The following is a 124,090-nucleotide window of genomic DNA, read 5'->3' on the forward strand; positions in this document are numbered from 1 at the left end:
GCAAATGTGAGTTTTGATGACATAACTAGGAAAAATATAACAGTCCTGTACTTGAGTAAATACATGATCTAAAGAAGGGGTGTGACACATTTTAAAAGTGTATATTCTCACCATTTTTGGCAGCATACAGTAACTCAATGAAGAACGTTATAGGGTGCAAGAATATACACAACAGGTTTAAAAATGTATATTCTCACTCTTCTTAGTAGCATTCTGTAAACTCAGCGGGGTGGGAACAAGTCCTCCTAGATAAGGGGGGGGGCAACACTATGTGTTGGGGCAATTGGGGCTCTTTCAGACATATCATATGGCTCTCAAAGCCCCACTACCCCATTGGCTAGCTTGGAAAAAGCATCTGTTAAATCACTTCTCCGTGCCAAGTCAGCTGGTAACAACAGCTGGTGACCTGGAGAATGCATTTAAAGTTAATGTTGCTTTCTTTCCTCCTCTACTTCCCTCCCCCATTTATTTGCTTTCCTTCCTTCCAGCTGTCAAACATCTGATGTTCATATCTTGCATTTCTCACACATATGACATTTATTCTGTGTGGCTCTTACGTTAAGCAAGTTTGGCCACCCCCGTCCTAGATCTTCATGTAGCCACAGAAGTTAAAATGCATCAGCAATATAAACCTTGCACCAAACTTTTCCTTTGCTAATCTTTTGCAGTTGTTCCTGCTAGCTGGCTAAGGTTGTTGTGATCAGCTGGGATTTCCATTTTATTTATCACTTCAATTAATAATTCACCTTTCCAGTTGAGATTCAAGGCATAAGGAACATAACTAGGAAACTATGTTTCTTATATATAACTTATATATACTAGAGTTATATAAACAATGCAATAAAGACCAGTATAACGTTTAGAGTAAATACCGAAATAACAATGGGCTCTGCAATGGAAGAAAAATGACATAAAAATTATGTAATGTTGTGATCAGCCGGGATTTCCATGTTATTTATCTCTTAGTTCACCTTTCTAGTTGAGATTTAAGGCAGATTAGAGTTATATAGACACTGCAATAATGAAAAATGCTGGTGAAAAAGGAAGGAAAAGTCTCCTTTGATCAACCCAACAGTACCTTGAGGAGCATGGGTCATGGATGTACAAAAGCCGTATGGGATGGAGGCTATAATAAGGAAGGGAACTGGGTAGATTGAATGAAAATGATGACTGAATCCAACCCATTATGATATAACCAGTCCAGTATAGAGAGGAAAGGAAGTGACTTTAATGATTTCACAGGAAATTTAACTTAGAGCTCCACTGCCTTAATAGAAATTGCCCCAACAACAGAATTCTGTTTTCCCATATCAATTTTTCTCTCCCTCTCTTAATTATTATACTGTTTCCCATTACAAAAAGACCCCAAAACCTCCTACCATATACTTCACATTATTGACAACCAACAAATTCAAGCTGTAGAAATTTCTCAAGATACAAATGGAGGATTTGCAAGGTCTCGCAGGGTCCATCTCATTTTCCCCCTCCCCCACTATTTCCTCTTTCCCTTCCCTGAAAGCTGCCATAGCCTCTCCCCTTTTCCTGCTTCCTCCTCTCTTCTCCATCCAACAGCTAGAGCAGGGATGTCAAACGTGTGGCCTGGGAGCCGAATCAGGCCCCCAGAGGGCTCCTATCAGGCCCCCAAGCAACTGGCTGTCATCTGTTTCCTTCTGCCTCTTGCTTGCTTCCTTCTGCATCACAGCTTTGCCAGGCTTGCTCAATTGCACAGCAGAGCTACTGAGCCGAGCCTCTCTTCCTTCTGTTGGCTGAGGATCCTCCCCCTCCTGAAGAAAAGAGTCAGAGCTTCCTTTGCCCTGTTCCCATGGGAGAAATACAAAGAAAGCACATGAGAACATAAGAGAAGCCATGTTGGATCAGGCCAATGGCTCATCCAGTCCAACACTCTGTGTCACACAATGGCCAAATACACACACACACACACACACACACTGTGGCTAATAGCCACTGATGGACCTCTGCTCCATATTTTTATCTAACCCTCTCTTGAAGCTAGCTCTGCTTGTAGCCGCCACCACCTCCTGTGGCAGTGAATTCCACATGTTAATCACCCTTTGGCTGAAGAAGTACTTCCTTTTATCCGTGTTAACCTGACTGCTCAGCAATTTCATTGAATGCCCACGAGTTCTTGTATTGTGAGAAAGGGAGAAAAGTACTTCTTTCTCTACTTTCTCCATCCCATGCATAATCTTGTAAACCTCTATCATGTCACCCTGCAGTTGACGTTTCTCCAAGCTAAAGAGCCCCAAGCGTTTTAACCTTTCTTCATAGGGAAAGTGTTCCAAACCTTTAATCATTCTAGTTGCCCTTTTCTGAACTTTTTCAGCACCTTTAAGACCAAGTGCTAACATTTTAAGCATGTTAAAAGTTTTTTAACTCTTTAATTGTGTTTATCTGTGTTCTTTATAAAGTTTATATCTCTGCTATCTAATCTTAAATAGGTACGCACATGGCCCAGCCCAACAAAGTCTCGATCCGGCCCTCATAACAAATAAGTTCGATACCCCTGAGCTGGAGCTGTCCCAGAATTTTAGCTGACTTCCAAGATACAAGTTAATGGTAAATGGTAGTTTTGGGAGACTGGACTCTGTGGCATCACATCCCTGAGGAGGCCCCTCCCCTTCCCAAACTTTGCCTTTCTTAGGCTCCACCTCAAAATCTTCAGGAATTTCCCTGGAGTGGAGTTGACTTCTGTGCCATCAGCCCAGCTACTTTTATCTACCCCGTCTTCAGATTTCCCTCCTTCCCAGACCTGGCAGCATCTCCCTGGAAAGACTTTGCACTGTTCCAGCAGCTGCTGGCCTGGGCCAGGTCCAGTTGCAGCTGCTGTCTGCTGAGCCCAGTTTTTTTTATATAGGGAACCCACAAGGACTTGCAGAGGGCACTTCACTTTCCCCTCCAATCCGGTCCCTATGCTGTGTCCTTTTGTCTTCCTCCTGGTAACCCCCATAACCTCCCATTTCCCTGCTTCCTTTTCTCCTTCCCACCCACCCACCTTTTATCTGCCCCCGTCTCCAGCGACACTTATTTATTTACTTCATTTCTATCCCATCTTTCTCCTCAAGGAGGACCCAAAGCAGCTTATTAATTCTCCTGTCTTCCGATTTCATTCTCACACAACAACCCAGTAAGATAGTTCAGTGCCAGTAGCACGCCTTATCAGAACACTACATTACCTGGGGTGGGGAGGAAAGCATTGTAGCAGACAAAATTTCGCAGCATGAAAACTGGATGGGAATCTGTTGCATCAATGCAACGGACTCTCTGCTTGGAACAAAAACATCTGGATCTGATTCCTTCATAACGTATAGATGTCACAGTCAGTGGCGGGCTGGCCAGAGTGTCAGCTTGCCCAATGGCAAGTGGGCCCCCTGATGACGTGCCCCCCCCTAAACTTTAGACGACATGTTAAAAATGTTAATGACCCTTTAGTAGCTTGAAATATAATAAACGTCCCAATATTATTACTGTAATGCAACTAAAATTTATGTTGTATTTAGGTTGCCAGCCTCCAGGTGGGGCCTGGGGGTCTCCTGCTTTTACAGTTGATCTCCAGTTGGCAGAGATCAACTCCCTTGGAGAAAATGCAATCTGTATTTACATTTAGGATCTACTGTATACTTCCAATAATATGTACAATATGTGTACACTGCAATTACTAAAATATATATACATGCATTTATTTTGCAAAAATTATTTTACAAGTTTTAATTGTACCTTTCTTCCACATACGTATTTTTGAAAATGTTATTTCTTATAAAAATTCAATGATAGCCTTATAGCTGTGGGTGGGCCCCCTATGTCTCCTGGCAACCAATATTTTTAGACCCAGTCCCCCACTGATCATCGTTGCATGTTTGCTGGGGGGTGAGGGGAGAGAACTATAATCTGGAATGTCTCTCAGATGTCTCTCAATTGCCTCGGACAGTTGCTTGAAGACAAAACCGAAAGTGCAGACTTGTGCTTAGTGCCCTTCCTCCTTCAGCCACAGGAATATTTCCTCCTCCACCCTGAATCAGCATTTCCTTAAAAAAAAAAAAAAACAGAAATGCTCCTTTTCCTCCTCCCCATCTGCACCTCCCATCAGCTCGCCACTTCCCTTCTTTCGCAGCCGCTGCAATTCGAAGCCACCAATTGCTGGGGGCTGAAGAAAAGCCGAGGGGAAGAAATCTGCTAGAGAAAGTAAGTGAAGTAATAAACGTCAGTTCCTAGGAGGGAGTGCGGCCAGAGCTGCTGAAGGGGGCTTTGCGGGGAAACGAGATTTGGGGCTGTCCTGTTCATCTTTGGGGGTCCAGAGAGGCTGGCAGTAAGTCTCGGGAAGGACCGGGTGCGGGGCTGGTAAACATGAACGGGTTTTCAGCGTTAAGAGGACTATGGAGAGAGACTACAGGGCTGCGATCACACACAGTAAATAATGCACTTTCCAACTGGATCTTGCTAGTTTACACAATAAAATCCAGTTAGAAAGTGGACTGGAAGTGCATTATTTAGTTTGTGTGATTGCAGTGCAGGAGTCTTCATATTTTTCCCCTCTGGAAGGGCTGCCTACTTTTCACAGCCCGCTGTATTCCACCCCCCCCCCCCCTTACACATGCAGAACAGCAAGCTTCGAGCCATGCTGGTAAGAATGTGCTCCCCCTTAAGGGAGAAAGATGTATAAATAAGTGTGCAAATCAACAGGGTGGCAATAAATGCCATTTCCCCTCCCTTTGGTCTTCCTTCTGCTTTTCTCTGTACAGGGCTCACCCACTTAAAAGGTGACTGCTTCATGACACACCTGAGCAAGAGGGTTCTGACCACCCACACCACTATAAATTCCAGGCTTTTTTTGAGCAGGAAGGCAGTTTCGGTTGGCTTGATGTCATGGGGTATGCCTTAATATGCAAATGAGTTCCTGCTGGGCTATTTCTACAGAAAAGCCCTGATAAATTCCATCTGAGTTCAGTTACGGTCACATGGCGTTATAGAATGGTGAGATATAAAGATGCCAAATGAAACCATGGTGATTTCAGGGGTGTATGGCCAAGTATGCAAATGAGTTCCTGCTGGACTTTTTCCTACAAAAAAGCCCTGATAAATTCCATTTGAGTTCAGTTATGGTCACATGGCGTTATAGAATGGTGAGATATAAAGATGCCAAAAGCAGCTAATTTTTAAGGTGTCACAGAACCCCATGTTCCTTATCACTGGACCACAGCTGGCTCAACACTCTTCCCATGCTCCTTAAATTAGGCAAAAAAATATGGCCCACTGTAAATGGCAATGCCTTTAGGGCATGGGGAAAAGGAATAGGCTGTTCATTCCTGCAGGAGCCAGGACTGACTGTCAATGCTGCTAGCTGATTGCCAACACAGTCAGGTAAACAGTGTTCCTTAAGGCTTTTCCTTGGAATTTCCTTCCTCTGTCCCATCCTGTTTTTCCCTAGTGATGCATATGGAAGTATTCAAGGTAACTGAGGGAGATTAGTAAGGCAATGTTGACAATATTACTCAGGGGTGGAATTCTAGCAGGCGCTCCTTTGCATGTGAGGCCATGCCCTCTGATGTAGCCAGTCCTCCAAGAGCTTACAAGGCTCTTTTTTGTAAGCTCTTTGAGGATTGGCTACATCAGGGAGGTGTGGCCTAAGATGCAAAGGAGCTCCTGCTATCATTCCACCCCGATATTATTTATTATTTGTCAAGATTTGATGGCTGGACTGCTTTTTCTTCTTTGCTCTAGGCCCAGCGAAACTCGAGAGCAGCTGCTTCCACTGTGGAGGACTGAAGTGCAAGAACAAAATCTTCATGTAAGAAGATCCCTGCAGGATCAGACAGAAGAGGGTCTGTGTGGTCCAGCATCGGATTTGCAGTAAAGGCCAGCTAGCTGCCTCCTGACCTCTCCTCTCTTGCATATTCACTGCCTTTGATATCCAGAGGTATATTGCCTCTGAACATGGAGGTGCCATTTCACTACTGTGGCTAGTAGTGGTTAGTCAACCCATTTCCCCCCCCCCATGAGTTTGAGTCTACAGGTTTCATGTCTTCAATAAACAGAGGAACTGCATAGGTGCTTTTTGATACAGACGGCATGATAAAAGCATCTATTCTCTTTCTTAAATTTCAGAACCTGAGATCGAAAATATCTGAACGCAATGTGCTTTGCATATGTATCTGTGGCGGCATGGTTCTGTGTAGAGGACTCTTCTATTGATCCAAATTTCTGACGTTAACATTGGCTATTCACATTTGCAGTTACACTAGAAATGTGTTTTGAATGAATCAAAAGCCAGTACAATCGCCTCTCTTAGGAGTCTTCAGAATTCTCTAGAAAAAGAATGGCAGCAGATAAAGCTGTTCAGCTGTCCAACGCTGTCCAAGATGGCTCCATTGAGAGGGTCCAGCAACTGCTGGAAGAAGGTGTAGATATAAATTGTAAGATGGCTTACGGCTGGACACCCCTCCACAGTGCTGTACAGGGAGACAAGGTGGAGCTTGTCCACTTCCTGCTTGACCAAGGGGCTGATCCCTGTGCTAAGAAGGACAACGGTGCTACCCCTTTTATTGTAGCAGGGATAACGGGCAATGTGATGCTTTTGGAGCTCTTTCTCTCTAAGGGGTCAAAAATCAACGAGCATGATGACAATGGTTTCACAGCGTTCATGGAAGCTGCATGGTATGGGAAAGAAGAAGCTCTGAGGTTCTTGCATGACAGAGGAGCGGATGTAAATCTGAGGAGAATAGTTGATGAGGAAAAAAGGGCTTTGAATAAAGGGGGCGCAACAGCTCTGATGGATGCAGCTAGGAGAAGTCATTTCGGTATTGTCAAAGCCCTCGTGGATGAAATGGGTGCTGATGTGAACACCTGTGACAACCGGGATAGGAATGCTTTCGTTCATGCTCTCTCAGTGACCAAAGACGAGCCCTGGAGCGCAGCCAAAGGGGAGGTGGCCTTTTTCCTCTTAGAGAAAGGGGCTGATACGACCAAGAGAGGTGAAGGTGGGAAGACCACTCTTATCCTGGCAGTGGAACAGCAGAGCCAAGAGCTAGTGAAGGCTATATTAGAAAAAGATGAAGTGGACGTCGATGACGCTGACAAAAACAGCCAAACAGCACTGATGGTCACGGTGGAGAAGCAGAACTGCGACATAGCAAGGATGCTGTGTGAGAAAGGTGCCCGGACGGACATTGGGAACCTCATTGAAATTGCCAAGAGGACCTACAACAATGACATGGCAAGGCTTCTTCGCCAGTATGGTGCCAAGGCTAGTTTAGGCCAGCCTGACTCTAACCAGGTGCAGTGGACATCCTCCAGCAGGCGCTGGGGATCAGCACTCCAGGCCCTCGCTGCAATGTATCGTCCCATGATTGGGAAGCTTAAGATCTTCAGGTATGACAAATTCAGGATTCAGAGGAACTCCCATGGTGGAGTTTACCTTGGATTATATGATGGAGAAGAAGTGGCCGTGAAGGTTTTCTGCGTAGGTGCAGAAAACGGCAATAAAGAGAGGACATGCGTGGAAAAATGCCGTAGCAGCAACCACCTGCTGAAGTACTATGGGTCAGAAGAATGGAAGACCTGTCTCTACTTGTGCTTCACTCTGTGTGAGCAGAACCTTGAGGAATACTTTGAGACAGCAGAGAATACAGATTTGAAGAGTAAGGACATTCTTAAAACAATCTTTCAGGCAGTGCAGGAGTTCCATGCATTTGAGTTTGGCCACCAAGATCTACACCCAAGCAATATTTTGATAGGTTTGTATTCTCTTGTGTTTTGCAGCCAGTCAACAGGAGTTTGATGCATGTGTCCTTTGAAGCCCAGTTGACTAGAATGAGGAACGGGAGTCTGATGCATTTGTCTTTTGAAGCCTAATTGGCTTGAATGTGGAGCAGAATGCTCATACATTTTGGTGTCACCAGTGGCTTGTTCACAGGGGTTAAAGTAACGTAGATTCCTTACCAGTACCCCTTCTTTCAGGAGGCTCAAAGCAGGAGGTACCGTTTTTTAAATAGTTATCCATACCAGTTTGCTTTCACTCTTGCTTGTTCTCACAAGTCTTCCATCTTCAGTGTCATAACTTGCATGTGTTGCCTTAGCTAAGTAGAGACATTGGAACATGGGTATTTACACTCCTCAGCAGCAGATAAATTCTTGAATCAAATTAAAACCAGGTCAGGTTTTGATAATTTTTTTTTTTAAGTAACAGCAAAATGCCCTCACTGCATGGTTGAAAACTACCATCATTTGCCATCACTTTCAGAACACCGTCTCCAAAGCTGTTTCAAGTTTTTGTTTCTATTTCTTTGTTAGATGCTACTGGCAAGGTTTTCCTTGCAGATTTTGATAAGAGCAAAAAATTAGTTGGCAGTGATTCTGAAAAAAATAACATAATCACAGAAGACCTGAAGGTAAGCCACTGTTCTCTACTTTCAACTCTCTAGCCTTTTACATCTTGGAAATTATTATTGAAACATTATGACAAAATAATGTGCGTATGTACACTTGGGTTCCCCAACCTTTTTCAGTCTGTGGGCACCTTTGGAATTCTGACATACACCGTTGGTTGCAACCACAAAATGGCTGCTATCGGAGGCGGAGTCAACCACAAAATGTCAGGGAGTGAGATTGTGCATAACTGTGATAGTAGGTTTAACAGGAGGCCTTTTAAAATTAAAATTGTTTTGAAATGGTTTCTTACATTCAAACAAATACATATATTGAACTATATAAATAACCCTAATCTGGTAATCATAGTTGGCCACAGTTGCCATATAGCTGCCAGTCCCTGTTGGGAACTTTTGTAAAATGTCATATCTAGCTTAGCCTTGAGATGCAAGTTTATAGATCAGAATTAAGTTCTTATCTCTAGGATAAATATATGACTGCAACCTGTTTGGGTGTGTGACTTTGTGATCAAGAGACCTATAGGTGTTTGCTGTTATGCATAGGGCCTTGAAAGGCTTGTCTTATACATTGCAATGAGGGGCCAGACGCGTTTTGAAGATTTGCCTGTCCAGTGTCCAAAGGATATAGTTGACAATATTGAGATTGAAGACCTCAGGGCAAGTCTGGGATCTCCTGATGAAAAAACACCGAGTGAACAATTGGTGAACTTGATTCGGCATCCTTATTTCTGGAACAATCAGAGGTAAGTACCAAATTAATACAGTAAACTCTCAATTGCCCATTCTTAGCTAGCCCCTGGAACCACAATCACCCTATTATTACTATAAATACGTGGAAATAAACCTTTTGAGATGAAATTTTGGAAAACTGAACTCCAACCAGTTCAATTTGTTTAAAAGACAAAGGCTTCAAAATTGGACATCTGAGGAGTTTCAGGGCCTGTATGTTTGTCGAGTTCCAGGTCAATCTGTTTAATACGGTTCAAGGAAAACCTAGGCTATGCCTAACAGAGCATTCTACAGAACTTATTTATAAACATGTGAGGTGGCAGTCATAGGAACACAGACACTTTTCCTCTAGCATTGTGTCAGCTGAATTGTGTCCAGAATGATTATTTAGGGTGTTTCAGGCATTTTTTGATTCCATGGACTGGGTCCCAAAATATGCAAGAATCAGCAATTAGGTGTGATGTGTGTTCTGTGTGGTTCTTTGTGCAGTTCTTTGTTCTCAGATCCATTCTTCTGTCAGGTAGTAGAGATGTCTAGAGTGTGGTCAGGTCCTTCAGAGGAGAAAGTCTGTTGTTTTGGAGTAGGTCATTGTCAATATGTTGATCACAGCCGATTTTATAGTCCTTTGTCTAAGCTGCTGTCTCTATCCAAATCCAATGCCTGTTAGCTATGGTCAGACTGCTGAGAGAGAGCAAACTAAAGCTGTATCCAGACATGATGGAGGTGCTGCTGGCTGGCAAGACCAAGGTTCTGGCGGATACAGCACCACCTGCTTTTGATGTGGTGCTGTTACCTTTGGCCATCTCTATTGAGAATTTAAGAGGGTTGTTAGATCTTGTTCTTCTATTATTTGTTATTTTAAAATTATTATTTTAATAAATTATTCCAGAAGGGGAAGCAGGTTAATGCAGCTGCTAAACTGCAACCTACTCTCTGCATTTGGCATAAAAATTAGTTATCTTGACTATCAGCCCATCTGGCCACACTGATCCATGCTATGATAACCATGAGGCTGGACTATTGTACCATATAGGGCTGACCCTGAAGGTGATTCTCACCTAATACAAAATGCTGCAGCTGTCTGGAGTTAGCCACAACTCCCATATTTTACCAACATTAAAGCTAATGCCTTCTTAGTTTTTGAGTCCAATCCAAGGTGCTGGTTATGACCCCTGTTCCCTCTAAGCTAAGTTAGTGTGAACTAGCTCACAGTTTTTTAGCCTCCAGCTCATACGTTTCTATCTTGGCTCAGGAAAAATGGCCCCAGAGCACAATAATTTATGCAGTAGCTCACAACTTTAATGCCAGTAGCTCACAATGTAGAATTTTTGCTCACAAGACTCCACAGCTTAGAGGGAGTATTGGTTATGACCTATTAAAACTCTCCTTGGCCTAGGACCCACATCTCTTCAGGATCATCTTTTGCCATATACTCTTGGGTGACAGCTTGGCTTATCAAACCAAGGCCTACTCAAGAGTTCCATCCCATCATGAGGGCAGTGTAGATTTGTATCTTCCTGCTCCAGAACCTTTTCAGCTGTGGATCCTATATAATCAAATCCTGGGCAGGCCAGTAATACTCTCACATTATTAGTGTTGTGACAGCAGTGTAATTAGACAGGCCTTCCAGGAGAACAATATTTTTATGGTCACCTGAATTTGTTTAAATCCATGTTGTATATGTAGCTTTAAGTTGTTTCATTGTGGTAAATTTTAAAAATCATTGTAACCCTCCTTGAGCCTTTTTAGGAGAAAGGCAGGCTGAAAAATTGTCCTTAAATAAATAAACATGAGGGGCAACAGGATGCTAGTAGGATGCTGGCAAAAGGAAACAAAGGTAAGCGATATTATTAAAGGAGTATGGCAAACCACAGGGGGATTGCAAAGGCAGCTTGTGAAGCTCTGAGAAGGAAAAAAACAAAGCTGAGTGCCAGGTTGGCTTGTGGCAGGAGTGCTGAATAGTAACTGTAGGTTATCAGGTACAATTCACCTGCCCGCATCTTTCAGGCTGACTGTGCTATATGAGCACTGTAGCTTTATGGGTCATCATTGCTGCTCTTATCCTGGCAGTGCTAAGGTACTGTTTTTACAGTTGCCTTCTGTTTGGCAGGAAATACAGATTTTTAAGAGATGTTGGGAATGAAACACGTAATGCCAAACAGAATGAGGACAGCAGAGCAATTCTGGAGGCTTTGAATAGGGACAAGAACAATTTCAAAGACTGGAGGAAAAAGGTAAGATATGAACAGGGCAAGATGTAGCTTTTTTAAGGCTCAGAGACCTGATGGAAGATCACATGTCTCAGTCCTACCCATAAAATGCAAACAGCATCCTTGTGCAGCCCCAGTTTGTCTCAGACTGTGCAATGAACCTTCTCCTATCCCTTTTTTGCACAACTTGAGGCAAACTGAAGCATGATCTTAGTCTGATCCAGGCCTCAGATTCTGCAGCAGCTCACAGGAGCGCAGCTTCTGAACCTTTCTGAGGGTTCCCCCTCTTCCTCCCCACCTACCTTATCCATTGAATAGTAGGTGCAGCTGTATAACAATCCCTGGATTAGGAGAGCAGGCAGCCCCCAGCCCCCAGGAGCTTTGCCATGCCCCCTCTCATTAACCCCTGGAAAAGCCCACAGTACCCTTTCTCCACTTCTTATGTGATTTGGGGTGGCGGGTGACTTGCTGGCCTTTTGACTGGGAGGGTGGCCAAGGACAGCTCCAGGTGAGTGAGGCCTGCTTCAGCTGCCTGGATCTCAGCCCAAGCAGGCCTCGCTCACCCGGGGCTCTCCTTTCTTGCATTGGGTTGCTTTTGGCTGGGGGGGGGCGGCATATGCTAATGAGCTCCACCAACTATTTTTCTACAAAATGACCCCTGGTCTGTCTGAGCCCTTACACTCTCCATTTTGGGGCTTGGATAGGAACTGGGTTTTGTTCTATTTTGTTTTTTTAATCCACAAATATTATTATTTATTTATTTATTTATTACTTTCAATTTATATCCCGCCCTCTCCGCAAGCGGACTCAGGGCGGCTTACAACATCATAAAATACCATCAATTGAATAAAACATATAAAACCATAATTTACGTATATCAGCTTTAAAATCATTCTGTAGCGCTATTTCAATACAGTATAGGCGGTATTGAATTCTCGACTATGATCGCCAGCATTCTGTGAGATGTCCGGTGGCAGCCCTTTTTTAATCGAACCGCAAAAGCCTATTTAAACAATTCGGTCTTACCGGCTGAAATGTCTCACTCCAGATTTGGCAACCCTGCTGGATGGTCAGGGGCCCACCTGCCTAGACCACATGCCCCAGATGAGCCATATCCAAGACAGCCCCTGGTAGAACTCTTCACACTGACTGCCAGTTTGCTTCCATGTTCAATTCAAGGTGCTCGTATTAACTATTCAAGTTCTTTGCAGCTGGAAACCCTTGTATCTAAGAGGCCATCTCATGTCACATAATCCTACATTATAGCTCCAGTCCTCATTCCAAAGTCTGTTAGTTGTTGTATTTCCTATGGAATGGCCTCCCCAAAGAAGTGAGAAAAGCACTTAACTCTTCAGACATTCTGGAAACCTGGAAAAGCTGTTTAAGAATACTCTGAAGTCTCTGAAGGGGTAGTTATTTGCTGGGTAAATAATAAGGCTGATTTTTGCATTTTATGTTTTTAACATAAGTAATTTTACTGTGAAGCCACTTTGAGTCCTACAGTGTGGAAGGAAAGTGAGGTAGAAATATTTTTAACACATACAAGTATACATGCTTTCAGTATTTACCGGCCCCAGTAAAATGCTCCCAAGCTTTTGCTCACATTTAGAGTCTGCCTGGGAATTTCTACAAGCAGCTTTAGATAGCTTAGATTAAATAAACAGGTTCCTATTGCACTATTAAACAAACTTTTGATAATGTGATATTGTTTAAAAAATCATGGAGAATATACCCATTAATAGCTATGAGCTGCGTTAGCTATATGGATCCTCTGTGTTAGAGATAGTATATCTCTGAATGTCCAGGGCCGGTGCGTGGGAAAGCAGCCTAGTCCAACATTCTAATGACTACATTGCACCAGCCAGAATGATGACCTAAGTAAATCTTAATTCCTATGTACATAAGGTTACCAGGTCACTCCTGGCCACTGGCAAAGTGAGCGGGGGAGTAGGGTTGCCAGATCCAGGTTGAGAAATTCCTGGAGATTTAGAAGGGGAGGGTAGTGAGGACAGGGATTTCAGTGGTGTACAATACCATAGAGTCCTCCTCCATTCTCTTTAGGAGAACTGATCTCTGTGGTCTGGAGATATGCTGTGATTCTGGGGGTTCCCAGGTCCCACCCGGAGGCTGGCATGCCTATTAAATGTACATTAAATTGTTTTCCTATGTTGCCAAATTTTAAACTCTTCCATACAGTACACATTATGCTTTTGTGAGTGGAATCTATCAGCTGCAAGTGAGAATTCTCTTGTGAAGTGTGGGTGTTTATGAGTGCTGAATAATCAGTGACAATGAGTTTTTTTCAGATAGACAAGAATATTCTGGACTGTATGGTCAAACTTAAAGACAAGAAATGTTGTTATAAGAATTGTGTGGCAGATTTACTGAGGCTAATCAGGAATATTGGGGAACACCTCCATGAGAAGAATGACAGGTAAGTGAATTCCTATTTATTTAGCTTTGTAGCTATCCCAAGCCTTCTGTGTAATATTCAGGCTACATTTCCATGCCTTGTTTGTCCTCTCACCCTCCTGTACTAGCAGATCTCAAGCCCACATTGTGTACAGTGCAAGACAGGGGTCTCCAACAAGGTACGCATGGGTGCCGTGATGACCAGCTTACCTGGTGCCCATCCAGTGTTTTCAGAAAGTGGTCATGGCCAGGTGGGGCTCCTGCCCATTAGGGCTCCTGAGAGACCATTGGAGGTCTGGCTGTGTAAGTTTCAACAGCAGCTGCCACCATAGTGCTGGTTTTATTCTCTCTCTCCTACTTGCCAGCAATGTTCCCTCTAAGCTGCAGAGTCTTGTGAGCAAAAATTCTACTTTGTGAGCTACTGGCATAGTGGACAATGAAGGCTTTTAGCTGAAGAAAGAAGCCAACGAGAAAAAACAAATTTGCTGAAACAGCATCACACACAACATCTATGAATAGTGGAGGATGGCAAAAAAGTGACCAGACTAGGAAAGTTATATGCTAGAAACTTAAGGTAATGTAGCTTTGCTAGTTTTAAGACCTGAGAGGCTCTTGCCCTTTTTTAAGAATTGCAGAGTCCTTTCCCCCATGCTGTGTCATTACATGGAAGAGGCCAGTGGGCATTCTGTTAAGCAGAGCACATCTTATTTATTCATATCTTCCTTGCCTTCTGACCTTGGAAAAACCAGCCAGAAGCATGAAGCAGAGATCTGGGGAAACTGACCAGTGTCTTCTAGTGGGGATGCTGATATGAAGAATACGAGAGCTGTGGAGCCACATAGTTTTTTTTTTTTTAAAAAGTAAAACTAACTAGGCCTTTCATAATAAAAAATGAATGCTTTCTTCCATCTCAGGGTGAAGAAGATACTGGAGAAGCCCGAAGAATATTTCCTGAATTGTTTTCCAGAATTAACAATGCATGTCTACCAGACTTACAGAGAGCTTGGAATTCTTGACAGAATTAACAGTTTACATCTACTGGAACCATGAACATTTTCTAAATGCACCCTGATCCAAATCTTATAAATAGTTTATACCTGGCCTTTCCAAACAAATATCTAACTGGGACCAGCAATGGTTGAGTCCTGCAGGTGGCATTTCTGGTTCTCTTTATTTGGCTTGTTTTACTAAGCAGCTAAACAGCATCCTCCAAAGCAGACAAGAAGATAATCAGAAACCCCAAGTAAGGGCTTAACCAGGGCTTTATTTGTAGCAGGAACTCCTTTGCATATTAGGCCACACACCCCTGATGTAGCCAATCCTCCAAGAGCTTACAACACTCTTAGCACAGGGCCTACTGTAAGCTCTTGGAGGATTAGCTACATCAGGGGTGTGTGAACATATGAAGCTGCCTTATACTGAATCAGACCCTTGGTCCATCAAAGTCAGTATTGTCTTCTCAAACCAGCAGCGGCTCACCAGGGTCTCAAGCTGAGGTTTTTCACACCTATTTGCCTGGACCCTTTTTTGGAGATGCCAGGGATTGAACCTGGGACCTTCTGCTTCCCAAGCAGATGCTCTACCACTGAGCCACCGTCCCTCCCCTTAATACGTGTGGCTTAATACGCAAAGGAGTTCCAGCTACAACACCCCCCCCACGCCTTAACTAAACAAAGTAAAAACTCACTTACCTGGATTTGAACTGAAACCACAGCCTGAGAGGAGTACAGGAGCCTTCCACCCATGCCATTTACTTGATTAAAAAATGGCCTCAAGGGAATGGTATGAAAAGGCATGTGTGCAAGTTCCTCGGTGCATGTCCATTTTCTCAACAATCTAAGCAGCGTTCCACCCAGGTCTTGTTTTTGATCAGGAAAACTGTGCAAGGGAAAGGCTTCAAAGGCAGTCATGCAGCAGTTCCCTGAACAGCTGGAGTTTTGAAATGCGGCAGGAGCGCCATCCAGAGAATTCCTAAACATATGTATTTAGGCTCAGCTCAAACCTCACCATCATGTAGTTCAGCACCTCAGAATCTTAATTTACTCCATCAGATATGGAAATGAAGGAATTGTGCATAAGGTTAACAGTTGGTGGAAGGGCAGAAGAAAGAAGTGCAGAATAGTGCAGGTACAAAATTCAGCGTCTTAAAAATCTCAGTTTTTGTTGTGAATTTCTTCTTAGGGGCAAAGTCTTGGTTGAAACTTCTGAAGCTGTGTGGGGTTGGATAGGTGGGTGGCTGGCTGAATGAGATTGCCAGCACTTCCCTGCAAAATTCCTCAATTCTCTTTCCATCTAGCAAAACCTGGAATTATGAAAAATAAAGCAAAATTAGGCAACTTTTCACAGCTTGTGCAGGTCAGAGAATGCAGATTTTGCTGCGCAGAATATGGATTGCCTGTATGCAACATTTTATTTTAATGCACTTAATACATCAAGTTTTAGTCATTACCCTCCCGTAATTCTTGGGATAGGGTGTCCTATGTAAAGTTAAATTGGAAAAAAGAAAGCATCCATTTGTGAGAAATAATCTTTTATTGGGTTTTGTGTGTGTGTATTTTGGAACTGTACAGTTTGGGACATGTGGACATTGGTGGCTTCAACCTGAAGTCTTATCTTACCATTCTTTTTTAGCAGATAGCTTCCATTACACTCTAGCTGCTTGACTTTGGATCTTTTAAGAAAGGAAAAAGCACTGGTAGTTCTTCTTGCTGGAGAGGTAGCCACATAACAGTCTCCTAGTAATTTGAAAAAGAGACTGCTATCCTACAAGAATGCATTAGAATTTCAGATGGGTATTAAATGAAAACTGCAGATTACAATTTAAGAGTTTTTTTTAATGATATAGCTGCACTGGTAACTGGCAACTTATTGGGCTACCATCACCATATCACAACAGGTCACCTGTCCTATGAAAACACTTGAGATCCTCTGCCAGCATTTGTGGTGAAAATACAGAAAGATCTGCCACATCATAAGAACACAAGAAGAGCCCTGCTGGGTCAAGCCAATGGTCCATCTAGTCTAGATTCTGTCTCACATGGTGACTAACCAGTTTCTCTGGAGGGCCGGCAACAGGGCATAGAGGCCAAGACTTTCCCCTAATGTTGCCTCCTGTGTCTGGGGTTTAGTGCCTCTGAGTGCCTTCTTCATTGTCCACATTTTTGGCTGCCATTTGTAAAGCCTGGATCTTTCTGTCGATACCTTTCACAATGCCCTTGTGGTCACCTTGAACAATTTCTGTTCAGAGGTGGCATAGAAATGGAGGCGGCATAAAGAAACATAAGAGGAGGCAGGACACTAAATTAACAGAAGCATACGCCTCAGTTGCTGGCTTGGAGATTATCACAAAAGGTGATGGGGTGGAAGGTCAGAATGTATCTGATGGATATGGCTGTTTGTATTGCCTAGAGTTTTGTAATGCTGTTTTTTAAGACCAATGGTCACAGTAGAGTCACAGCCTTTGCTGTTTTATTCTGATGGCTGATGTGATTTTTAAAAAAATCTTTGAACTGCTTTACATTACAACATGCGACTAATGCAGTAAAGTTGGTGATGCAGTATTCTTCTGTGTTTGATGAATAGTTAACTGAAACCCGCTTCCTGTAGAAGAGCAGTACATCTGGGTCCATGAGCTGTTCAAGAAAGTCACAACTTGGCCAAAGCTGGCTTTGCTGCCCACCTTCATTCCGCTCCCGAGTCAAATACAGCTCAGCTGAGCAGCAGAACCCCGCCCACAGCAAAAGAATGTGGCAAGATTAAAAATGTACCCTGAATTATTCATAGACAGTATATATATAAGACTAAAATTAGTGTTATCTTTCCTTGAACCAACATTTGGTTCAGAATACTGAGGGAATAGAACCTATTTGTCATAAAAACTAGATACAAAAAAAACCTTCTGCATTCCCTTTAGTTGAGAGGACATTTCATCTGCTATCAATAGTAAATTTTGTTATGACAGGCAAAAATAGTGGGGAGATTTTTTTTTCTTTTTCCACCATTGTGCATGTAGTAATTTAGCTGCTATACTTGGCAGATTTGTAAATTATTTCCTTATTAATGGTATTTGTTTTGTGTAATGGAGTGCCCAATTACACTTTGAATACAGATCCGGGTGCGTAGCCATGTTGGTCTGAAGCAACATAATAAAGCTTGAGTCCAGCAGCACCTTTAAGACCAACAAAGTTTTATTCAGGGTATAAGCTTTCATGTATCTGTACTTCATTGTATCTGAAGAAGTGCGTGTGTATACACAAAAGCTTATAACTTGAATAAGAACATGAGAAGCCATGTTGGATCAGGCCAACGGCCCATCCAGTCCAACACTCTGTGTCACACAGTGGCCAAAGAAAACCCAAGTGCCATCAGGAGGTTCACAAGTGGGGCTAGAAGCCCTTCCACTTTGCCCCCCACAAGCACCAAGAATACAGAACATCACTGCCCCAGACAGTTCCAACAGTATGCTGTGGCTAATAGCCACTGATGGACCTCTGCTCCATAAAACTTTGTTAGTCTTAAAGGTGCTACTGGACTCTTAACTTTACTTTGAATACCACTGAACAGAGTCCCAAACTGCTCTGCTTTTATACACTGCCACTAGAAATGGTAAAAAACAAGCAACAACCTTTTCCCCTAGGGCTGCCAGCTCCAGTTTAGGAAACTCCTGAGGATTTGGGGGTGGAGCCTGGGAAGGGAACTCAGCAAACAGGGATGTAATGCCAAAGAGTCCACCCTCCAAAGCTGCTGTCTCCTCTAGGGGAACAGACAAAAGGTCAAACAACCTAGGATCCTTAATTACCATCTAAAAGTACCCACTGCTAGAACATTAAGTCCAGAACCTGAATGATGTCAGCTTTTCCCTTCATAGATAAGAATTGTTACATACATACACCCCACTTTCCTGACAGGCCAAGCTACACAATTTAAGTTTTGTAATGAGCCAGATAGCAGCTGTGGGGAAACGGCACCCTAAAAGTCTTGAGGGCCTCAATTTAGGGTGCTTTCATACATGCTAAATAATGCAGCTTCAATCCACTTCAGCGACCAATTGTATGTGGGTTTTGTCATTTCAAACGGTAAAATCCAGTTGCAAAGTGGCCTGAAAGTACATTAATTAGTTTGTGTGAAAGCAGCCAAGACTTGGAAGAAGAAAAGATTGGATTTATATCCCACCCTTCACTACCCAAAGGAGTCTCAGAGCGGCTTAGTTTCCTTCCCCTCCCCTTCCTCACAACAGACACGCTATGAGCTAGAGAGAGAGCTCTGACATAAACTGCTCTTGTGAAGAACAGCTCTATGAGAATATGTGACTGACTCAAGGTTGGGGCTGCTAGGGTTGCCAGCTCTAGGTTGGGAAATACCTGGAGATTTCAAGGGCAGAGCCCACTTGGGGGTTGGCAACCCTTCGTGCCCCCCCCCTGACGTACCTGAACCAAAACAGCCCAGGGGTGCTATTTGCTCTGTTTTAGAGCACAAAGAGGCTTTGCTTCTCTTGCCCCACAAAAGATCCCCAGAGAAACATCTTGCACCCACCAGGTACTTTAGCCAATTTATTAGTACTCTGTGGTTCTTGGAGCCTTGTCTTTACCAGAATTTAAACTGTGCTTTCTTTTCATATATACACACCTTTCTCCCCCTTCACCTTGACAGGGTAAGCTGCCGTAAACCACAAAGGGGAAACCTTGTTGTCAAAAAAGACACTTTAGCATTCTCCTTGTCATATTAGATGGACTAACTATAAGGTTACCAAGTCCTGACTAGGAAATTCCTGAAGATTTGGGGACAGAATTTGGAGAGGGAGCTCAGCATCGATGTGATCAGGCCCATAGCTACAGTGGGGCCCAGGAGGCCAGGCCACTCCATTTAACCCCCACCACCACCTTCCATCTGTATGGTTCCTTCATTGGAGGGCCTCCAATCTGCCCCCTTTGCTTGCCGACACTCTGTTCTGGGCCATCCTCAGACATGGAGGTCCTCCTCCTCCTGGTCTTCCATGCCAACCAGGCCCTCCAAAGCTGCAGGGCTCCTCCAGAGCTGCTAGCAGAGCAGGGCCTCTCCAGGGCACACCAGAGTGGGAGTGGGGGGGCATTCCAGGGAAAGGATGGGGGTGCCATCAGAATTCCTCTCCCCCCCTCAATCCTTTTCATTTATTTTTAACATTTATTTTGCTTGATTTCTGACATAAGGATGAATCCTGGTGGACTTTACAGTTTCTTCCTGTATTTGCTTCCACTCAGCCTGTCATTTTTTAAAAAGTTGTGTTATAATACATCATATTAAAAATTAATTCCAGAAGGACAGCCACAGCATAAAAGAAAGGAAAAGTCTAGCAACTCCTTAGAGAGTAACAAAATTTATCCCACCATGAACGTTCAGCTGCAGTCAGATGCAGATGCAGCTTTTAACACAAATTCACCGGTCTAATTATAATTATAGTGGTAATGTATGGCTGTGAGAGTTGTGAGAATAGATGCTTTTGAACTGTGGTGCTGGAGAAGACTCTTGAGCAGGGCCAGTGCTAGGGTTTTTGGTGCCCTAGGCGAGCTGCCCACTAGCCCCCCCCCTGGAATTTAAAAAGTAGAGAATTGTAGGAGAAATGAAGAAACTTGAAACTATTTACATTTTTAATTTACAGGTTTTTATTTTAAATTCCAATTTAAAAAAAATTGTGAGATTAAACAATAACAATTGTGAGAATACTACTTGATCCTTTTAGCTGGAGGTGCCAGGGACAAGACCTTGTGCATGCGAGAAAGATGCTCTTCCATTGAGTTATAGCTCCCACCTCATGGCTCTGTTAAAGTACAGTAGGAAGGATGAGTGGCAGCATACAACTTCAACAGGAGCGAATTTTTAGAAACTGTAATTGGCTTTTCTTCATCATATGTTCATCATAAATGTCGACTGTGGGGTGACATGATAGAGGTTTACAAGATTATGCATGGGATAGAGAAGGTAGAGAAAGAAGTACTTTCCTCCCTTTCTCAGAATACGAGAACTCATGGACATTCAATGAAATTGCTGAGCAATCAGATTAGAACTGATAAAAGGAAGTACTTCTTCATCCAAAGGGTGATTAACATGTGGAATTCACTGTCACAGGAGATGGTGGCGGCTATAAGCATAGCCAGATTCAAGAGGGAATTGGATAAGAATATGGAGCAGAGGTCCATCAGTGGCTACTTGCCACAGCATATTGTTGGAACTCTGTCCGGGGCAGTGATGCTCTTGTATTCTTGGTGCTTGGAGGGGCAGAGTGGGAGGGCTTCTAGCCCCACTGGTGGACCTCCTGATGGAACTTGGGGTTTTTTGGCCACTGTGTGACACAAAGTGTTGGACTGGATGGGCCATTGGCCTGATCCAACATGGCTTCTCTTATGTTCAGCTTTTACAACTGGTTAATTTATCCCTGCCTGGCTCCGAGGAGCACACTGTGCAGGTGCTGTCCACTTTCATGTTTCCCGGGTCTGTAAAACCAGTCAGGCAGCATCTGCGCTCCATGAAGCCTGCTTTCCATTGGGGACAGCAGGCTACAAGGAGCACACAAGCTGCGCATGGAGAGAGGGGGCACCGCCCTAGGCAGCCACCTACTTGGCCTACTCCCACACACCAGCTATGCTCTTGAGAGTCCCTTGGACGGCAAGGAGACCAGATCAGTCAATCCTAAAGAAAATCAACCCTGGCTATTCCTTGGAAAATACTGAAACTGAAGCTCAAATACTTTGGCCACCAAATGAGATGGTAGCGCTCACTGGAGAAGCCCCTGATGTTGGGAAAGATTGAAGGTAAAAGAAGAAGGGGATGGCAAAGGATGAGATGGTTAGACAGTGTTATCGATGCAACAAACATGAATTTGAGCGAATTTAGGGAGGCAGTGGAAAATAGGCCTGGCATGATGTGATCCATGTGGTCACAAAGAGTGGACTCTCTATGCAACTGAACAACAGCAATTATAGACATAGTCTTCATGCATATAAATTCAGGAGTAGCTGTGTTGATTTGAGGTAGCAGAATAAAGTTCAAATCCCAACTGCACTCTTAAGACCAACGAAGTTTTATCCAAGGTACAAACATACGAAAGTTTATACCGTGAATTAAACTGCCAGCTTTAAAGCTACCACTAGACTCAAATGTTGATCTACTTTATGCATATGATGACTCTAGGAAGCTTATTCTCTAATAAATTGTATTAGTCTTTAAGATGCCAATAGTAAAATGTTCAAAATTACAAAACATTTATTTTTAAAAATGCATGAAACGTACAGTTCACCGCTGCGCTGGAACCGGCCCTGCAGTTCTCCCCATCCCCTGCAGGGGCGCCAACCACTGTCTTTCCTTCTCCCCTGGTTCTAGAGCGCGCCGGGAGCCTCGCTTAAGCAAACTGGCGGCGGGTTCCCGTCACGTGACCCGTCCCCGCTGCTACGTGGCGTGGTGAGGTCAGACGTTGCGAGGCGCCGCCGCCGGCTTGGCTGCCCGCCCGCCATCTTGGCCCGCTCTGTGTGGAAGCGGCTGGGGCGGTTGTTCCGGCCTCGTCCTCGGTGAGTCTACTCCTCAGGTGGGGCGAGGTGGCCTTATTCGGCCAAGGGCGGGGAAAGTGGCGCGGGAACGGGACGCGGGAAAGCGGGCCGGGAAAGGACTCCCGAAACGGAGGGCCAGCCGGGGCTTGAGGCGAGGGTGGTGGGCCCCGGCTGGACACGAGAGCCTCGAGGAGGAGGCGGCAAAAGAGAAAGAGCTGCCTTGTCTCTTTCCTCGCGGTGGTGGGGGCGGAAGGGAAGGAGAAGAGCCGCTGCGGCCGCCGGCCTTCTCGGCTGAGGTAGGGTTGCCAATCCCCAGGTGAGGGCAGGGAATCCCCCGGGTTGGAAGGTCTCCCCCCCGCCCCGCTTCAGGGTCAATAGAAAGCGGGGTTGGGGAGGGAAAGGTTTGCTGGCACCCCATTATTCCCCATGGAGACCGATTCCCATAGGGTATAATGGAGAATTGATCTGTGGGGAGCTGTTTTTTGAGGTACAGGCACCATATTTTCAGAATCGCATCTGGAGCCTCTCCTCAAAACACCCTTAAAGTTTCAAAAAGATTGGACCAAGGGGTTCAATTCTGTGAGCCTCAAAAGAAGGTGTCCCTATCCTTCCTTATTTCCAATGGAAAGAAAGCATTTAAAAAGGTGTGAGGTCCCTTAAATGTGGTGGTCAGAACTCCCTTCGGCGTTCAGTTATGCTTGTCACACCCTTGCTCCTGGCTCCACCCCAAAAGCCCCCAGATATTTCTTGATTTGCACTTGGCAACCCTAGGCTGAGGGCTGGCTGAAAAGAATATGTGCGCTATGGGGAGGATGGGGACGGTTTTGAAACGAATGCCACTCTTCCGTTTTAAGGACTTCCTGCCTCCTCCTCTTTCATTTTCTCCAACCCCTCGATCGTTCTTTTGTTCCCCCCACCCCGTTTCTCGTCTTTCTTTTACTCCCCCCTTTTTTTCTCCTCTTAACTTCCGGCCTGAATCTCTCTCCAGATTCCTTCCTCGTGGGGTCGGGGAGATAACAGTGGGAAGAAAAAATGAGTAACTTCTCTTGACTCATCTGAGCGCGACTGGTTGCCTTTAAGGAAGGCTGCGGTTTCTATAGAGGCTCTTTCTCCCCCCCCCCCCCCCCGGTTCCAGACGTTAACTTCCGGGTGAACCCATGCACAGAACCGGGCTGCAGATTTTTTTTTTTTTTAAAAAATAGCGTTGATCATTAAAAACAGAACCACATGCTCTTGGATTTGCTTCCTGCAGAGTAAAATTGGAATCTGCAGCAGGATCTTGGAGGATCTTGAAAAGAAGTCTGGTGTGGTCCAGTAGTTTCACATTCTATTCTAGGCTCTCAGTGCAATGCCATGAAGTTGGAAGGGGAAGAGAAAAGACTGAATGAAAAGAGATAGGGGAGACATAAGAACATAACAGAAGCCATGTTGGATCAGGTCAGTGGCCCATCCAGTCGAACACGCTATGTCACACAGTGGCCAAACATAGCCATGGAGGTGATGGGGCACTGCCTGCCTTTTTGGGTGCATAAAATGGTTGCCCTTGTGTACATAAAACAGATCAAGAATCCAGTAACACCTTCAAAACTGACAAGTTCTATACCAGTCTAAGCTTTTGTGAGTTAGAGCACAGTTCATCAGGATGCATTGACTTGTTAAAGTTTATGCTTGAATAAATTGTGTTAGTCTTTATGGTGCCACTGGACTCCTGTTTTATTTTGCAGCTATAGAACAACACATCTCATCCAGGATTAATCTCAGCATATTTGTCTGTGTATACACATAGAGCAGGGGCCCCCAACCCCTGCTCCGTGAACCGGTACTGGACTGTGGCCTGTTAGCAACCGGGCCTTAAGTTGCATAATTATTTCATTATATATTACAATGCAATAATAATAATAAGAAAACAATGGATTTATCTCCTACCCTCCACTTCCAATTTCAGAGTCTCAGAGCGGCTCACAATCTTCTTTACCTTCCTCCCCCACCACAACAAACACCCTGTGAGTTAGGTGCAGCTGAGAGAGCTCTCCCAGAAGCTGCCCTTTCAAGGACGGCACTGCAAGAGCTAGGCTGACCCAAGGCCATTCCAGCAGCTGCAAGTGGAGGAGTGGGAAATCAAACCCCGTTCTCCCAGATAAGAGTCCACACACTTAACCACCAAACTAATAGAAATAAAGTGCACAATTGTATCATCCCAAAACCATCACCTCCCCCCCACTGTCCATGGAAAAATTTTCTTCCACAGAATTGGTCCCTGGAGCCAAAAAGGCTGGGGACCACTGGCATAGAGGATAATGTGGAGAGGAAACAAGTTTGAAGGGGAAGAGTCACAAGGTTGAAATGTAAGAACATAAGAACTCTGCTGGATCAGACCAGTGATCCCTCTCGTCCAGCACTATCTCATGCAATGACCAGACATTTCCTTTGGAGGTCAAACAACAGGGCTGCTGCCTTGATTGCTTGATAGCCTTTTGTTACGCTTGTACTTGTGCATAATAAGTGTGTTAGTCTCCTTTAGGTTTCTGTCAGATTTCCATGATAAAGCCACCTCATGGAACATAAGCACAGGTATGGGCATAGTTAGTGCCTGGGATGGCAGACCTGGAAGTATGCCTGTTGCCTTGACTTATATGATTAGAACTAAGGTGGGAGATAAAGGAGAAAAAGATCTAACTTGTTATTTACTTACAGAAATAAGGAATTATGGCTTCATCGTGGTTTCTGACATGGAGCAGTAATCAGTGGCTATGTTTTTCTTTACATAAGGATTACTCATGGTAGTCTTGAAGTGGTTTCTCTTTCATTGCTAAAGATGGCAATCCCATGTTTCCTTATAGTAACAAGATGAGCAGTTACAAAAGGATGCTTTTAGCTCAAGGGTGGCCAGAGTGCAGCTCAGGAGCCGTATGTAGCTCTTTCACACGTATTGTGTGGCTCTCAAAGCCCCCACCACCCCATCAGCCATCTTGCAGAAGGAATATCTCTCTTTAAATCACTTATCCAAGCCAGCCAGTGGCTTGGAGAATGCATTTAAAGTTAAAGTTGCTTTCTTTCCACTCCTTTCTGCCTTCCTGCTCTCAAACATCTGATATTTATTCTATTTGGCTCTTGTGTTAAGCAAGTTTGGCCACCCTCGTTTTAGCTTTTGTTGAACTTGAAAATAACAAAAGTTACTTTAGATCCAAAGATGTGACCTTCCCATTTGTAGCCAGATAACATCCGTACTTTCTAATTTTATTGGTTGTAATTACTACTCTGGGAACTACAGGATGCTAAATTTGCATGACATCTTTCATTGAAATAAGTTATGATTCTGGTTTCTTATGCAACTTTTGTCTGCTTTATAAATGAATGGTTACTGAGTAGATAACAAAGTGGTAGAGGATCTTTTGTCTTATCATGAAGTCTTAGTATGGTCACTAGCATGCTAAATTGCTTGTGAACTTCTAATCTAGCTGTGCCTTGAACAGCCCACGGAAGATGAAGCATCTGTAAGTTTCAATTTGATAGTTCCCAGTGTCTTTACAGAAACATCTCTCATTCAACTGTGTAACATCTAGTTCTGGTTTTTTATGGGAATGAGCCCTCTGTGTTGCAACTTGGCATGGTGATTCTCTTGTATTCTGCTTGGAGATAGAATACATCCTGGTTTGTGTCAAACCGTAACTTGTCATTCTATTCAGTTTGGATGTTGTGATTCTTTCTACTTGGGAATACAGAGTCTTCAGTCTTCCAGGGGAAAAAGGAAGATGGAGCATGCAAGCCCAAGGACTTTGTTTTTGTGGTAACCGTAGCCCAAGGACTTTGATCTCTACTGATGTATCTATAACCTTTTATAATTTCATGGGCTAGTAATACCATTTTTCAGAGTATTTAGGCTTTTTATAAAATAGAACACGGAAGGACCTCTCTTCTTACACTGTTGACTCATTGGGTGGAACTGTTCAGAAAACCAGTTAACCAGCCACAGATCAGTTAAAACAATAAACAAAAAAATAATTGAAAATGAATATAGGGTTAAAATTACGATGAACACAATCGAATCTACAATTTTTAGAGAATTTTAAAATTTTATGATTCTACAACTGAGTTATAGTTGTAGAGGGAAGATAAGGCAGAATAATACTTTAAACCAGTTAACTTTTTAAGTATTTAGGTTATTTCTATATACTTTCTTCCCCCACATTCACTTTGTCTGGGAAGCATGCCAGGTGATCTTGGGTCAGTTGCACTCAGCTTAATCTACTTCACAAGGTTGTTGTGAGGATAAATGGAGGATAGGAGACACTGAGAACTCTTCCCCAAAAGTGCAAGTTTTGTGCTTGAAATAGATCATTCAAATCGATAAAGTGCATACAAGCAAATAAATTGCTTGAAAGCATTAGGAGTTCAATCCAGGTGGGCAGCTGTGTTGATCTGAAGTAGTAAAACAAATTTTGAGTCTAGTGGCACTTTTAAGACCAACAGAAGTTTATTCAGGGTATGTGCTTTCGTGTGCAGGCACGCATCCTCAGATACATAGAAATGGAAGTTAACAGTTCATATATGTGTAGGCAGATCCCTTTACATAGGTGAACAGCAAATTAGCATACAACTTAATAAAGATGTTTTGAAATATGCAAAGGTATTGCTATTTAGTTAGTCGTTTGCTGTATTCTTCAGTTTCTGTAGAAAGTGAGGATTTTTAAAAAGCCAACTGTAGCAGCAAAAGTAAATTGGCAACTATGGTGACTGTTCCAGACAGGACAGGCTGGAAGCCTTGAGGGAGCTAAGCCTGGCACAGAAATGCCATCTTGTGCATTGGACCTTGAAAGCTTTTTCAGGCATCTTTGCAACCACAAGAAATTTACTGCTAAGAGAAATGTACTTTTTTAAAAAAAAGATGAAAGCTGGAAGCTAAGTTGGGAGCTATGATTCTGCACCAGTTTTTACGAGAGGCTTTTAATTCTGTGTAACATTCAATATACTGAAAACTCCTGGTGCTGCAGAAAGTCAAAAGTAAGGAACAAATGTGCCCTTTTAGCTGTCTGTGATCTAAGAGGGATACGGACTTACACATAAGTTTATAGATACTTGCTTACTGTGCTGTAAGAATATCCTCCCAGAAATAAAGCAGTTTGGAAAACTAGAAGAAAATCAAATCAAGTTTGAGTGCAGTGGCACCCTTAAGACCAACCAAGTTTAATTCTGGGTATGAGCTTTTGTATTCATGTACCAATCAGATTTGGTTTTCTTCCCTTTTATTACATGCTATAAATGACCAGGGTGGAGGGAGCTGGCTGCTCAATTTATGGTCCAGTTATTGCTGTAGACTTCTGTTACTAAGTTGTGTCTTCTTCAAGCAGTTAGCCAAGTATGCTGTCTAATTTCAGACAGCAAGACCAGTGGACTTTTTGCTGGCATTGTTTATTTCTAGCCTGTTGCTAGCAGACAGTTATGGATGATCTAATTGTATGGAAGAACGCTCTGCAGCAACTTTTTTGATTGTTGGACCCTGTGCTGTGTAGTACAAGTGTCACTTTCAGCTGAGCACTCCTCAGTTTCTTACAAGGCTGGAATATAATTAAACAGTCTTTGCCTTTTATTTGAAAGGACAAATCACACCACTAGCATTATGGGAAGGATATTCATGAATATTAGAAGAATTAAATTTCTTGACAAGCTGTCTGAGAGACAATCTTACATACTTCACTTCAATACTAACTGCATATTTCCTATTAGAAGAGTGAAATCTTATTAAATGAAATGGGATTTGTTTCTGATTTTAAGATTGTTTTTCTTTGCTGTAAGAAAAGTTAGGGAATGATATGGGTTTTCCAAGAAAATTTTTGATGCAAATTTAAATAATTTAAATGTTTAAAGTATGTTAACAAAAGAAGGCAAATATACCATGTATAAGCCTGAACTATTGTAGATGCAGTTTGGGTTGTCTGTGCTTCACATCCCACATTTAGACTCACATGGTTGATTAGGAGCCCAGCAGTCACAACAGCTATAGATAAACACACTATATTTACATATGTGGGACAGAAAATCTTCCATAGAAAAATACAGCACTAGAAAATTTTCCGCTTCCTGTCTCTGAAGCTGAGTAAGCCTTAACTTGGCTTTTTTCATTCTGATTAAACAATTTCAGACTCCCATTCCTCACTGAGACCTACCACGTACCAGATAAGTATGGCCTTCAAAAGAAGGTGGAAACCTGAAAGAGGGTCTCTGTCTCACCACCCCACTAAAAGACTTAGGACTTCTGTGTTCATATTAGCTGGCACGCATGCTCTCACCTTGCAAAGAACTAATGTACATCCTACAAATCCCGAAGGATCATCGTCCCCATTTTCTAGAAATGCTGTGTTAAGTATACAGTCTTAAACCTGCTGAATTAATTAGCTACAGTTATTATTTATTTTATTATATTTATATCGTGCCCTCCCCTGACAAGCTCTGGGCTGCAATAATTATGCAATAGTTCCACCCCGTAAATAGTAAATCATAACAGCAAAGCTTGTGGGCTTGAACTCCTCCTGTACCCCACCACTCTTTCTTTCATAATGTCTACATAATGTTAAATCATTGCGTTAACAACATAATTTTGAGAATTACCCAAAGATGACCTCAGTTCCTTTTGCAAACTGCAGACTTTTAGCAGCAGTTGAGCTAACTACCATAAAAATGAACAAAGAGGCCCAATAGTCCCCCCCTCACAACTTAGCTGGTAAAAAAACCACAGCTTTGAAACTTGAACGTTTGAAGTAAACTGTTATGTAAAGAATATACAGATAAATTGGTAACACTTTCCATCAAGGTACAACTGACACCACTCAGTGGACCTCTGAGTTAAATTTTCTATGTACACTGAAAACAGGAAGAAATAGAAAGAAATTCTATGATGTATTTCGACCTAATATGACCCATAGGCATGAATTTAGAGAACTTTAATTCTCTCATGCCCCTGCATTCAATAGTTGTTTTTTTCTAATGTTTAAAAAAGAGTAAGATGGAGGTGACAAAGTGGGGCAGAACTAACCCAGAGCCAGGACATCCATTAGGTGACTCTAGATGACAGGTGGGGCGAGCAAGGAAGAGAAAACTGCTGCCCTTCCCACTCGCAGATAAAGCCCCTGTCTATCAGCTGGTTGTAGGCCCTTTCAGCTGTGCCCTTTTAGAAGGGCAGCAGAAGCAAAAGCGGCATGTGTCCACCTCCACCTTGCCTCTCAGGTAAGGCAGCTGTGGTGAGGGGAGGCTGACCAGGTGTCTGGGGGGGAGGGGGCACACTTTGCCTGCTGGTGGGGAGGAGACGGCGGGGGGGGGGGGGGAGCCTTGCCTGAGGCGCCTAATACCCTGGCGCTGGACTGATCCTATTATTCATGAGATATATATGCAATGGTACTGTATGCTAAAGTTTTACAGGGGATCTTTTTATACATTTTGGTGCCTTGAGATCGTCAATGGAAGATAGCTCTTAATTCACAGTTTTGGACTTAGGTATTCCTAACATACCTTGCTTACATTTGTTATATTAATGTTAATGTCTGAATAGAATCTTTTTGACTTGGAAAGTACTGAACAATTCTGCTGACTGTTTTGTGAGAAGTTTGTTATAGTTTAAAAAGAAACAGTCATATACTTTGGTTCATGGGTCAGCACGATCCGAACCCCAAACCAAGCCAGGATGCATGCTTACAAATCAAATTGGTTTGTGTGGATTGCAGCCCTGCAAACTGTGTTGAAAGTGACTGCAGTCCTTTTAAATAGGTTTTGCAGAAAGCCCAAAAAACTGCTGAGCAGCCTTCCCATTCCCACCTCGCAGCTGATTCAGGCTGTCTTTTGCAGTCCCTTTAAACTTTAAAAGGACTGCAAAAGACAGCCTGAAAAACAGCAGCCAGCAGAAGGAGAGGGAGAACCAGGAGAAAGAGAAACAGAATGGCTGAGGGAAGAGGCTTCCCATCTCCCTTGCTGTGGCCAGGAAAAGGGGGGAGAGTGCATGGCACAATGATGTCACCTGACATCATGGGGTGACATCGTGGTTTTTGAGCAAGACTCTATGGTTTATATGAATATATGAAGCTGCCTTATACTGAATCAGACCCTTGGTCCATCAAAGTCAGTATTGTCTTCTCAGACTGGCAGCGGCTCTCCAGGGTCTCGAGCTGAGTTTTTTCACACCTATTTGCCTGGACCCTTTTTTGGAGATGCCAGGGATTGAATCTGGGACCTTCTGCTTCCCAAGCAGATGCTCTGCCACTGAGCCACCATCCCTCCCCAATAGTCAGTTTTACCATAGAGTTTTGCCCATAAACTAGAGTGTCACCGAACAATGTCTGTGATGTGATATCACATCACCTTTTGGGGGTAGGGAAGTGCCCCAGAAAAACGGGGGTTCTCCTGTCCCTGGTGGGGGTCTGGCAACTCTAGGGCCAGACTAGCTGTCTCAGGCTTGCTTGGACAGCTCATTTAACCAGGGAGCCAGAGGCAACTGAGTTAGCTCCTTGGTGTAGCCCCTTTAAATGGGCTGTGCAAGTAAGACTGAGACAGCTGGGCTGACAGGATTTAATGGCTCCAAGCCATTTAAACCATACAGAGTTATGACTGCCCCCAAATTTCAGGGAAGTTCTGGCCAAAATGCCCATTTCTGCTTGTAAGGTAATAGAATATAAGGCAGTTAATACATACCACCAGTCCCACAACCCTGGGAACGTTATGGGTTAAGAGAGCATTAAGTAAGGTTCTGTGATAATGTGTTTGAGCATGTATCACTGCTTTTCAGAATCCAGCAGCATCCTGAGTTTCTCCTGACACTTGTCTTTTTGTAAGGCCTGAAATTCTTATTTGCCAAATACTCTTATCTGGACCCAGTTTCTTCCTATGATTCTGTTTTCAGACATCCATTTACAAGTAGTCTTTTGTCTTCATATTCTACTTCTGAGGTAGTGAATTGTTTGTTTAGAATGGTGATAGCTTAAACAAATCAAGAAAGAGAATCTATTCAAAAATCTTGGTTTCAGTTTCTTTTCAGAGTAAATAAATTTTGAATTCCAGGCAGCTCCTGAATAGTTTGGCTCTTTGAACTACACAGATAAATAAATTACAACAGTTTTCGTTTTCATAATGAGCAAGAGCTCTTGGCTCATTTCGCAAGCATTTTCTGTGGGCTCATATATATGATAATATCCGAAGGCTACTTCATACCAGCAGTATTATATATATCAGGGGTGGCGAATGGTAGCTCTCCAGATGTTTTTGCCTACAACTTCTATCAGCCCCAGCCATTGGCAAAAAACATCTGGAGAGCTACCATTGGCCACCCCTGATATATATTTACTGCCAATATCAAGACTTTTGAAGTACAAACAGCTGGACCTAGGTTCAGCTCCCCCCCCCCCCCCCGAAGTTCCACTGGGTGACTTTGAGCCACCTCCTCTCATAGAAGGAGGGGGGGGATGTATGCTGCTGTCTTAAACTTCATGAAGAAAGAGCAGGATAAAAATGCGATGGATTATTTGCTATTTTCTCGCCTATTGTATAATAAAGCACAAGTTTATTTTCTTGTTCACGTGCATTTTAAGGGAGAAAATTGTGATTTTCATATGTGAGCTCTTTGTATCTGCCACAGTTTGTGTTGTTTTGCACTATAAGACATTGCATGCAGAAATATTATATATTTACCATATTTTCTAGTCAGCATTGGTTCCCCATTTGGCAGCTTATGGATGTTTGAATATATTTTATTTAAACTATTTTCTTCCCTGCCTTATGCCTGCAAGCTCAAAGTGGCCAACTAAACAGCAGAAGGAAGCAGACTTTAAGAATTAAGAATTAAAACGCTGGAGTAAAAATCAGTGCATGTGATTAATACAGCTAAAACAGTTTACACTCCAACAAATGCCCTCTAGAACAGAACAATCTTGCAAGGTTTCCTAAATATGGTCAGTGAAGATGCCTGCTTGCACCCATTCTGGTGGATCTTTCTAGAGGAATGGACCTAATATAGAGAATGACCATGACCATACTATCGTAGGTTAAAGTACCACAAGGAGAAGGAGGCCTAAGGAACACAACTGGCATCTTGGAGTATTCAGGGATATATGATTATATATTCATATATAGATGAAAATATAGATACTGCAGTAGAGCAAAAAAGTGTGTTGGGGGGGGGGGGAGTCCAGCAGGGTATGGTGCAAGGATGCCTGGCTGCTGCCCTTCTTTTTCTGTCCTCTGCAGTGATTTGGTTGCTGGGAGAATAGGGTAGTGCTCGAGCTATTTGATTCCCAATGGAATCATCATGCCATCTGAGTTTCATAGATGTGTTAGAATTTTTTGAAAAAAAATCCCAATATATACAGATATGTAGGTTTCAAATGTTAGCCTGTATGTCTTATTTGGACAACCATAGGAAGGTAGAAAAGTCACTTGCTCATGTTCACAAACCCATTGCCGAAGGTAATGAACCTTTTAATATCATGATCTTGGCACTGACTTCATGCTGAACTTCAGAGGGGCTTGGTAGCCTTAGAATTTCTCACTGCTTTTAAGTGTCTCTGAAGCACACTGCAGTCACAAGTTTCCATATTTCTTTTGAGCTGGGGTGGGGGACTTGTCCCAGTTGCTGAGCTGAGTTTCAGAGGTCTCCAAAGCAGCAAGATTGATGTACTTATCTAAAATTTGATCTACGTTGCCTAGAGAGGTGAAAGGCTGGAATTCAGATGGAAATCAGTCTTTTCCAATGGGAAATTTGGAAAAGAATAGAAAGAAATGCCTTTTGAAATATGTTCTTTTTAGAAATGAGTGAAGTGCTTTTTAAGACAAAACTTTACTTACTCCAGATATATAGCATGAAACTTTCTACGGCACTAGATAATTATCTTTATGTATACTGTAGACGTGCAACCTATTTAAAAGGATATGTTTATTGCTTTTAGCAGTAATATAATAATGTGTTTCAGTTCAGTGTTAGTTTAGCTTAATATCCAGATACACCCCTTTGTCCCTCTAATTTCACCTTTAGTTTTCTTACTACTAAGATGGCACATATTATGATACATGACAAGTATTATAGGATGCAGCAGTTTGTAACAGTCTGTCAGGTACTTGGATATATTTGCAATTTTGCTTATAAAAAACTAATGCATTTATACCTTTAAATTTAATAAACATGCCCAGTAACTAAATTTGATAAACTAGTTTTTGAAACAGCTTTGCTGGTTGCCCAGTTTCTTCTGGACTTGATTTAAGATACTGTTTCTTACCACAGGACTTAATTTTATTTGGATCTAGGAGGCAGCTTAATTTTTTAGGGTTTTGCATTTTAACATCTATAGCAGGGGTGTCAGACATGTGATCTGCAGTATGGAACAGGCTCCTGGAAGGCTTCTATCCAGCCCACAAGCAAATGGTTGTCTCTTGCTTCCTTCTCCATTCATTCTGCTGCTATGTTGCAGTTTGCTTTACCAGACTCTGTCAATCATACATGAGAGATATAGTTCCCTGCACTAGTTAAGGCTCCTCCCCTTCCTCCTCCCAGGGAGGGATCGAGGCAGAGTTTGCTTGCTGCCAGGCTTCTCAGTTGCACAGGAGACAAAGGCAAGCCTTTCTTCCGCTCCATTGGCTGAGTGGAAGAGGGAACAAGGGAGATCTTGCTTGGCTTGGCTGCTTCAGTCACACAGGAGAAATACAAAGCATCTTTAAGAGCAGCAAAATTTTATTCAGTGTATGAGTTTTCATGTGTGTTTTGTTGGTCTCGTTATACCACAGCTCTCCTGGATACAATTGGATTCCCTCCCCCTTTTCATTGCATTCATGCCCTCATGATCCAGTCTTTCTCAGTAGGAAAGCAATGTGAACTATTTAGATGAGGAATAACAAGTCAGTGAGGTGGATTAGACTGAGAATGTGTGTCCAGACCAAGTTCATCCAGCACATTTGCAAACGGGGGGGGGGAGGGGTTGAACCTAGGCTTCCTAGATAGCAGGCTGATACTGGCCACTGTACATTCATTGCCATCTCTCTAATTCTTGCACTGCCTCATAGGAGGTTGTAGTTATTTATCTGGGAAAGGCTATAGTTTTGTAGACAAACACATAGCCCTCAAGTAGGCACATTGATGAACACAAATTATTGAGGAAGACTCAGCATGGGTTCTTTAAGGGAAGATCTTGCCTCACTAACCTGTTACAGTTCTTTGAGGGGGTGAACGAGCATGTGGACAAAGGGTACCCAATAGATGTTGTTTACCTTGACTTCCAGAAAGCTTTTGATAAAGTTCCTCATCAAAGGCTCCTTAGTAAGCTCGAGAGTCATGGAGTAAAAGTCCTCTTGTGGATCAAAAACTGGCTAATTAATAGGAAACAGAGAGTGAGTATAAACGGGCAATCTTCGCAGTGGAAGATGGTAAACCGTGGGGTGCAGCAAGGCTCAGTACTTGGTCCCATGCTCTTTAACTTGTTCATTAATGATTTGGAGTTGGGAGTAAGCAGTGAAGTGGCTAAGTTTGCAGATGACACTAAATTGTTCAGGGTGGTGAGAACCAGAGAGGATTGTGAGGCACTCCAAAGGGATCTGTTGAGGCTGAGTGAGTGGCCACTGTGTGATACCGAGTGTTAGACTGGATGGGCCATTGGCCTGATCCAACATGGCTTTTCTTATGTTATCTGTGTCAGGATGCCGTCTCATGTTCTTGACCAGTACATGAAGCAACTTATGTTCAGAAGCTTACAATGCTCAGCCATTTCATGTTTTCTCTTGGGCCATGGGCTCAGAACACTGACCATGAGATTTCTGTAGTGAATATCAGATCAAAAGTAGGTTTGCAGCTTACAGATACACACCTGAACAGCATACTCAAGACTGCTACAGCAAAGATATTTTGATGCAATAATTCAGAACGAGAGGTGTCAGTTATCAAAGACTGGTAAATAAACAAAATATTGCAAGAGTGCTAATGTTTTAAGCATGTTTTTAAAAGTTTAAAAGTCTTTAATTGTTTTTGTGCCTTTTATAAAGTTTATATTTGTGCTAACTTGCATTTTATGAACCACATGGCTGGGCCCAACAAGGTATCATTTATGTCAGATCTGGCCCTCATAATAAATGAGTTTGACACTCATGATCTATAGTTTGTAATTACCGCTACCACAAATCCTAATCTCTTCTCAGTGTCTCCTAAATTCATTAAAGCTATTACAAAATATCAGTAGCTATAGAAGTAACCCTGGTTGTCAATACCACAACAAAAAGTTAACCTCTAACCCTAACTTAACTTCTCCTTGATTTTTCCTATAGAGTTAAACACTTCATTTAATTGAGTTTTAACTGCATATCTAGAAAGCAGCTGGTTAAGAAATGAATCAATCTATCACCAGTGAATGCTGTAAAGCTGCCTTGAAAAGATGCTGTGTCAGTGAATATTCTTTTGGCAAGAAACACTAATGAGAGCTGGGGAAAAGATTTTTGTTCAGTAGCTGAAGAATTACTTATTATTTATTAAGTTAGATTTATATCCCACCCATTTTACGAAGGCTCAAGACGGCTAACAACATAAGATAACAGTATTAAAACATTAAAACTATAAAGGATCCATGATTGGCCTTGATTTTTTACACTTTCAAGGAGAAGGATGGTTACATCAGTCTTAACCACTGGAAGCTAGAAGTGTGATACTTAAGAGTGTCCTTTTAGTAACCTTGCACTGTCTTAAGTAAGTGCTTAAGTTCCTTAAAAACTCTCAGGGATTTATGTATATTCTTTCATCTGTGTCAAAACAAAAGAGAACTGAAATGTGAATCCTCACACCTCAGTTGTATGGCTGCTACCAGCTTCTTTACTGTGCAGCAGCAAGAGACAACAGGGCCAAGCCTCTAGCCTTTTCAGGGTTCATACAAGAAACCAACCCCATTAGGGTTGTACACTCACAAGATGAGTCCCCAAACAAGTTACCTTGGTAGCTGTAATCAACTTGGGCCAACGTACTGGATTCAGATAGAAGCCTCCCAAATGCAGAAACCAAAATATAATTAATGTGGTGCTGGAAGATGTGCAGGAATATGTAAACAAGAGCTAAGAACAGGAGGATACAAAATAGCTGTTCCTAGATACTGACAGAACAGTGGTTCTCTAAATCTGGAGGATTCTTAACAAGGAATAATGCAGCATTGTTTCAAAGTCAAAAATCAACAGGCCTTCAGCTATCCTGAACCACCCAAGTCAAATATAATCCAAAGCAAGGCATAGGGCCATGAACAAGAACTGAGCTAAGCACCTAGGTTATGGCAAGAGATCCCAGCTATGGCTAAGCATGCCCAACTAGAATGAAGGATCTTTACTTTATGCCTCACAGCCTACTCTTGCATGATTTAGGTTGGCTAATCAAAAGTAGGCCCTATGATGTAACCCAATTGACCATTGGTGTTGCTAGCCAGGTGAAATAACCACACAGGTGAGATTGCAAATTAGTATCTGGTGTTCTGCAGTTACATCAAATCCAGTTAACAATCTCCCGTAAATACTTGCATTAATTAGATGGAATGTGTAGGTCCTCTGAGTGTGGCCTTAAAATGTTTAGGGATGATGAGACACTTGCACCTGTGAACTGCCTCCCATCCTTCCTTATATCTCCCTGTGAATATACATAAATCTCTGTCAGTCTGGCCTCGGTGCTCAGTGAGCAGGAATTTTTCCATGTTCCACTGAACCAAAGCTTTGAATTAGTACAAGACAATTAGTATGAAGTGGCCTAGTCTCTTGACAACCCTGACTTTCACTTTTTATCCCTTAATATATTTCTGATTTTTCTCCTCACTTTTGTGTGAAGAGTAGTCTGAGAGAAGGGATTCAGGGAGTGTTGTGGTAGCTCCTTACATCGGCTATATGGTACAACCTGCGTACTCACACAGACTTCATAGAGTTGTGGTTTTTCTTGTACAAAATCTTAGGAGAGAGAAAAACCAAAGTGTTTCTCCTCCAATAAGGTAAAACCTTGGGGGTGGCAGCTGGGTTTATCATCCCTGGAGTCTGTGGGGGTAGCAAAGGAAGTTTTAATAATTCCAGGGGCAGCTCTTCCTCTTACCTGTGGCACCCCTGTGAGAGTCAGTGCTGTTCACTGGACTATGCCTTCAGAGCAGGTTGAACTTCATGCACATTTATTTTTATGGCATGATCAGATGTTCTGGTGTGAATGATAAAAAAAGCTTTGTACTTCCTCTGGCTATTGCCAAGAGCTGCCACAATAAAATTACTGCTGAAAATAGTAGGTGCTACACTGAAATTACTTGGTGTCCTGGGGCCTGGGATTTGTCCAGCCCTATGTTACAATTAAAGTCCTTTACTTACATGCAGGCACTAGAAGTTTTAAACTGAAATTTTATGGACTGTTAACTCTGATGTTTTTCATTGTTGTCTTTTTTGTCTGATTATATAAGCTGCCGTGAATACAGTATAAAGCATGGGGAGAGAAGTAAAATTTCAAGAAATTTTGAAAATATGGGGGAAAGTAGGGGAAATTGATATATACGTAATACTTTTCCTGTCAGACCTGAACTTATTATTGTAATCTATCCTGAAGTGTGAGCTAGCAAAGTCAAATGAGCTGAGTCTAGAAAGGAGGACAGCATTAACTTTATATACGTGTGCATTCAGAGTAAGGTGCTTGTCCATCTATCCAAAACCATCAGATCAGTCATTCCAGAAGTTCAACTTTTCCCACCTGCATCTTGTCTTGATTCAACATCAGCTTGTTCACCCTTGTTCTCTCAGCAGCATCCAGAGCTGCTTTGGGGAGCTTAGTATAGCTGGGTATCATGAGTGAGCTTTGGATGATCTCATTTAATGGCACATCATAACTATTAAAAAGCATGAGTGAGTAAGAACACAGAACCTTGTGGAACCCTGCCAGATCCTTCCTAGGAAGAAGATTCAACTGAGACCAACAGAGAGTGATTCCTAAGATCCCTGTCTCATGATCTAAAAGGCAGTGTTCAAAGAGAAGAGCATCCCTCCCAACCTAGTATCAGAATATAGTCAGCTTTTCTCCCTCAATTAGAGAAGTGTTGGGGTGGGTGTAAACTGCAATTCTGGTGATCATCTAAAGCAGGGGTGTCGAACTCATGAGGGCTGGATCTGACATAAATGAGACCTTGTTGGGCCGAGCTGGGCAATGTTAGGCCAGGCCATGTGTGTACCTATTTATGATTAGGTAGCAGAGATATAATACTTTTTAAAAGACATGACTTTTTAAAAAACACGACTAAAGATTTAAAAAACACACACACCTTAAAATAAAACATGCTTAAAACATTAGCATTTGTTGGTTTTGTAGGTGAATTCTTTGTATTTCTCCCATGGGATCTAGGGAACTGGGCAAAGGAAGTTATGGCTCTTTCCTCCCTAGGGGACCAGGAGGGGAAGGAGCCTCAACTAACGGAGAAAATCAAGATTTTGCTCTGTAGCTCCTGTGCAATTGAGCAAGCCTTGCAAAGTAAGCTGAGCTGCAGAAGGAAGCAAGAGAGGGAGAAGGAAGCAGACAAGAAACAGTTGCTCGGGGGCCTGATAGAAGCCCTCCGGGGACCTGATTCAGCCCCCGGTTTGCATGTTTGACACCCCTGATCTAAAGCTTCCAGTTGAGGAGGCAATCTCTGCCTGTGTGTCCCCTTCTCACCTGCTTTTGCAAGAGCAAGCACTGCTAGACTTGGGAGCATTTTCTCAGTCATGAAACGTGGGGAAGCAGAGCTTCTCCTAGCCCTAGCAGAGAGATGCAAAACCATCAAGATTGATAGAAGCCATCAACCTGGCAAGTACGGCAAGGCTCACTTTCTCTTTGTTGGGGGAACTATTTGTAATCCTCTGGAATGTGATGTGTATTCATAGGGCATTTTTTTAAAATTGGAAGGTTTCAATAATTAAACTAAGACTGGGTAGCAAAAACGAGGGAGTTTTATGGTAAAAATCAGCTTCAGAAATACCACACCAGCCCTGCTTCTTGGTTAGCTACAAATGTATTGTGTACTAGCACACAAGCAATAATGGAAATGTATTTTCTTACCTGGTTACTGTGCCATAGTCAGGCTATGAATGATTCAGCAGTTGCCGGCTTCTGCCTCTGTTTTTTGGCAGCTCTTAACAGTCACAAAATGCTTCTTTCCCTCCTTATGCTTTAGTTTGAGCTTACCATTTGGTATACTGTAACAGCTGGTTATTTGTGCTTCACATATGGCAGTAGGTACTGTCTGTTGAATGATTGTGGCTATAAGTGGCTGTGATGGGCTTTGACTTCAAACCTTATTCCAGAATATTTGTGAACATCCACAGATAGAAACAAGATTTCTGTGGAGCAGCTTGGTTGCATGTGCTGTGAATGCCATGCAAGCAAATTCTATACTGCATGAATCCTGGGATATGTTTTAGAAATGCCTGTGCTAGGTAGAAGGCTTGCATTGTCTTGTTCCTCTGACTGTTTCACTGGCAAACTACTCAAATTAATTATTGACAGAGATGGGAAAATTTCAATGATGTAATGACAACATGTCAGTTATATCTGATGTCTCTGAAAGAGCAACTGAACTTGTTTTCTTAATGGATGAGATTTGACTACGTATTTTAGTTAGATTAAGGAGCTCTTTTCTAGAGCTTTGACTGTCATGATTACAGAAAAGTAGAAACCATGGGTGTCTGAAGTTTTTCATGCATTTCATAGACATCATTGATAGTTTGCTTTGGGAAACATGATAGCAAATAATGTGAAAGGGTTTGATGCAAAACCAGGTTGCACCAAGACTGAGGTGACTTGGTGGTCTTGCCAAGAACTAGAAATTATATAACCTCACCCAGATAATTCTGAGCCATAATTTTTAAAGAAAAGTAAATGGTAACACAAATGGTGCCTTGTGCCTGTATTTCTTCTGCAGGATATTGGTGCTTTAGTTGTGACTCTGGTAAAGGCATGCACATTAACTGTGTGTGTGTACCTGTTGAACAGTCAGTGCCTTACAGTGACAGCTGGTTTGTTTCTTTGAAAGCAATTATGGCTTTCAAACCTTTGGCTTCTCAGTAATTAATTGGAATCTTATCTCCCAAATTTTGCATTTTTGTGCTTGGGAGCATTTGATTTAAGAGGCCAGTAGTTTCATTTGGGCTGATAACTACTTAAATTACCTCCTAAATTAATGTCACAACTTACTGTGTTCTAGGGGATTGTTCAGAATAAATTGTAAATACCTTCTGTGGCTGTAGCTAATTTGTTTACTGTTGGATCATAAATAAAAATTCAAAAGCTAGGAATTAGGTAAGGTCCCAATGAAATATCCCAAAATAGCAAGTTATTGAGTTACCTGGTCTGACCTAATTAAGTCAGCATCATAACTGCTTTAGGATGATTTTCTATCATACACACAAGTGCATTGTTTTCTCTACACCCCAAGTATGTTTTTAATTGGTCCTAATAAAGATACTTCCCTACTACATGTTGTATCAGATGTTGGAGAGTTATAGTGCTACTAGTAACAATGCCTGTTGTGGGGAGGAAATATAAAGGGCATTAGAAATTTGCTGGCCTTGTGGGGGACTGGGGAGGAAAAGGAAAAGCAGAGGGAGGCAAGGTATGTCAAGAAGGCAACTGTAACCATCAGCCTACCTTTATCTGCCCTTCTGACTTCAGCTTTCCATCTCCTCCCCCTTCCCTGCATCCTCCATCTAGGAAAAGGACAGTCTCTCTCTGCAGTGGGGACAAAGCAGCTTACATTTCCATCTCCCCCTTTTGATCTGCATAACAACCCTGTGAGGTAGATTAGGCTGAAAATATGTGGGTGGTCCAAAATCACCCAGTCAGCTTCCACAGTAAGAATCTCAGTCTGACAGACCCTGCTCTGAAGCACTGACTTGTCACGTCACAGTGGCTGTCATGGGGGAGGGGGCTGCTGCTGAACAAGAGCAAGCAGCCAGGCCTAGTTAAGTCATGTCAGTCAGATGGCATCAAGTCATCCAGAGGCTAGGTTTCTAGGCCTAGAGTAGGAAACCTCCAGGTGGAGGCTGAAGGTCTTGTAGCATCACAACTGAACTCCAGACAACAGATCTCTCTCCCCATCCTGGAGAAAATAATTGCTTTGGAGGTTGAGTCCGCAGCTGGGGTTTCTCCCCTCCCCAAAGTGTGGCTTTCATAGACTACACCACAAAATCTCTAGGAATTTTCCAACCTGGAGCTGGCAACCATAGTCAGGAGTGGCCCCAATGAGTTCTTCCTCAAAGGCCAAAATAGGCCTGGAAGGGCCTCCCCCCAATGCTCTTTACACACAGGATGCTATATTCTCTCTACACCCCCCCCCCCCCGCCCAGTATCTAGAATAAAATGTTGTTCTGCTGGGATGGGATGCCATTTTTTTTGTCCATGTCTCTCTACCTGTTTGGTTCCCCAGAGAAGGAGGGGAAGGAGCCCTCAGTCAATTGAGGGAAGACTTTCTGAGGCTGTTTCCCTCCTCCTCCCTCTCTCATCCAATTGAGAGAAGAGCCAGTTTGGTGTAGTGGTTAAGTGTGCGGACTCTTATCTGTGAGAACCGGGTTTGATTCCCCACTCCTCCACTTGCACCTGCTGGAATGGCCTTGGGTCAGCCAGAGCTCTGGCAGAGGTTGTCCTTGAAAGGGCAGCTGTTGTAAGAGCCCTCTCCAGCCCCACCCACCTCACAGGGTGTCTGTTGCGGGGGAGGAAGGTAAAGGAGATTGTGAGCCGCTCTGAGACTCTTCGGAGTGGAGGGCGGGATATAAATCCAATATCTTCTTCATCTTCTCTTTCTGTTGCAATTTCCCTCTGTCATCCAATCTAGGAAAGACTTACTTTCTCTCCTCTGTGAAGCAGTGCTTTAGTCCTCAGCCAATGGAATGCAACAGATCTTGAATGGCGGTTGATGGGCCAATGTTTGATGCACATCCCACAGCCAATAGGAGACCTGCATTGAGCCACCCAACAGTGCTTTTATTATAGAGAGGATAAGGCAGTGGTTTAGTAGTGACAATCTTGTTATATGAAATGCTTTGTGAATATATTAATAGCATGCAGTGAGTTGTTGTGGTTGCTGTTAACTTAATTGAGGAATACATATCTTTCTCCAGTTGTGTTTGTTTACATGAATAAACTGTCTTTTTGCAAACAAGTTAATAGTTGCAGATTTGCTTGGAGTTATTCTTTTGAACTTCTCTTTTGAATTCTTTTGAATTGAACTCCTTAAATGATGGGCTGGTATATATCAAATAGTTATATAAAAGCCTTGAAGAAAAATGCTTTGTCACTTTAATGTGTGGTATAGGGCAGTTGAAGCTTTTTATGGTGTGAAGCTAAATAGCATAATCAGGTAAATTATATCTTATCAAGCCTCTATTAAAGGGATGGGAATTTTTCTCCAAGTCCATTGGCAGTTCTAGTCAGACCATGCTTTTCAGAAACTCTTTTTGTCACGTGAAGATGCTTATGATTTGCAGAAAGGAAGGGAGGGGACACTCAACACCAGAACTAAAAGTAAAATTGAGAATGGCAAGGAAAGAAAGGGGGGAGGGAATGGAGCATTAATTGTTTCTCTATCTCAGCCAAGGAAATAAACTCCATCCTCCAAGTCCCTGTAGTATCTAGAGTGTACACACTCAATTTTAAGCACACACTCCTATTAAATGAAGTCCATTGCTTCCAGCCTTATGAGCTCTACCATATTGGAGTCCCCTGTTAGAGAAACGGAATCAGATTCCCATATCAACAATGCATGGGGAGGCCGGGATGAGAGGAAATGGAAAAAGTCCAAAGCCTGTTGAATCATATTAATCTGTTTAATCATATGTATTTAAATGGTAGCTTCCCTCTAGTCCCAAAGAAACAAAAATACTGAAACGTCATCCTTGACAGCCAGTTTGTGATGGCTCCTGCCTCTGGTCATGGATAAATAAACTCAACTGAACTGATGGCTCCCACTTCTCCTTCTCATCATTCTAAAAGTGCCCAAAGGCTTGAGAAAATTGGGGACCCTTGCCCTAGAGTTTTTACTCATTGTACTCTTCAATCCTTAGATTTTTTAAATGTCTGAACAAGCACTGGCATATTGGTTATTGTTATCAATGGACCCTTGTAGAGATTTTTTTTTGCCTAAGTTTCTTTTTCTTTTATTTTGAGGGGTAAGCAAAGGAGTTCCAGATTCGATGAACTGAAATGTCGGAAAAGTCAGGGCAGAGCACAAAAGCAAAGGATGGAAAAACCAAATATGCTACCCTTAGTCTATTTAATACTTACAAGGGAAAGACTCTGGAAACACAGAAGGCTACAGGTATGTAAACTGTGCTGAGCTATTCCCGTGTACTAGAAACATGACTTCTGAAATGCTTGTTTCAGTGATAAAAGTATTTCACCTAAATTAAACTGGTTGTTTACAACTAACAACCATTTTGTTGCATGCTTGGGTATCAGAGCTAACTACTTGGTGTTTAATGTGAAGCCACTTTTCCTTGCAAACCAGTTAATTTTCCTACTTCATGCCTCTGACAAAACCACGCTCACATTCTTTACTTGTGTAAACCTGCATGCAGTATCTTCCTCAAGCATTGCAGTGCCACACTGGCAAGAGCTGGGAAGTGAAAGCTAAATCCTGAATGAAAGAGCTGGAAAATAAAAGCTAAATCCTGAATGAAAGAGTAGGAGAGTATTCATTTCATATTTCAGCTTTGAGACTTGCAAAAGACCCTTATATAAATATAATCATGATGGGTAGCTGTGTTAGCCTGTAGCAGTGGGAAAGAGCAAGAAAGGACTAACATCAAGATTGCTTTTTCTAAACTATGCAAGGTTGTTTGGTTGACTTGCAGTTTAACATTGTGAGGACAGTTAAATATATTGGAAAGGATGAAGTTCAGGAAACTTAGCCAGTTCTCATCAGAAGCAGACCGTCTCTTTTAATCAAGAAACTTGTAGCTGTTGGCTGGTTGGTTTTTTTCTCGGCAAATTAAGTACATGATAAGCAAAGTAAATACATGTGAAGATATCCAGTGCTACTATCAAAATAGCTTTATCCTGATAGGTTCAAAAATTGCCATAGTTAATAGCAATGTAAGAAAAAAAATACTGTCTGTTCCTTATACCTCACTTGCTGGGCAAAGGGGTGGGGAAGTCTTACAAAAAGAAATTTGGCAGTTATCGTGAAACAGTGGTTTGGTTCCGAAGGCTCTGTTCTCGTAACAGTGGAGTCTCATATCAGCAAAATGTGTCTCTTTTGCTGGAGGAAGCTTTGCATTTTGTCCTGGAAATACCTGGGTTAACCTAGAGCTTCAAAAAGTTTTTAAGAATAAAGCCAATTCGAAGTAGTAGGCAGCTATTTTAAAAGTTTTTAAAGGCTCTTGTGCAAAGTAAGCAGCAGGCCGGCCAACTTTTCCTATTTGGAGATGCTTGAAGTTGTAGCAGGCGGCCAGTAGGAGAAGCTTTGCTGCGCTGTTAGGCTTGCCGCAGACTGCAAGGCTCGCTCGGCCAAGAAGTCCTCCCTTGCTAGCATGATAACATAGTGAAATAAAAAAGGAAAGCTGCCATCTATGTAGTAGCGTTCTTGGCTTTAAATAATATTATTTATTATTAGTTGGACTTTTATCCCACCCTTCCATGCATGCAGGGCTGCAGTCATATAATAGGTGTTCATTTAACCAGTCCACTGACCAGCATGCCAGTCCTAGATGGGAAGGGGTACCCCCCATAGCTTTTCAGTGGCAGTGGAGTTGGAATGAGGTTTTTTTTTTAAATAAATCCCCTAAGGATTTCTAACCTTATGAGTTTTGCTTAAAATCACATTTTATGTGTTGCCTTTGACAACATATAAAATCACATTTCTTTGCAGAACTTTTTACAGCTACTTCTCTGTGAACATAAACTCACTGTTCACAATGTTTTTCCTTGGTATACAGTTACCGCACGCCATGGATTACAGAGTCTTGGAAAAGTTGCCATTTCACGGAGAATGCCTCCCCCTGCTAACCTCCCCAGTCTTAAAGCAGAAAACAAAGGCAATGATCCTAACATAAACATTGTGCCTAAAGATGGCACAGGATGGGCTTCTAAACAAGAACAACATGAAGAAGAAAAGTAAGTTAAATGGATTATCATTCAGCATTGCAGCATGTGCCGCAGGAATATTTCAAATGATTTCAGAGGCTCATAGGAGAATTGAAGTACAGCTGTGATCTTTAACATTTGGGTTGTGGAGCATCACCTGCTAGGTCACTAGCAATTTTAGTTTGCTACTTTTTGGAAGGCCCTGTTGCTGTTATGTATATAGAAAGAGCAAGGGCAGCCTCCTTCATGCCTCTTTTTCATGCTGAAAAGAGCAGCAGGGCTAAGTAAGGAGAATCTCCAGTGGTTCTCCTGCATGGTACTGAACCTAAGCTTGTTTCTCACTGTATTACACCTCCTGCTGCTTAGCTCATGTGTGCTGTCCCTTGTTTTATTGGTCTGCCATCCATGGTTCTTGTCTCAACATTAGTGAGGTCATTACTCTGGCTCTTTTTCTTCCAGTTACATGGCTGGGATGTTTTGGAACTTGATGTCATATTCTTGCAGTCAAGAAGTTGGCAGCAGTTTATCTGTTCTTCCCTTCATCAGATTTGTAATAACTATTGGGGAGGAAGGGTATTACAAGGAAAAAACCTCTCATAACTAAATTACAAACAGATAAAGTCACCCCTCCCTTGAAGAATTTTTTTAAAAAGGAGAGCTCTGTGACTTGATAAAAGCCTGATTCATATGGACTTCCCAGATCACCTCTTCTGCAGTCCTTCCAGGCTGTCCTATTACAGGGCTTCAGAGAGAAGAGTAGTTGGCTGGGGACTTCACTGCTGTAAGCTGATCTTGAGAAGTTAAGAGAATTGATGGCTAAAGTAATGGCCTCTTACGTACTGTCCTGGAATCCCACAGTGGGTTGTGTGTTATTCCACCCCATCACACCACTGTACATTCTTTTTTAATGACTCAAGAATCAGAACCTCTCTGGTGGCAATTGTTGACAGTGTGCTTTTTTTAATCCTTACTTTCTGAAACATTTGTTAAGAGGTTTGTTTCTTCACATGTAATTTCCTCTTGCTTTCAGACAACCAGAAGTGCCACAGATCCAGCCAAAGCCTGTAGTTCCTGCTCCTCCAGAAGTGACTCCTGTTGCCAAATCATGGGCCAATACCAAGCAAGGTGGGCAGGGAGATGGTAAGTGGAGAAAAGATGAGCCAGAGCAGTGGAAGTAGCAGATCTGCTTTGCATGCCTGTATTTTTGCACTTTAGGACAGCCAGGAATAATATAAAATGAAGTGCTTGATTTCAATCAAGGAAACTTCTTTAAGTCTGTAGCAATTGTATACTAAAGACTTCCAGAGCGAATTTTTGCATAGACAACTTGACAGAAAGATGAAAGAAGGGAATTGATTGGATCCAAAGATGCTGCTTCATGAGTGGAAGAGAAGAGGACAATTTTTACTGCTCGGTTTGCCTCCATACTGTTCCTGAGTGTTTCTCAAGCCCCAGGAGAAGAGTGTCAGGGAACCCAGTGGGCCAGAACAGGAGGGAGGAAGTGGGGAAGACCTGCTCAACCAGGTTCACTCAACTGCTGGTGCTTTGGATGCATTCCAGTATCTGAAATGTAAAACACCTCGAAGAACTTGAAATTATGCTGGAGCAAAACAAGCTCTTGCCTTTCAGGGAGTAAAGTTGATGAAGACTTCTGGTTCAAAACAGCTCTTGCAGCGTTCTGCATCCTTCTGCAGAAGGATCAAAGTAGCTTATAGATTTTCTACTAACGCTGAAACATGAGTAAATTCTATAGCAGTTGATAATGGTAACTGTGTCTAGGTGGAAAGACTTTGTAGACTCTTTTGTATGAGTAAACCTGCATTTCCATTGTGGTCATAGGACCAGGCTATTTACCCAGAAGCAAATGTTATGGGTAGTAACATACTTTTGGAACAAAGCATCTGGACCTCTTGTTGATCTCTCACATAAATTCAGTCTAGTAGCCATTGGTGCCTAAGGTCTCTAATGTTGCAGTGGTATTTTGCAAATTTTGTGCTATCCAGGACAGGTTTTTGCTGGATTAAAATTAAAGGTAAACTGTATTTATACTGCCAAAGGCAGATTATATACACATATATATGTGCATACGGGGTGTATACGGGGTGTACACTCCGTGTACACTCACACCATCTTGATCAGTATCAGTGACTGTCTTTGTCTCTGGAGGTTAGCCTAGCTAGTGGAAATTGCCTCCTGGCATCCTCCTCTTTCTCAGTTAGTCAGAGCCTATGAATTGGAACTGTTCTCTGAACATTGGTATTCTTCTAGGATCCCCCCAGGGATGTCAGTTGCAACAGGGAATCCTTGTATGTCTTTGAAATTGTGTCACAGTCCACATGTTGGGGATGAGAGAATCAATATTTCTTTATAAGTCATCTCTCATCTGAACATAGTGTAGTGCAGGGTTTCCCAAACTTTTCCCCTTCCTGGCCCGGTTATTTTTATACTGCTCCTTCCTGGCCCAGTAAAATTTGAGGGTGGAGCCGGGAGACAAGAAATGATATCTCCCCACCTGCTGGGGATACTGCAAAGGCAGATGATCTGCCACACAAACACCTTGCCAGGGGTGTTTAAAAGGGGGGGAGAAACTTGAAGTTCCCTTTGCCATCTCCCTGCCTGGCAGGGAGACAGCAAAGGCAGGCAATCTCCTCTACCCCCCCTTTAAAAACCCGGCAGGGTGTTTAAGGGGGGGGGAGCCTGGAGCTTCCTTTGCCTACTCCCTGCCTGGCAGGGAGATGGGAAAGGCAGGCGATCTCCTCTCCCCACCATTCTGACCCTCTGGATGGCAAACGGCAGTGTAGTGTATTCATCTAGCATTGGTATGATCAGATTGTGTCATTTTCATTGGCTTGTATCTAAAAAGATAAGAACATAAGAAAAGCCATGTTGGATCAGCCCAGTGCCCCATCCAGTCCAACACTCTGCGTCACACAGTGGCCAAAACACACACACACACACACACACTGTGGCTAATAGCCACTGATGGACCTCTGCTCTATATTTTTATCTAACCCCCTCCTGAAGCTGGCTATGCTTGTAGCCGCCGCCACCTCCTGTGGCAGTGAATTCCACATGTTAATCACCCTTTGGGTGAAGAAGTACTTCCTTCTATCCGTTTTAACCTGACTGCTCAGCAATTTCATTGAATGCCCACGAGTTCTTGTATTGTGAGAAAGGGAGAAAAGTCCTTCTTTCTCTACTTTCTCCATCCCATGCATAATCTTGTAAACCTCTATCATGTTACTCTGTAGTCAACGTTTCTCCACGCTAAAGAGCCCCAAGCGTTTTAACCTTTTTTCATAGGGAAAGTGTTCCAAACCTTTAATCATTCTAGTTGCCCTTTTCTGGACTTTTTCCAAATCTGCTCATGGGGTGGAGTTTTTCTGCTTCCCTCTCATGCTGTATCCCACTTTACCTCTTCCCCTCCTGTTTTGTTCTATGGAGTTAGAAAACTCTTGGGAATAATATTAGGAGGCACTTGGAGCAAAGATTTCTGCTTCCCTTTTCCATAAAAAATGCACTCTTCCGTCTTATGATTCTTCTGCCTGATTGGATACGTGGCATTTTATAGAACATGTATGATCAAGTATTCGACATCTCCGTGTGGTTCTTTTTAGAATCTACTCTGTGTCCCAAGCAGTTTTCAGCACTGTCTAGGTCTACGGTCTTTAAAATGTACTGACAGATAAATTAAAAAGTGATACCAAAGAGGATTATTTTAGATATTACTTTGCTATGTATTTCTGTCAGCTTGGAGATTTTAGTCCATGGTCAGTGTAAAGTATAGAATAAGACTGTGATCTTGTGTGTGTCTTACAGGGATCTTATTGTGGGCAGGGAAATCTAAAATCATCCATCTTGCTAATGTGCTTCCCTAGCACCGTATTAATCATTTGAAGGGACTTTTCTACATCTGCAGAAAATAAATGTTCAATTTAGCCATTTTGAATAGAATGCTTTGATAAACAAGCAGGTTTATACAGAGTCATTAGACAAATTACTTCCTGTTAGATTTCTCTAGTTTATTTCCAGTAACTACTTTTCTCTATCAAAAGCAGAACTTTAATTAATCATATGTAATTACCACTGTGTACAAACATTTGATGTTATGAAAGAAGCTCTTTTGAAAGAAACTAAATATATTTATGGCCTCATTTTAGTAGCTGGCCGGTTATTGATGCCTATCAAAGTAGACTATAGCAGTGTTCTCTGTGAGGCCGTCTTTGAAATCCTTTCAGAAGCTTAAGTGAGCTCAAAATGCAGTGGCAAGATTGCTTATTACATATTTCACCTGTGCTAGAAGATTTGCATAAGCTGCCAATTCACCTGTAAGGTGAGTTCAGTGTGTTGAACTTAAAAACCCTTTTACAGTTTGGGACTAGGATAGCTGAAGAGTTACATGCTCCCTTATGGACTTTTGTGATCACTGTAGCCATCATCTGAAGCTTCACTCTGCCCCCCCCCCCATCATTGTTTGAAATACAGTAAATGGTACTTCAGGCAGTGTTTTCCCCCCTTGTACTGATACCTCAATTATAAAATACCATCTCCATAGATACTTGAGTAGTGTAGCGTGTGCTAAACTACTACTTTTGTTTAGGCTTCTTGTTGATTTCTTTTCCATTGACTTTTTTTTAACTTCCTCAGGCACCTTTGGTGAAATAGCCAAGATGGATATTTTAAAAAAATAGCTCTTAGAATCATAGAGTTGGAAAGAACCTTCAGGGTCATCTAGTCCAGCCCTGTGCAGGAATTTCACAGATATCTCCCACACACACATACATCCCCAGTGACCCCTGCTCCATGTCTAGAAGGCTAATCAAGGTCCTTAACCAGAGGCTAATCCAAGTCCTGCTTTATGTCAAAGCTAGCAGTTCCAAGTTACTACCATTGTCATTTTGGGAAGCTACTTCTGTCAGTAAAGTCTTATTCTGATGGACTGTTTGTATTCAGGTAAAGCAAGCCACTCAGTAAACATAAGAAGAGCCCTGCCGGATCAGACTAGTGTTCCATCTAGTACAGCATCCTGCTTCACACAGTGACCATCCTGTTCCTCTGGAGGGCCAGCAACAGAGCAGAGAGGCTGGGGCTTTCCCTTTATGTTGCCTCCTGGCTTTGAGATCCAGATGTTTACTGCCTCTGAATGTGGAGGTTCCTCTTAGTCACCATGGCTAATAGCCACTGATATAGACTTGTCCTCCATGAATCTGTCTAATCCTCTTTTAAAACTGTTTATGAAGTGTTAAAGTGCCCCTTTGGTTTGACTTCCTTATTGTAACACAGTCCATCATGAAGAGAAGTGACCTAGTAATGATACTGAAGAAACAGAATCTGTTCTCTGAGAAGAAATTATTTTAAGGAAGAGTGCAAGCATAGCTCTATATGGCTTAGGATTTTCCCCGTTACAAATTGGGTTTTCTGTTCTAAACTATTAATGACTGACCTTTTTACAACTGTCTTAGGTCCTGGAGTTCAAATAAATAGCTATTTCCAGCAAGAATTTCCTAGCCTGCAGGCTGCTGGAGATCAAGAAAAGTCAGGTAAAGAGAAGGAGGCAGCTGAAGAGCCATATGGACCTGGGCCCAGTTTACGACCACAAAGTAGGTATACATGAAGTATGGGAATAGCTTTAAGAAAACAGGATTCCTTAGCTTCTGCCTTATGTAGGTATTCTGAAAAATAGTATGTGAATGGAGTGCAGATTTTTGCTTTGAAAATATGAGATCCTTTGACTATTATAAGATTACAACCTGAATCAACTGGGTGTTGTTAACAATGATGATTTTTTTAGAGCTCTGGAAGGACTTACCACATTGTAAAGTTCTGTCCTTTTTGTTCCTGGTTCAATGAAAAAGAAATATGGCTTGCATTCTCTTCCAGTTCCCTATCTTAGCCAGTAGCTTGACTTTAGGTTCAAACTATACCTCCTTTCTTCCATTAAGTGTAATATGCAACTGAACCAGTAGTGTTCAGCTAAAATTTTCAGAGAATTGTTGAATCTTGGGAGTTCGTTTAAAACCATTAGACACCTTTGATCAGTTGGTTGTTACAGATGTTACTTGCTTGTTTAGTTCAGTTATTACGCCCTATCATAGCTGTGCTCACCAAAAACTCAGGTGAGCATATTCTTTCAAGCATGGGGAGGAGATCCAGTATGGAAGATGCCATTTTTTAATAATGCGTAAGTCTAACTTTAGTCAATCTTCTGCTGCAGTGTCATTGGCCTACAGAAGCAGTTCTTTTTCTTACGGTAGTTCTTACAGTGGTTCAGGTTGTAGATCCATGTATTTCAATATGTCTTCAGATAGCTTCACCTGTCATTGAAAGTTCTTTTGGGTTTTGGCTGGGGAATGAGGAGCTAAAACAGGACTGAAACATGTTATCTCTGCAGCACAGACTAAATAATGATCAGAAACCTGTTTAAGACATCTCTTGTCTATCCCAACCCAGATGTGGCTAGCTGGCGAGAAGGTGGAGGTAGGAATCTGAACTCTCCAAACTCGCCAATGGATCAAGAGGCAAAACCTCCTGGTCAAGAAGATAACAATGTGCCTGGATCAGTAGAACAGACTGATGGCCTCAAGGCTGCAGAGAAGAAGGATGTAAGGATAGCGCAACCTCCTCAGCCCAAAATGAATGGGCAGCAGCAGCAGCCTGGGATTATACCCCAGTACAGAGCAATGATACCACCCTATGTAAGTAATGTTTGTGAAGATCTTGTAGTCAAAGGCCTGTTTCCTTTCATCTCAAAGACCATGGAAGGGAACGACCCTTGGCACTTACCGTGAGGGGTCCTTCTCCTAGGAGGAAAGGAGGACATCTTGGGTGCTTTCCCACCGTCCAATCAGGGAGGCAGGAATCAAAACTTCCTCTTCCTGTGGCTGTGGGGAACCACCCATCTTCAGTTCGGGTGACTCCGAGCAGCAGTATAACGTTAACTGTATCTATAAAAATAAAAACTTCTAACAAGTGAAACAACAACAACTATTAGTCTGTCGGTGCCCATAAAGGAGATGGGCGATCGACGAAGGTATAAACTTTATTGATAGGAAAAGTAGGGAACAGGCCCGAAGGCCATCAAATGTTGGTAGAGATGTAGTTAGGTACAGTGGAGAATTCAGCTGCCCGAGGTAGGGCGATAGATGGGAGGGCAAGATGTCCTCCTTTCCTCCTAGGAGAAGGACCCCTCACGGTAAGTGCCAAGGGTCGTTCTCCCTAGGAGGCGGAGGACATCTTGGGTGCTCCTAGAGCAGTAGGTTACTTAGGGAGGGATCGCCCTACTCAGGCAGTACATGCTGTAAGATTCGTCTACCGAAGGCCGCATCCGCCGATGCGTAAGAGTTCAGCTTGTAGTGTTGAACGAAGGTGGAGATTGACGACCACGTAGCTGCCTTACACACTTCCTCGACTGAGGCGTTCCTGCTGAAGGCTGCGTTGGCGGCTGCGCTTCTGGTCGAGTGTGCTGTGATCCCAGGCGGAACCTCGAGGTGCAAGGCCTTGTAGGCCTCCGCTATGCACTGCTTAATGGCATGACTAATGGCCGACTTGGACATCTTTTGCCCCAATCTGGGTGCAGAGATATTGATGAACATAGAGTCTGACTTACGTAGTGACTCTGTTCTAATCAGGTAGACTTTGATCGCCCTGCGCACGTCCAGGGTGTGCCAGGTTCGTTCCTTGGGGTGTCTGGGATCCGGACAAAAGGATGGTAGGTTGATCTCTTGATTTTGGTGGAATCTGGATGACACCTTTGGTTGGAAGGTAGGATCCGGGTAGAGTACGACTTTGTCCTTGTGGAACATGCATAGCTCCTTCCTAGCAGATAGAGCTCCTAACTCGGAGACCCTTCTGGCCGATGTTATTGCCACCAGGAAAATCGTCTTCATGCGAAGCGTCTTTAAGGGCACTTGCATGAGCGGTTCGAAGGGTGGACCTGTTAGGGCGGTCAGCACTGGGTTCAGCCTCCAGGTCGGGAACCGATGGGTCTGCGGTGGGGAGCTTAAGGAAGCTCCTCTAAGGAACCGTCGGATGTGAGGGTGAGACGACAGGGATACACCATCCACCTGCTGAAGTACTGATGACTGTGCTGCGATCTGGCGTTTGAGGGTGGCTGGCTTCAGGCCGGACTGTAGCCCATCCTGAAGGGATTGTAGCACCCTGGGAACAGTAGGGTGTAATGGATCCACACTCTTTCTCCGGCACCACCTGTGGAAGGCTTTCCAAGACATGTTGTAGATCCGAACTGAAGATGGGTGGTTCCCCACAGCCACAGGAAGAGGAAGTTTTGATTCCTGCCTCCCTGATTGGACGGTGGGAAAGCACCCAAGATGTCCTCCGCCTCCTAGGGAGAAAGGAGGAATCTGTGGATGGAATAGAAGAAGATTTATACCCCGCCCTTCTCTCTGAATCAGAGACTCAGAGTGGCTTACAATCTCCTATATCTTCTCCCCCCACAACAGACACCCTATGAGGTGGGTGGGGCTGAGAAGTCTCGCACAGCAGCTGCCCTTTCAAGGACAACTCCTCCGATAGCTATGGCTAACCCAAGGCCATTCCAGCAGCTGTAAGTGGAGGAGTGGGGAATCAAACCTTGTTCTCCCAGATAAGAGTCCACACACTTAACCACTACACCAAACTGGTTCTCTGGGAATAGATGGGAATGAGCTGTTTGTGGGGTGACTGCTTCCACTTTCTCTAATATGTTTTTGCCATGTTTCATTTCAGCTTCTAAAAATAGCTGTCCACTTAGCATATTAAAATTCCATTTAAAGAAAAGCAAATAAATTATTTGTGTGGGTCCTCACAGGGTACTATATTTAATATGTAAATACCATCAGGTTTGATTTGTCTTTCCTCCTTGATGTTCTGATACTCCTTAAAACAGAGGTGGGGAATGTCCGTCCCGAGGGCCATTTATGGCCCTCGAGATAACTTGGTCCAGCCCTTGGGGATTGCTGGGCCGAGTTAAGATATGTTGCAGCCTCCATGGAGCCTGGCAGGCCGGTGAGGATTGTGGCGTCCAGACGCACTGGCAAGTGGCCTCCCCAGGGCCCAGCTGGCTGGCAGGGGTCATGGGGCCCAGCCGTGCTGTGCGGCTGCCTCCCTGGGGCCTGGCTGGCCAGCCAGGATTGCTGCAGGGCCTGGAAAAGTCACTGTCACAGTTCAGGTAAGTTTTCCCCTCATTTCTTTATTCCCCTTTATTTCTATTTCTCTCCCCCCCCCCCCATTTCCTTGTTTCCCTTAATTCCCATTTCTTTATTTCCCTTTGTTCCTCTTCCCCCCCTTTCTTTATTGCCTTTCCATTTCTTTCCCATTTCTTTATTTCCCTTTCTTCTCTCCTTAATTTCCCTTTCTTTCCATTTCTTCCCCCCATTTTTATTTCCATTTCTTAACCTTTCTTCCCCCCATTTATTTTTTTCCCTTTATCCCCCCGCCCTCTCTCTGTGGAGCCTGAGTGGTGGGCATTGTGAAGGGCTGCTGCTGGGGTATGTGGGTGCCTTTAAAGGTCTGCTGGGAGCAGCTGCAGTTTCCACATGAAGGGTGGGAGGGAGGGGTGGCAGGGTTGAGTTGTGGGAGCCAGCTACCACCAGTTCACTTTGCACTTCATTATCCCAGCTGGTGTGGTCTAATATGCTAATGAATTCCTGATGGGCTTTTTCTACAGGAAATCCCTGGACCTAGGCATTTGCCTAGGGCAGCGAGCCGGGTGTGTGTGCCAAATTAGGCTCTCTCCACGTGACTTCAAATAGAAAAACAACTATTTGCACTAATTTTACCGGCCTGAATCGTTCTCCCTTGGCGGAGCACTGTTTTTTTGATATGTTTTTTTGATATTTTTTTTTGTATGGCTCAGAAATGACATTAAAAATATCCAAATGGCCCTTGGCAGAAAAAAGGTTCCCCACCCCTGCCTTAAAACAACTGTTTTAGAACACTTTACTAGTAATAATAACATTGTCAGTAATAAGACATTATAAAGGACATTAATAAACAATGATGGGGAAAGGACTGAAAATAACAATAACTAATAGTATTCCAAAATAAGAGTATTTGGATCAGTGAACATTGTGTAATCATGATACCATAATCTCTCTCGCTTCTTTTGTGTCAGACTTGGAAATAGTGTGTTGTTTTAAATCTAGTTCCCTTAAGAAGTGTGAAGGAGCTGGTCTAGGTACTAAAGTGATTTTGGAAAAGAGAGCAATATTTTTGAAGAGTTCCTACAAAAGGGTGATGGTTATATTTTCTGTGTTTCATTATCTTCAAGCTAAATGTTTTTTGCTTGCTAAAATGCAATCTGGTTTTCGAAACTTTCCTGAGTTTGGAGCCCTTTGGGCACAATTGACCAATCATGTATATTACAGAATTTAAAGCATGCTAATCACTAAAGATCAGGGTGGTGTGCATGTTTTTCAGGCTAGAAGGAACAGATCCTCGAGCAGAGAAATTGCATCTTGAAATGTGGAAGTTTATATTGCCCAGAGGCTATACATTCTGTCTGAGTTTGACTTTGAAAGAAAACTTCGGCAAAATGATTAATCAATTTTATCTTTCTCCTAAATATATGGGGGAAATTTGTGGGTTATCTTCAAGTGATCATTGGCATTGTGATTCTCAATTTCATTCACATATGGTAGTTGTGCAAACTTGCAAAAGGATGTTGTGCTGAGATCATTGATCTGTTAAGCGTAAGCTGAAATAACATTACAGAATTATTTCTCTTAAAACCATCTCCCGTCCATCTGAGTTATTCTCTTATATGTGGTTTCTGTAGCCACGTTAGTTTTTGTGAAACGCTGGAAAAGTAAGAATTGCCCAGGACTTTTTGAGTGGTTTGATAAAATAAATTACACTTTTTTATTAGTTAAAATCACATTGTTACAGAGAGGTCAGTGTTTGTAACAGCTGGAGGGGACATGGTTGGCTATAATTAACCTCATTAAAATCTCTGTTCAGCCATTTAGTGCATTAAGAATATATTGGTAGATTGTATGTCTAACTTCTGTGAGTTGTGTTACATGTGTATATAGGTAATAGAGATTCTAAAGTCAAAGAAAAATAATTTTAAAATGTTTGAGCAGTCAGTAAAATATTTAAATAATTTGTCTTTCTGGTTTGGATTATCTCCAGAGCACTGTAGTTTCTATTTCATTTCTCAGATTTTGTTCAGAAGTTGATTCATCATAATTATTCCTGTGTTAGAAGCCAAAAAACTTCAGCATCCAGACAGGATCCTCTCTTGTGTAGTGGGCAGTTACTGGAAGAAGTAGACTTAAGATCAAATCCATGTAGAATTGTACTCAGAGGATTAATACTGAGGTGCCTCTGAAAGCATAACTCAGACACTGCTTGGTTTCTTGAGTATCCCATCTAGCAAGAACCACATATAGGAGCATAATTTGTATTATCAGAAAGATACAGGAAAAGATAATACTGTTAAATACTGTTTCTTCTGGCCTCTGACTAACCTTCTAAGAACAGTATATTTAAACTCCAAGAGGAGACGTAGCAACAGCATGCTTCAATAAAAATCTAACCAAGGGTGAGTCCTTGAATAGCCAACAGATTGTTTTAATAGCCAACCAGATTGTCACAAAAGTGCTATCTGAGTAGGATGGGAATAACAGCCCAATTTAGAAGCCCAGGGAATTTTATCAGAATACCTGCCTCCTGCCAGTTTATCTTGGTAAATCTGAAAGTATGACAGTGTTGACCTACATAAATGCAGATACAGCACAAGAGATTTTAGTGCTAACTTTCCTTTGAGTGTCCACAGCTCTGAGAGGCACAATCCACACATTTGGCCTTGTTCAAGGAATTTTCCCAGGTGGTAACATTCTTAGCGTATCATCAAAAAAGAAAGCAGAAATGAAGAAAATTAGACCTAGGGATGATTGCAGGACATCTTGTCACAATTCTGTTGTTCTGTCATTGTCATGGCTGTCAAATGTTGCCTGTAGAGTCTTTGTGGAAGAAAGGTGAGTGCTCTTTGAGTGCACTTCTGGTTACTAAAGGTCTTCAACTCTTGTAAGTTAGGCTTCAGAGATTACAGTTGGCTTGGCTGTAAGGGAGTCATATAGTTACAGTTTTTGCACATGTGTTTTCTTTTCCCAGATGTTCAATCAGTATCCTAAATTGGCATATCCTCCAATGCCAGGTCCTGGCAGATTCCCTACTCCACCAGAGGTTAGCAGGTAAGAACTGGCCAGAACTCAGTTCGCGGTGGTTGATTATTCAACACAAGTCAGCATAATAACAAAACCATACCTGAGTAATGGCGCAGTCATTAGTTTATGCACAGGAAGTTGTATATTGGAATTGTATATTCTTGGACTGAATGCTTGGCATATGCCATTAATGTTTCAACTTCCTTCAGCAGGAAGATCCTAAGAACCTAAAACCTATATGCAAACATTAAGAAAAACTGGCTTCTTAAAATTGATTGTGACATTTAGTAATTGGAAAAACAGTAGAGTAAAACTGGCAAAGAAATGTGTGCTAATAATGGGAATTATTTTCATTATTGGGCTAAGTCAACCTTAGGGCTTAACTCTGTTCTTTTCTGAACTTGAATAGGAAATATGGACAAATAAACAGTAAAATGGTTTGTTTTGTTTGTTGTAGAGGACCAAGGGGGAGAGGACCCTCTTCATGGGCCTCAGAAGCTGTTGAACGTCCATCCATCCTAAGTGCTACTGAACTGAAAGAACTTGACAAATTTGATAACTTGGATGCTGAGGCTGATGAGGGCTGGGCTGGTAAGTCCATTGATCTCTGGAAATCTTCAGTGGGTTGATGTAGGAAGTGTTTGCAGTGCCAACCTCATATCTTTTATTTTTACCGTAGGAGCCCAAAGTGAGGTAGATTACACTGAACAGTTGAACTTCAGTGATGATGATGATCAAGGAAGTAACCAGAAGGAACAGGACAGCAGGTGACTGGTTTTCTTATGCGCATTCATTTTAGGAAACTTAGTCTAGTTTTTGTACTATATATACTGTATGCATGTCTAAGAACCAGATTAGATTGTGGGAAATTGCAGACTTAGATTTCTCCTGTATTATAAATCTTTCTGGTCATGTTCTTATTTCACAGTTTAACTTTATCTTAGTGTCACTCTTCTTCATCTGTGATGTTTTGAGATGTGCGTGCTGTTACTTGTGTTTACTCCAGTTCTGTATGCATCTGACAAATGCAGTAACCACCTATTAGGAGATTGACACAACATCAAAAAGCAGAGTTCACTTAAAAAGGCTACTGCTTAGAAGCCATCTAATTTCCATGTGTGTCCTTCATGCAGTAATGAACATACAAAAGATTTGGAGAAGAAAGATGTTGAGGACCGTAAATCATCTGCTTCCCTGCATTCAGTTGCCTCTAAAGGACCCTATGGCAAAAGCAATCAGTTTGATCAGGTATTTTATTACTACCTTTTTATAGTCTTAATCCCATTAAGTAAAAGTAAAAACAGTTCCAAAAATCTGCAGCCACATGAAAATGTTTTTTTTGCTGTGGTCCCCTGCCTTTGGATGAAAAAGGAAATGATGGGGTAAATTGAAATATATGCCATTCTAACTTAGTTATTAAATTCAAAAAAACAAAATATGTTTTATAAAACGTGCTGCAGTTTAATGGAGAAATGCTTTTGTCAAGTTTTAGTAAATAAAGCTGTTAGTTTTTTTCATATAACAATTACATTTATGTCCTGTTTTTAGAGAGAAACCGATAAGGTTACACCATTGAAGTGCCTAACCTAAGCACATCTGTATACTAGCTAGCAAAAACAGGGAAGAAGTAAGAGTTAAAAATAGAAATCATCATTTTTAATAGAACAGAATGTTTAAAATATTTTCTGGACTTTAGACTCTTTGTACAGCCAGTGTTATCCAAAGTCAATACAAAAACCTCCAGCACATACCAGAAGTGATAGTGTGCAGTATGTGGGAGGGGCCATAGAATTTGGAAAGCTGCTGCCAATCTGAGTGGACAGTACTGACCTTGATAGACCAGCCATCTGATACTGTACAAGATGGCTTCATGTACACAGAAGAGATGACTGTTCTTCTTTTAGACAGCTTCAGTCTCTGGAAACGAGTATCTGCCTCTATCCTAAGAGATCACATTACTGAGGGCTATCAGTGTTATGAATGCTGAGTTAATCTTTCAAGCAACACTGATCTGTTCTGCAATAGATTGTTGTCACACACCATTAGTGCCCTAGCATTTGTTGATTTTATGTGCCCAACTATCAGCTGGTTCCTTTTCTGACTAGCTGGCTAAAAACCATCTCTAAATCTGTGCTCCTGCTTTTCCTGTCATGGCATCCCACACTGCCACCTATTTCTGAACCTTATTAGTTGAACCTTCTGCCGTAGTTTAGAAGTCCTTTTTCCTGTGGAAATTGGAGACAGGAGTCAAACTAGTGTGTCTGAAAGAAGGCATTGCGTAGCAGCCTTCTTCCTGACTTGCTGATTTTCTCCGTGTAGGAAGTTTCTTTCATTGAGGGGCATCCAGCAGTATGAGCATCTGAAGTGGTACAACCCAGGCAAGGCTTGTCCTTGGACTCCACAATATTGTCTAAAAGATTCTGCTGTATTGTGAAATCTTTTTGCCCAAATTTAGATTAGTTGTCCTCCAAATAAGATCCTCTTTTTTCTGTTTATGGTTTTCCATTTTCTTTGTTAAGTTGTGGGACTGCTGGGGCATTTGTATCCTTTTAATTTTTGTACATTGCTTAGCTTTTAAAAGTAGTATTAGCAGTACTTATAGACAATAGTAATAACAATTAGAGTAATAATACATTACAAAGAGTATGAATAAAATTAATTACCACTAAAGGAGGCATCAACAGTAACAGTAATGATTGTATAAATAATTATGATTATTTTAAGGCTCCATCTTGAAAGCCGTTTCCTGATGTTTCTGTCAAAACATAAATATAAAAGAGAAATAATACCAAATTAGTAGTGATAATGTACAACATACAAGATAAATTTTTCTTCATTGTTGCATGCTGGAGGAGTGTATCTGAATATCCACTCATTGTTTAGGACATTTCTATGTTGCCTGTTTAGAGCCCTGCTAGAGGCAGGTTAAATGAAAAACCACAGTTTAAAAAAAAACAGGCCATTGAAAAAGAGCTTTGCTCTCCTTATGTATTTGCCATTGAGCTTAAATCAGTACCTTTTTATTTTGTGATTTTTGTAAGAGTGTATATTCTCTTATTTTCTTGATCCAATAGGAGCGGAGTTTGGCATCATCACAATCGTTAGTACTTGAGAGGACCAGTTCCGGCCTTCATTCAAAATCCGTTCTTCAGGTATAAGCAGCCTTTAGAATGCCAGCTGTAGTCATTCGCAGGAACTGAAAAGGAGGTGGTGCAGCATGTTATGTTTTCCTTCAAATTTACATCCTGTCAGTTCTATAAAATAGATTCATAAAAGTAGGCGCAGGGAGCTAAAGGTTTATTCCAGCACATGACTGGAAGTGATAATGGAACTCTTGCTGGCTAGCATTTCTATAGCTTTTGCTTTTTTTTCTCTGCAGAGTTTGTATGTCAAGCTAAAAGACTTTGCTGTACTTTTGAACCAGTGAAATGATTCCTGGTTGAGATGAAGTTGTCTTTTTGTAGTTTGGGCTTGGGGAAGGGGACTGAGATTCAGGGATTCCTTGTATTTTCTCACATTGCTTGTGTTCAGCCACTCCTCTTCCTAGTCTTGACCTGAGAATATGGGAGAGATCATCAGCAGGGGAAGAGCAGTTTTCTAACAGCTTGTAATTTAGAAGTGCCCCTTCCAAGACTCATTTGAAAAAGCTAGTGAGCCACTTTGTGTATGTATTTACAATTTGATGTAAGATCTTTGAATTCTCATTTATCCTGTTTTTATGTAAAAAAAACCCTATAGCATCCGCTTCCAGATCGCCTGGCAGGACCAGGACGACAAGGTCCCTTTCCTCCTAGGCCAGTGCCAGATGAGGATGAGATTTGGAAGCAGAGGCGAAGACAGCAAGCTGAAATCTCTGCATCAGTTGAACGAGCCCGTAAGAGACGAGAGGAGGAGGAGCGAAGAATGGAAGAGCAAAGAAAAGCAGCGTGTGCTGAGAAGCTAAAACGACTAAATGAGAAATTTGGCTGCGTATCAAAGCCGCCCCGGGAAGACCCGCTGAAAGAAAAAGTGAATGAGAAGGAAAGTGAAAAAGAGAAGGAAAAGACAAGAGAAAAGGAGAGAGACAAAATAATAGAAAATGAGAGTGAAGGGGGGAAAAATCAAGAGCCGGAGAAGGAGGAGGAGAAGGAAGGGGAGAAAGAGGAGAAAGAAAAAGTAGAAGAAGAACCAAAAGCTGAGATACCTGAGCCGCAGAAAGCAGTCACACCTCCTGTGATAGTTGAGAAGGCCCCTGAAGACGAAAGCAGCAATAATAAGGAAGAGAAAGGTTTGTATTGACTCTTCTGGGTTTTTTAATTGAACAACAGCTTAATGATTTTGCATTGGGAGCTACTTCAGTGTTTTATCATAACAGAAAATCCAACCATATGAGTATGCAGATTTAGGTAGTGCATGCATGTAACTGCTTTGGATCGCTGCTGTGAATCACTGGCTTATGGTTGATCTGCATATTTAGAATCCAGTCTTGTTTAAAAAGCTTAAGGCGAGATGTCTTGCACAGTTGTAGCTCAGTAGAGTGATAACCAGGGTTCACTGTGCATTAATGAGGCTTTCTGCATTGCATGCCCTAGTTTATACTCCTGCTTCCTTCGACTAACATTTTCCTAGCATATGCCATATTTATGTAGCTCTGTCCATTCTGTTTTTTAGTATTGTTTCCTCGTGATTTCCAATAGGATCTTCTCTTTATTGTTATTTAAGATTATTAAAGTGACTTTTCAGTGTGTAAAACTTGTATTTTCTACTTTTTTGGATGTGCATTGTATGCAGTACTAATCTTTGCCTTCCCCCCCCCCCCTCTGTTTTCTCCATTAATAGAGAGTCCGGCAGTTTCTGCAGCACAGGAGAGCAGTCACAATGAAAGAGAAGGTTCCCATGAAAGTGAGCCAGATTCAGGTGCTCAGCCTCGCCCTGCTATTTCCTCTGGCTATCAAAAACAGTATCAGAAGTCCTTACCACCAAGGTTTCAGAGGCAACAGGTAAAATGCTGCTTTCCTGTCTGCTGTTAAGGCTCATGTTTGCCATTAAATAATTGTCTAAACCAGTGGCCCCCAACCTTTTTGGCCCCAGGGCCGGCCCGCCCACCGTGGCCCCAGGACCAGCAGGGTGGGGGCACCGAATTCTGTCTCCCCCCCCCCCATGGTGCCTCCTCCCCCCTCCGTTTGCACAAGTTTTAAGGCCAGGGAAGGGGCAGTGAAGTGCCTCCCCAGTTCTTTAAAGGCCAAATGCCCCCCCCCCGGCATGGCAGCAGCGTGAGCGACCCGCTGAAAAAGCAGCGGCACCCTTGCCTCCTCCCCACTTCCTTCCTAGGCGTGGGGAGGAGGCAAGAGCAGTGCGGCTTTTTCAGCAGGTTGCTCGCGCTGCTCCCATGGTTCCCCCCCCCCTCCGCCAATCACCGTGGGGGTTGGGGACCCCTGTTCTAGACATTGCTTATTTATTTACATGCTTGATTAATAGTCTGCCTTTTGCTGTGAGTCTCATTGTGTATTGCAACTTAAACAGTGCTGTAAGAAGGGTATAATGCATACAACCAGCAATTACTCTATAGTAACTACACAACATTAGCACATCTTGCATTAAAAATGCAGTAAAATAGAGGAATACAAGAATTACAGGACTGGGAAATAACACAGTACATTCAAGAAACAGTTGCATCACGATAAAATGCTGCAGTAAATTTAAAATTGGAAAACAGTGCAACAAGCACAGCACACTTTTAAACAGTTCCATTTTATATACTCTACAGAAAGATAGAAGTGTGGGAGTCTTCCTGACAGGCAGCTGTCATTCCGAACTTGCAGAAGGCTTTGCTCATGAGCACTTGCTCTCATCAGGCACTGCATATGACACAAGCCTATCTAAAACGAGGTTTAGCATCTGTCTGGTGCAGAATGACTGTGAATTCTTGTAACAAAAAATCCTGATTATTAAATGTAATGTTTATCTTGAAGGATGGCTCCTTTAGACCTTTAAACAGCAAAGCTTATCAGGAGAGGTGATCCTTCAAAAATGCAGGTTCTAGGCCATAAAGGGCTTGGTAGGTGATAACCAGTATCTTGAATTGAACCCAGAAACTAATATGTAACCATTGGAATGACTGAAGAGTAGGATAAAATGCTCACTCCTCTGATGCTTCAGAGTTGTATTCAGGGGCATACCCATGTACAGGGCATTACAATAGTCTAGCCACAGTTCTGTGGCGTAGCCGCAAAGCTACCATGACATGAATCCACATGGCTATATCAGTTGGGTCTAAATCACGCTAAACACTAAGTTTAATAATCAGGATTTTGGATAGCAAGCTTTCACTGCTGTCTGCACCAGACAGTTTTATATAGATTGTGTAATATACAGTGCCTGATGAGAGGCAGTGTGGTGGTTAAAGTGTCAGTCTAGGTTCTGGGAAGCCCAGCTTCAGATTCCCACTCTGCCATGGAAGCTTGCTGGGTGACCTTGGGCCAGTCGTATGCTCTCAGCCAAAACCGGCATCACAGGGCTGTTGTGAAGATGAAACGGAGGATAGAACAATGTAAAACCACTTTTGGTCTCCACTTGGGAGAAAGGTTAGGGTATAAATGAAGTAAAATAAATATACCCTGTAATCCATAAACACATTTGGAACTTCTTTGTAAATGGTGCACTTACTCTGTATAAGAGTCTAGCTGCTATAGTTTGCCCACTGCCATGTTTATGAAGGTATGTGAATGTTAACATAGTATAACCATAGTTTGCGCATTAGCTGGACTGACTGGCTAACAGTATGGTTCTATTGTGTCTCTTGGTTTTGAAAACACTGTCTCTTCCTATCAAGGTCCCATCCAAGCGCTGCCTCTCTTGCTTCCTACTTTTATCCTAATAGGCCCTACTGCAGTCTCCAGTACGGGCCATGGGACTGCATACTCTTCCTGTCCCCATGGCCTTTCCTGTGTTGCATTCAGATCCACCCCCCCTCTTCTCTTGATGTCCTTAAGCTTGATTAAAGTTTACAAATGTGCCAATTCATAACTGGTTATTGCCATAAGATTCCTGGTTGGCTTTTAAAGTTTGGGGATCAGGGGCATCACATGATTCTGGGGTTTGGCTAACGGAGGAGAACTGTGAACATGGCTCAAAAGTCTCTGCAAATTGTTTAATATACTTCTAGCACAAGAACTAATGTTATGGCTTTTGCAGCTTATCAAAATGTTTATGTATTTGTTCAGGGATTTAGACCCAGTCCTTTCATAAAACTCAGGGCAGCTTAAAATGATACCAAGTAGACAATCACATATGCAAAAACCAGATTTTAAAACACAATATAGCATTCTTGTTTGGAAAATGCACTCTTCAGTAAACAGTATATCCCAAAGCCTCAATAAAAGGCCCTTTTAAACAAGTAGCAGTGCTGTCTCTTGCCTCCCCCCTCCCCAGTTTCCTTTTCAAAAAGTTACCCAGGCTTTGAGAATTGTTGCTGAGACTTCACCTCCACCTTGGGCACATTCTAGAAACTTGTTAGATCTGTTACCTCTGGGGGTGAACCAACCTAACTAGATCTTTTGAAAGTTAAGATTGTACCCAGTTAAGCATTCAGCAGATGAGAGTCTGACCTTTAATTCTACCCTGCTAACCAGATAATCTGAAACTTGGGTGTGTAAAGTCCCCTCAGATTGCATGCAAGTTATGGTGACCCCATAGGGTTTCCAAGGCATGAGGTTGCCGTTGCCTTGCTGTGCATGAGACCCTGCAATTTTTTGGCAGTCTCCCATCCACATACTGACCAGGGCCAGTCTTGCTTGCCTTCCGAGGTCTGATGAGATCAGGCTAGCCTAGGTCATCCAGATTAGGGCGTTAGAATCAGTACAAAAAAGCAGGTCCACTGTAGGTCTCTTTCTCTTGTGTCAGGTCCCGTACAATGAGACCAGTTAAGTTCTGAGCTTTGCATAACAGGCTCACCATTGATATTGAAGTCGCCTTCGACCATCAGCCTGGGAGTCCTCGACACCATATCTGCAGCAGTCTTTCCAGTCTACTTGCCCATAGGTTGGTGGATGGTGAGCCAGCTGAAGCCCTTAACCTCCTGACCCTGGAACCTAGCGCATGCAATTAAGACTGGCTGTTATTGCCCTGACCTTGATTACCCAGGCAAGCTCAATCTTGTCAGATTTTGGAAGCTAAGCAGGGCCAACCCTGGCAAGTATTTGGATAGGAGACACCCAGAGAATACCAGGATTCGGAGGCAGAGGCAAGCTATCAAGCCACTTCTTTGAACATCCTGAAGCCCCAGTAGGAGTTGCCAGGGATTGCCATGACTTCCAGAAATGGGCACACTCATACACACAAATACAAAAAAATACCAAACACCAAACCCCCCAAATGCCTACTATTTGTACTGGATATCTACGGAAGCAGAGAGGTTCATACCCAGGACTACATCAAGTCCAAATTTCGGGTTGATGAGGGACCATAGTTTCAGCTGAGGTGGTTGAGATAATGTCTGCAGAGTCATCCAGCCAGATCTTAGTCACGCAAGCAAGGTCCTCTAAAAGCTTCTTTAAGAGCAAGTCACGGATTCCAGAAGCCTTGGTCTTAACAAAGTGTAAGGTTTGCAGTGGCCCTGTCAGGAAACGCTTCCATGACGTCTCAAGTGATGTAAGTGATATTGTACGTAGCGTGAGCACAGTCTCCTCCTTCTGGCTGCCTTTACCAACTTCTGTCCCTCCACCATACATATCGAATGCTGTTAAGTTAGTGTGAGCTGCATTACACAAAGCTTTACACACATAAGTACAAGCTAAACAGGTTTATTACCTGGGAGCAGAAGAGGCCATTCCCCCAGTTAAACAAACCCATTTCTACTCTTCCTTGCTGTCCAACCAAAATGACACATCCATCAACTGAAATTTAAGTCTGGAGTTTCACATGAAAGGATAATTAGGGCCCGTATGTTGTTGTCAAATTTATTTTTTGAAAAAAAAATTTTTTTTGTAGGAGCAGATGAAGCAGCAACAATGGCAGCAGCAGCAACAAGGGGTCCTGCCACCACAGTCCACGCCATCGCAGCCTTCGAGTGGCCCTGTCCCCCCACCACAGCATAGACCACTGTATCAACCCATACAGCCCCACCCCCCACACTTGGCTTCTATGGGGTTTGATCCACGGTGGCTCATGATGCAGTCTTACGTGGATCCACGAATGATGTCAGGAAGGCCTGCTATGGATATGCCTCCCATGCATCCAGGTACAACCCCAACCTATAGTACTGTTATTACTAGTTTAAGTTAGAAACAGGTACCAGGACGGTGTAGCGATGGCTTTAAAGTGTACTTTATGGGAGCCACCACAGATCTCTCCACATCCTTAATAGGCATAATTAAAAATATGAGGCAAGTGTTGGGGGTTTTTTCCCATCACTTAAAAATGGGAAATTGGCCACTACAGACATTCATAAAATTTAACATTAAATTAAGTGCCACCAATTATGCTTTTGTAGGTCCTGCTATTTTGTGTAAATTTACTGAAATGTGTATATTTTATAGTGAGCAGGACACTGGAGCTTAGGAACTAGCACTTAACTTCATATCATTTATGATAAATGGTTATGTATGAAAAATTCCCATTTTTAATAGATAATAGACATTTCCTCCAAGGCTGTTTTTTCTCTTGCTATAGAAAAGCCAGTTTGGTGTAGTGGTTAAGTGTGCGGACTCTTATCTGGGAGAACCGGGTTTGATTCCCCACTCCTCCACTTGCACCTGCTAGCATGGCCTTGGGTCAGCCATAGCTCTGGCAGAAGTTGTCCTTGAAAGGGCAGCTGCTATGAGAGCCCTCTCCAGCCCCACCCACCTCACAAGGTGTCTGTTGTGGGGGAGGAAGGTAAAGGAGATTGTGAGCCGCTCTGAGACTCTTCGGAGTGGAGGGCGGGATATAAATCCAATATCTTCTTCTTCTTCTTCTTATAGCTAAGTAGCAACAGAGACTGCCATTTCTCTGCTGAAAACAGTGATGCAGTGCTGGTCAAAGCTGCCTAGATGTATAGGAAGAGTAACCTTGTTTTGTTGAGTACACATCTGTTTAGTGTGAAAATATAGAAAATATAGAGATGTTGGTGCTGGGTGATCTGATGGCTGCTTAGGATCTCTGTCTTGCTGATTGAGATGGGGAGAATGTTTAATATCCAGTTAGAAATGAAGAAATCTTGAGTTCTTTGAAAAGCCATTCTGTAGCAGGTTAAGGACTAGCAGGTTACAAAAGGCAACCATTTTGTTTGTAAATAGTTAAAATGTCTGAAGTAGCGAGCAGCATGTTAGAAGAACAGTAAAAGAGCACACAGTTTTGCCACAGTTTTATCACCTGTGAGAATCAGTAAATTGTTACCTGGCTTTGAAAACTGTACAGGGAGATCAGCTGGTAAGCGGTATTAGGGATGGTATTTCATAATTACAGGGCTGCTGCTGAACAGGATCCACTGGGGTTTCTGATACACTAGATCCCGGTGGTTGTGCTTGGCATGTATTTTGTAACTCTACATATTATACTATCATAAGTATAGGAGGCATGGTGGTGGAGTGCAGGTTCACACTAATCAAAAAAGCCTCTGTCAGAACACAACCAAACATATGAAGTTCTCTTTTACTGAGGCAAAGCATCAGTCTGTCAAAGTCCGTATTGTCTATTCTGGGAGGCAGCAGCTGGGCAGAATCTCAGGGCCAAGGTCTTTTACATCATCTGCTACCTGATCCTTTTAATTAGAAATGCTGGGGATTGAACCTAGGAACGTCTGCCTGCAAAGCAGATGCTGTACTGTTGAGCCACAGTCTCTCCCTAATGGAAGCAGCTGCAACTTACTATTACACTTCTATGTTTTAGTCAGCATGTCTCCAGAGTTAGCTGCTTAAATGCCTGTTTCAGGCCACTAGGTTCAACTTCATTTTCTGAACATCTTTGTTATAGGCATTATTCCTCCAAAGCCACTTCTGAGAAGGGACCAGATGGAAGGAGCAGGGACTGGTTCGGATTCATTTGATCACATTTCTCGGTCAGCAAGGGAGCATGCTATACCACTGTCTGAATCACGCATGATGTGGGGATCAGATCCTTATCCCCATACAGAGCCTCAGCAGGCTACCACACCTCCAAAGATGGCAGAAGAAACTGAAGACCTAAGGTAAGTTTGAAGATTACTTTGCTGTATTTATGCTTCTCGCTACCCCCACAGCTCTAATGCATCTTGTGTATTTTGCATAAAGTTGTCATTTCCCATATTGTAAAAGGTCACTATTTCCTTTTTTGTGGTAGTCTTTTATAGGGTCTCAGCAACAAGTACGTTTCCTTGGACAACCACAATTACCTAATCAGTGTATGTTCTAAGACAGGTGCAATTACAGATCATTCTATTATATCTCTTGGTTAGCAGTAGCATTGGGTATGTTTGATAGTAGAGGCATTATTGCAACAATAATAATAGAAAAGCTGCTTCTAAAAAGTGAAGAATTGAGAGTATTAGCCAAATCTAACAGGAATCCTGTTAGAAAATGGGTGTATGCTGTTTTCCACTGCTGGTGAGAGATCTGAATAGTGTATATCAGCCTGTTTGGAGGAACTATTACATGCAGTGTGGGAGCTGACCATCCCAGGTGCCTGTCAGACCCCAATCCAATAGTGTCTCTTGAGTGAAAAGTTGGCCTTGGGATTCATATTTCTGTTGTAACTGATGAGTATTTGCTTCAGTTTGGGGGACTGCCTGAAAGCAAAATCTAATCCCCCACCCACCCACCAGCCAACGAGATGGAAGGATCATCTTCCAGGAAAGGATATAGATAGTTGTGAGTTGTAAGTGGTGATTAGGGTCATTCTGTCGCTTTCTGTGTTGGGTCTGTCCTGTAGAAGGTGACTGCTGGGTACTTGTCTCCTTCTATCAGTATATCTTTCCACGTCTCCAGATGGAGTACTGCAGTTTTGCAAAATGTTTTGTGTAAATCTTGCAAGTGTGTTGTAGCGAAAAGCTTTAGCTGAGCATCTGACTTTCTTCTTATAGGCCTGAGTCGTTTCTGGATCAAGACCAGATACCTGTTCAAGCTGTTTACTCTGTAGAACCCAAACAGTTGGACTCCCACACGAAGACAGACTTTTTCAAAGAACCTAGTGAAGTGGACATTCCAAAGACTTCGGGGAGACCTTTGGAAGATGCACAGTCTCAGCAGACTGAGATCCCTGTTCCTACAGTTGGCTTTGAAGGAGTTGCAGCAACTATCACACAGAGCTCTCAGGAAGAGCAGGCTTTTGTAGAAGAGAGCAGTTCGTCCTTGAAGAGGAGCATTTCTCATGGGTCAAACCATTCTCTGAAATCTGAAGAGCAAGGGAACGAAACACAAGCAAACATTCCCAAAGCAAGCAGTAGACCCCTTGAGGCAAAAGAACCAATTGCAGAACGACAGGACAGCAAGCCAAAAAAAGAAGGGTTCACAAGTAATAGATTGTCAGAAGGGCCGAAACCTGAAAAACCCTTCAAGCCTAAATCTGAAACTCGATGGGGTCCAAGGCCAGGTTATGGCAGAAGAGAAGAAGGTAGCGACAGGCCAGTGAGACGGTCTGGTCCTATCAAAAAGCCCATCCTTCGAGACATGAAAGAAGAGCGCGAACAAAGAGAAGAACGAGAGCAGAAAAAGGAAAGGGATGGAGAAAAGCCGGCAAATGAAAGAGTTGTCAAAGTTGAGAAAAGGGAGCCACTTCAGGTGCCTTCTACCAAACTTGATCCAGAGAAGACCATCGCTGAAAGTAAAAAAGTGCCGCCAAGCACACCACAAGCCTCAGTGTGTGCAGATAGTCCTGTGCAGGCTGCAGTTACTCCTGCTGTTCAGGAGTCCCTTGTACAGCAGGCAACGGAGGTGCCACTTGGGTCTCAGCAGCCCTCTGCAGCCCAGGCACCACCCCCACCAGTAGTTCCCCAGCCACTTAGTCCGCAGACAGCAGTTGAGCCACCTCCCCTTCCTGTTCAGCCGCCGCCAGTTCAGCAGCCGCCAGTTCAGCAGCCCATCAGCGCAGTAAAGGAAGAAAAACAGGCAGATAATAAAGTGATCAACAACAAAGAACGACCGGTAGAGAAACCTCGTATGGAAACCAGGCCTGTGAAAAGGGAACCTGGTTTGCCCCCCAGAACCTATTGGAAAGAAGCTAGGGATAGGGACTGGTTCCCTGACCAAGGATATAGAGGCAGAGGTCGTGGAGAATATTATTCCAGGGGCCGCAGCTATAGAGGCTCTTATGGAGGCAGGGGTCGGGGTGGAAGGGGCCACAACAGAGATTATCCACATTACAGAGACACTAAGCCTAGAGTGGAATATGTGCCTTCTGGTCCTCTTAGACAGAGAGAAGAGAGTGAAACCCGTAGTGAGAGCTCTGATTTTGAAGTAGTTCCCAAACGCCGAAGGCAGAGAGGTTCAGAAACCGACTCTGACAGCGAAGTGCACGAAAGCGCAAGTGACACCCTTCTTTCAGACAAGGATAGCTTGAGCAAAGGTAAACACCCAAAGAGAGAGGAAAAGGCAGATCTCAGAAAACCTGCCAAAGCCTTGTTGTCTTTCAAGGCTGAAAATAATATCCGAGGGGACAGTAGAATGCCAGACAAAGGTTTTGTGAGGGAAGATGAGAACAAGCCCAAACCTGGTTTTCTTCCTAAAGGAGAACCTTCTAGACGTGGCAGAGGCGGTATGTTCAGGCGTGGAGGCAGAGATCCAGTTGGTCGTCCACCTCGACCGTCTACCCTTAGGAGACCAGCCTACAGAGACAATCAGTGGAACCCAAGGCCAATGGAAATACCCAGAGTTGAAGATGGGGAACCCCCACGAAGGCAAGAGCATTACAGTTCTGTACCACTGGATAAAAGGCCACCAGCCAAGTTTGAGAGGAAGTTTGACCCTGCTCGGGAAAGGCCTCGAAGGCAAAGGCCGGCACGGCCTCCCAGGCAAGACAAGCCGCCGCGCTTTAGACGTCTCAAAGAAAGAGAGGCCGCCTCAAAGATAAGCGAAGCCACGACTAGCTCATCATCCAGCACTGCAGTGAGCAATGCTGTTAATGAGCAACCAAGCACTACATTGGATGTTTCAGGGAGTAAGACACCTGACTTGTCCAATCAGAACTCTTCTGACCAAGCGAATGAAGAATGGGAAACTGCTTCTGAAAGCAGTGACTTCAATGAGAGGCGGGAGAGAGATGAAAAGAAATTGGCAGATGTGACGGCGCAGGTTGCTGTTAAGGCAGGGGAAAGCACCCTAGCCCCCAAGAGGGAAATAGCCAAAAGAAGTTTTTCCAGTCAGCGTCCTGGGATTGATCGGCAGAATCGCCGTGGCAATAGTGGACCCCCCAAATCTGGGCGGAACTTCTCAGGGCCACGGAATGAAAGGAGAAGCGGCCCACCAATAAGAAGTGGGAAAAGAGGGTAAGTGTACTTTATTGGTCTGCTAACACAGAACTTGACTAATCAGAAAGCAGGTGTTTAGTTCAAGTTTTTAAAAATGCAACTGGTTTAATTAAGTTGAATGAATATGTGACTCCTCAAGAGTGGTTAATTTTAGTATACTGTTTACCAAATAAATGAGAAAGTATGGTGGTGATAATGAGAAAACTTGAAGGCTCCATCCTGAGGCCATGACTCTCCCTAAAATCCAGCTAGACTCAAGAGCCATCAGCCAAAATTTCTCTTTTTAAATACACATTTATGAGACAGCAGGAATTTTGAACAAGGCTGTTAATGATAGGGCATTTTGGTGATCATTAATTCATAGCATCACCATAAATTAGAAGCATCTTAATGGCACATAGCATTTGGATGTTTTCAGTTATGGAAGCGAAGGAGCTCAAGAACTTTACAGATGTACTGCTGTTCCATAATTTGGAGTGATCTTCATCATGCTGGAAGTATGCTGAGGAGGAATCACTCCTGACATTTAAAAAAACCAACAGCACATCTTTAGCAAGTTCAGCAAGCTCTGGTTTTTTCAGTATGTAAATAATAATAAAATTTTATTTATATCCCGCCCTCCCCGCCAAAGCGGGCTCAGGGCGGCTAACAACATTTTCATAAAATTATACAAAGTTTAAAAACACATTAACTTTAAAACGTCCCAGTTAACTAAATACAATACAGATTTCCAGGTGCTAATTCCATTTATAAATGATAGTAGCAAAAGTCACCCAACAGCAGTCTCTCAGTCAATAAAGGCCATCCTGAAAAGGGTGGTCTTGCAGGCCCTGCGGAACTGGTCAAGGCACCGCAGGGTTTGCACTTCTTCCGGGAGCTGGTTCCATAGGTGTGGAGCTGCGATGGAGAAGGCCCGTGTACGAGTGTTTTGAAGTTGGGCCTCCTTTGGTCCAGGGATAGTCAGCTTGTTCTTCCCTGCTGACCTCAGTGCTTTCTTGGGTTCGTATGGGGAGAGACGGTCCCTTAGGTAGGCAGGTCCTCGGCCATATATATATTTTTCCAAGAAGCAACATTTATTGTTCAGAATTTTAGAAAGCTGACAAATTTGTCCAGAAAACGGCAGAATTCTGTAGCTGGCATATTGTCCATAGATGGCATATTACCCATAAAACAGTTACCAGAGTGAGCTTTGGATGGTGTCTGTGAACATCTGTATTTCTAAGTAGAGGTTTAACATATAGACTATGCTTCAGATTCACATTTGGATTCTGTGCCGGGAAGAAGAATAAAAATACGTTGTCATTAAGACTGTAGAAATTTGTTCCCGAAACAGCTAATGAAGTATAGTTTCTGTAGAGAATCCAAAGCACTATTTTCCACTTCAGATAAACGACAGGGGTTTTCTTCCCTCAAAATGTAGCCTCCTTTTGTGACTACCTATATTGCAATCATGGGGCTGAATGGAACTTTGGTCTTGATGTGACTGTCCTTTCCAAGCAAGGGCTTCCCATGATAGATTATTCTTCCCATTCAGCACTGGAGACGGGTGACACCTTGAAGCTTCTACAAAGAGCTGTATCACAGCTCTCATTTTAGTACCTCGATTAAAATCAAAACAAAATGTAAACACACACACCTTTCCGGGGAGAGCCTCCCACATCTTTAGCATCACAGTGCTATATTTCCCCCAAAGTATCGGCTACAATGCTACTGGTGACTGATTTATTCTTTTTCTGGTATAGACCATTTGAAGAACAAGCACCTGTTGTGGTTAACGCTGAACCAGTTGGTGGCGCTTTACATCAGGAAGAAAATGGGAGCACTGCTGCCCTGAAAGGCTCAAAAGACGCCAACAGCAAGAAGCGAGAAGAGTCCAAAGCTGGTCCAAAGAAACCCAAAGAGAAAGTGGATGCCATCTCTCAGTTTGACCTCAACAACTATGCAAGTAAGTGCCGAGGTCTGTAAGCGTTCATTTAAGAAAAAGTGCATGGTGGACTTAAGCAGACGCTAAATTCTATTCTATATTTGTTTGTCTTTTTTTTGTTGTAGCATTATTGGTTGTGATGACCTCACTAATTTTATTCAGGCTTGTTTTGAATCAAACATGTGGAATTTGTTTTCAGGTGTTGTCATCATCGATGACCACCCCGAAGTGACAGTGGTTGAAGATTCCCAATCCAACTTGAACAATGATGGTTTTACTGAAGTGGTGTCAAAAAAGCAACAAAAACGCTTGCAAGATGAGGAACGCAGGAAGAAGGAGGAGCAGACTGTGCAGGTTGAAAATAATGCATGTGGATTTTTTAGCACAGGTCTTTTGTACAAATTTTAAAAGATGCATCCTTAAGTTACTACTCGGGTTTCCCCCGAATAGTCTTTCTCTTCACTTCCATTACCCACTCACCTTCTGGTTCCTTCAGAAGGAATCTGAATTATTTGCTTTTGCAGTGACCTTATTGTAGCTGAAGTTGTGTGGCATTAATAAAGTAGATTATTCGTGCTTGCTTTTATTGTGTAAGAACGTCAAGGTCTTTTGGGCAGAACAGGATAGAGGGCAGTGTTCCCTCTAAGCTGAATTAGTGTGAGCTAGCTCACAGTTCTTTAGCCTCTGGCTCACACATTTTTATCTTAGCGCAAGAAAAATTTGCGCAGCAGCTCACAGCTTTAATGCCACTAGCTCACAAAGTAGAGTTTTTGCTCACAAGACTCCACAGCGTGTAGGGAAAATCAGGGAAAACTGCAAAGTGAGATACATTTGGATCCTTGGTATTCCATATCGTATTTGTTGCCCTTTTTCAGAAATTGTATGACAAGGGGTGAATCTGTCCATTTGCATGTGCAAGGATTGTGGATCTTCCCTACTTCCCCTTCCTTCAGCCATTCCTGACCTTGGGAAAGTTGACTTACTGGACCCACATTAATAATCATAAACCTCAGTGGGCTGAGGTAGGAGAGAAGAAGGGTTGAAGTTGCTCAGGAAGGGCGGTGTTGTCCCTTCTTCAGTCCAGCAGCCCACACACGTACTTCAACCCCAGAAATAAATTTTCAGAGCTAGAAAGGACTTTGTGGCCCAGGAGGGAGATGCAGTCAATGCCTTTGGCTGATGGAGCACTGGATCCAAACCAGGTTTGAAAAAAGTATGCTTTCTCAAACCACCTTCTGACCCTACTGTGCTAAGTCTAAATAAATGTTTTTTTGTTTTCTCCTTATAGTCTGATTTTATAAATCTCTCCGTTTGTCAAAAACAGAGTAGTGCAGTGGGCAGAAGGCTGTAATGATATAATACAATGCCTTAGCTCCTTAAGATCAGAGAGGCTTGTTATAAGCATACTGCTGAAGAAATGAAAATGTATCAGCATTTAGTATTCAAAGTTTTCCGGTCAGGCAGCATGCAGACTCCTCTCACAAATCCCTTTATTTTTAGGTTTGGACCAAAAAGAGTTCAAGTGAAAAAGGAAGGGGTCCAAATTCCAAATTACCACCTAGGTTTGCCAAAAAGCAACAGCAGGCGACAGCTGCCGCTGCAGCTGCTGCTCAGCAAGTTCAAGCACAAGCGGTGCAACTCCCGCTGCAGTGTATCTCTCAGATTCCAAGCCTGCAGGCGTCAGTTCCTCCACAAGCACAGACGACGTGTACAGCAAGCAACAGTACAGAGTATACGACAACAAGCAAAAATCTTCAGAACACACCTTCTCATAATGCTGTTGGATCTGAATTGTGGGATAATAAAGTGCCACCCACGGCAGTCCTCACTGACATCTCTAAAAAATGTAAGCAGAGTTCTTTTTCGCCTAGCTAAAGATGTAGAAAAATGTGAACCCTGTGCAATCTTCACTTGGAATTTTGCATGTGTATCACACAGATGATGCATCAGCATCTGAAATATGCTTTAATTCTAGTAAGCTACAAGGCTTGCCCTTGCATTAAAAAAAACCCAACTAGCATCTGTTTCCTCTTCTTTTTCTTAAGCATCCCATTACAGTAAGATTGCTAGAGCTATCAGTAGTAGATGGATTTTGTGCCTCCCATTTATGCACTGGTGTGTGGCCCCTTCAGAAAGGGTTGGATTTGGGAGGGTTAGCATTTTATTGCCTGTGGCTAATTCTGTGCACGTGTAGACAAATTCATGATTATTTTGCAGTGAGCATCTTTACCATCAGATGCTTGACTGCATTTGATACAGTCGACCACCAAGTACTGTCTCACCGGCATGGGGATACAGGGGTCTGCCTTACAATGGCTTATCTCTTTTCTCCAAGGTCAGGGACGAAGGGTGGCTATAGGGGAGCAATCGTCCCGGATACACCCACTTGTATGTGGTGTGCCCCAAGGGGCGGCTCTCTCCCCGATGTTATTTTTATCACCTACGTGCACCCCCTTGCCTAAATTGTCCAGAGATTTGGGCTGGGATGCCATTGGCATGCAGATGCCACCCAGCTGTATCTATTGATGGGGGGCAGGTCTGGCTGTGCCCCAGAAAATCTGGCATTACAAGCCATAGTGAAATGGCTCAGGGAGAGTCAATTGAAATTGAATCCAACAAAAACGGAGGTCCTGTGCTTAAACTGTGCTGGTCTGGGAAGGAAGATTCCTCTACTGACCTTTGATGGAGTGCCTTTAGCGTCAGCTTCTAGTGTCAAGAGCCTAGGGGTTCTCCTGGAGTCTTCATTAACTATGGAGGCCCAGATAGCAGCCACTGCCAGATCCAGATTTTATCATCTTAGGCAGCTAAGGCAATTGGCCCCATACCTAGAACGCAGTGATTTGGTAACAGTGATCCATTCAGTGGTCTCCTCGAGAATAGACTATTGTAACGCCCTCTACATGGGGCTGTCCTTGACGGAAGCTGCAACTGGTGCAAAATGCTGCAGCTAGGTTGCTAATGGAGCTGCCTTTACAGGAGCACATTCAGCCTACACTGGAACTGTTGCACTGGTTGCCTGTGGTGTTCCGAATTCGCTTCAAGGTGCCAGTTATGACTTTAAAGCCCTATATAGCCTGGAACCTGTCTACCTCCGGGACCACCTCTCCCCAAATAAGCCTCAGAGAGCACTTTGATAAAGTACTCAAAATCTCCTTATGATCCCCGGGCCAAAGGAAGCATAGCTGGCCACCACCAGAGCAAGAGCTTTTTCAGTGGCAGCCCCTGCTATGTGGAACATCCTCTCCAAAAGCATCAGGGCCCTACGAGACTTGCCACAGTTCCGCAGGACCTGTAAGACAAAATTGTTTAAACTAGCATATAACAAATAACGGGGAGGCGACCACCACCCCACAGCATTGACACCTGAACCATCCCAGTACAAATCCAGAGTGCCAAATAACATCTTATAATATCATTGCATGCGGCGCTCAATAAGAATTAAAACCTGCCGTCTGGATCCTCGCGAGTGATCCTGGAACCATACTACATATTTTAAATTGTATGAACTGTTGAAATGTCTTAATGATTTTATTGTACTTTGATTTTAACACTCTGTTACTTTAATTGTTGTTAGCTGCCCTGAGCCCGTTAGGGGAGGGCAGGATATAAGTGCGATAAATAAATAAACTTTCTAGCAACCTTCTGTTCTCTTGACTTTCAGTGGGGCCAATTAGTCCTCCACAACCTCCTTCAGTCAGTGCATGGAATAAGCCTTTGACATCATTTGGATCAGCTACATCTCCAGAGGTACGAAACAGATGTAACAAAACAAGAGGGATGGAATATATTCAGATTTGTAATTTGTCGGTGAATGAAAGTAAAGTGAGTAAGATATGTATCCTTGAGCAGGACCCTGGATAAGCAGTACAGAAATATCCTAAATAAATACCCAGCAGATAAGATGACCTTAAATCAGGGGTGGCCAATGGTAGCTCTCCAGATGTTTTTTTGCCTACAACTCCCATCAGCCCCAGCCAGCATGGCCAATGGCTGGGGCTGGTGGTAGTTGTAGGCAAAAAACATCTGGTGAGCTACCATTGGCCACCCCTGCCTTAAATGGTTGAACTGAATGGGTGAATATTATTTCCTTGGGTTTAAGCAGCCCTTGGTTTAATCTGTTGTCGCCAGTGCATAAGCTTAGAGGATCTGGATCTTATAATCAAGATCTGCTGACTCTAAAGGTCACTTTCTACTGATACAGATCACTTCTGCCACCAGAAGGGGGGTGTATGTTGTTCGCTGTTTCCCACCCAGCTGCAAACCTCTAATCTCCCTGAACTGCTGTTCCTACAGAACAGGGGGTTTGCGTTAACAGCATGCAAAGCGGCTGAGAGTTTTCGGTGGAAGGGAGGAATTGTCAAAAACACATGCTCCCTTCCATAGGTGGAAAGCAACCTTAGGAACCAACCTCTTACATCTCTAAAGCAAACCTGATAATGGAATTCAATTTTACATGGTCATTTCTTGCATGTACCAATTTAATTAGTGTTACATAGTATGTAATTTAGCACTACAGATTTTGTTGTTTTAAAAGTAAAATTCCTGGGATCCTTACTAGGGAACAGCTGCTGGGCCAGAAAGTGGAATCGAGCTGGGAATAGAAACCATTCAGTTTGGAGCTCCAGCCTCTAGTGGGAGCGACAATGAAGTTGGCCCAGCTTCAGAGAAACTCTCAGAGAAACTCCCTGAGCCTAAAGAACAAAGGCAGAAGCAGCCTCGGGCTGGACCTATAAAGGCACAAAAGGTAAGTGAAATTTTCCTGTTCCTGGAAATAACAAATATGTGTAGATGGCACTGTGATCCCATCAGTCAGGAAATGCTATAAACGCCCTTTCTACATAACCTTAGGAAATGTAAATGATAATATATTGATGACAGGGAAGGGGTCTGGGGGTTGATTACCTCTGTAGAATGTCCATATTGGCCAGTTCTGCCGCATGAAGCTTGAAGCTGCAATTTAATGAAGCATCAAAAAAGGTGTCTGAGTGTTCTCTCCACTTATTCCCCCTCCATCCTGTGCAAGATCTTTCCTAGACTCACTGAGTATAAATAGGATTTGTTCTGTAATAGTGCAAATAATTTAAGTTGTAAAGTGCTTTTTCCAGCTTCTAAGTACACGGAATCAGAGACATTTGGATAAATTCTACAGTGAGCTCTTTGTTCTTTATGCTGTTTTACTAACTTAAACAGTAATGCTGCTACACCCATGCTGCCACCTGGTGGAGAGGACTTTCTGTTCCTAGTGCTTTGGATCTAGACTGCAAAATTCAGCATACAGAGTTTTAAAAACTGTAACGTTTAAATGTTCAGATTCCAGATCTCAGCCCTGTAGAAAACAAAGAGTACAAGCCTGGTCCAATTGGGAAAGAGCGGTCATTAAAGAACAAAAAGGTAAAAGAGGCTCAGCAGGGGGAGTCTGAAGGACAAGAGAAATCCAGTCCAACTGCAGTCAGAAGTCCAGACCCCATTACCTCCAAAGAAGTTAAGGCAGCCTCAGAACTTGGAACTGAAATCGGAACAATGATATCAGTGTCTGCTACAGAGTTTGGAACAACTCAAAAGGTAGGAAATAAACCAGAATGGCTCCTTAGGAAAGGCCAGCTCCTCAGTACTTAATCAATGGTGTTCAGTTGTAGCTTAATGTAGCTTTAAAGGGTGAACCTCGCAATCAGTCTGGTGAGTGTTCTTAAAAGGTACCAGGTTGTTTGTGAAGAAGCTGGTTTCACTGTTATTCCTTTTTATATGGCTTTTGTCAAAGTCTTTTTTGTTTTGTCCTGCTTTTGGTTGCGTTGTTTGTTGTGCTTTTACTCTGGTTATCATCCTCTGATTTTAATACTATGTTAGTTGGTTGCCTTTTGCTGATGGTGTCATCTGTTATTGTGGCTATTTCAGCAGCTGAATGACATTTAATGTAGTCTGCTGTATTACAGTTTTTCCTGCTGTTTTAGTATAATGTTTGCAGATTTTATTTTTGTAAGCAGCTCTGAATTGCATCAAAAGGCAGAATATAAATATTTTAATAAGCACCTAAGAATTTGAGCAGAGTCTGTATACACAGATCTCTATACATGCCTTTATTGAGGTGCATCTGCTATTGGACCGTGCCAAGGAACAATAACTGCAAATCTCTGAAAAAAATCCAGGCAGTGTAATATTGTTCCCACTTTCTTTTGCCAGTTGTATGGCGAAGTATACAATAAAGTCAGCTTCCAGTGTCTTAATGTTAACAAAGACAGAAAAAAATTCACTGAAATAAACACTTCTAAATGATAACAATGTATTTTTTAACATGTAGATGTCAACACATCATATGTAAATACAATGTATGCAAATGCAGCTAATAAAGTCCATGCAAAATAGTCTCCATAGTCCTGTGGAATGCTGTCTCTTTAAAGAGCTTCAATATTCCTTCTCACAGCTTTTTAAATGTATTCAAGTTCACCCTGCTTACGGTCACAATCACTCTACAATAGCAGGAAAGAGATGATAAGTCCACAGGTCAATAAAATAACAATTTCAAAAGAGAAGGAGAGTACTCGCCAAATCTAGAACTTGCTGGTGGTTTCGGTAGCCTTTGTCCACTCTCTCTCTTATGAATAGAAATTTCCTCACCGAGCCACAATGTTACAGTCATTTATATTGATCAAGCACATACATTGTATTTACATATGATGTATTGACTTCTACATGTTAAAAGATACATTGTTATAATTTAGGAGTGTTGTTTATTTTGGTGAATTTATTTCTGTAGTTGTACAATGGAAGCATTCACAAGACAAAAATCAGATGTTTCCCCATTCACGTTCAACCACAGTAGGTATTCCTAATTTCTGTGAGTGTGCGGGGGAGTGGGGGGAGCTTGTTATTAAAGCTTGTCTGAAAATATGTATGTTTAGTTAAAGTACCTCGTTGAAATAGGCATGGATGACTTTAAAAAGAACTTAATTCATGGAGGGTAGGTTTAGCAGCTGCTAGTGATGGTGACTAAAGGAGACGTCCATATTCAGAGGCAGTAGACCTCTGATACCAGCTCTAGGAGGCAATGTCAGGGGAAGGCCTTGGCCTCTATTTGTTGGCCCTCTGGTGTAACTGGCTGGCCATGATGTCAGAAAGGATGGACTAGATGAACTACTGGCCTGATCCAGCAGAAGTCTTCTTACATTCTTAAAGATTCTCCAGCGATATGGCTTTTCAGATTCAGATTAGTTATTATTACGGTACATAACCAATAAAAACAATTTAAGAAGCCAATCCATTCAAATCAGATGTGCAGAGTACTGAAACTTTTAGGCATGGTTCTTAAATTAGAATAAAAGTATTTGAAAAAAGGGAGCTTTGCAAAAACTGTCAAATTCAAAGTCCCACCTTTACAAAATCATCACGAATTCTCCTGGCAGCTGCCAGAAATTTGGCTTTACTGTAGAACATTCGTGGACCTCACATTACCTCTTATCTTCTGCGTATGGTTGTTCTAAGGAGTGAATAAACAGTGATGTGCATTGTGAAATCTGATCCTACACATATTTGTAGATCATAACTAATACCTTTATTTCAAGGAATAAACACTGGTAAACTTGATCAGTTATACTACCTGAAAGCTTTCTTGGCTGCTTCTAGAGACTGAAATCCACCATTTTTATTCCTGAATGCTTCATTTAATTGCAACTTTATTTTTTAAAAAATATGTGTTGGGGCCAAGCAGCAGCTTCCCACTGCCCCTTCTGAAACCAGCCACTCAGGTAGAAGGCGACCCAGCTGACCATAGTTCTCCCTGCTTCCAGCTCAGCTAGCTGATCCAGGAGGATACCATAGCATAGCTGATGATATAAAAACCTCTGAGAGGTCCAAGGGAACAAGCTGGAGATGAATCCCATCACTCTCCCAGCAAAATTTGTCAGTAAGAACTATTAAGCCAGTTTCTGTCCCAAACCTGAATCCACATTGAAATGGATCTAGTTGATCTATTTGCTCCAAGGCTACCTGAAGTTGGATGGCCAGGCCGTCAAGAATGAAATATTGTCTTTGGAATATACAGGTCAAAATATATCCCTGTTTCTAAGATATTGAGGACTTTCTTCTTGATTCTTAAGCAGTTTATTTATTATCCATAAACATCATGCGCAAATAAAAACAAATAGCTACTGCCTTGGTGGCAACATCCATAAGAGCTCATTGAACTCTTCAGGGAAATCAGCAGCACGTTTCCTCACAACTGAATCAGCTGACTTCCAAATAGTAAGATTTTCTTTTTGTGCAAAAAGATGTTTCAAAGATGTCACCGAGATAATCTATTCACAACTAAAAACAGCAATAGCTAGGAGAGAGATCCTCTTGCAGTCTGACGATATATGAGGAAAGCTGTGGCCAGTTGTCCTGGTCATTGTAGTATTTACTGATTAGTCAGGTGTTTGGTTTAAGGAGATTATTTTTGTCATTGTTGCAGAAAATGGCAAGAAACTGTATTCTTCCTACAGTATTGAAACATAGCAAGGCAGACAGTACAGAACTTTGAAGCTTGTATTCATACTTACAGATTGGGTTTAGCAGAATTGTCTTGGGTACAGTCTGCAAGTCAGATCTTCCTAAAGCATATCTTTTGACAAGCCATTCTCCTTTTGTAGATTTAAGCTAACATCCTGACGATGAACACCACTGCTTTTGGGGAAAGTGCTGAATTGATAACTTCATTAGTGCAATAAATTTGATCCTTCTGACATTGGTGCAATAAATTTGATTCTGATAGATTAAGTTTTTGTATGTTCAAATTGTTTTGCTTCTGGGAAAAAAATGTGAATATGTAGGTCAGCTTCTTCAACTTTTTTCCCCTTTGCAGGAGTCTGTTACAGATTACACAACGCCTTCTTCTCACTCCAGTACAGTGGCTACAAGCAGTGCAAAGATGGAAGAGGCTTTAGTGACAAATGTAAGCTTGTCAGTGACTTAAGAGTTTAAGTTGTCCCTTCCTCTTGGATTTTAAGCTTAGCATTTTATGTTTTAGCTTTCCATTGTGGCAATCTAGCTGCTTAATAATACAGTAAATTGCACTCTATAGTTTTTCTAGGGTGGGTGGATGCTTTGTGTCGAGAAGAAATATGGTGAGTTAATAATGCTGAAAATCATTTTAAGAGATCTAATGAAGATTTTTGAGGTACGTGATTGTTCAAAAGACCAGAATCTGAGAAAGCTTTCAAGAGTTGTGGGTGAATAGAATGCTATTTAAAAGAAGTCTGCAAGCCAAAGGAATAGTTGCTGTAAAGCACACAATACCATATGATAAGGAATCACACATTGTTATAATGGTTGAGACACACAAGCCCTTACCTAACTTGCTTGTAGAAAACTTGTATGAACAAATCTATCCCTGACTAGCCTCAGTCTCTGACTTAGCTTTAGAGATGAGAAAACAGTTCACTCTTGTGAACACCACCAGCGTTCTAAAGTCATACAGGTCTGAGAGGAGTTACCAAGTGGCTGTTTGCAGTAAATCATTCAGGTCTGATTGATACAGCTGCCTGGTTCTGTACTCCAAATTACTGCTCTGTTATGTAACCTGGAATAAACAGAGTTAGGGCAGTGAATACACATCGTGTTTCTTATTCTGTAATCAAAATAGATTGGAGGTGTATAAATAGATAAGAGGTGTAAGGGTTAAAAGAGTAATTACAAACCATATTGAGTAGCTTGAAACAGACTTCCTTGCATGCAGTCATGTTATAGTAATAGAGCATATGTAAGTAAATAATATTACCGTCCTTCACATCCAACATAGATTGTCATTTTTATTTGCACCTTACCCTGTGCTCTTAGCAGTTGCTCCAAGTTAGCATGCAAATGACAGAGCACATATTTTTCTTGTGGAGTACTCTTGGTCTGTGATATATTCAGACTCCAGCATTCTGTTAATACTTGTCTGGGATACCTATCCACACTCCATGATACCTGTCCACACTGGCTGAATTCAGGCACACTTCAGCCAGTTGTGTGAGCTTCTGCAGGTTCATATACTCCTCCCCCCTCAGGATTGAGTACTCTTTCCCTCTTCCTTCCATCTGTTTTGCAGTAAACATTTTTTTTTCTGTGGCATTTGAATTGGGTACATGGTAGTTACTGCCGACCACAGTTTAAAGGTTTCAGCCTTTGATTGGAGGTAATGTTTCATGATTCCGGTGTTGTAGCAAACTGTGGTTATCTCCAACAACGGAAGGAAGGGGGAAGGAGCACGCATCAGCTGAGGCACTGTTCGTTACCTGATCATCTGATATTTGGTACCGTGACATCTCAGTTGAGCCATTCTCTCTCCAAGTGTCAAATGCTTACCAGCTATTTGTGTGCATTAGAGAGAAAACTCGTCCATGTGCAACTTTCTCTTCTGAAGAGAAGAACAGCACTGCCACATGAAGTACTGGATATTTAATAAGCCCCAAATCAGTTTGCAAGTCTGGCATAACGTGTTAATTACAACCATTCTCAAAATGAGCGTGTTCATTAATAAGCCTCTTGTTCTGGACAAAGTGGTACAATTCCTCTACAAATGTTTCCTTGCCACTTAGTATTTTAATCTCCTACTGTGATATATGAACACATTAATCTGAATAGCTTTTAAAATGAATTGTAGCTGCCAGATAGGATTAAAGTAACTTAAAGTATCAAACAGCAAAATATCAGTTGCAGTAATTGTGTGCAAGCATTTTCAGTTATGTGTCTGGTGTTCTGGGTTTTTTGTTTGTTTGGCAAACTCTGCAGAGGTTTTGTGGATTTGCCTGTTAGGTCATTGTCCCCTGCAACTGGTGAACATTGATATACTGCAATATAAAGTGTCCTTTTAATGGGGAGGCCTTGTGCATGTGGTCTTTGCTTTGTGGATCCATTGAAGCATGATGGTTTTGTATGAGAACAGAAATAGAACAACTCCAAGAGGATTTCTGGTTGCTAAAAAGTTTGTGAAGGGCTTTCTTTGCTCAGATTTGTGACAAGCGTTTGTAGATTTGTGACTTCTCCTTCTGATCATAATGGCTTGAAAGGTATTTAATTTTGTTAGAGGTAGATTGCATCCAGGACGGAGCACCTGGGGTTTTCTTGGGTGCTGGTGATTTTAGTCTACTGCATTTTGGAGATGGATTCAACCATAGGAGGTATGGACTGAACTATCAAGTACCTTCATTCTTTTAACTAGTTTCATCCCATTCTGTGACAGCATCACATACTGGTGGTCGTAAGATCAGTGGCAACAACTGTTTCAGGTTGTCTTATATTTGATTCTTTGAGAAAACGTGTTCATTTGGATTTGAGGAGAGCATAAGTTCACTGAGGGCATCTAGTGACACTTGGGTTCTTCCTCCTAAGCTTGGACTTGCGGGACCTAACTGGCAAGGTGTAAAATAAAAGTGTAGTGTTCTTCTTACCATAGCTAAGAGGACAAAAACCAAAGCCTGTTTATGGCACTACAGAAGGAAAATATGGAGGGTTGCCATACCTTTCATTTAATGGGACCTGTGGGGATCAAGCTGCAGAAAACACAGACCTGAGCTTATTTTTTGGAATTAAATCCACAGACAGTGTTCTATTCTATGACCACAAATTGGGTAGGCTCTTATCCAGTCAAGGTTTTCCATCCTTTCTGTCAAAGCATCCCTGCTGAACGCTCAAGCCTGGAAGACTTGTAGTAGTTCAGCAGTATTGCTTGAGCTCTTGCTTGTAATGGGGCTTGTGTCATAGACTTAGCTAGAATGTGATGTGTGTTGCCTGCCTTTCAGGTGCCCCTGCCCCACACCCTTCCCCTCCCTAGGAGGGAGACTCTACAACAGAGCTCCAGCCTAACTCCAGTTTCTCCCGCTACCGTCGACCTCACCCTCAAGGTATGTACCACATCCCTCTAAGGGTCATTTTCTTGCATGCAGGGGGAACAATTAATAGAGATCTTGCTGACGGAGATACCAACAAGGCAGCTTTTAAAAGCAGCTTTTTTGCTTTATAAATCATTAGAGCATAGAACGAGAGGGCTAAACATTTTAATTATCTTTCCCACTTAGTTACAAACACTAACCTCAAGCAACTGACTTTTGCCACCCAAATCCCTAGGTACATAAGTCAGAACATTAGGTAGGAGTTACAGCTCTCGAAAGTATGAGGTCGTCTTCATGTCCCAGAGTGAACTCCTGGAAAGTAAACTGTTTATAAATATATGGTTCCAGAGGATATTCTGTGAAGTAGGTTGTGCATCATTTTGGACAGACAGTGTTTGATTTGGCAGTCTGTAATGTATATTGGCTTGCTGATGTAACAAACAACAGAGAGAGGATTGGCAGTAAGTAAGGCAGTATGCTTGATAGGTTGCTGTGTTATACCAGTGGTTGCTGATGTTATCTTCTAATTGGTCATGTTTGGCCTGTAGTAGAAAGTTGTCTTTATATTAGGAGTGTGTGTGTGGACTGGATCATGCCTCTCAACACAGTCTCTTGCTGTGTTTGTGTGAATTTTGCTACTAATTCTTAGTGCTGTAAGTTAGCCCAAGGGAGGAATACTAAATTTCTATCCCACCTTTTCCATTAAAGGCTCAGATGTCAAACATGGCTTTAGTTTCCAAGAGGTATAGTACTGTGGCTTTAGCAGCAGTAGATTCGGTGGGCCGTATATGTAAGAAAGGCATGCTCTGAGTTGTCTCCAGGCAATTTTTTTGTAGGCTAGTGGTCCACTAAAATGGCTTTGTGGAAGATTTAAAAGATTGCCTCTAGGCCAGAGATCTGTGTGGGTGGTACAAAGGAGAGACTTAAATATGGAAATTCTGAATTTCTGGTCAGTTACTTAGTATAGCTGCTTCTTGATAGTTAACTTTAACCTTATTGACAAATGAGTGGTTTTTGATGTGGTGTTTTGACTTGGATGTTTAGCTCATTCTACTCATCCTTTGTATCAGGATACAGTTCATTGCATGTACATATTCACAGGACTCTGCTTTTGCATAACTCACTTCACTGATCATCTGCACAAGAGGTTCCTAATGGGATGTGCCCCTGCTGTTTAATCCTTGAGGGTGGGTTTGATATATTTTGTTATCAGTAATATGCTTTGAACATAACACATATAACAAGTAAGCTTTTTAACAGGGAGATTAGAGAGTGAAGCTGTTGAAGGGATAAACAGATGTTCTGGTGGACATTATCTCCAAAGCTCTGAGAGCTACTTTTAAACTAAATATGTATAATTTAAACTATACTTCCACTTAACATTCCTTACAGTGCTATTGTGCCTCTGCAGATTTATGCAGCTGTAAGTGTTGCTGCGAAGAAGTAATATACCTTGGGGGGTTTTGTTTGTATAACTGTGGGGTGATGTGAGGAACCATTTGAATGCTTAGAATAAGGGATTAGGAGGCTTGTGCTTAACTGGCTGTTGTGGAGGTAAAGTTCCCATTCCCTACAGAAAAACAAAACATTACAAAACTATTGATGTGTAGGCAGAAGCCTATGGAAATCTCTCATTTTCTTAAGTTATGGGAGAGTACTATCCAAATGCATTGGTATGGATTCCAATCTCTCTTCTTTCTCCCAGATCGTAGATTGGAGTCTGTTTGGTCTACACTGTAGATACTGTTCTTTCTTTATGAAAGCTTGAGCACTTTGCATCTAAAGAAATCATTTGGTTGAGATGATAGAACAGAAACAATTTTGAAAGTTAACTCTCAGTCCGGTAGTCTATGTATGAAAATATCCTTCACAAAAAAACCCTAATTTTTGCTGGCTCTAGTTCCAACATGATGATGGCTTGCAGCATGCATTGTAGTTGCAATATAGTTCCACTAAAAAACTGTGTAACCTTATTGATCAAATATCATTAACTGTACTATGGTTTGAAATTCAAAATTACAGGGCACTTTAAAACCTTAACTTACGCATCCACCCTTCTGGAATCAGTAACTGGAGTTTCTGCAGTCATCCAGAGCAGGGGGAAAGATGATGTCAGGTTACATCTATTATATAATGTGTTTAAGGCATGGGGTTATACAAAGCTTGTGCACTGCTCAGTACCACTTAGATAGACTAAGTATGTCCAATGCAGATCCATGAATAGCTGAAACAATTCAAAACCATACTTAGTTGATATCTAACATTCTTGTCCAAAAAACATAAGAATTCAACCCTATATTTTTCTTTTGCTGTTGTGCAAATTAAGAGCAATAAATACGGTATAGAAAGTAAAAAGATTATATTCTTTTCTGGTCAGTGTACAGGGTAGTATTGGGCCAGGTGCACTGAAAATTGTATATAGGTGTGAGGTTCTAGCTGCTTACTTGTATTGAGTGACTTGTCCTACTAACATCATTTAACCTGTTATACTTCTGAGTTATACTTTTCACAGTTGTTTTAGACAAACTATTTTTATAGGAGGCACTAAGGATTCACTCTTGGGCCTGATGTTAACTGTACTTGTCTATTTTAGTTTACAAATTTTAAGCCAATTCCATATTGAAAAATCCAAAGCAATTACCTTTCTCTGGCAGCTCACTAGAGAAATGGATACCGTCTTGAGTGAGTTAATATTAAAATGAGCATAAAAGCCAAGCATACGAAGTATTTAACTGAAAGCTATCTCTCTTTCTGAATAGATGGAGTCTGCTCGCAAAGCATGGGAAAATTCACCAAATGTGGGGGAGAAGAATTCACCTGTTACTTCAACAGCCCCTCCTATATCTGGTGGCAGCAGCGGTGGCGGTGGAGGGGGAAGCAGCAGCAGTGGACCGACCAGTGGCACATACAGCTCTTTCTCAAGTGCATCAATGCCTCCTATTCCTGTGGCGTCTGTTACACCTACAACATCATTGTCAGGTATTGGTCTGTAGACTGTGTCCTGCAAAATTATTTGGCCGCATGTTCTTGTTGAGTTTGGTGTTTTCCTCTAATTAGCAGTGTCATTCTACTCAGCAGGCTGAGGACCTGTGAGAATTTGTGAAGGGAAACATCTTGGCAATCCCACTCTCAGCCTTCCCCCCATCTCTCTTTCCTGGCTTCTATAAGTTTTCGGGGGACTGAGCAGCTTAATCTTCCTGACCCCTGCTGCCCCTTTGACTTTATACACTTGTATTCTTAGAGTGGATTCAGTTCTCATATGACTGGCTTTGGGGCTATTTTTTGTAGTTAATTTACAAAGATGTATCTTTCTGCATGCTTAGAGAGTCCCTGAAGTCAATAGAGAATCCCCCGCCTTCGTTGAATGCCAGTTTTGCTGCTTTTGTGATTTAGGATGCCAGCAAACTATGTCACTATTAGATACAGTGATTCTAAAAAGAATATGTATGAGTTTCTGCTCTGGTTTTGCTGACAAGCATAGAAGGTATCTTAATATTCGACATCTTAAGATATGGCAGGGATTTCATAGATTGTGTACAAGAGATCCAAAGCTTGGACTCCACATTTCATTCTCTGAGAAGGTGTTTTTATGTGAAGACCACTGATGAAGTCTATTAGAGAAAGGGGGAAAAGCTTAATTTACATTTTTACAACTTACAAGCAAAGCAGTTCCAGTGAAACAAAAAGTCAATTGAAAAATAACTGTAAAATATTAAATGTTTTAGATGATACAGAATAAATAATACTTCTTAAAGGAAATGTTCAGATTTGATTTTTAAGAGAAGGCAGCAGTAGTATTAGGAGTGGAGTTTCTATAGCCCTTCTGGGTTTGTTTATTATCCATATTTTTAAAAAGGAGATAAAAAGTAAGGCCAAGGCTGATGGTGCAGAATTAATTAAAATATATATTTTATTACTCAGTTAAAATTACTCATCACCCAACAAGTTTTGGCTTAAAATTTATTGTCATTCTGTGCCTGAATAAATGTTACAAAGCTGCTTGTCTTGCAGTAATTCTTCAAAAGGAGTACGATATCAGTGGCAAATTTCCCGTGGAAGGACCCTATTATATTGTAGAAATTTTAACCAAGCAATAAAATATATTTTTACCTGATTTTGCACCATCAGCCTTGGTCATACTTTTTATCTTCTGTGACTGGTGTGGCCCTTTAATTTTATCCATATTTTAAAAGCACCCAAAGGCAACCAACTTTAGAAGAAAGGCTGTTCATTACAGGGGAGTTGTTCAGAATCATAGTAGACATTTTACAGGACCAAATAGTGGAAATAAAAATGTCATTTAGTTTCCAGTTACAATAACAGGATCATGTTTACAAATCCGATATGTACTGTAAAAAGTTCTGATAATTCTTTGGCATGATATTAGAGTTAACGTTGGTCTAAAATTGGTGCTTGTTGAATGATAAACTGTTTAAGCAAAGAAAACCTTGATGTAGTCAGAAGGTGAAATGGCTGTCTCTCAGCATCTTTCATTCCAGTTTAACACTCATGAAATTGGGTATGCTGGCAGGGGACTGTGGGATTTTTTTTTAACGGTTTCAGTTCCCATAGCTCAAAGTATGTTGAAGAGGCATCTTGGGAGGGAAACAGATTGTCTTATCAATAGTGGGAGATACTACAAAATAATGCTTTGGCTGTGTGTTACTGTTACATGCCTCCTCAACTGTTGTTTTGTTCAGTATTGCTTACTGCTGGTTCTGAAAGTCAGTTGTTCAGGGACAGGGACCTTGCTTGACTTTGAAAGAAGCTTAGCATTAGGCCAGCCTCTGGAAAAAGTGGTTCTCCCAACAGTGGCGCATTGGCCATGAATGCTTACAGATGCATCTGTTGACTCGTCACCTCACCAACAATAGGAAGAGGTCATATTAAGCCACCTTGGGTAAATACCCTTGCAATATTGATAAATGTTTTAATTCACACACAGTTTTTCCCTTTTTTTTAACGTCACCCCAGAGTCGGAAATGACTGGTGCTTGCACTACCTTTACCTTTTTTAAAAATATTAATGTAATACTTGACTGACTTGTTGAGATGTTGTGGCTTTCAGTTACAACCACTGACCCATCACATTGTTGATTTGCCATTTTTTAGGAGCTGGGACATACACTACCTCTTCACTGACTACAAAAACAACCAGCACCTCCGACCCACCAAACATCTGTAAAGTGAAACCACAACAGCTACAGACCAGTAATTTGGCATCTGCCAGCCACTTTTCACAACTAAGCTGCATGCCATCCCTCATTGCCCAGCAGCAGCAGAGTCCACAGGTCTACGTGTCCCAGTCAGCAGCAGGTAAATGGGCTCACATAGAGTTTGTGTCGTACTGTACCTGAGCACAGGGTTGTGTTCTTTTTAAGGACAGAGGTAACAACATTTAAGCTCAGTGTCTCTTAAGAGCATGCCTGCATGTCTTGCCTGCATTAGGAAAGCTAACCTTTCTTGTATGCATAGTTGCAGTCTGTTCTTTACTCATAACGTTAAATGTTCTGGTATTCAGAATGAACTTTTTGTAAATTGAACATAGAAATGATGCCTGTCCTGATTCCCACTGCTAACTGGCAACAAAAAAAATGGATCAGTGTTTAGACAAATGAATATGCTTTCCTTTTCTAGATATAATTCAGGCACCACTTGACTGATTAACTTTGCTTGTGGTTCTATAGCTCAGATTCCTGCTTTCTACATGGATACAAGCCATCTTTTCAACACTCAGCATGCACGTCTAGCTCCCCCTTCACTGGCCCAGCAGCAAGGATTTCAACCAGGACTTTCACAGGTACTTTGAGGGGGTTGACCATTGATTTGCCAGTAAAGCTGTAGTAAGATACAGGGCAGCACATTTGCTTCGACATACAAGTAGAAAACTTAGCTCTTATTGTTCAAGTCAGGGCTTGACTGTTCTCTGTTTTGGGTGTGTCGGTCCCAACTAAATGAGTGACAGGTGGCTACAGCAGTTGGCTTGAACTGGAGTATTCTTAGCAATAGATGCAAAGAAGAGGCAAGTTCAAGCTGACCAACTGATTAGAACTGGAGTCTGGGCGGGGGCGGGGCGCCAAGGGCTAATGGGGAACGCTTAATTGCAGAGCTCTCCTCTCCTGCTTCCCCGATGTGAAATCTACTTCTAAATCATCAGGGGAAATGCAAAATTATTAATGGGAAACGCTTCAAGAAATAAAAAGATCACAAAACAAAAGGATTTGGCTTCAGTTAAGGACTATTTCAGACAAGAAATAGCTACAAGGGGGGGCGAGGATGAGGCAAGGAGGGAGAGATCAAATGGCAGCAGGTAAGACGCCCTACAGGAGGACAGTTCAGATGCAGATGCAGCGCCAATCACTAAAAGAGACCTTCTGTTGTTAAGGCAAGATATAAATGCAGCTTTCAAAGAGGCTATTGCTAACTGTGTAGAGCCGATAAACAAAAAGCTGAATGACTTGACAGCAGAGCTAGACTTAACGGCAAAAATGGCAGCAGAAGCCTCCCTAGCTTTAAAATCTGAAATAACAGCTATTAATACTAAAGAGCAAAGGTTGGAAGAGAGATTAATTATTTTGGAACAGCGTTGGAGGAATCAGAACCTGAAATTTCGAGGCATAGAGGAGGGCACGGAGGGACGATCAGAGTTAGCTACTTATATTTCAAACTGGCTTGCCTGCGCTCTCAATATGAATGACGACACCCCGCCAGTAATAGCAAAAGCACAAAGACTGGGGCCGTTGGCTATGGCACGAAGGAATAGACCCCGAGACATTTTAGTCCAATTCATTTATCCAAAAGCTAGGGGTCAGTTCACCGAAGGAGGTCAGAGCACGTGGATCGCCAACCCACAACAACCAGAGCGTGAACATCAAACTAATGGAAGATGAGGATAAAGAACTGCACACCAACATTGACTCTGCGTAAAAGAAGTTTATGATCCGGAGCTTGCCAAACTGTGCTATCGTTTTTGCCCACTAGATGGTGCTAGACATCTATGAATGCCTTATCCAAGTGAACTGATATATGCGTTATTTTTAAAACCTTAGATTTTATTAATAGTATTATGAAAGTTTGTTTTATAGGTTTAAAAAAGGGGATAATGAAGGGATTCTGGATGATTGTGACAGAATGATAGGGGATATGTGAGTGAATGGGTGTTCATGATTTTGGATAGGAGAAAGAAGGGGTCAGGCATACATTAACTCTGTTGATTAGGTAAATATACGGGGGGGGCGTGAATGACAAGGGGGGAGAATTAATTGAAAGTCTTTGAAAGAGAGTGAGGGTATGTATGAGTGTTTCAGCTACCGAGTGACAGGAAATATAGAAGGTTGGGCTAGGTGTGAATGATAAGTCATAAATCAATTTGTCAGCGTTTTTTATTGGTTTTTGAAAAATATAGTTTTAATGAAATCTTCTTTAAATCTATTAAGAAGTAAGTAAGTAAGTAAAATTTTATTTGTATCCCGCCCTCCCCCGCCAAGCAGGCTCAGAAACATTTTCAGATCATTTGTAAAATAAGTAGTTTGTAAAATTAATTCTTAATGTATTGGTTTTGGAGGGATTGAATGGAATGGGTATCAAATGGTTACATGCTCTACAGTTGGTTGGATAATACTGGAAAATTAGATATTAAGCTGTACTGTTTTAATATTGTGTATGCATTAGTAATTTTTATATACAGAACAAAGGGTTTCAGTAAGGGAAATAAGCGTTATCTTCCAGAGAGTACCCCAATGACAGTACATGACAGTATGGAGGGGAGAGGGATTTCACAAAGTTTGTTTTATTCTGTTTAACTTGAATGCCTCCTGTATTTGCTATAGTTTCTGGCTAGGGGCATTTGGTGGTTTCTGTCCCTATAGATTCTTTATAAGTGAAGAGTGTGGAAACTTCCCCTCTAGTTAGAAAGAGGGATGATTTGGTGGAAATTGTTATATATAGTTTGGAATAGTCTGTATTTGTTGTTATCCTTCACTTCCAAGGAAGAAAGGTATGCCAGTTAATTATAAAAAAATTTCTTGGAACTGAGAGGCTTTAAAAACCTAATCAAACAAAAAAGAATTTCTAACCTAATAAAAAAAAGAGAGACCAAATATCATCTATTTACAAGAAACGCATTTGATTTTAATAATAAACAACTATTAAAATCAAACTGGATATCGCAGTCCTTTTATGCAGCAGGATCTTCCAAAGCTAGAGGGGTGGCTATTATGTTTTCAAAAACAACAGCTTTTAAATGTTTAAACACCAAAATTGACCCAAATGGGAGATTTCTTTTTGTTACTGCAATGTTGGATGGCCATCCCATAACTGTAGCTTCAATCTATGCCCCAAACGAAGGCCAGATTCAGTTTATAAATGCAACTTTATCAGATCTTCAATCATTTCAAAAGGGGGCGCTTATAGTAGGATGTGATTTAAATTATGTTGCTAACCACATTCTTGACAAGTCTTCCAGTGCAAGTAAAGAAAATGCTCTTTCCAGAGAATCAGAACTTGGAAAGCTTCTAACTACTTTTAATCTTGCTGACGTTTGGAGGGTACAAAATCTGGGGGTCCGTGAGTACTCCTATTATTCACACATGCACAATACTTATACTAGAATTGACTTCTTATTAGTCTCAACTTCATTTGTTACTAATATGGAATCGGTTGATATTGGATCCAGAACCATATCAGACCACTGCTGGATTACCAGTTCTTTTATTTTGTCCACTGAAAAGGGAAAAAAACCCTCTTGGACTCTTAATAAGATGTTATTAAGTAAAGAATCAATATGCACAACAATTGAAAAAAAATTAAAGAATATTTTTTATTTAACAAAGAATGTGGAGTATCTCAAGAGGCATTTAAGGCTACTTTAAGAGGAAGTCTCATACATTGAACAAAATTCCTTGGCCCACCCTTTATTGTATGAAGCTCTATGGAATGAAAACAGAGATAGAAAAAGGCAGGACTCACATAATCCTTATCTAGAATTCACCCTGAAATTGTGGAATAAAGGTAGAAGCCAGCTAGCCCCTCCTACATTGCCTATGATGGCATTTTTAGGTCAGACTTGGTTTACACCGGGAAGAGATCCTATGGCTTATAAAATTGGAGGGAGAAGAACCTGTTTAGAATAAATGACTTAATTATAAAAGGAAAACTAGGTACAAAACAACAACTGGAGGAAAAACATCATTTTGATATACCTTGGCTTCTACATTTTCAAATTCACAAAGCTTTTAATCAAATAATACCACTAATATGTAAAACTAAACAATGAAATACTTTTGAAAAAGTCCTGAAAGTAGGACATTCAAATACAAAAGGCCTCATATCAATTATTTATCAAATTCTGCTGGGAAAAATTTAGGAACAACCCACTTCCCAACAAAACGCTTGGCAGAGGGATTGCGATATCCAAATTACAGAGGAACAATGGGATCAGATATGGAGTTCCCCTACCATGAAAAACAGGGCAATTAATGTTAAAACTCAACAATTTAAAATCCTCTCAAGATGGTATTTGACCCCAGTTAAGTTATTTAGAAGCAAACTGAACTCAAAAGCAAAATGCTGGAAAGGGTGCAGTCTAGAAGAAAGTTTTATCCATAGCTGGTGGTCTTGTCCTTTCATACAAAACTTTTGGTCTCAGTTAGTGGCAAAAATATCAGATATAGTAGGAGTACTGGTTCCACTAAAGCCTGAAGTGATGATATTAAATTTATGGCCAGAAAATTTCTCAACTGCACTACGAATTGAACTCATATCGCTGCTGATATTGGGTAAAAACCTGTTGGCTCAGAAGTGGAAAAAAAGTACTGTTCCCGCTTTGGAAGAATGGTTCATGAAAGTAAGGGATATTATGGTACAGGATAAATTATCTACTCAACTGCTGCAGATGGAATCGCCTAATTATAAAAATAACATAGTGGAAAGATGGTGATTATGTGAATTCCAAAGCCTCTGATAATGAAGTATTATCTGCAGAATTATTAGATTTTGTTGTTATATAGTTATGATGTAATATTATAGTAAGCCAATTACAAGATCTGTTTGTAAGAACTGGAGTAGAAAAGTGTTGAATGTTTAATATTATTTTTATTTGTAAATTAAGCTTATTTTTGTTACAATAAAGTATTGGAAAGTTAAAAAAAAAAAAGAACTGGAGTCTTTGTTCCAGCACTTGGTTCTTGGCAGGTATTGGTCAAGCACAGGCACTGAGGAAGCTTTCTAGTGGCTAATGAGATGTAATGGGGAGGGACCGGAGATTGCTTATTCCAAGTTATGCTCTAGGATTTCTGGTAACAGTCTGGGAGAAATGTCTTAGTCCTCTGAGCTGCCCCCCAGCTGCATAGGCAATACTTGGGCTTAGATGGCTCAGAATCAGATTTTATATAAGGCACCATCATGTTCCGGGTATTTAATTCTTTCTCTTCCTTACAGCCCACTTCAGTTCAACAGATACCAATCCCCATATATGCACCTCTGCAAGGGCAACATCAAGCCCAGTTGGGTTTAGGAGCAGCGCCTGCTGTTTCCCAGGCTCAGGACTTGTTTAATTCTTCCTTGCAGCCCTATAGGTAAGGATTTTCTTGAACCAGCTGGAAGCCCTTTGTAGCTATGGATCTCCTGATTCTGTTACCTTTATAGCAGCTTGTGAGCTGCACATGTAGATAGCCCTATGGTAGCTGTTTTAGTTCCTACCTGTTGCTCCTTCTCTTAAATGTGTCTATACAATGATTATTACACTTGATCATTGGTTCAAGAGTTGCGCGCTGAAATGTTCCTTATTTCATGTTTAGTAAGTCCCATACTGAAGTTACTGTAAAAGAAGTCGGAAGTCTTTTAGCAATCGGCGGGGGTGGGAAATTCTCCTCTCCAAAACCTCCCCCTTCACAGTTGTCAAAGATTTTGGCTGTTGGTTTTAATTTAGTGTTTTTGTTAGGGTTCTTTGTTCAGGGTGGAAAGATATGTTGAGAGTGGAAAGATGACTGGAACTTGAGGGAGTAAGAAATGTACAGCAAATGGGACTTGTTGAAATACCATCCCTCTGAGATATACCAGAGGGATGACCTACCAACAATATCAGCTTCTGCTGCTCCAGAGAGAAGGACCTGAAACAATGCTAGCAATCTAAAAAGTCTCTTAAGAAGTTCTGCATTGCAACAAAATTTTCAGTAAGGAAGTTGGAATAACCAGTTGGCATCAGTTTAAAACTTCTGTCAGCCAATGGTCTGTAACTGCTGCATGAATGGCTTTTACTTAAATTGATTTTTTTTATTAAATACATATATCCTGCGCTCCTGATCAAATGCAGGCTTCTTTGAGGTGGCTTGTGCAACTCAAAATATCAGATCAATTCAAACTTAAGTATGCATTAAAAATTAACCACTACTATATTCAGACCAGCAGCTCCCCCCCCCCCCCAAAAAAAAGAAACCCCAGAATCATAGCGCCTGATTAAGTTTTCACTTGCTAGCAAAAGCCTCATTGTTTTAACTGTATTTGATTACTCATTCTGGCTTAATTTATTTTGTAGATCCCAGCAAGCATTTATGCAGAGTGGCCTGTCTCAGCCATCGCCAGTGGTCCTTTCTGGCACAGCCTTGCACAATTTCCCAGCAGTGCAGCATCAGGAGCTCGCCAAGGCACAGTCTAGCCTTGCGTTTCAGCAGCCGTCGAACACTCAGCCAATCCCCATCTTGTACGAGCATCAGCTGAGCCAAGCTTCAGGACTGGGAGGCTCCCAGCTTATTGATACACATCTGCTCCAGGTCAGAGAGAGCGCTGAGGAGTCCCGAGCTGGAATCCCATGGTGCTTCGATGCAACGAAATCAAACGTTTGAGGGGTTGTACTGTTTTGAAATTCAGTTCTGGGTTTTGTAAAATATCAGCAGGCGCTCACCATGCATGGTGTGTAACATAAAACAAAATCTCTGCTCAGCCTCTGTAATTATATTCTAGCTCAGTAACATAGAGAGGAGCTGCAGATGTTGAGTTACATTGGGTGGGCAGGGATGCCAGGTGACTACTGCCGCTACCAGACAGGCAACACTGCCAATTGGCATAAAGTGACCGGCAGTTATTTGCAACCTTGCTGTCACTCATGCATAACGCTCCACATAAGCTAATGCATGTTTTAGGTACTTATATTGTTGAACTCTGAATGAACAAATGGGCAGCTGCTAGAGATTGCATATAGACACATGCGCCCCTCAAGCTCCACAGCAGAGAGGGCGATTCAATAAGTTCTCAGTTCCTAAGTGATTTCAGCTGCAGGAATAGGAGCTTTACATCCAGTTCCGATAAGCGCATGCGCACTCTGATGCGCACTCTGATGATGTCTTACCTTTTTAATAGAAAATGATGTGAAGCACTTTAGAAGGTGTTCCATTTCATATTTGACTGTGCTGAATATCCCATGTTTGTAATTATATACAAAGCCAGCTGTTTCAAACACCTACTGTAATTAACAGTATGTACATTTTACATGTGCGATTTCCTTCATATGTGTTGTTTTTCCAAATGTAAAATGTGTATAGTAAGAAGAATGATTAAACAGAAAAGCCCATAAATCTGTTATTTTACTCAAATTTAAATTAACCTTACCTAGTTAGTCACCTAGAAAATATCAACCTCTCTTTTCTCAGGCCAGAGCTACTCTTACCCAGGCCTCAAATTTATATTCTGGACAGGTTCAACAACCAGGACAGACAAGCTTCTATAATACTGCACAGTCTCCCAGCGCTCTCCAGCAGGTAAACTATGGCACGGTAAATTGCTTTCAGTTGTATTTAACTAGTATATGTTGTGTGTTGTGTTGTGGCCTCTTGACAAGAGAATATCCTTTTGAAAGAAAGGTTCATGTCATCTTATGAGGAAGAAGCTACCACTGTAGGTGGTAGCAATATAAACCATTTTTTTAAAAACTTCACTGAAGTAATCTCATAACTGCCGGTGTGTTTGAACACACATTTTTTTTTAAAGTATGAGAAAATTCTGTTCTCAAGAGTTTCTCAAAATGTGCTATTCTCTTGACGAGACCTCTGTCGTATTTTTATCTACTCTGTTGACTTTTATTATGTGCCTAGAACCCACAGTTAGCAAGCAGAGTTTCCAGTGAGATGGAAAGCAGTTGTGAGTTCACTTATACAAACCCTGCCAGGTGTTCTCACTTTATAGCCCTTGTGCAGGGAGCCCAGGTAACCATGGGACTTCGAAAGCAAATCTGCTTATTACTGATGGTACGCTTCTGAGCATCAGCTGAAAAATGGTGCAGATCTGTAAGCTGTCTTACAGAGCATGGCCCAGCAGGAATTTCTCCTGCATTGGGAGCTGTTGAAATGAAGAGGGGGGTAGCAGATAGACTCCCAGGGGGGAGGGGGGTTTGAGGTGGTGTCAGCAAAGAGCCTTGTGTGATTATCAAGCAGGCTGTCCATATATTACTACAGCTGATCTTCAGCAAAGAGCCCTGTGTGATTATCAAGCAGGCTGTCCATATATTACTACAGCTGATCTTCAGTGCAGTTCTTCCAGGGTTTAAATCATACAAATGAATACTGAATTTTTATATACTTTCCTAAAGAAAAATTATAATTAACTGTTTGTGTTCTTTAGAATGATACTGTTCATAAATATTGAGTGCTAAAGGGCAACAAAGATGCTAAAAACTGTCCAGTTCCTTCTTGCTTTCTAAATAGTCAGAATCTGCTCGCATATTCCCCAAGTTTTCCTCTGTAACTCCAAAACTGTATAAACTTGGGTATTTTTATTTAAAAAAAACAACCTTTTGTTTTGTTGTGAATTTATTCTTGGTGGCTTATTTTAAAATTGGTAACTTTATGGTGAGTGTGTAAAATGCTATCAGATCACAGCCAAATTATGGCTGCCCCAGAAAGGGCCTTTCAAGGCAAGTGAGAAGCAGAGGTGGTTTCCTATGGCATTCCTCTGCAGTTTTCCTTGGTGGTCTCCCATCCAAATACTATCCAGGGCTGACCCTTCTTAGCGTCTGAGATCCGACAATATCGCGCCATACCATGCTGCCTTCCCTCCCAGTTATTTATAGTACTGTGTTTCTACCTTCAAACAAAGTTCAGCAAATCCATGGAAAAGGCAGCATACATATTTTATAAATAAAGCAATAATTAAATCATCTGTAGATCTTTTTTAAAAAAATAAAATATATTTTATCATTTGTAGATCTGATGCATCCGCTGTCTTGTATTTCTTTCCAGGTGACAGTACCTATACCAGGGTCGCAACTTTCTTTGCCCAACTTTGGATCAGCAGGCCAGCCTTTAATTGCTCTCCCACAGTCCATACAGCCTCCACTGCAGCACACACCACCGCAGCCTCAGGCTCAGAGCCTGAGTCGGCCAGCACAAGTTGGGCAGCCTTTCAGGGGGCTGATTCCTGCTGGCACTCAGCACAGCATTATAACTGGGAAGGTTAGCATGTGTAATTTTATCATATAGAAGTCAAATGACAGTGTGCATCGATGCATTTTGGAATTTGAATCCAGTAGCAAGAGTTTATACAGTGTTGTGTTGTCTCATAGCTGATGCAGTTCTACTTGACCATTGCCATATGTAGAGATATTAGTTTGTGAACCGTCGGTTCTTAGTATGAATTTAACTTGCTCCTAATACTTGTTTTCATAATGATTCAGGGACCCTTTCCTGAGCTTGCACACTTTTTAATTAACAGCTAGACCTAATTCAAAGAGATGTCCTGCTTTAGAGCCTGTGCTAGGTCACCAAGGCCAGTAACCACCTGCTGGTGCATGCTCAGATTTTATTGGATTACTAATCACTTGGTCTTTGAGTCTAGACTGGAAACTGTCCTTCCTTCCTAGCAGCTGAAATGGACCTGAATTTTCAAAATGGTTCTGTCAGTTCACAGAGCACTGGCCTGGCCATATCTGCAGCTGAGCGTCCTAATCAGGAAGCCCAGAAAAGTTACATACCTTTACCATAGTAAATGCATCATGGGGGGGTTAAAAAGAGAATTGTGTCCAAGGGAGAGGGTATGTTATGCGTTAGGCCAAGCATCCCAGTTGTTTCAGCAGTTTTGCATCCCTTCCTAAAATGCTACTGACTGCTCGCTCCTATGCAACAGTTCCCAAGTATGATTATGGGAGCGCACATGACCCAAACCTTGCCTTTTTAAAGAGTGGGTATGTTATACAAATAGGCTTGCAATTTTTCCTTTGTTCCATTTTGAGCAGAGGAAGCTCTTTGTGGACCAAATATGATTAAATTGGTGTTGGGGTAGGGGGTTGCTGGTTGTTAGCTAACTAGTACACCTCTTCTGTTTTGCGCAGTGGATCCCAGGTGTCCTCATGTATGGTGAAAGCAGGCTGATGGTGAAAGGCTGAGATGGAGGAATATAGAAGGAGCATTGGAGGAGAGAGCCTGTGTTTAGGTTGCTTGTGTTGTGCATTCATGGTCCTAAAGGATCTTATGAATGCTGGACTGTAACAGAATTTCTATTCAGTGGACACAGGCCAGCCAAAACTAGGCTCCTCTGATTTCAATGGGAGAATGCTAAAGGCATGCTTTATTTATTTATTTTAAATCTATGGGGGTTAACTCCGTTGAACTCTTACTGGGTTGTGACCTATCCACTTAGATAAGATGAAGGCGATATTGGATTTATATCCCACCCTCCACTCTCAGAGTGGCTCACAATCTCCTTTATCTTCCTCCCCCACAACAGACACCACTACAACCAAACTGACTCTCAAACTTAGACCACTGAAATTCTTTCATTTTTTATTTTATTTATTTGGGAGTTACTGGTGTTTAGAGAGAACAAGAGCTGCTTAGTCTGCCTGGGCTTGAAATACTTGAATCATTTTTAAATTGCTCTTGTGGCAAACAGAGGAATGCAGATATTTCTGTGTTCAAATAAGTAAACATTTGTTTAATTCAGAAACTTGATTAGGTGTGGTGTTTGTAGGTTAGTTTTTATGTCTATTGTAATAAAGGCCTTGTAGAGATGAGCTCTCTGAATAAGTGAGCTCTTTGTGTTTAAACTGCATGCTCTCTGGAGCTAACCTGATGAAATCATTCTTGTTTTCAGATGTCAGAAATGGACCTGAAGGCTTTTGGAAGTGGCATTGATGTTAAACCAGGCACACCTCCGGTTACCGGAAGAAGTACCACTCCAACTTCTAGTCCCTTCAGGTACACCAACTTTTTAAAACAAGCTGGCACGGTGGACTTAATGATTGAGCCCAGTTAAAATAACAAATTAAACATTAGAATGCTCTTTTGACAGGAGAAGCAGCATAGTAATAAATAACAGCTAATGTACTTTTAATGGGGGCAAGATGTAATTTAAAAATGGTCACCTGTGCAGAATATTAGCCTGGTAACCACTCTTGCCAAATGAAATAAAAGACTGTAAGGGTTGCCACCCACCCTTTTGCCCGCTTAACATCTTGGGGGCAAAAAAATGGTTTTTAAAGGTACATGGAGGACATCCAGTTAGAAGGAAATTGATTGGTTGACTTAAACTTGTACTTTTTACATTGTAGCCATAACAACTGCATTGTAATAGGCATTCTGGCCTCCTTGGCAGTCCAGATTCTGTTTTGGGGTTTTTGGAAGGGAAATGGTTAGCAGTTCTGGGGCTGGAGGGCTGAACTGTCTGAATTACTGTGAATTCTCATGGGAAAGGGGACATATTTGGAAACGGAGGGCAATTTATTTTGCAGGAGATATGAAGACAGAATGGCTACGCACTTGTCCAATTCCCATTTATTTCAGCAGAGCTTGCACAGGTGTGTTTCCTCAGGATTGTGACCCCAAATGTGTGAGAATGGCAACAGGCATTTTGAATATGGTTGGAGATTGTGTGTGCTGCCAATAGAAGCATTGCTGTATATGGTGCAGTATCCGGTATATTGTTAAGAGAAGTCTGCTTTAGAACAGCTTGTTTTTCATATATTTTCCCACATAGTCACAATACTGAGTCCTGGTTGAATACCCTTAATATTTCTTGGATCAGGATTGTGATTACCTGGTTGGTGGAATGAAACAACTCCAGCAGAGCAAGAGAGAATAACTTACTAGGACAATTTAATATTTTGGTGTCGAGATGGCAAAGTATGGTTATGGCTGACTCTAGTATAGGGGGTTTCAAATTACAAAAAAGGCCGCTGGAGACAAAGCAAGAATGGAGAATTGGCTTCCTTTGTAAATGGAAATAATAAGATAGGCTTCTTGAAGCACTGTTTGGAGTGTTTGTATTTGTTGGAAGATAAAAGTGGAAGGGGGACCACCAAAACATAACCATTGGCCAAGATACACAGAGTTACTTGAGCCAAGGGGGTTGCATGCCTCCACTAGAATTTTAGACAATAACTTTTGATCTTGGTGCCCAACTGCATGCTATCTATGAAGCTCCCATCAGCTTCACAAGCAGATTCTTATGGGGGAAGAGGGGGCTGTTTGAAAAAAAAAGCTAGTCTTAACAGTGCACATCATCAGAACCAGCTTAACTATTCTTTGTTTTCTGGCCATTAGGTTAGCTGACGGTTGATTTTTGAAAGCATGCCAAGTGTTGAATAAGTGGAAGTCAAACTGTGCAGCGATGTCTAATTGTGCAAGGTGTTGAGATCCCTAAAGTCTCAAAGTTGTGTGGGAAGCTTAGATGGCATATAAATCCAAAGAGCTCAAGAGCATTTTGACTTATTTACAGCTTAGCCTTGCTTTGTCAAAACTAAGAACATTCAGCCCCTGCAATTAGCACAGCCAAAATAGTTCGGCAGCTTAGGAAGCTAAACCTCCAGAATCACACATTAGGTATTTTCTGGGTACTCTCATGTGGCCAGCAGGAAATGAAAGTCTCTCTGCTTCTTCATGAAGGAAAAAAAATCCCTTCTCCTGCTGTGTGTTTGGAGTAAATGGAGATTCTTGATCTGAGGCTCTGCCTGTTGACTTCAGGATCGCTTATGACCACAGCTTGCCTAAGTCAAAGTATTTGTGTCTAGAGAAACAATTTTCCTGTAGCCAGGAAAGGGCGAGCAGCATTTCCTCATGAAAATAAGAGCATAAACTATTGTACAGGTTGGGACTCCAGTTAGTTGGCAGTCTGATGACCATCCTTTCAGCCACATGTGGCTTCAGGTACTGTTCTGCTGAGAGAGGCACTGAAACATGGAGAAACTTCTGTTCTGTAAATGCAGGCATCTCCAAACAGAAAGTTTAGGGTTTAGGAAATAATCTCTGGTACAGAAGCAGCTGAATCACAAGTGCCAAGGAACTGGGAGTGAGACTTCTAAGAGGTTCATTGCCCTGGAGTTGTGTGAATGGGAAGAAGGATTTGTCAGATTTTCTTGTCAGTCAATTAATTTGTTCTAAATAGCATGCCTCTTTGTCTCTTGAAATTCAAAGAATGCTTTTACATATCTAAGCATTATGTGACCACTGAATTGAACAATTGCTTTTCTCAATTAACGAAACGCCCAAGTTAATGAATTGCTGTTTGTTCATGAAGAGCAGCCACTATGCATACTGTGGCCTGTAAACTGACACTGTGTGCTTTTCGTATTCAAGCAAAATTTGCATTAGGTTCACTTGAGGAATTGTCTGTGTGCAGGCAATCTGCATGCATACTTACCTGAAAGCAATAGAAGTAACAGTATTGCCTGTTTTAATTGTTCACTTTGGGTGGCCATAGGAAATTAAAAGCTTTTAACAGGCATTTCGTTCATACTGATACACATTGACTTGCTAGTTGCTTTTAGTTTGTGTGGGCTGCCAACAGCATTTACTAAGCAAGACCGAGTTTTCCTTCTGGATTCAGGGGGTATATAGAGATTGTATAAAAAGAAAAAGCATCCCAAGTGTGATATCCAAAATATTAACCCGTTGAATTTTCTCTTTTAAGGGCTGCATCTACAAGTCCGAACAGCCAGTCCAATAAAATGAATACGATTGTCTACCAGAAGCAGTTTCAGTCAGCCACTGTGCGAATGGCGCAGCCGTTTCCTCCTCAGTTCACACCCCAGGTGGGCAGCAAACGACCATTTGCCAATAGGCCGGAGTTCTTTGTGTGTGTGACTGGCCATATAGCTGTTTTGTTTGATATAAAGGGCCTTGAAGTTCACTAATACCTATTGGATAATCAATTAAGCGCACTTTCTGTAATTAAAATCTAATTCATTTATCCATCCCGGTATCTTGATAAGGGTACTTCTGCTTTCAGTAATCTCTACTACACTCCTTAAATTGAGAAACTGGACAGGTGTAAGGCTGGTAGGTGATCACTGGCTTCTCTGCACAGATCTCACTACAATTAAGTATCAAACATTTTGAAGTGGGGAGGGAATGAAGTGGGCAGAGGGTTGAAGGGTCCCAGTGCGTGTACCTTAAGACGGATGCTTAGGGCACAGTCTACCAGGAATGTCTCCTGTGGAAGGTCCAATGAAATGAATGAAAGTTATGCAAAAACTGCATCTTTCTCTGATCATTTAATTGGGCTTGAACAGAAGTTCCTGGGGAATTGTGTGCCCTTAGCCAGTTACCTGAAATGCAGCTTTGAATCAGATGCCCAAACTACAGCAATAACTTTTAAAAAGAGAGAGAGAAGAAGTAGCATTAAAAGGGGCCATGAATCCATAGCGCGGTTACTGTAAAAGTGCTGGTAGGGAGAGCCGAGGTGTAAGCTTCAAACTCAGATTGAGGTTATGCACTTCAAATGTGAAGATGCTGGATTTCGTTTGGAAGGATTCATCTATTTTCTACCAGTTTCTGCATCTTAACAAATATTTGAGCATGCTGCCCTTTAATCTGCCCTGACCTCTTACTTCTGCCGCCCCCCTCCCTTTGGTCTTTGATGTGCTGTGGCAATTTTTAAGCACAGTCTCCACCTTTAGGATTTTTCTCCCTCTGCAATTCTGTGAGCATGACCCATCATAAGACATAATGCACCCATCGCATTGCTAATAGAGGCATGCTCCCCGCCCCAGATAAGCCACCGTGTGATCGGGTTGGCAATTTGTTAACAGCTAAATGTCTCTCTTTTTTTGTTGTTCTTTTTTTTCCACCACTTAGATCCTCTCTCAGCCTAACCTGGTCCCTCCATTGGTAAGAGCCCCACATACTAACACCTTCCCAGCACCCGTTCAGAGGCCGCCAATGGCACTGGCTAGTCAGATGCCACCTCAGATGACCACAGGCCTTATGAGCCACCCTCGTTTGCCACATGTGGCCAGGGGTCCTTGTGGATCACTCTCTGGAATCAGAGGCACTCAGGCCCAGGCTGCGATGAAGGCTGAACAAGACATGAAGGTTAGTATTTTTGGGTCAGCCACGCTGTGTTAACCACAGTTCAGTCTTGACTTGCAAGGCAAGGTGCTGTTTACTTAAGATACCACTGGGCCCTTCAGCTGTCCCTTCTTGCAGTGGCCAAAGAGAAACAAACTGAAGTATTGCTCTTACAGACAGCACCTGTAGTCCTAGTTGAGTTTTAGAAGAAGGGCCGACCTTGATGAACTATACTAAACTTCCAGCAGTTTGGTTTTTTTCTCCCTTGCTGTTTTTGGGTGCTGTCCACCAAACTCTCCCTTTGTACAACCCTTGTGAAAATGAACAGAAGCCGAACTGCAGTGCCACACAGTGCATTGCTGCCATTCCTCTTTCAAGTAATGCCCTAGGTCCACCCACCCAAGTAGTCGCTGCATTTCATGGCATAACGTTGTTTGGAAAGCACTTGGAGACCCTTCTGCATGAATGAGGTTGCTGTGACATCAGAGCCTGTGTGGGGATGCCATGCGATCAAAGGAAAACTAAAATCAGTAACCCAGTCAATTGCTAGCAAGGGCAAGATTTCCTTAATAGCTTCCATTGTGTTGACTTACAATGCGACAGATTTGTAGGAATCCAAGGAGCTAGTTGGCTGTAGTGGCTAGAGACTAGGACTGGGGAGACCCAGGTTCGAATCCCCACTAAGCTATGTAGCTTATTGGGTGGCCTTGGGCCAGTCATACACTTTCAGTCTAACCTACCTTTCGTTACAAGTATTAAAACAGAGTAGAAAAGCATGTGCAGAACTCAGAACTCCTTGGAGGAAAGGTGGGGTAAGAAATAGCTATCATTGGAGCTGTTTGTTTTATTTTCCTATGATAGGACTGCTATTCATCCAAATAATTGTGGTGGGAATCGTATCACAAATTGCTTCAGAGTCTAACAAACAGCAGAATAATCTCACTTCCAGTACCATGTTTCACCTGCCCCAAGACAAGAAGCTGTGCACTTGAGCACATGAAGTTGCTTCAGACCCTCAGTCTATTGAGGTTGTCATCTATTCTGTCTGGTAGAGGCTCTCCAGGGTCTCAGGCACAAGTCTTTTATATCGCTGGCTACCTAATCTTTTAACTGCAGATCCCTAGGGGCTGAATATAGAAACTCCTGTGTGCTGTACCAATTTGCCGTACGCCTCTCACTCTTGACTAAACTTAATCACACTGTTATTTAGGGAACTTTGGGGCATTTCAAAAAAATATTGTGGGTGGGTTTTTCCTCCTCTGACTTTAGGAAAATTTGCAGTAACCACCTGAAGTGGGTGATCAGAGAGGTGATCTTGGCCTTACCCATCTGTCTGTTACTGCTTTGGTGGTGGAAAGTGATGTCACGTTGCAGCCAATTTATGGTGTACCCGTAGGGTTTTCAAGGCAAGAGATGTTCAGAGGTGGTTTGCATTGCCTGACTCTACATCACAACCCTGGACTTCTTTGGCAGTCTCCCATCCAAGTTCTAAGTGATTCTGCGTAGCTTCTGAGATCTGATGAGATTGGACTGGGCTATTCAGCTCTGGGCTTTACTGTTTGTGTGTATAGGGGAAAACAGAGCATAAAAACATTTCAAATCGTTGTTCGTTGCACGCATGTTACTTATTGCCAGTTCCAGTGAAAGTGCTCATAAATCATGACTGGTCCAAAGTTAATCCAGTAACAGCTATTTCTTTGAACCTTGTTAACTTTCCAGGAAACATGGTAGCTTTTGTTCTGGAAACAAAGCTGGAATGCAGAGAGAAAATGCTTCATTAGGAACAGGAATCAGGCATGCTTTTTTTTTGTTTGTTTTAGTTTCCCAGATTGTGAAATAGAGCTGATACCTCCTTCATAGATGCAGAATCCATATCCTCTAAAACCAGTAAATTTATTCAAGGAGTTTTATCCTACTTCTTCACAGCACAAAATGGCTAACGGCATCTACAGCCAAAACGCCACTGTTGTGTTTTTTTTAAACCATGATATCCAAAAAAATCAGTAAAGAAGGAGCAAATTTTCAGCATAGAACACCTTAAGATCAGAAAAAATAATTTGACCGTGTTACCCTTAAAAGTTTTTTAATATCTTTAACCACATAGATCTGAGAGATAGCCAGGCCCCTCCTCAGAACTCCAAGAAAAGAACAGATCTTTAGGTTCAGCAGGCAATTCAACCATCAAATCTATTTAATTTTCCAGTGGCCAACAGGATCGGTGCAGACAGCAAAGCCTTCTAAACCTTGCCAAAGAAGGTTCTGTATGCACTATCCCTAGCAAACCATGCCAAAGACTTGGCCTTAGTGAGGTGTGCTGGAAAAAGCTGTAAGCCAAGCAGACAAACCACCTGAAAAGAGGGAATTTCTAATTGACATCGTGCCAGCTTCAGTGGGCACAGGGGTATATATCTGGAGAGACCAGGTCCCAGGTGGTGAAACCCTAAGCTGGGTAGCTCAGGCTAGCCTAATCTCATCAGATCTTGGAAGCTTAAGCAGTGTTCAGCCGTGGTTAGTACTTGGATGGGAGACCACCGTGGAAGTCCAGAATGGCGACTCAGAGGCAGGCAATGGCAAACCACCTCTGAACATCTGCCTTGAAAACCATGCATGCTCACCATAAGTCTGCTGAAACTTGACAACAGAAAGAAAAACTGGTGGTTTAGACAATTTTAATAGGCTGTATTGAAAAGCCTTCAGAGCCCAGGGGTATGCGATGTCCTTTGGCCCTTGTAGCATTAAACAACACAACATTAGTGTATTCATGAGAGGCAGAGGGCTATGTAAAACGTGGCCGGCAGGCAGCTAGTTACCGTTTAGGGGAGCAGTTGCAACTAGGGCAATGCCTTAGTAGGCATCGTGGGTGTTCTTTGCATATCAGCCAAGGTTGCTCCTTGTTCCGAGAGATACTTAGCAAGTGATGGCAGGCCCATTTCAGGGTAGCTCAGTCCCAGCTACGTAAATATTTTTAATGCTTCCAAGCAGAAAAACCTGAGCATCTGTGATAGGAAGAGAACTTGTAGAAGCCTATTGTGGTGACTTCAGCACTTGTAGAGTTAATTTAGAGCTATACTCCTCTGTGCACTCGGAATTAAATCCTGTGATATGACTCCTAAGTTAATTGCATTGACAGATCTAAGAGTAACTAATAAGAATTTTAGATATGGCTTAACCAATCTCTCCAGTTCCATAAGGGGGTATGAGAGAGGGCTTCCTTTTAAGCAAGGTGAGCTGTATTGTAACAGTTTTCTTGCTTGCAATTCTGATTATTTTTTTGTTCCGCGGAGTCAGAAGGTATCTATAGTTAAAAATAGTGAGTGTCCAAGCGATTCCAGAGTGTTTCCTTTACAATAAATGTGTACGCAGTATTCTCAGGCAATGCTCCCTCTAAGCTGTGGAGTTTAGTGATTCCCCTTTGTGAGCTACATTAGTCCTTTTGTGAATACATTAGTTTGTTCTGGGGCCCATCCTTCCTGAGCTTAAAACAAAAATGTGTGAGCTGGAGGCAAAAAAAAAGCTAGAGCTAGCTCACACTAGCTCAGCTTAGAAAGAACACTGTTCTCAGGTTCATCCAAAGTCCATATTTAGACTTGTGAAAGATAATATTTTTTCAGAGTCCCGGTGAGTTTCCAAGGTGAGTGAGTGTTGCCCATTGTGCGGGTTTGACTCTTGCTTGTGACACTTTGAGCTGCTTGCTCTGTGCTCAATTTTCTGCTGACGTCACAGTGTTTGGTTCAGTGAGCTTGGGAAATGGCTGCCTTTTGTTGTTGCTTTCAAGTCACAGCTGACTTATGGAGACCCCATAGCATGTGCGAAAAGGATCTGGGGGTCTTAGTGGACCATATACTGAATATGAGTCAGCAGTGTGATTTGGTAGCTTAAAAGGCACATGCAGTTGTGGGCTGTATCAACAGAAGTATAGTGTCCAGATCACGCAAAGTGATGGTATCACTTTACTCTGCTCTGGTTAGACCACACCTGGAGTACTGTGTTTAATTTTGGCACCACAATTTAAGAACATGGTGAGGGGTCCAGAGACCAAGTCTTGTGAGGTTGCTTAGCTTCTGAGAAAGGTTGAAGGAGTTGGGTATGTTTAGAATGGAGAGGAGATGACTGGGAGGTGATATGATCACCACCTTAGAGTACATGAAGGGCTGTCATATAGAATCAAAGAGTTGGACGGGACCTCCGGGGTCATCTAGTCCAGCCCCCTGCACAATGAAGGAAACTCACAGATACCTCCCCCTAAATTCACAGGATCTTCATTGTTGTCAGATGGCCATCTAGCCTCTGTTAAAAACCTCCAATGAAGGAGAGGAGGATGGTGTGGAGTTGTTTTCTGCTGCCCCAGAAGGCTGGAGCAGAACTAATGGGTTGAAATCAAAAGTTTTTGGCTAAATATTAGGAAGAACTTCCTGACAGAGCAGTTCCTCGGTGGAACAGGCTTCGTTGGGAGGTGGTGGGATCTCCTTCTTCGGAGGTTTTTAAACAGGCTAGGTGGCCATCAGACAGCCATGCTGATTCTGTGAAGGAGGGCAGGAAGGCTTGCATCAGTTCTTAGTTCTCATAGTCCTTTCTTAAATGCCCAGGAAAATGCTGATCACCACTTTGAGGTAAGGCAGCAATTTTTCTCCAGACCAGTTTGGCCAGGGATTCTGGAGGTTTTTTGCCATCTTCTGGGTAAGGAATCAGGGGTTGTGGAGGTAAGTACTTGTGAATTTCTTGCATTGTGCAGGGGCTTGAACTAGATGGCCCTGGGGGTCCCTCCCAACTCTGTGTTTCAAGGCAAGACGTTCCAAAGATGGTTTACCATTTTCTGCCTCTGCATCATCCTTGGTGGTCTCCCATCCAAATACTAACCAGGGCTGACCCTGCTTAGCTTCCAATATCTGATGGGACTGGGCTAGCCTGGGGTATCCAGGTCTTGGTCCTGCCTTAGATATTGGTTTTGACCTGAGTGGCCTTTTGGTTCCTCCTTGATGCTGTATTCCTAATTGCATCTAAAATTAGAAGAATTCAGATCACCAGGCATTGCAAAGAACCACTTAAAGTAGCTCTGCGTTCTATGACACACCTGAGATGTATAAGCAAACAAGTGGTTCAGCTCTTGTTCATTAGTTTAAGGCTCGAGTACACAGAATCAGTAGCTTGTATTTTGGCCTGTATTCTATTAAACACCTTGTTGTTTTCTTATCAAGGCAAAACAGAGAGCAGAAGTCCTTCAGTCTACACAGAGATTCTTCTCAGAACAGCAGCAGAACAAACCAACTGGAAGTAAAATACAGAAAGTGGGTGACAGCGGGAATAAAACCCCCGAAGCAATGGCAGATTCCTCCTCTGGAGCATGCCAGGATAAAGTGGAGGACAAACCAAGCCCCACGCCTACAACAGCCCCCAAGCCTGTTAGAACTGGACCAATCAAACCTCAGGCCATCAAGACGGAAGAGACAAAGTCATAAAATGCTGTGTCTGTCTATGCCAATATGCAGGGAGTAAAATAGCAGCACAAACCTGTAGCCCAAAGGGCAAGGCAAGTCCCGTCAAGGATCTGAGTGGCATAAAGGGACGTAGACACTAAATTAGCCTTGGCTACTGTGAAAGGCTCTAAAGATCTGGGGGATCCTTGGGGCTTTCAGCTCCCATGCCGCTGCATGAGTGTCATCTGTCTGAACCGGGCAGCCCTCCCACTCCCACCTCCCAAGGATGCAACATAAATGCTGCTGGGCCAGTGGTGCATTCTCTCCTGGTTTGTTCACTGCTGTTTTATTTTGAGAAGCCATGTGACCCGAGAGGTAGCGTGAAGAAGGGCCAGTGCTGGAGAGAAAAGGGAGGGGGGATTTGTTTTATGTTGCTTGGAGATCCTTAGAGGATGCTGATCCTTCATAATGACCTGACAGATTTCAATGCAGTCGGTAAGTCCAGACAGCACCGTTATCATCTACTCCCTCCCCCACCTTCACGCACACGTGCACCCACAAACGCTCCCCCACTTCATTCTGTAAATGTTCTGTGTCAGATTTCCCGTGAAAAGGCAGGGTATGGCTGCTGCGATGGTTTGATATGGTGCTGGATTCGACAGAAAAGAAAAGGAAAAGTTAAACAGCTCCCATGTTACTCTGATACCAAAATCACCCTTTAGGAGGCAGAAAAACTCTTGGTGTTGCCAGTCACGTTGAGCTGTGGCTCACTGGTATGGGGTGGGAGGGGGTGGGTTAAAGAAGCCCTTGGCCTTCAAACGGTTCTCAGCTTATGTCTGTATAGCATCAAGCACTTGACCTTGTGCCGCAAGGGGAGAGCCTTCTCTTAAATGTGGCACGTTCTTATATCAGAAGCTGTTATCGCACCTCCTTCCTGTTCACTGTGTGCTGGGAAATAGAATCAAGTCAAATAATGCCTTTTTAAAACCTGTATCTTCTAGTATTATAGCTGTAGGAGAGTACTCTATAATAACTTCTGTGAATGTAAAATATCCCATACCTGCTTATAATATATGTAGTTGTGACTGTGCTATAGCAGAGCTGTTTTAATGATGTTACTCTAGACCTTTTTCAGGCAAATTGATTGGGAAGCTGATAAAGAGAGCACCAGGTACCACACCAGTAATAGAATTGGCTAGTTTTTTTTTCTTTGAGAATTCCTCTTCTTTCCTCTCCCCAATTTTTTTTTTCTTTCTTTTCTTTTCTTTTTTTGGAACAAAGTGAACTAAAAGTCTAATGTGTATAATTTTGTTCAGATGATGGCAAAAGCTGGAAAAGTCTGTTGCTGCTATTGATGCCTAGTGAAATGCTATTGGTTATCTTTTTTATATAAATATTATAATTTGAATTTTTTGGAAACTTAGCTGTGATGTCAGCTTTTGGGGGGGAACGAAAAGATATCCACTTGTACTGTGAGTTGGCATTGTACAGAAATTAACAGCCATATTGGTCTAGAAATGTTTAAACTTTTTTTTTTCCATTTGTACAGGGGTAACGCACTGTATTAAATATGTAAGGTCTTATTTACAATGGGTTTGATTACAGAAACTAATAAAATATTCTCTAAATAAAATGCCTGAGTGCGTTGTGCTCAGTTCAAATCCCACCGCAACTACAGTTACTCAGGGCAGCCGTAGAAAACGCTCTCTTAGTTGCCAATAATTGACATATTAAATTCAGAATGTTTACAGTTGCATCCTTAGCATTCCCAGGTAAAAGAAACTTAGGAGCAAAGCTGGGAAAGACCTGCCTGAAACCCTTGAGAGCCAGCATGGGGTGAGGTAGAACGGTGGCAGTACAGTTTCATGAACTCATTTAAGAATACCTGTCTTCTCCCAAATTGGTAATTACATCTGTGTAACTGGACCCCATGGCGCAGAGTAGTAAAGCTGTAGTACTGCAGTCCAAGCTCCGTGCTCACGACCTGAGTTCAATTCCAGTGGAAGCTGGGTTCAGGTAGCTGGCTCAAGGTTGACTCAGTCTTCCATCCTTCCGAGGTTGGTAAAATGAGTACCCAGCTTACTGGGGGGAAAGTGTAGATGGCTGGGGAAGGCAACGGCAAACCACCCCGTAAAAAAGTCTGCCGTGAAAACATTGTGATGCGATGTTACCCCAGAGTCGGAAACAACTGGTGCTTGCACAGGGGGACTACCTTTACCTTTTTAAACTGGATAATACCTTTTTCTCCATAACTGAGAGACAGCATGGTGTAGCGATTAAGAGTGATGGACTGTAATCTGAAGAACCAGGTTTGATTCCCCACTCCTTCACATGATGTTCCATACAGTAACAGTTAAACATATCCTTTTTAAATACCTGGATTCACCTACAGTTACTCCAGACACAACTGAAGCAAACAAGTAGGTAGTAAAATTCAGAAACAAAAGCCACATGCTGCCTTTTTACTAAGACCAACCAAAATATCAGTACACAATAACTTCACTAGGCTGGATGCTTAAAAAGCAACAAAAGAGCATGAGAAGAAAGAAATAGCTAAGCCTATGAGCTTAATGTGTCTTTTGGGTCTCATGTAGGGTGCTGTACAGACTGTCTCAGGTTGCACTCGGCATGCTGGGAATAAGATGCTGGGGGGGGGGGGCGGGAATTGAACCCACCACCTTGAAAACAAATAATTGATCAAATGTCTTTCTGATAACAAGTTGTGCACACAGATCCCTTGAAAGGCCAAGAGCAGTTCTTAAATTTACAGTGGAGATCGGCTTTGTGGGGTGGAATATTTAACAGTGCTTGAGCCCAGAAAAGCATTATAGATGGGATGCTGACAAAAGAAGGCTTTAAGATCATGCGCTAAGAAGATTCCCCCTCCCCTTTAAGACTTCTAGCCTGATGAAGAATTCTGAGACCTCTGAATGGTTTCACATGGTGTTTTGTTCATTTTGATTGGTCTTTAAAGGTAATGTATTTATTTGGGGGATTTAGAAGGGTACTAGCTAGGATCAAGGAACGTCACTAGAGCATAGTTTTGCCAGCCCCTCACCTTTATTGCAAGAAGCGATATGGTCTCGTTGCAGAAATTCTCCACCCACCGGTAGAGGAATGTTTCTGCTCAGGCACTCAAAGGAACCTGTGCAAAGGAGCGTGATGTAGAACTTCCAAGGTCACATGAGAACTTCCAAGATAGAACCAAACAAGATCTGATGTAACAAATGACCATCTGTGAATCCATCCCTCTTCTCAGAACACAAACTCTAGTCTTCTGAGAAGGCCCAACAGCTGGCTGCCACAGAAGGTGTGGGGCTCCGGTCAATTTGGGCTAGCTGTTCCACATATGGTGGGTAGGGGCAGTCTTGTTCCTTAGAATGCACAGCAAGAAGAACTGGGGCGACGTTATTAGAGAATCTATGGCCACCTTCCTTTGGAGAGCAGCTCACAGAAACTGGTGAGGAGTAAACAGCATAGTGCATTGGCAAACAAGGGGTGTAGTATCCATGTTGGCTTGCGGAATCCAGGCCTCTTGTACCTAGGGAGTAAACAGTGCAACTTCCTAGCGTAGGCTGGTGTTCCGTCAGATCCGTTGCTTCTTGCATAGGCTCCCTTGAGAAGACAGCCCAACTAGCAGCAACTGGTGGCATGTCACTCCGATCTACCTGAAGGGTGGGCCGCCATGGGCGAACATGGGCACATCTGTCAAAGTAGATGGCATGTTGACTTTTAGAGACACAAGATGGAAAGCACCGATGAATGCGGCAGGGGCTCTGATTGGTGCTAGGACAGGCCCAGTACTCTGAAACGGGCCGTATGTAGTTCCGATTACGATGACTCGATGGTCCCCGATGACATCCCGTGGCATGACATGAACATCTGCAGGACTGGCAAAGAAGAGAAGGTTCAGGAGAGTGTAAGTCGCAGATACCACTGTGGAAAGCAGAAGAGGTGTTTGAAAAAGGTCTTAGAGGAGGTGTGCACAAGCATCTAACATCCATTCCTCCGTGCTTTTGGGGGGCATGTCATATGCCATCAATGCCTGAGCAGTGGGAGGAAAAAATTGACATCATTCAGTGGGAAGTTCATGCTACCTGTTATGCACAAGCACTAAAGTTACATTAGGTTTTGCCAATGACATTATTTGATAATTTTTGGCATAATAAAATCATGCAAGCTATTTTTTTTCTTGGAGAGGAAGCTGTGTTTGTCTGTTACTCATAGGGGAGGTAGGGAATCATAACCAAAATGTATTAGGTTTTATTACAGCACTTTTTAAAAACTGGAGCTCATTTCTTTGGAGGCAATGAAATGTGACCATTGTAAGCATATATTCATATACATGAGAACGGGTGGAATTCTAGCAGGAGCTCCTTTGCATAATTGGCCACACACCCCTGATGTAGCCAATCCTCCAAGAGCTTATAAAAAAGAGCCTTGTAAGCTCTTGAAAGATTGGCTACATTGGGTGTGTGGCCTAAAATGCAAAGGAGCTCCTGCTAGAATTCCACCCCTGCATGAGAACAAAGGGGGAAAACCCATGGAGTCAACAGGCCATTAAACCATGTATCGTGTTTCTAATAAAGTGAGAGCTCATCCACAAAAGCTTTTTAATTTATATCCTGCCCTTCACTCTGAATCTCATAGTCTCAGAGTGACTCACAATCTCATTTACCTTCCTCCTCCACAACCTGTGAGGTACATGGGTCTGAGAGAGCTCTCACAGAAGCTGTCCTTTCAAGGACAACCTCTGCTAGAGCTATGGCTGATCCAAGAGCATTTCAGCAGCTGCAAGTGGAGGAGTGGAGAATCAAACCCTGTTCTCCCAGATAAAAGTCTGCACACTTAAAACACTACACCAAACTAGCTCTCAGTTATGCCATCATGCATCTGTTAAAAGTTTCCCCAGGCTTACATTTTGTTAGTACACTATACATATTGTCAAAGTGTCCTCCAGTAATTAGCACACCTTCCCTTTTTAACAACTCTGTAATTATTACTCCCGCTTTAGACATTCAATACTAGCTAACAACCGCTGAAGCTGACCTGAAATTCCAACCATGTTTCGTTAGCCTAAATCCAAGGTTCTACTGCCTAACACACCAGGCTAACTCTCATAAATCCATCAAGTTATTTTTGTATGTAACCATGCTCCGGATGTGATTGGCCCTATTCTGAGTTGCTGAACACTTGAGGAACTCATTCATTCACAGAAAGTACCCAGAACATTACAGACTATCTAACTGAGATTTCCCTGGAATCACTATTATTAAACTTACGTTTGAATGAGTCAATTCCATCTACTGTAAAAAAGGCAATAGCTTTGTTACTATACACTACTAAAGTTACAATAGCTTTGCTTTGGAAAGACAAAGACCCACAATTGAACTGTGACATAAAAAATTATGGAAACTATACATTATGAGTAAAATAGCTGTAAACATAAAATTTCTATCTAACATATCTCAAACTACAAATTTTGAATCCATATGGTTTCATATATTAGAATACTTAACCTTACAAGAAGAAATTCCAAATATTATCATCAATAAATGGTATATCTATTAAATATTTATGTAAGTTGTCGGGGAAAAGAAGACTGCAAGTTTATATCCTGCCCTTCTCTCTGAATCAGAGACTCAGAGTGGCTTACAATCTCCTATATCTTTCCCCCCCACAACAGACACCCTGTGAGGTGGGTGAGGCTGAGAGAGTTCTCACAGCAGCTGCCCTTTCAAGGACAACTCCTGCAGGAGCTATAGCCCCTATATATATATTGAACTGTCACAGTGATATCACAGAATTCACATTAACCATTATAATGTATGTTTTATGTTTATATTGTTAAAAGCCAATAAATTATAGAAAGAAAGGAAGGAAGGAAGGAAGGAAGGAAGGAAGGAAGGAAGGAAGGAAGGAAGGAAGGAAGGAAGGAAGGAAGGAAGGAAGGAAGGAAGGAAGGTCCTACTGCTGGTGAAATGTACTCCACTGAAGAAACATATGGGAGTGTTAGGATTTAAGTCAAATACTTCTCTCCCCTTTGCTGAATTTTTATGTGCCAGTGTTTCCAGAGATCAGTCTTGTTTTTACATTGTAAAGCTTTATGGATGTTCATGGTGGTGTCAAGTCACAGCTGATTTAGGGCCAACCTGTAGAGTTTTCAAGGCAAAAGACATTCAGAGGTGGTTTCCCACTGCCTGCATCCATGTCATGACCCTGGTATTCCTTGGAGATCTCCCATCCAAATACTTGGGTCGATCCTGCTTAGCTTCTGAGCTCTGACAAGATTGAGTTAGCCTGGGCTATCCAGGTCAGGGCTATGGATGTTAATGTTGTATTATGAATAAAACTCTGGACCAACTTGGAACAAATCAAGCTGCAGTGGGGGTTAACCTCTTAATTGCTGAGTAGTTTCCCCTAGGGGAAAAACTGGGATGAGATGTACTCTGTGATCCCCCCCCCCCCCCCTGTATCTTGCACAAGGTAGGCATGTCACCTTCTGGCCAAGAGCAAAGCAGTTCGATGTGGCTGATGTGACAATTGTCAGTGGTATATCAAAGACAGAGCACAGCTCTCAAAGGGGGTTAAAATAGAAATGTGTCAAAACCCTTACAGCATCCTATCCTTGGTGAAGTGAGATGGTCCTATCCAGACAACTGAGAAGGTCCTTGGGACCACTTTCAAGATGGCTTCACGCATGCATTTAAAAATGTAAAGTGTGAATGTGGCAAATTTCTGCTGGTGCAGAAGTACCAACTGGCAGTGCCTTCTTGGCAAGTATAACTTTGCTGAGAAACTTGTGTTTGTCCTGTTATCCAAACTGAGAGCCAGGTTGGTGCAGTGGTTAAGTGTACGGATTCTTATCTAGGAAAACCAGGTTTGAATCCCCACTCCTTGAATTGCAGCTGCTGGAATGGCCCTGGATCAGCCATAGCTCTCGCAACAGTTGTCCTTGAAAGGGCAGCTTCTGTGAGAGCTTTCTCAGCCCCACCTACCTCACACGGTGTCTGTTGTGAGGGAGGGAGGTAAAGGAGATTGTAAGCCACTCTGAGATTCAAAGTGAAGGGCAGGGTATAAATCCAGTATCTTCGTCATAATTTCATCCAGTTTAATCACTTGCATATATATTTCTTCCAAAAATCCACAGTTTGATTTAAAACATCCCAGACACACACACACACAAAACCCAATAACAAGCTCATTAGGATAGGAAGTAACTCACCATGGGGTCGATGCTGTGACCCAGACAGAATGCTGAACTTTCTTGATCGCTTCTTGGCATTCCAGGGTGCTGCTTGGAAGGTCTTGCTTGAAGGTTTTGTTCCACAAAATTCAAAAGAGTCTGGGGCCTTTGTTCAGACTGGTGAAGAGTCCTAGATGCCCCCTGGATGTCCTTTGTCACATCCCTGTAGTCTTGTTGTTTGGTTCCATTCACTTCAACAGAGATGCTGCACAGCAGGAGGCAGCAGGATACCCAGCTTGGTCCATTAGGCAGGATTTTGTCACCAGTGCTTCATTATTATTGGCTAGGTATTTGATGATGTCACACTTGTGTCCCAAGACCCCACAGTTTTCACATAGGAGCTGCCAGGTTAATTAATCCCTTCAGATGGACAGAGCTCACAGAGTGCCTCTGTGTAGAAGGGAGTGACTGTGCTGGGCTGAATGCTCCGGAGGATATCTGTGGATGGTGTTGGTGGAAGCTGGGGAATGAGAGCAGGTTACCTGTCCAGATGCATTAGGTGGGACTTTGTCATCAGTGCTTCATTATGAATGGCTAGGTATTTGATGATGTCTTCAGTATTTTTTGTATATGTGTGCGTGCACGCAAACTTGGAAGTATGGTGACTTCTAGCAACCCCTACTGGGGGTTGGCTTGATTCAGAGAATTGGCTTGATACAGCCTGCCTCTGCCTCACACTCCTGGTATTCCAAGGAGGTCCCCTATCCAAGTACTTTCCAAAGTCAACCCTACTTAGCTTCCAAGATCTGATGAGATTGGACTTGCCTGGGCTATCCAGGTCAGGTCAATGATGTCACACGTGTCTGAAGACCCCACATTTTTTACACAGGAGTTGCCAGATTAATGAATACATTCAGAAGAAGAATAAATTATGCTGTTCTGGTCAGGCTAGTTTTGCTAGAGATATGGTTTCCAGGCTTGCCATGTCTCTGAAGGAGGCCTTGAGATTTAGAGGACAGGGCATAGTGGTCTCTTGAAAGGGCAGAGGTTGGCTGTTCCTGCTACCTCATAGAGAGGCAATGACGCAACTGGCCAACCCTCTCAAGCTACGGTTGCCTAGCTCCAGGTGGGACTTGGAGGTCTCCTGGAATTACAACTGATCCCCAGCTGTCCCAGAAATTATGTCCTCTGGAGAAAATGGCTGCTTTGTAGGGTGGACTCTGGCATCACATCCCTGCTCTCTCGAACGTGGTGGCTTCGTTGAAGGCGAGTTGGAGGGTGAGCTCTTCCTTTGCGAAGAGCTTTTGCTGCAGTCTTTCATCTCGGAGGCCCCAGACGAAGCGATCTCTCAGGGCTTCATCCAGCTTGTCGAAGCTGCAGTTCCCTGCGATTTGGCAGAGGGCGGCCAGGTAAACGGCGGCTCTCTCTCCCGCCCCTTGATCTCTCTTGTGGAAGGCTGGGGCAAGAAGTGCCTGGTCAGGAGTCTGACTATCTCCTCGTACATTTTCTCTGTGATCTTTGCCGGGGCCAAGAGACCCTTTGCAATCTCGAATGTGGCCTCCCCGCAGACACTCAGGAGCACGGCTCTCTTACGGCTGTCGTCTGTAATCATGTTTGCTCGTAGGTAGCAGTTGACCCGCTCCGTGTAGGTCTCCCACCTATCGGGGTTGGCAGGGTCGAACTTTGCAAGGTGGCCCGTCATCCCAGTTGGGTTAGCCATGGCGGCAGCAGTGGCAGGCGCTTCCGTCTCCCTCGATTGCGTGCCTTCCTCGTCTCTGCGTTGCTGGGTCCCGATTATATACATACCCCAACAACCCTCAGTCTGGCCAGGTCCAATCCTGGCCAGTTAAACTTCCCGCCACAGATCTTGATTGGCGGAGCGTATTTGCGGAGCTGTGTTGTAATTTCGGGACTGAAATGCAAGACACAACACTAGCTACATGGAGGTAATATTTCAAACTTCTGAACAATTTTAAGTTCTGTTCTAGTCCCATTTTCTCTTAATAACAGCCACAGGGCTGGATTCTCTTTACTAAGTTAGTCCCCATTGGCCGCAGCCCCTTTCTAAGCAAATTCTTCCAAATAAAATGCTGCTAAAAGGATGGGGAAAGGAAAGTGCAGGGGAAGTCAGATCTTTAGAGAATGTTTGTCCTTTGTTCGTTGTGTGAGCGCAATAAGTTAGTTATTTTTGCATTGCTGGTAGGTGGACTATGGGTGAAGAAAGCTTATACAAATTGAATTTATACTGTATTCACTATCTCAAGCCAAATTCCAATGTGTCTCTCTAATTAATCCATTGCATCCCTCTGTGGCGAAAGAAGCAGACCGAGATCGCTCTCCGATGCTCACCGTGTTTTATTCTTTCTCTCATCCCAGCCTCCTTGTCTTGTCCCGGCCCCGCCTACTTAAAGCCCCTCGGTGCCGCTCTTAAAGGGGCCAGCGCCCTCCCCTCTACAGTCACACCCTCCAAATGGTGGTTGAAGTCAATTCCCAGAGACTATTTTAAATACCCGAAGCCTTGATACACACAGTCAGGTGCGGAGGAATGTTTATTTAGTAGAAATCTCCCCTAAATTTTTAGTGTTTGCACCAGCTGCGTTCAATGTTCTGGGATAATTTTTCTCTTAAATGAGGGAAGAAGAGGGTCTGTATTTCACCACAGGACTTAACTGCTTCGCTGGATCAGTGTTTTCTGGAAAAAATCATGAGGAGTGTGGAAGTTGTGTGTGTGTTTTGTTTTATCTCAGTAAAATATCTATCTATCTATCTATCTATCTATCTATCTATCTATCTATCTATCTATCTATCTATCTATCATCTATCTATCTATCTATCTATCTATCTATCATCTATCCATCCATCCATCCATCCATCCATCCATCCATCCATCCATCCATCCATCCATCCACACGCACACACTTTTAACTACAGTTTTAAAACTTCAAATACTGTTACATTATTTGGGGCTAAAAAAAGTTCCCCAAATCCACTTTGGTAACAAAGTCTTGGATCTACCAGACTTCTGGAGATAGAAAGAACTTTTGTCCACACAGTTATACTTCTCTGCCTCTTCCTTCCTACTGCAGTGAGTTTGATTAAACCAGTGGAAATTGCACACACACCCTTTCTGTCTACAGAAATCCTCCTTGGGATCAAATCCTATATTTATTAACATGCAAGTGACACTGTAAAGCCATGTCCCTCTGTACATCCTGCCAAAAAAAGTACAACCAGAGAAGAATGTTAACCTTGGAACACTGATATTTCATTGCTCTCAATCAGCTGTATTTTTATTGCTTTCATAAGAAGAAGCCATGTTGGATCCGCCAGAGGCCCATGCAGTCCAACACTGTCATACAGTGGTCAAAAAAACAAGGTGCCATCAGGAGGTTCACCAGTGCAGCGAGGACACTGCCATAGATTTATACATGCCTGGAGTGAATAATCTGATCTCCTTTAATGTGCCTGTGAAACATATCCATACTTTAGATTGTTATCCTGTGAGCAGAGACTATACTGAATTTTCAAGAAGTAGCAATTAAACACTATATGAAAAAAATGTTGATGAGTTTACATTGCTGATCACCTGTTGCATTTCCTTTTTATTTTTGACTGATCAAAACCACGTTTCTAGATTTCATGAAGGTCCTTAGCAATATGGAGACAGCATCCACCCAAAGTTTCCTTTTGTACACAAATGGAGGAGTTAACTGCTGTCTTTCAATTAGAAATTGACCCCACAGTCTGGATATATTGAAAATGTTAAACCATTTCTACAAATGTGTTTACCACAGGGTGGACCACAGTTCTGACGGCATGACACCATCTTGCAAGAACAACTAAGTCTTTTTATAAATACATTATCATTGAGGATTTCCAGAACATAAAGATCTTTTTCTGAATCTGATCTTTAATCCCTACATATTTCTGACTCTTATGAAGGCAGAATATGGTAAACAGGTTAATTGCCAGTTTCCCTAATTCTGCCCTAATATACTGAACATGATCTTCCTTCATATTCTGAGTGGTGTGTTCGCTACACTGGCACTTTTCAGAAATGTGAGGAAAGTCACTGCATCTGTTTTAGATGCAGAATGTCACCTTTTAAGAACGTTTCTTTTTTCTTGTTTTTCTTTTAGAGTAACTTTCTAGTTCTTGTGGTTGCAGAACTACACTGGAAGGTATGTGAATAACATCTACTGAAATCTCAGACATCCCAAATGTTGCTTAAGAAGTTTCTCAGCCTTCTTTAGGTGGAGCTGCAGGACTCTGTCCAGTTCTTTGACCCCTCACCCCCAACCTGGTGGCAGCAACAGGCAGAATATATTATACAAAAGAGAAAAATAATCTCAGGACTATACAAAATAAATGTTGCACACTTGCTTATTTGAAATAACTAAATTTTTCTTGGCATAGAACCTCCATTGTGTGTTTGGGGGGGGGGTATTAGTCTAGAGTACATAGTCCTAGACAGATGGACAGGCAGGCAGACAGACAGACAAGATCAGGGGTGGCCAAACTGACAATGTAAGAGCCACATAGAATAAATGTCAAATATTTGAGAGCCACAAAACAGAATGTCAGATGTTTGAGAGCTGCAGGGAGAGAAGAAAGCCCAAAAGATGGGGAGGGAGAAGGGGAAGAGAGACGGGAAAGAAATAACTTTAAATGCATTCTCCAAGCTGCCAGCTGACTTGGCTTGGAGAAGTGATTTAAAGAGAGAAATGCCTTCTCCAAGCTGGCTGACAGGGCAGTGGGGGATTTGAGAGCCACGCAATATGTGTGAAAGAGCCACACGTGGCTCCCGAGCCTCAGTTTAGCCACCCCTGGATAAGATTATGTGTGTACGAACACATAACCCTAACATCCCTCCCTCCCTCCTGCCCCCCCCTCTCTGAAGCTATTAGTGTGTTAAGTATGGAGATGTAACTGGTGGGGCAGATTAGAAAAAATACTGCAATTGCACGTAACAAAGGCACAGTTGCCCCCTTTTTCTGCATAATTTTAATGCCAAGAAAGGAATGCTTAACACTTCAACTGCTGTAACTTCCCTCTAACCCTATACATTTCTTCTACCAGCACTTACCACCAGAAGAGTTCAGGTCTCTTGTTTACCTTGCAAACATAGGTCCAGAAAGCAGCCAACACCTCCATTCCCACCCCTCCTTTACAACAAACTGGCCCTTTGCCAAGGAAAGGCACTTTGCAATGTGGAAGGACCCATCAGACTATTTTGTACATGGCTGTCGTTTGTAGCATGCATTCTGGATCTGTGAGGATGATTCTTGTGCACTTAACATGTATTGAATGCAACATTTTAAAGTGAATGTAACAGAGGCAGTTGCATGCAGTGCGCTTTCATATAATAAAAATGCAGATAGGCAAAAATTATCTGGAACATTACTCTTTCCTTCCTGTTTAATACGGCCAGGCTTATTGCCAATTGATTATTCCTGCATGGGATCCTGGGAACAAAGAAGTTAAAGTTTGAGCCCAACAGAAGGTCACAGAGGAAAGTGTGAAATCTCAGTCAAGTGGATAGATGCACTGCTTTGTGCGTCAGTCCTAAAACA

General features: G+C 42.4%; 2 protein-coding genes across 2 annotated transcripts; both read left to right on the forward strand.

The window, feature by feature from the left end:
- Window positions 1-6,243: 6,243 nt before the first annotated feature.
- On the forward strand, window positions 6,244-14,800 carry RNASEL (ribonuclease L). Its single transcript, XM_060233048.1, has 6 exons — window positions 6,244-7,748; window positions 8,305-8,402; window positions 8,943-9,142; window positions 11,239-11,362; window positions 13,645-13,772; window positions 14,665-14,800. Exons 1-6 carry the CDS (start codon window positions 6,332-6,334, stop codon window positions 14,798-14,800), a joined length of 2,103 nt encoding a protein of 700 aa, XP_060089031.1. The 5' UTR covers window positions 6,244-6,331.
- Window positions 14,801-22,119: 7,319 nt separating this feature from the next.
- PRRC2C (proline rich coiled-coil 2C) lies at window positions 22,120-112,964 on the forward strand. The gene is made up of 35 exons (XM_060232449.1): window positions 22,120-22,287; window positions 43,403-43,553; window positions 45,172-45,349; window positions 46,350-46,459; window positions 50,782-50,919; window positions 51,770-52,014; window positions 57,434-57,513; window positions 57,944-58,077; window positions 58,166-58,253; window positions 58,620-58,734; window positions 60,561-60,638; window positions 61,225-61,753; window positions 62,257-62,465; window positions 66,454-66,703; window positions 68,416-68,629; window positions 69,500-71,899; window positions 73,624-73,826; window positions 74,005-74,159; window positions 75,306-75,651; window positions 77,467-77,552; window positions 78,364-78,549; window positions 79,116-79,367; window positions 82,639-82,728; window positions 85,559-85,660; window positions 88,408-88,627; window positions 90,760-90,963; window positions 91,335-91,447; window positions 96,085-96,221; window positions 97,181-97,415; window positions 98,292-98,399; window positions 99,876-100,088; window positions 101,725-101,828; window positions 104,539-104,659; window positions 105,705-105,941; window positions 111,113-112,964. The coding sequence occupies exons 2-35, from the start codon at window positions 43,439-43,441 to the stop codon at window positions 111,371-111,373; spliced, it is 8,256 nt and encodes a 2,751-aa protein (XP_060088432.1). The 5' UTR covers window positions 22,120-22,287; window positions 43,403-43,438; the 3' UTR covers window positions 111,374-112,964.
- Window positions 112,965-124,090: the final 11,126 nt, after the last annotated feature.

Source organism: Heteronotia binoei, chromosome 2, assembly GCF_032191835.1.
Source record: "Heteronotia binoei isolate CCM8104 ecotype False Entrance Well chromosome 2, APGP_CSIRO_Hbin_v1, whole genome shotgun sequence".
Lineage (NCBI taxonomy): Eukaryota > Metazoa > Chordata > Lepidosauria > Squamata > Gekkonidae > Heteronotia > Heteronotia binoei.

Excerpts from the sequence above, each read along its gene's own strand:
- PRRC2C (XM_060232449.1), top strand. The coding sequence starts at position 43,439 with ATGTCGGAAAAGTCAGGGCAGAGCACAAAAGCAAAGGATGGAAAAACC. Across the intron at positions 71,900-73,623 it reads ATAAGAAGTGGGAAAAGAGG|ACCATTTGAAGAACAAGCAC; the intron begins GTAAGTGTACTT and ends TTTCTGGTATAG. Across the intron at positions 104,660-105,704 it reads CTCCTCAGTTCACACCCCAG|ATCCTCTCTCAGCCTAACCT; the intron begins GTGGGCAGCAAA and ends TCCACCACTTAG.
- RNASEL (XM_060233048.1), top strand. The coding sequence starts at position 6,332 with ATGGCAGCAGATAAAGCTGTTCAGCTGTCCAACGCTGTCCAAGATGGC. Across the intron at positions 11,363-13,644 it reads TCAAAGACTGGAGGAAAAAG|ATAGACAAGAATATTCTGGA; the intron begins GTAAGATATGAA and ends AGTTTTTTTCAG. Across the intron at positions 13,773-14,664 it reads CTCCATGAGAAGAATGACAG|GGTGAAGAAGATACTGGAGA; the intron begins GTAAGTGAATTC and ends CTTCCATCTCAG.